The sequence below is a fragment of the Hoplias malabaricus genome, chromosome X1 (genome assembly GCF_029633855.1).
Source record: "Hoplias malabaricus isolate fHopMal1 chromosome X1, fHopMal1.hap1, whole genome shotgun sequence".
Taxonomy (NCBI): Eukaryota; Metazoa; Chordata; class Actinopteri; order Characiformes; family Erythrinidae; genus Hoplias; species Hoplias malabaricus.
Window position 1 is genome coordinate 3,282,382 of NC_089818.1, and position 143,857 is coordinate 3,426,238.

The window sequence follows — 143,857 nt, forward strand, 5'->3', positions numbered from 1 at the left end:
ATTAATAGGTGTACAGGGGTTTTAAATGGACAAATAAATAAAACAAATGGATTGGACTTTGGTATTTGTGGAAAAATTGTATAAATATTGTATTAACACAATAACTCTAAATTTAGCACAAAATTTCACCCTTGAAAATGTCCACCACTTTGTAACTGATAAGAGGTTAATTGTGTGGAGACAAAGCTGTAGATTTTCACGAATGAGAATGAATATATGAAAATATAGAAAAAGGAAAACAAAACACTCACACACATGAAAGGAACACATAATCAAGACAAATTTATCAAACTAGTACCTCACCAAATGAGCAGAACAGGTGTCAGTGTTAGACAAGGGCTTGCGAGACGGCTAACGCAGTAAGACTGGCAAGTGACCCATTTTTTAATTTTTTTAATTTTATTTTTTTTTTAATATGCATGGTGTTTTGATCAGAGCGAAAGTGGTTGCCGTTGGACACACAAACACACTCTCCAGTGTTCCAGCACACACTCATACATGCACACACATACATACACACACTGGCATTGCACTGCACATCTCCTTTCGACAACGTCAGATGGTAAAATAGTAAGGCAGCTGTTCACTTCCGTCAACTAAAAGTGCATCTCCGAACATATCCAGTTAAGACCACCCCCCATATACCCCCACATTTACCACTTTCTAGCACCCCACCCAGCTCTCAGCCCCCAGCCCCAGATCCGTCCCACAGCAGTGGGGCACCATGCACTTGACTGGGAACGGCTAGGATCAGCAGATTTTTTTGAATATTTGAATAATTTTTCTTTCCCAACGACTGCTTTGCTTCAGCTTCCTCAGAGCCCAAGCGAGTGTCAAATCGTGGCCAGAGGAACTGGGATGGTGCTCAGCTCCGGGACGTTCTTTTTCTCCCCCAGCGTTCTTGCTCTAATTCCAGTCGTCCAGTCCTTTGCTCATATCCGAGTCTGAGCGGCGTGAGTCTAAAGGCCGTCGACGCAAACTGCAGAGAATTATGGGGCCTACGCCGCGCGTTCTGAAGAACTCGCTGAGGGGCCAAAACAGTTAGAGGGGCAGGGGTTATAGTTCATTGCAAATTCAGGCACAAACTGAAAGTAAATCTTACCGACCAATGCTCCAGCCACAAATATGCTGCTTTATTGCTGCTGTAGTGAGGTGGAAAAATGTCATCTAACGCCACATTTCCATTCATCTCAAGTCATTTTGGATAAAATACAAGTTTTATTTGTTTTTAATGTGAAAATACCATGCATTCCTTTACGCACCAGCCTTTCTTTGTGAAGATGCAAGCTACACTAATGCTAATCTATCAGATTTTTGTGTCATGTTAGAACCAAATAATTATCAGGTAAATCAGTGGTTCCCAAAGTGGGTAGGGGGCAGAGATGTATTGCAGGGGGTTGCAGCAAGGCAAGTGAATGAGATGCATAGTTTATATCACTTCTACTAATTCCATTGTAAATGTTATTTGTGACTTGAAATGTGATTCTGTTTTGTTCAATAAGAAGTTTTGGTTTTGTATGAACTTTGTTTACAACAAATTACTGTGGAGTTACTTGGAGTTATAGTTGACACACAATATTAAAGCCTTTCCTAAAAAGATCCAAAATTATATGTTTATATATTTAAGTTCATTTTTAGTTTAATGAATCTTTATATTTGTTAATGTAAACTTGAAATATTGTAGTATTACTTAAGAACAGCACTACTGATCTCACCAAAGTAGCCATAAAAGCAGGTATTTATGGGCAGATTTTGGATAAAATGCACATTTAAAAAATAAAGTACAGTAATCCCTCGCTACTTCACGGTTCATCTTGCGTGGATTCGCTACTTCGCGGGTTTTTTCAAGGGGGCTTATGGCTGCTATATCGCGGATATTAAGGGAAAATCTAGGAAAAACGTAAGTATTTCTTACGTACAGTACATGTATTGTTCATGTCCTCATCCGAGTGAAATTTACTGACGCTAAATCACAGCTTAGGAATGACTCTATTAAAGAAACTGGTTGGATATCACATGTAGTTCCAGCTGAAAAACATTATAGAATGACTGTTTAATGCAAAGGGTGGGTTGTTAACAGTAACAGGGAGGGTTTTAAAAGTCCAAATACTCAAAAATTCATAAAAAAAAATATCTTTCCTCTACCCTCGCAAAAAACGAGGGATCACTGTATTTCAAACACTATTTGGGAAAGAATACTACAGATAGACGTATGAGTTCTCAGAGTGATTATTTGAGTCAGCATCTTACCTGAGTTTAATGATGCGTCAAGTCAGAAAATGGACGAAAATAATCGCTAGTCCAATATTGATCAGCATCACTAGTGCCACCAGGATTGAGTTAGGACCCTACAGGGGGAAAAAGGACACACACATTGTTTAAAAATCAGTTCAGTGCTCAGGTTTATGTAATGTGTAATGATTTCATGGTTCGTTTAATTCATGTCTATGATCTGGATTCTGTGTAAATATTTGCCAAATTTCACTACATCAAATAAAATAAATAATAAATAAATCATTAATCTTTGTTAACTTTTTTCCAAATCTTTCATTCATTTAATAATAAATAACAATCAAAGACTTTTAAACAACATTGTAATTGTGATTATTATTATTGGATGTATTTATTTAATTTTTAAATAAAATTAAGGTCTAGTCCTGGATTTATATTTATTTATTTGGTTGTGGCTGTGATGTCTCAGCACAAGGCTGTTTGTTTGCTCCTGTTTTCAATAACAGAATTGCATTCCTGTTTATGATTTGTGTGTTACTGGCTTGAATTTCCCAAATGATGTCGGCTTATAATACATTTTTCAGATATTGCAGTTTAATTGTTATGAATACTATTCATCTTCCATCTCTTTGGTGGCTTACTGATTCCTCCTCCACTACGTCAGTGGTGATCTCCATGCTTGCTTTCTTGGTTTCAGCTAGACTCTTTGGCTTCAGTGAATCCTGCTTCTTTAGTTTGGGTTCTGGTTTGCTGTCCCTGGAGTTGGAGCCCCCAGGGGTGTAGGAGGTGAACTGTTGTGGCTTTGTGGGTGGCGGCATCCTGGCAAGGGCGGTGGATGTGTCCTGATGATGATGGTGATGATGATGGTGATGATGCTCCTCATCATCTGGCTCCTCTGGAGGTATCATGACCTCTGCTTTCACATAGTATCCGTGGTACTGAGAGTGCAGCTCACCATTGCCAGGGCTTTGGTTGGGAACCGGTGTTGAAGGCTTGAGGGCAACGGATGAGTGAGAGACAGGGACCACTTCTTGCTTGGTTTCCGGTTTTGCGGATGTCTTGGGTGCTGGTTTGGATGTGCTTTCGGTTGCTGGAGCTTTGCTCTCTTTGGTGGCTTTGGGTGCACTCCGGTTAAAGAAGGATTTCTTCTTACTGAGCGGAGGTGAAGGTGGAGGGGTAGGGCCTGGGCTCTGAGAGGGACTGTGGTTGGGTGTGGTTCCCTTTCGATAAAAATGAGGGCTTCCTGAGGGGGATTTCTCTTTTTTCTCTTCAGGGACTTCTTTAATCTCTATTGGTTCATTTGAGAACCTCTGTTTGATGTAGTCAGGCCCTGGAAAGAGATGAAGAGAGCAAAACTATGTTTAAATTACACAACACATGTACACCGTTTCAACATTACATTACAACTTCCATTCTATGTAACACCCAATTTCCCAATTTCTTTTGAATCATATTTACACAGCACTTTTTCCAACCATCCCCTTAAGCATTCTTAATGTACAATTAATGGTTAAATAAAGGCTGATCTAAGGGTATCTTTCACAAATTAACTTCATCAAATGTGGTTCAAATTATTTCTTTAATCGATTGTTTAACCGATTATTTTATGTCAAAAGAAAATAATTAAAGGGCGGCACAGTGGCGCAGCAGGTAGTGTCGCAGTCACAAAGCTCGAGTCCTGCTCCGGGTGACTGTCTGTGAGGAGTGTGGTGTGTTCTCCCTGTGTCTGCGTGGGTTTCCTCCGGGTGACTGTCTGTGAGGAGTGTGGTGTGTTCTCTGTGTGTCTGTGTGGGTTTCCTCCAGATGACTGACTGTGAGGAGTGTGGTGTGTTCTCCCTGTGTCTGCGTGGGTTTCCTCCAGGTGACTGTCTGTGAGGAGTGTGGTGTGTTCTCCCTGTGTCTGTGTGGGTTTCCTCCAGGTGACTGTCTGTGAGGAGTGTGGTGTGTTCTCCCTGTGTCTGTGTGGGTTTCCTCCAGGTGACTGTCTGTGAGGAGTGTGGTGTGTTCTCCGTGTGTCTGTGTGGGTTTCCTCCGGGTGACTGTCTGTGAGGAGTGTGGTGTGTTCTCCCTGTGTCTGTGTGGGCTTCCTCCAGGTGACTGTCTGTGAGGAGTGTGGTGTGTTCTCTCTATGTCTGTGTGGGTTTCCTCCGGGTGACTGTCAATGAGGAGTCAGTGTGTTCTCCCTGTGTCGGCATGGGTTTCCTCCAGGTGAATGACTGAGAGGAGTGTGGTGTGTTCTCCCTGTGTCTGTGTCGGTTTCCTCCGGGTGCTCCGGTTTCCTCCCACGCTCCAAAAACACACGTTGGTAGGTGGATTGGTGACTCAAAAGTGTCCGTAGGTGTGAGTGTGTGAGCGAATGCGTGTGTTGCCCTGTGAAGGACTGGCGCCCCCTTCAGGGTGTATTCCTGCCTTGCGCCCTATGATTCCAGGTGCCCAATGATTACACAGTGACCCTGAACTGGATAGGCAGTTACAGATAATGAATGAATGAATATATATATAAAATGGACACCTCAACCCTGAAATGGAAATGATGATGATGATGACAAGAAATGGATTTTAAAAAATGCAGGGAGGGTGCAGAGGAAGAGTCGAGTTTAACCAGTTGGACCACTTTTGACCATGTAAGCATAAATCCCATGTAGCCAAAAAGTAGGATGCACACACGGATCTGCACAAAACAGCCTGTTGGTTTTACTATTTTTTTGTTGTCTGTTTTACATATCAAATAAACATTCACTATGTCACATGATAAAAAAGGATCCAGTTTGTATTGAGTAAAGTGTTAAATAGTGTATTAAATTAATTAAGTTAATTATCAGGGTACCGTATGTGTTAAATTAAGTTCAGAGAATGAAAAAAAAAAACTTTCTTGATCTGTCAACCTACTAGTTCTGCTTTATTTATTCCCATTTGCATAAATTAGAAACATTTTTAAAATCATTCTCTGAGAATCTGAACCACTCTGATGAGGGCCAAACTGTGAAGGTAATATATAATTGCACTGTGTGTCCTAACACCTTTCTATCATAGTCAGCATTAACTGTTTCAGCAGGATCACTACGATGAGATAACACGAGACACACTAGATTTCAATCACCGTGTGCGTCAGTTTCAGTTGTGCACCCATTATTCTGTTGATGCTTGTTCTTCATTAAACCACTTTTGGTAGGTACTAACCACTGCATAAACCTGTTGCTCTGAACAAAACATGACAATAAAAAATTGGCTCTTGACAAAGTGGATGAGATACGTACTCTTTCCTATTTTTCTTGCTTTTAACAAATCAATTTAATAGACTGACCTTTACTAACCCTAACCCTAATATATCCCACCCCTGGACAGGCACCACCGAACCAAGGTAAACGATCCAAATGATTAATTTCACTGATTGTGACTGATTATTGTAGGCATAAAAGGCATCACACACACGGATATCTTATTTATCCAATAAAAAACATGTATCTTCATTTAGGTGGACTTTTATTTCACTATATAATTTGCACACAGCAGCTGTCCTTCACATTGTGTGAACATTTTCATGATTAATGGCCCAAGAAAAATGCCAAAATTTACTTGGAATAAAATGTTCTTCCACTGACTTCCACTTGAAAGTAAAGAAGGTTTTTTCCTTCTCCTGTATCTTACTCTTTTGGGAGATACATGTTTTTCATTGGACAGCGATGATAATTCGCTAACTCAAAGCTAACTTGAAGGTAGCCTGACCATGTTTTTAGTTTAAAACACATCAATTCTACAGTGCAAACATTGTTTATTCATACTTGTTTTTGTAGTTTTCGATTAAGACCTCCATAATCAGACCTAATATTCCTCCATTACAGTGCCTTTACAACTGAGAAGCAGACACTGTGCAGCTGCTTCATGATTGGAGTGTGAGCTTCCAGGCATTCTCCAGATTCTCCTCACTACACACTTGGGCAAAGTAGCCTTGCAGCTGACATGAGCAGACTTTCTAGAACTTTTACTGAACTCGCTCCAGCCAAAACAAACCTCACTGTTTATCGGACGCTTCACAGCAACCAAACCCGAACCCCCTTCTGCTTAGAATCATGAGGAAAAACACAGTGATGAACAGAAGATATTTCAACCACAAATTAATTATTATAGGAGCAAATGTAAAAGTTATAATCAGTTCCTATATATGCAGTTTGCTATGTTTTGGTGGCTACATTAAAAAGCTTAAATGACTCGTATCTGTTGTGTTACCACTGAATTGAATGTCTTGGAACATTGCCTCTAGTGAGTCCACTGCTCAGAGAAAAGGCTGGAATGGCTGAGATGTTTTTGTACTTGGGACAAACAAGTTTGTTGTTGAGAACGTACAGAGGTTTCTGTCAACTCTTGGCACTAAAGACAAAAGACGCTGTGAGTTTCTTGGTGTTCAAGCAGTCCACAGACAGAGGAGAGAGAGGGGATATCTCTGACACGAACAGATAACTGAGGATGATGCGCCTGTTGGTGTGACACTGAGAAAAGCCTGAAAATGTTACACATTCATTTTATAATTTATATCTAAGGGTATAATTAATCATCAATAATCATAAATTCATAACATGATTTCTAAATTAAATAAATACAGGGTTTTAGAATAGAAATTTCTCTGTACAGTGGAACCTCTACTAATGAACGCCTCTACTAACGAACTTTCCAAAATAAAAACCGGGCATTTGAATATTCTTTGCCTCCACCAACAAACCATGACTCTAGAAACGAACCCGAGCCGGCGGCTGGAAATGACCACTGACCCCAATAGGCGAGTCTTCCAGCGCCCAGACTGGAGTGAGCTTTTAAGATTAGCACATTGTAGCTTTAGCAATTTAGCATTAGTGTAAATAGCAGACATCGAGATTCGTCCCGTCTCCCACCACTTCCTGTCATACAGCCAGTGCCTGTGTTACTCCTCTCGTCACGTCTTCAAGGTAGCTATGTGTAACCTCTTACAACTTTATTATTTCTTTTTTTATTACTGTTACCACTGTATTTCTTTTTTATTTTTAGTAACGCTACATGTATTTTTTTACTAATTTGAGAGTGTTGTAAACATAGATCAGTGCAAAAAGGTGACTTTCGGGGCGGGGGCTGGAACACATTAATTGCTTTTCCATTATTTTAAATGGGGAAAATTGACTCGAGAAACAAACTTTTCCACTTACGAACCGGGTCACAGAACGGATCAAGTTCGTAAGTAGAGGTTCCACTGTATTTCTAAGTACAGTTTCATAAGAAACCTTCACAAATTATTAAAACTGAAGATATTTCTTTTAAAACTTGATCTCCACTTGTTTTAAATCTATTAATTCTGATTTCCAGTTTAAGAGAGTTGTAATAATTACTTGAAACTTGTGAAACTTACTAAATAACTCCATGCACTTAATATAATTACTTTATATACATTTCTGAAAGCAAGTATGAAAAAAATCTGAAGACACATCTTTTTAAACACATCCCTCAGTTTTAGTGGAAGCGCTTAAGTCATCCATGTTTTTAAGTGATGTTTTTCTCTTATGCACTTGACTTAATGGAGGTTTTTTTTCAGAGACTGAGCAGCAGACTCTTGTCTCCATTGATAAATCATGTTTTATCCACAGCAGGAAGCAGGTAAGTAGAGATCAGACTCCAGATATCAAATACCTAGGGGCAGATCAAATCTAAATCTGTGGTGTACATTAGAGTGATTATGTCTGTACAATGTCAGACCCCTGCTTACATCACCTGACACAACTCCATGTTTTTAAAATGATTAAGGATAATGCATGGAATTAGAACATGAGGTCGTATGGGTCACATATTGGGCCTGAGGGGTTTAAGATCAGCAACTGAAAAAGTGTATGGATTTGTTCCAACAAGTTCCACTGAATCTGCAATGACTAGTTATCCGTTACAAGAAAACAATAAATATATATATATAAAATAATATCCCGAAAGCTCTATTCTCCTGAATGTAAAGCACTCTGACCTATGACCAGTATGAAGTGTGTGCTGTACATTTTTTGTACTGCCACCTATAAGAAAAAAAATATATATATATGTCTTCTATTTATATATCAATACATTACCTAAAGGACTCAAAAAGTGTCCATAGGTGTGAGTGTGTGAGTGAATGTGTGTTGCCCTGTTAAGGACTGGCGCCCCCTCCAGGGTCTATTCCTGCCTTGCACCCAATGATTCCAGGTAGGCTCTGGACCCACCGCGACCCTGAATTGGATAAGCGGTTACAGATAATATGAATTACCTAAAGACCGTGACCCTTTTTTTATATTAATGAAGCAAAATAAAACTTGTAATTTCTGCTTGTATTAAAAATGTATTAAATCCAAGGTTTGCACACTGTTCAGTTTTCAGTATTAACAAAACAGGCTCTAATAACGAGTAAACCTTTTATGAAAACATATTTAGAACCAGTTTTTCTGAGTGTTCTGAAATCTCACTGTTACATAATCAAGATCCAACCTAAAGTACACAGCACAGCATTTTTGGGATCCATTAAACACAAGCACTTCCTGTCAGTGGTTAAAAAAAATACAACCAACCCTCACATTTTCCTAAAATAATCTCCCCACGCTAAAAAACACAGCAAGCTGACTGGCTGTATCAAGAAGAACAGTAGATAATTTATGCAAATGATATGCCTTCCCTTCAGAACACATTTGCATTCGCATCTGCTCAACTTTCTCTTCAGCCTATAATGACACGTACTAAAAGACAGACAGAACGACAAGGACAAAGACAACAAACATGCAGGGAGTGGAGAGACCGAATAAATGTGTGTTTAGGTGTGTGTGTGTGTGTGTGTTTACCTGGCTGGTGGAAGTTCGGGGACAGTTCCCTGGCCACTGCTCGGGCGATGTCTGAGTTCTGACAGGCGGACACAGCAGACTGGTCAGCAGCTTCTGCTTTTGCTCGGGCATGAGCCGTCCTGAGAAGAAAGATACTTGTCAAACTCAGAGGAAAGAATGAAAGTGTCATGTGCCCTGTTTGTGCACACACTTCGGTACAATTATACATCCTGAGCGGTGGAGGATATTTTATGTGTATCAAGTAAATGCAAAACATTCCTTACAATATACGAGTGACAACAGCTATTTCAGATTTGGGCCTAAACTTTTTGTCACAGGGGCATTGGATCCTTTTTTAGGCCCCTGACTCACTCATTAGTGATGGTCCCAAATACCTCTGTATATGCTTCTATTATTAATAGAAAAAAAAACATTAATGCATAAATAGACTAGAAGATAGAATAGACTTTTTATAGAGTAGAATAGAGTAGGTGTTGTTATGAGTGAGTTGAACATTCAGTATTGAACAGAAGTGTTTCTAACGGAGGGTTCAATTGCTCAACCAAAAACCAGCCTCTAATTTTAGTCACGTCTAGCGTTTCAGTTCAGCAGCGTGGCCTCTTTGCCTGTTATTGGTGTCAGGCTGAGTGGCCTGGCCCTGTTTAGAGGGCGGACCTATTTGAGAAATCCCAAACATATCTGCTGAGAGAAACCTCAAGGTAGGGGCTTCTGAAAGAAGGTACCCTCAGATTTTAATCCTAATCCAAACATTGAATACTTCATGGTGACAATGGATGTATTTTATGAGAATTTTGCATTCATAAATACAGTGGCTGTGCCCTAATTACGTTGTAGGGCACTTCTGAAAATGTGAGCCCTTTTTCTCCAAGTGTCAGAATTGCACAATTAAATATGAGAGTGATTTTGAGGGCACTACAATCTCCCATAATGCATATGTAATGTCTAATTAACACTGTAGCTCCCTACATGAGCTGAAAGTGTGCTAAAATGCTTTGCTTATAGCACTATTATACCACTAAACTCCAGGCAAATCAGTATTTTCCAAGAGAAAATACATCCATTTCAAAAGAAACTTGCTGCAATGTCATTATCAGAATGAATACATTTCCAAATTTGTCCAATACCACTGAGCTAAGGGTGTGTAAGCTGATCTCTGATGATTCAACAAATTGTGGCTGCTTATATTAGCAATAAACACATAAATGAAGGGAAAAAAACAGCATAAACCTTGCCCTTTAAAGTTTTCTTCCTCACTAATGTTAAACCGATAAAAATACACAATCTCTGCTAGCTGCTATCTGTGCTAGCTGCTAGCTTTTTGGCTACATGCTGTTGCACACAATCCTGAAACACATTGTTCACATTTTTTTTCATAATTTGAAAGGAGTATACAATGATTTATATGTGTATTGTTTTAGTGCCAAGCATGGGAGTTTATGGGGGAACTCCCAGCATGCTCTGGGGCCACCCTCTTGTTAGGACATGGTGTGTGGCGTTTATGTGGGGTTTTTGGATGTGGATCAGGCTCTGCCAGTTCCACCATACGCCACGCCCAAATTGTTGCTTGTTTCCTTGATTCTTTTGTCAGTGCCCTTTTAACAATTCAATAAAGGTTGCTTAAAAATGTACTAATGGCTGACTCTCATTACCCCACCCTACTAACTCCAACAAAATAGACAATTTTGTCAATGTCCACAATAATTCTTGAATGTTTTACTTTGTATTACTTTAGAAGACATTGCACTTTGCTAGTGTGCACTATCCTAGTGTAGATTTCTGTGTTTGGCTACTGTACATAACTCCATTCCATGTTGTTCACAAGCTTTTAACCCAACTGTGTTCTCACAAACAACATGTATTCTGTGTGGATACTGTAGGATACAGGCTGCACTGACAAAGCAGTGTGTAATGGTTTTGTGCAATAACCAGGAAAAAAAGCTCAAACAGATGGAAACAGATAAGACTTAGAGAGAAAAGATGCAATGCCAGTGCTCATAAGACTGAAGTGCTGAACTCCAGATGAGCCAGAGTTTTGATGGTGAGACGCTGGGCTCAGCCTTTACTGAAGCCACTGTAAATACTCCCACAGAGCAGGATTAAAGCTTCATTATGGCTACACAAACACACACACACACACACACACACACACAAAAACTCACATGTGCACACAATAACACAATAAAATATGGCTCCCAGCGGCTCTACGACCAGGCCGGCATCACTCATCTGCAAAGAGGAAAGAGCTGTAATTGCTCATTCTTAAGGAAATCAATCCTAAGGTAAATAACTTCAGGCTTTCTTTTTGAATGCATGGATCATTCCATCTGAAATTATCCATTTGCCTCCTGACCGACATGGACCACACGATGGTTAATTATTTTCCTCACACCTTCCACTCCCTTTCTATGCTGCAGAGTATCACCAGTAACTACACTCCACATCATTTTAATAGAAGTGGGTGGGGCCAAACTAGCTGACAACTGTTTGTCATATAAACAGGATATACGCTGAGATATCTTACTTCGTGGCTATTGATAAGTCAGATACAGCTCAGGCTCAAATAAACAAACATTGCTGACACAGTATGAGTAAAAATAAACAAAAGATTCTTACTGATGTGCTCTAAAGGTGCTATAGCTTGCAGTCTTATGAAACCTCTTGACCTGTCTGAATAAATGTGTGTTGTCCCCTTTTTTAATTAAGTTTCGTTTGCCTCAAGTTGATGGAATAAAACATGCCCAGTTTACATTCTGTTTGTGATGTCAACATGTGACAATACAACAAAAGTGATTATAGCGGACTGCTACAAAGTGATAAAGTAATGTCATCTGTAAATGTTTTCATAGTTTTGACATCACAACAGTGATGAATGCTTAAGAATGAACAGTACATTTAGCTACGGATTGACATTTTGAAGTATTGACATAACTGAAGATATAACTGAGTGTTTACGGTCTTAATTGTAATTGTAATCACTATTTGCACTACTGATTATTATCATTGCAAGATTAGAGACTTAACAAGCCTCGGAAAATGACACACTGGGTTTTTACACTGAAAGTGTGTTGGTGGAAGAGAACACACGAGGCTTCCTCGCACCGTGTGAACGAGAAAAAATACAAAAAACCCACGAGACCTTTACTTTTTCTAAGCCATGTTGGCAGTATTATACCCCGCGTTCTTCAATAGGCCGGATCTAATGCGTTATACAGTAGAGTCTGAGCCAAAGAACATCTCCTTGACGACAGATGGAGCAGTTGCAGAAATTCTGAGGTTTTAATTTGGCAGCAGTCAACCCCCCCCCCCCCCCCCCACACACACACACACATCCACCCACTCTCTCTCTCTCTTTCTCTCTCTCACACACACACAAGCACAGATAAAGATGTCAAGAGGCACATATCCTCCTCCCTCCCCTGTTTAGAAAACGCTTGCACCAAATCCAGGATTCAGTAGCATCCTCGTATTTACAGTCAGCTCTAGGAAGCAGACAATTCCATTTATACTGTCACACCGCAGATATAAAGAACTCATCATAGAGCTATTACTATACATTACATTGCCATTTGATGCAGCCACTGAAATCATCTAATGATTTACTATAAAAAGGAAAGTAGCAAAGTGAGGTTATGTGATAAGTCCTGAACTATCCTAGGAATGTAAAACAAAGGTGTAAACTAATTTCAGCTGTAAATGACTCATACTTTGCATTTTAACTATCATTTAAATGTCGCTTTTATTTCTACTGCTCGGTGGAACTACGTAAACACATTTTGTATTGGATTTTCTAAAAAGACAGAGATCGTACGTTGATACAGTACTAATGAAATATGCTATTGTTCTAAGGATATGACTCAGGATTATCATTCAAATCAGTAACAGTGCCATCTTTAATGTGTAGATTTTAAGCTTATATTCCAGTAATCACATGGTGTGTGTATGTGATATGTGTCTGGGGATTTTAGGCACCATGGTGTTTCTGTGCATCAGATTATGTTAAGCAGGAAGCAGATGTCCTGAATTTGCCTCCAGATCCTGAGGGTCTTAATGTATACGGACAGTTAGAACTGCACTGAAACGCTCCTCCATTCACTGAACACGGATACCATGCAACCAATTTGTACAGGATTAGAGCAGATTTTTAATCTGCGCAGGTAATCCGTCCACAAGATGCAGCATCAAACCCTTTGGCAGATGATGGATGAGCTTTCGGTAAAAGGAAAGCTCCGGTGTAATTACACCATTAATTAGGAATCATGAGTTAATGAAGACAATGCTGTTAAACTGTCCCTGTAAGTGGAAACCAGATGAAGAAATAAACCACAGAAGAATAAAAATGACAAACGTTTAAGATAAGGGAAGACTGTATGGTCTCTCTCTAGGTCTCTCTCTCCCTCTCCTTACTTTTCTTACCTCTAAGATAACTAAAGACTTCTAAGCAGCCAAAAGACTTTACAAAACTCCCGTGCTAATCTCAGACATCCTTACACCAAAACACATAATAGAAGACATTGTAGATAACTTGAGATGAAGAATTACACTGTTTAATGGTTTCTAAAGGTATGTGAATGTTTAAAATAATAACTTGGTAAACAATCTCCTGATCTTTCATGTATTTTAATAAGTTAAGATAGTAATTAAGAGTCATGTGAGTCAGTCCGTTCATTACGAATCTCCATGATAGAATTTCAAGACTAAGCTGCATGTTATCTTACAGGCAGATAGACACACACACACAAAATCTCTCTCTCTCTCTCTATCTCTCTCTCTCTCTCTCACTCTCTCTCTCTCTCTCTGTACTGAGTGCTCCAGCAGATGATAGAAGTGCACAGATTGACTACTGTATCAGTCGCAGGACTATATTCTTGTCTCTTGTTGAGGGGCCAACTCCTGCCTTGCCTTATTTAGTCAGGCCTAAGAGATACCACTCTCTCTCTCTCTCTCTCTCTCTCTCTCATACACCCCCTCGGCCTCTCAGCCTCTCTCGCACATTCCGAAAGTCCTCTCAGTGCTTATCACTTCTCTCCATAACAGTCTTCAAAGGCATGGAGAGATATTTAATTCATATCGCTGCTCTGGGACATATTACTATTTCATTAGCACCATGGATTGTGTAAGCCTCGTTATTGGAGCTTTCATTAAAATTCATATTCCAGGCCATCAGGAATGATGCACATGGTAATGAGTGGTCTGAGCTGAGACAACAGAACCCAGGGCTTCAAAGCTGCACAAAAGCTGTCTTAGCAAGAGGAAATCATTTTAAATCTGGTCGATATAAATAACATTTCTCTTCCAATATAAATGCACAATATTGCAAAATTCCTAGAGTTTATAAATACGTTTATAAAATAAAATAAAAATACATTTGATTGAGTCCCTGAATCCCCGGAAATTATTTATCAGTTTTCATTGATTTTTTTTTCTAGTGGAAGTGGTTTATTCCAGTGGTGTATAATTTGGATTATAATGCAATCATTTCACTTCTTTTTCAAGAATGACGAAACTAGAAGATATTTTCATCAAATAAACTCACATAAAACAAGTAAATTATGCCAGAAAAGACATTTTAGAATGAGTAATATTAGATATATGATGATGAATTTACTTGCTAAGAGGTATTTGTGGAACTGTGTGAAAAATAGAAGAGGTCTTCTTATGTAACTGATTTATCACAATTCAGCCGCTTTTTCGCCAGACGTTCGCTCCTGAGGGCCGGAACATAGCATCGTGACGAGATAAAAAAACAGACGTCACGTCAAACAAAGTGTAAAACGCAGAACAGCAAAGTATTCTTAACAGAAACTGGTTATTCGAGCCAAACTGCATAAAAATGAACTTGGCAAGTGAAATCCAGTCAATATACATTTAATATACGCAAGTTTGAAAATGTTATAAAAATTATGCCCTGTCCTGGGTGGGTTCCCACATTGCGCCCAGTGATTCCAGGTGGGCTCTTGACCCACTTCAACCCTGAACTGTATATAGGGAGAATAGAGCCTCTGTCATTGCTACTCTGAGCTCAGCACCACACCGGCCTCCCTTGATTTCAGGACTTTGCTGTAAAAGTGAATTACCCTCTTCAACTGCAGGGGGAGCCCAGGAGCAAAAACGCCAAATGGTACCAAGCTTTCCTTTAAGTGATTTTATCTAAATATCTTTTTCCAATGTTGCCTGATACAAGCATTACTTTTTGAACTAGAACTTTTCAGTTTGAACGTTTGAAATCAATGAAACGGATGATTATAATGGTATTGTATTAATGGCAGCACGCGTGAGATTAAAAACAAAACAAAACTTGACTAAGCAACTTATGATGGCAAATGGCCTCCTCTGCTCTTTGTGCATTGCATTTAGTGTTGGTATAAGAATGTTTAAGTATTAGGCCTAATTTACACCCCATGTATTTGCATGTATGCTAATCATTGCACTGAGGGAGTTCAGCTATAGGTAGAAATACAAGAGGAAGAACATTCTAGCTATTTTGTTTCCAGGAGAGGTGAGAAGCTGCTCTGGGTATTTTTAGAAAAGTAACTCCAGCATTTCTCGACTCTGCTGACTGACAAGGCAAGTGAAACGAGTCTTGCCAAGTTAAATCATCTTAAATCTTGTCAGTATATGTATATATATTTTTAATTTTTGAAGCAGTTGTAGATTTTATTTCCTTTGAACTTTAAAATGGATATATTAAATCTATAGTAATATATTTATTTAGTAATAGTATGTACGATTATATTACTTGATGTATATTTAAACATCCAAAAAAAAAAAGAAAACAAGCTATTCTTATAATATTCTGACAATGATCTTTAAAAAGAAAGAAAAAATCCCAACAATGACAGCCATCTTTTTTGGCTTGGGGCTTCTCCAGCGAGCTGATTCGTAGTTTCACTGAGGGGTGGGACTTCCTTTGTAAACAAGGAAAGCGTTCCTCATTGATTTTACAACCAGAGACCAGTCTCCTATTTTATTAAGTGTTAGAAAACATTTTTACAACAATGTTATGGATTAGAGTGGGTGCATAGTGTGTGTGAGACACTTCATGTAAATTTTATGTGAAATATGTGCAGGGAATTTCTCATGGCTCTGATGACGCCCCATGTCCCTGTGACTTCATTCAGTTGGTCCTGAATCGATCAAATGTTCAGCTGGAGCCAGGGCTGCAGGGCGTATGACAGCACTCATGCGAACAGACTATTCAAAACGACCATTCCCCCTCTCTCTCTCTCTCTCTCATTTTATCTTTATCACACGATCTATCCATCTATCTAAAGACATGCTGTCTCCTTCTGTGTCTCTTTCTTTCTCTCCCTGTCGATCTCTCTCTCCCACACTTACTCATGCCAATGCCATGGAAAAGAAAATAAAAGAGATATGACTCTCACAACTGAAATCAATGACTCAAGTTAGTTAGATAAGGAGTTCTGATGCTGTAACCACGGTTACATCTCACACCACCGCTTTCATAACTTACTCCTTGTGATTTGTGATGTCTGAAAATTGTTTTTCATATTTAAGCCTTAAAATTGCAAGTGTTGAACCATGTGGCCCATTTATATCTTATCATTTCCATGAAAAACAAGCACTGAGGGATGTATATTACAAGCACTTTGATTCTTTATCTAATGTGAGTTACAATTGTACAAAATGTAAAAGCAATAAACATTCATTGTCATAAATGTTTTTTTCTTACATTTTCGTGTTTACATCTTCTTTAATTATTCATCTTTATTAAAACCCATACTTGATACTGAATTATTCAGCAAAAAATAACTGTTGTGATATAATGTAATACCAGTGTAATGTGACGGTCAGTGTGAGTGCTGGGAATGTTTTACCTGGAGGTGGCAATCTCCACTTTGGTGCGGGCAATGGCGGCTGCTCTGATGGCTCCCTCCACGGCGCGTTCAACCTTCTGCTTGGTTTTGGTGTTCTTAAGCGGGATGAGCTGCTTCTTGATGCCACGCACCAGCAGGTTGTTCTTGTATTTGCCTTCTTCGCGTGTGCCGTCGGGGAAGAGTGTGCAGCCATAGCCATGGCGCTTGTTGTTGGCCCACTCGCCCTCATACTTCATGCCGTTGGAGCGCTCACTTACGCCGAAGCCGTTGCGCTTGTCGTTCTTCCATTCTCCCATGTAGGACTCAGTGGTGGTGGCGTCCACGTTGTCCTCGACATTGGGTGGGTACTCGTCCGCACCCTCTCCCTCACCAAAGCTCAGCGTGGAGTTGGCGTCACTGGAGCTGATGCGACTCATTGCTGCATCGCTGCGTGCCGAGCTGCGCTTGCTGGAGATGGATGAGCGTGAGTCCGATTTGCGCAGCTGCTTCAGGCTGCCAAACAGTGAGCCGCGCCGGAACAGGCCCTTCTTCCGCGCTGGGCCACCCAACTCACTGTCGCTGTGGAAGTTCAACACGAAGCCGCCCCTTGTCCCTGCAGGACTGTCCGTTGCTCGCTCATGCAGGACCGAGCCGTTGCTCTGCTCGCTGCGCAGCGATGCCATAGACGTACGGAGAGGAGAGCGAATCACAGTTGCCATCCCATACGGGACGCTCTGCCGTACGCCATAACCGTGACGCATCCCACCCATCCACTGGCCCTGATATGTGCCTGCAGTTACAAGAGAAAAATGTTATAAAAGCAGTATGCACAGGCAAAATACACCACATTCAGAGTGCCGTAGTGCACTGTAAAAATTGTGTTTCCAAATATACCCATTTTTATTTGCTTCCCAAAATGACCAGTGAACCTACACATTTCTTCTGAGATTTTACATGTCATGCAGATAACGGTAAGTGTACAAAAAGTGGTACATTTGGAAACATGTATTTGCTTTGGGACTATTATTTTGCCTTTCTTGACCATTTGGTTTGAACTTCAGGCTCAAGACTTACATTAAAACATCCAAATAACAATGTCACTTGAAACTCGACCTGCTCTGTGGAGTATAAATTAGTTCCTTAAAGGACAATAAGCTTGTTTCTTCATCTCATGTGAGTTGTATGTTATAGAAAAGATTTAATTATGATAAATGATCCCTTTTATAAATAATGCTCTATCTTTGGTGGTGAAGTGATTTATTTTCTCTTTAAAATGTAAACGCACTGCATGTGTGGAGATACATGTGTTCAGATCACTTTTACAGTTGTGAGAATAATGTATAATGTGCTAACGTGTATGAATACAGCAGCTTCATGTTACAGTCTTATATGTCGAAGAATGTTTCGTACTGCGCCATCTTATGCAGCGCTGGGACAGTAATACCCCAATTACTAAACACTGAGTGTAACCAGAGCAGAGGAATGACGAATGTGTGACAGAGAGCATGGCTGTCGCTCCTATAACTCTGACAGCCCCCCAGAACACCCAGACCTATTTTAAAACATGGAAGTAACCCGAGACATTGAGAAATTTGTAGTTTACGCCAAATATAACTCTGATTTATTTACCCCATTTATCCACGCCGTTACTCATCTCTGTGCTTTACTACCTGTCACTCTCTCCTAATCAATAATGTGAACAGGATAAATAAAAAAGGTATTAAATAATAAACTAATAACTCAGGACAATAACCCTCATTTGTTGTTTAAAATAAGTTAAGATATAAAGTAAATGTAGTGTATGATATAAACATGTACAAGTACATAACACTGTAAAGTTGCTTTTCTTAATGTTAAATATATTTTGGTTTGATTTAAATCATTGTAATTTGTTCCCAATTTGAATGTTTAAAGTGTAATGCACTAAGCTGTTGTGTGCTATACACGCACAAGTCCAAATTTCAGCCATTCTTTCCATAAATATCCTTCTCTTTTAAGCAACAGCTGAGTCTTCCCTTCCTATTGCATACTAGCATACAACATACTACAGTGGACATCAGTGTCCCCCAGTATCTGAGACTGTTAAGAGCTCAAAACATGATCACCTAATGAATGCAATCATTTCTTGTTTGCTGGATAAAAAAAAAACAAGCAACCGACCAATCAAACCAGAGAAGATCAATACTAGTCTTTAGATCCGTGCTGGTTAAAAGGGGCTTTGATTCGAAGGCTTGCAGATGCTACTATTATTAGCAATGACCTCTATGACTGACTAGTGCCGTCCAGCGCCATATATCAATATAACCACACAGGCTAGCTCCACTCTACCTGTTATTATTAAATCTGAATGTAGTCAACATGATCATGTTGCAGCTTGGAGATAGCAACCAATGACCCTCCAACTGGATCCCTGGATGTGGTTTATGATTCAGGTTTGACAGGTTTGATAAGCTAGCTAAAGGTTTATATGTATACTGCAATGATTTGAAAATTCCAAGGAAAAGCATCCACCTGTTCCAAGGAAAGTCAAGAATAATCATTTCAGCTGCAACAGATGTTTATCCACAAAGCTCGAGCTATAGACTCAGACACAAAACTCAACATTGCACTTGCCATTATATTGGGTAAAATGTAATAATGGTCCACATTCAACAGAGACCAAGGTACCTTCTGTATCAATGGAACATGTTTACAGCTGAGCATTCACATATAAGACAGAGCACACACTCAAACTGCACTGGGCAAAGGCCCAGCCAAATCACCTCTACCTGTTCCAAATATAGTCAAGAATCATCACATTACAACCTCCAAAGAGAAATAAATTGACTTTCTAGCAAAAATGTTAACCTTCCATTGCATCAATTTTGATGAGGAACCAAGTCTTTCAGCTTTAAATTGGAAACAAATGCACATTAGGCTTTTGTTATTATTACATCCCAAAGCTCTGCTTTCTACTGGACCAGTGATATGGGGCCTATAGCTGAGGCATCATAGGTATACTTGATCATCGAACTTAACACTACCGACCAACTGTAACGCCAAGAATACATTGGATTCTGGCCCAACCAAAAACAAATTTGGCTTTCGCTCTAATGACATCTACGACTTTTAAGATATCAACACATGGACCTTCTGTTGCACAAGGGTGGGCGGTGGGGTGGGGTCTACATTTAGACTCGACCACCATTTCAGTGATGCAGTGACCAACTGAAAAACCAAAACACACTGGAATTCAGACTCAGCCTCATTTGCTCACCAAACCAAAACACATTTGGAATTTTCTTATACCATTTCAGACCCTGCTCCCCAACACACAGGTTCAAGTGGACACTGATCCAAACCCCCAGCTTCCCACCAACACTCACCCCCATCGCCGTAAGTCTCGACCCCATAGCCGTCCTGCAGCCCGTTACTCCACGTGCCCTCATATCTGGCGGGCGTGTTGAGACTCTGGCGGACTCCATAGCGGCCCTTGAATCCGTGCGTCCACTCTCCGCGATACAGCCACCTGCCTTTCGACTCGACGCCCAGGCCATGGCGTTTGCCTTGAGCCCAGTGGCCCTGGTACGTGTTGCCACTGGGCCACGTGTACACGCCGACTACCTCGAAGCCGCTGGCCCACGAGCCCGAGTACTCGCCCTGGCCCTTGGGGCCCGTGCAGATGCCGTGTCCGTGGGCCTTGCCATCCTCCCAGCCGCCGCAATACGTGCCGCCATCGTCGAAGTCGAAGCGTCCGCCCGTCATTCAGCCCGAGGAACGCGCGATCACGCGCGCGCACGCTTGCCCGCACTCGTTTACGCGCACCGTGCTGATGGATGGAGGGATGGACGGGCAGATGAAGGGATGGATGGAGGGATGGTTTGACGTCCCAAGCCTAGGCGCGGGAGGAGAAGAAAGAGGGAGGTAGCGGCGCGCTGGTGATGATGGAGCTCCAGATGAGGATGTTGATGTTGATGGCGATGGTGGTGGGGGGCATTTGAGGGCTCTTCGCTCTTCTGTTGTTGATTCTCTCTCTCCTGCTATTGCTGATCCTCTCTTTTCTCGCGCGCGCTCTCCTACTGTTGCTCTCGCTCTTTCTGCGTTCTCTCTCTCTCTCTCTCTGTCTGTCTCTCTATCTTTCTATCTTGCTTGCATTTGCTAATTCTCTATTGCTGTGCCTTATGTTATCTTTTTCTCTCCTGCTGTTGCAATTTTTAATGTTTCTTCGTTCACTGTTTTCTCTCTCTCTCTCTCTCTCTGTCTCTCTCTCTCTTTCTCCCTCCCTCCTGCTCGCCTTCCCAGCGAGGGAGAGAAAAGAGGAGCCCAAAGCCTGGAGAGACACACCGGACTGCTGACGTCAGAGCGCGGGCTTGGCCACGCCCCCTCTTTATCCACCATCCCCCTGTTAAAGGCGCTGGAGCTGCAATATCTCTTTGGATCATTATTTTCCCTCTGAGCAGCTTAAAGCCTAGAGGAGGCTTCACTGCATTCAGCTGACCTCATTCAGATTTACAAAAATACACAGAGTTTGTGCTGTGTTACCAGTGAAAGAGCTGTTTTGATTTTACTTGAATCAAATCAAACCACATCAACACAACTACAGAGGTAGGAAAGTGAAACAATCATTGATGCAAAATATTCCGTTCATGAAGAACCATAATATGTATCTGAATGAATAACTCAAGGCAAAGCAGCAGGGTTACACTAGAGGTAGTGTCACTGCAACATAGCTCCAGGGTCGTGGGGTGTGACAGGTGTGTGAGATGCTGTAGATACTGTCAACAAGGTGGGTTCTACCTTGCGTCCACTGTCTCCGAGTAGGCTCTGGGCCCTCTGCAACACTGATCAAGATTTACAGAAGGTGAATGAATGAATGAATTAATTCTATGTATACATCACTCCTTTTTACCACATCCCTGAGCGCAAGGAGACGGCGGACCACTGTTGACCCACTGAGGACAAAGTTGGAGGTCCACTAGATTTTTGCACAGTGTTTTCTGGGAGAACTGCTGGTGATTAAACAGAATTTTATACAAAATGCCACATTTGAGCACTTTTCCATCCACAGTCCAGTTTACATTCTTTTGTTATTCTTTATAAATAATATTAGTAAATAATTTTAATCCAGCACAGTGTCAACATTTTTAACATAATCATTTTATATCAGGCTTATACTCATTATTATATCTCTCATAGTTGTTGGTAATATTTGTATTAGTGTGTTTACCAGAATAAAAGTCTCTGTGAATGTAAAATCTGTGTGAGGAGATTATAAATGAGTTATATCCTGTAGAGGACAGTAATCTGAGGGGTCCGATGGTGGACCAGCAGTCAGTGGTGTGCCAGCCTTTTTATTTCAGTGGACTGATATATGTTTGCTGTTTGGGATAGAACCAATTTCAAAGTATCTGAAAAATAAATGAATAAAACCTACTGTTTGAAGTTTACCTGATTTAATCAACTATTTGCAAAAGTAGCTTTGATTAATGTTGCCATAATATATTTCAAATACATATTTGCATAAAGAATCTCCTTTTAATGAATTATCAGATTTACCTTAATGCAAGTCAATAGCATAAACGCTAGTTTAACAGATTTTGTGTGTTTGCTAATGCTAAAGACACGTTCAGGTTTTCTTAGTTAGCATAGAAACATTATTTTAAAACTTTATTTTAAGCGTTACAAATGGCTCATTCATGAACGGTGCTTCGGTGTTTACAGTGAATAAATGTTAGGGAAAGTATTTTAGGCTGTCTAAGATGATTAAGCTTTAATTTCATAGCATATCATGGCTTTCACAGTTAAAAAAAATAATAATAATAATAAAAAAACAACGGCCAAATGACTAGCTGTCCTATAGCACTCCCAAATGGCGGACACTGTTCTCATCTGCTCTCACTTACATAGATCACTTTTTTGGACGATAGAAAAACAATTATTTAAAGCCTTTCCATGTAGTAAATCTCTATTAAATTTAAGGACCCTCAGCTGTACAGTATGTCTTCATACATATTGTAAATTATTCATGAATGGTTTTGTTACACTGAAGCAAATAAGACCCCCCCCCCCCAAATTAAATTAAATATTCTTTGGATGTGTTCTTTGAATGTGCACAGGTTGTTGCCTGCACTTTCAACATTGTTACATAATAGGGGCTATAATTATTATTTGTGTGCATGATGAACACAAGTCTATATATACTGATCAGCCAAAATCATCATTTTAAATCGTTTTAATAATTTTAATTTAATAAAAGTTTTTTACTCTTTTTTATGTATTTCCTTTTATTGCACTATTTTAATTGTTTTAATGGACTTTATGATTTTTATTCTTGCTCTTAATTTAACCGTTTTTGTTTTTTTTCTGTAAAGCACTTCGAATTGCTCTTGTGTGAAAGGTGCTCGATTAATTACTTTGCCTTGCCTTGCCTATAAATTATGTTCAAGGCCTGTATTTACAACCAAGAAGATTTGGCTTTAATTGACTGATTTATTCAAAGAATGAATAAATGATGAATGCCAGATAGAAACTTGCACCATGTATCTACAAACTATGACTCTTTCAGGTCTTCTACTGTATAAACAACAGCAGACAGACATGTTAACAAGGGGAAGCACTTGATTTCCACTGGAGGGGGTGTTTAAAAATGAATGTACACTTTTGAACAAAAATGAAGCAGCCTGCTATGTACGAAAGGACTGAAACATTACCTTCACTAAACACATGATGAGCAAAGAGAAGCCTTTTGAAGACTTTACTGATGTGTTATGCCCTGAATATACGAGGAATATCTGCACACTTTGGTGTTTTATCTGCTCTATTTCTCATGACTCAACTAGTGAATGAGCGCATACTGAATGGGACGAGTGAGTCAGCTGTGCAAACACTAAATTGTGCAGAGCTGTTCTTTCACATATCAGAAAGCTGGCAATTAAAGTTTTATTAGGTTGTTAACTACACAGACAAAGTACAAAATTGTCCATCTTCTGTTTAAATTCTCACTTCACAATGTTCATGGGTTCTGGCTGGTTCTTCATCAGACAATTCTGTCCCAGCCCATGAAATACATTTCCATGCTTTCCCATTAGTAGACAGTGATGATGATCATCATCATCAAGAGTAACAATCCAAGCTTACCGTCTTTCCCATCTTTCTTCACTTCTTCATTTTGGTCTGATCTCCACTGCTGACAAAATCAGTGCAGTTCCTCTTGCAATAAGTCTATATGAGATTGTGTTATATATTTATTTATAAAGATAGTCTTGATTAAAGCGAACAGATTTAATAGAGGTATTCCTTGCACTGTAGTCTCATCAATTAAATAAAGTCCTTAATTACTATGTTCATGAGTGAAACACTGGGAGAATTTATTTCTGATTGATTAATTTGCTAATATAATAATTATGATTGCATTTTAATATGAATGATAAAATGTGAATCTCTGATACAGCCAGGCTATTAAGGGTCAGTACAATTTGTGTTTTATAATGAGAAGAAAAATTGTTGGAGAGAATGACTGGCCGCCCCTTTTTAAAACGAAACTAGAACCTTAGATATATGTATTCATTAATAGCTTAGTATTGTCACTTTTCAAAATAAGTCTTTTTTTTTTTTATAAATACAATGAAAATGATCATGTCAGTTCTCACCGCATTGCCCCATGATTCATCGGTCTCCATTCCACATGGGCATTTAACTATTATAATGGCAACAAAACAATGAAGCAGACTCCTATCTACAACATTCCTCAAAATGGTGTCTCCATTTTTCAACTATAGATCTAAACTGAAGCTAGGAGTTGTAGTTACATTTTAAATGTCAAAAAGATCAAATCAGTTCATTGTGGGTTGTGGTGACAGAATATACAAATGACAACAGTATATCTTGAAACGTTAGATTTTATGTGTGTGTGTGTGTGTGTGTTGTAACGAGACCTGTCTTCATTGTGGGGTTAACTACCTGGTCCAGGCAATGTAAATCATTAACTTTGAAGGTGAAGACATGTCTTGATGTTGGGTTTAGAGTAAGGGTTAATAAGTACTATTTAATAGTTCTTCACAAATAGTAGATTATGAATGTGTACTTATGAAGCTGAATTAGAGCTTGAGTCTTGAATTTGTGTTATGTGTCAGTAATTAAAGTCATATTAATGTGTTCATACAAATGTGATGTATATATTAGTTTAACGATTAAATTACTATCAGGTATAAATATATTTATCGCTCAGATACGTAAACATTGCCCATTTACAGTGAACATTAACATAACTTTTTAAATATTTAATTATCATAGGACTCAGATTTTGATATAAGAATGTTTAATCTTGCACATTAGTTTGTATTTTAACAGGTCTGTTAATATATTTATGTAAATTACATAGAAATAAAAAGCTGTGGGTGTATTGTGAGGCCCTAAAAATCTTTTTTTGAAGGGTTCTTTTGTAAAGGCTATTCATTCATTCATTCATTTATTCATTATCTATAACCCTTATCCAGTTCAGGGTCGCGGTGAGTCCGGAACCTACCTGGAATCATTGGGCGCAAGGCAGGAATACACCCTGGAGGGGGTGCCAGTACTTCACAGGGCAACACACACACACACATTCACTCACAAACTCACACCTACGGACACTTTTGAGTCACCAATCCACCTACCAACGTGTGTTTTTGGAGCGTGGGAGGAAACCGGAGCACCCGGAGGAAACCCACGCAGACACAGGGAGAACACACCACACTCCTCACAGACAGTCACCCGGAGGAAACCCACGCAGACACAGGGAGAACACGCCAAACTCCTCACAGACAGTCACCCGGAGCGGGTATCGAACCCACAACCTCCAGGTCCCTGGAGCTGTGTGACTGCGACACTACCTGCTATGCCACTGCTGCAAGAGGTGGGTTAATGCCACAGAGCTCCACAGTCCTGGGGTTGCTTGTGGAACAGACAAAATGAACCAGCAGACCTGTAGTCAAGGGTCAGTGCAGAGCTTATAACGCAGATAAACAGATTTATTTACAAACCCTTCCAAATAAATTACAGTGTATGTTTACATGGTGAATGTATCAGCTGCTATGACTCAGCCTACATTCAAAATAGAGTAAATAGGTTCATTAGTCTCTCTTTAAATGTGAATATGAAGTGTTATGCAGATAAAAAACAATTATTTTTTCTCAGGCTTATTTATATCGTCCAGATCGAAGGAGAATGGCTGATCATAGCCCATGAGGTGATTGTAGTCGTGAGGTAAGGCAAACATCATCGGGTTCACGAGCAAGGAGCGTTTCTTGGCGTAGAAACTAGTGAACATCTTGCTAACGTCTGGGATTGTAATGTCGCTCTGGTGGAACACAGTCTTCTTCTCTGCAAGAAAGATGTTGTAAGTGATAGCCGTGTACATGTCCGTGTCTTTGTTGTGATACAAGCGCACTACGTAGCCCTTGGTAATCACATGGAGGAGGACTGGAGTCAGAAAGGTGAAGAACCCAATAAACCCACAGAATGCCACCTTCGCAGCGAGACTGCTCACTCCGAGCCCTGTCTGCGTCAGAACGTACGGCATCACACACAAGCTGAACATGCTGGTGGAGTAGGAGAAAAACTTCACTCCTGCAAAGGAATACATAAGCATTTTATTATACATAGCACTTTGAGACTTAACTGTTACGATAGTGCTGGTCATAATTAATTGTAATTTATTAGTAGTATCTTGAAGCAACAACTAATTTGCAATGATAACAATCTTTTCAATATATTCATAAAAATATTGTGTCAAAACATAATATGACCAAACATGTGCAAGCACCTCGAGGTTATTACACAGAGCAGGACAGATGAGTTAGCTAGTGGGTAACGTGAGCCCAGATTTGAAGACTGTCTAATAGGAATATCCCTCAGCTCTTTTCATGTTGGACACTTTTGACTAGAGGCTTGAGTTACCTGAGAAATCCTATTTTGTGGAATTACTCCACACGTCATTCAGCATTTCTTGTGAAATGAGGGGATTGATTTAAAAAATGTGTCTCTTTTGCTTCAATAACACTTTGGTCTATTCTTTTGAGGCCTTTAGAGATTTTTATTGAGTACATGATGGTACCTCAGCTACAATAGCATTATTGAGGTCAGGTACTGATGCTGGATGATTAGTTCTGGATCATAAACCCTACTCCAAGTCATACTAAAATATTGTCTATAGCTCCATTACTCTGGCAATTTGACCCCCATTCTTCAATATTAGTGCTTCAAAGACACCATGAAGACACCCCTCTCTGAAATTCAAGTGTTTAACTTTGTAACCATGTCTGTGTGGGGTTGTTTATAAGATAGTATCATAAAAGTATCATGAATTAAATACGCCTTTAAAGACATAGCTGAGCATTTCTGCTTTTAAATCGCAGTGTTCAAAAGATAGAAATGTAGAAAACAATGGTTGCTACTTCTTAAAATCCTGTCAACATTTCAAGATTCGACATTTCAAGCTGCAAGCAAGATATGGAGGATTGGGGGGTTGAATCACACATGCTGAATGAATTTGAAGGACATTTGAAAAATATGTTAGAGATAATGAATTTTGTTGAGCAAAGATTAGAAGAGAGATGGGTCTCTGTGATAACCACAGTGGGATTCTAACTATTCTTTGAACCTTTCCACTGTGTAGATTTGGAAAAATAAGCATAAAAAGTTAAAATTACCAAGCACTGCTTTGCCCAGATTCCCAGAGTAGATCAGGACCCCGTTCTCTGAGCTGACCGGCTGGGATGAAATACACCGTCCAGATATGTATGACTGAACCTGTCAAGACAAGAATGTCTCCAGTTAACAGCAGCCCTCTGAACTTTTGCTGCTATAGTATTTATCAAAATCACATTTACAAGCAGTAAATTAGGATTGAAATATTTACCTTCGCTTCTGCATTTAAAATGGTCCTCCTGACTGAATTAATGAAATAATCCTTGCGAAAAGATGGAGAATAGGTGACCGGGCTTTTAACATTTTTTTGTTGAGTTTCTTTAAACAAGTGAATACTCCTGCAGTGCACAGGCCTCAGTATTTGTTGTGGGTTTCTCGAGATGTATCTAAAACCTGGTAAAGCACTGATCTGGTACATTGCTGTGGTTGTTTTCTTGCTAAAAGCCTGCAAATGTGATCTGAAGGAGCACAATATGAATCCGGAGAAGAAGAAAAACAAAAAACAGCATCGTTTAGAAAGGGCGCCTCCAACAGTGTGGAGGATGGTGCAGAAAAATAAAAGTATTTATTAAAGAAAAAAAACTACAATACTTACGACGCTCAAAATATACACAGACAACTTAAAAGACCTACATTTATTTTTATTTATTTATTTGTTTGTTTATTTATTTAATCGTTTTTCCGTTAGGACTTTTATTTTTTAATAATATGAATTGATATTTGGATCGAATGTTTTTTTTAATTCATTATGCCTTTAAATAATAATAATCCTAATTACCAACTTTTAAATTTGTATTATAAAAGATGGTAAGTCATGTTACTATTTATATTAAAATAGGTTTAATAAAATTAAATAAAATATATAATAATTCTTTTTTGTTAGTTAATTTTAATAATTTGATTTATGAATATGAAACTCCCTTGAGCACAATTAACTAATGATGTGGAGGATAGTAGATCAATTGCAGAGGATATATTTAATATGAAAAATGTAACATCAATAAAAAAAATATAGCTACATGAGGGTTTTATATTTATGTCTGTTGTATCACAACATCTCTGAAAATGCCTTATCCATTATTACACATACATAATTGAATATAAATATTGCACATACGGATTTCTTTTCTCATTTTCTTTTCTTTTCACAGTGTGGTTTAAAAGTCCCACCTTTGAGGACTTTTATTTTGATCATTGAGCAGTTGGTGATTTTACTCAATCGACGTTTGTTCCAGGGTTGGTATTTTTCTTTATTTAACTCTCAGTTTTTATGAAAACACTGTAAATGTAGATAACGTAGACTCTTATAATGTTGTATAATGTAGATTAAAATGTTTTATTACTGTATTGAGACGTATTTCTACAGTGTTTTTCGTGTTTAGTTCCTATGAGCTAGAAGCTGTTGAAGCGAACAGCGCCTTACACAGAACGTCAGTAAAAATCTATTTAAACGTATAAAATCACATGTAACAGACTTGTATATAACCGTTTGCCCCATTTATATATTCTATGTCGCTTTAAGTCTCGTTCTGTTTACCTAAATCCTATATTTAATCGCCTTGATCAGTAATCGATTCTCTTTTCCCCATATTTTCCAGAGAAATAGAAGCAGCTGAAAGATGGGTAAGAATTTTCTTCGTAAGACTGTCTTCACTGCTGATATTTATTAATAGTTTAGACACGAGTTCAAATACTCCGAGCCTGATTATGGTATGAATGTTTTAAAAGCGATGAGTTACTTTAATATTATGAATCTGTGCCATCTAGAAGTGCCAAAATCAGGTCCGTCCCAAACTTTTGTTTTAACGGCCCTGACACGTCCGAGACTGGTTTGAGACGATTTCCAGCTGAAAAGAAAGTCTTGGATTTATAGGTCATGTTCTTCAAAAAAAAATTTTTCTATGTACCACAATGGCTTACAGTCTCTAAATAAACACTCACTAAGATAAATAAGAACATATTTTGAAAATAATTATTTACAGCTTTAAAATTTAAGGGTTTTTGTCTTTAAAGTTTTGACAGTTTAGTAAATAACATTTTAGTGCCCTTTTTATGCATTAAGAGAATTATTTTTAATAAAGTGCGTCAATATTTTTAGAATGCAAGTGGAATTAGTTGTGACTGAAAGTTTGAAAACTTCATCAAATCTTCACACACGTCCTAAACCAAAAACAAAGAGGAACAAATCAAAAGCAGGAATATTTCAGTTCTGATTTTCACAGCACATGTTTGTGGAAGTGTACCATGACCTGAGGACCTCAGAAGAACAGTTGTTGTTGCTCACCAGGCTGGAATATTTTTCAAAACTATCTCTCAAGATTGGAATTCACTAATCGAGGCAGACAAATTGTGTACAAATTGAGGAAATTCAAACCATTATTACCCTCCCCATGAGTGGGACTAGCAATGACCACGCTAAGAGCTAAGTGTCCACAGGGTCACAAAGGAACCATGGCAACTTCTAAGCAACTAAAGGTCTTTCATATATTGCCTTAATGTTCATCAGTCCACCATTCTGTAAACACTGAAAATGGTGGTGTACATGGCGGGGTTGCAAAGAGAAAACTGCTGCTGTTTTAAAATACCATTGCTGTCCACCTGCAGATCACACTGATAAGCCAGAAGGCTATTGGAACCATGTTTTGTGGAAGGATAAGACACGAATAGATATTTGTGGCTTAAAGAAAAAGCATTGTCTTTGGAGAAACAAAAGAGCTGCATTCCAGTATTAAACCCTCTATGGAACATCTATGGAACATGGCAGTGCTAGTATCATAGTTTGGGCCTGTTTTGCTGCATCTGGACGAGGACTGCTTGCCACCATCAAGTCCGATATTTTTGTCAATTTTGTGCAGAAATTTTGAAAATTTAAAGGCTTCACAAACCCTTTGGCCGTTGATCAAAGGAGTTGTTGTGCAGAAGGGTCCATAGTTGTGGGCGGAAGGCTACTTGTGTAGTGGACTGGCACCCTGCCGAGGGTGTGTTCCTGCATTGCGCCCAGTGGTCCTGGATGTGCTCTGTATCCACTGTGACACTGCATTGGAAAAAGTGGTTATGGAACATGAATTCATTTATTTAACCCTGTGTTAGACACAAATGCACACACAGGCAGCAACGAGCGGCAATTTCTGTAGTTTAGGTTTAGATACCTCACTCAAGGGCACTTTGAAGTTTGAGGAAGGAGAATACTCCTGCAATGCTAAGTTCCTTCTTTCCCCACCTGTTTTTTTTTTCTTCTTCCTGACTGTCCAGGGGATTTAACTAGTGACTATTTAATCCTAAAGCTGCTTCTCTAACCTTTAGGCCATTGCTGCTAAAGCTTTATTTATCTGAATAAACTGAGAAATCCTGCTTTGAGGAATAAGGCCCTAGGACTGAAAAAAGAGTCATTTTTGTACACTTTATTGTCTACCACAAGACTTGTGGTTTACTGTTTTGTTAAATCATTTTCTATTGTTTGCACTAAATAATGTATGCCCTTTATATGTTCTTGAATTTGACATTTATTGAATTTTCCTCAGACTGTGAAGAGAAGACATATGGTGGCTGTGAAGGGCCAGATGCAATGTATGTGAAGCTGATCTCATCTGATGGCCATGAATTCATTGTGAAGAGAGAACATGCTTTGACTTCAGGAACAATTAAAGCCATGCTAAGTGGTCCTGGTCAGTAATGTTTAAAAAAATAATAATATTTACACACAGTTATAAGGTTATGTATTCATATTTGTATTGAATATTGTTATAAAAAATGAGAATAGGAGTTTTCTCACAAAACATTGGAAAAGGCAGAATAATACTAATTAATTCGAGCTGTGTGCAGTGAATGTATGAATGTTAAACCATCTGTTTTTTATTTGTTGTTTAAACAGGTCAGTTTGCTGAAAATGAAACGAATGAAGTCAATTTCAGAGAAATCCCCTCTCATGTCCTGTCTAAAGTCTGCATGTATTTCACTTACAAAGTTCGTTACACCAACAGCTCCACAGAAATCCCAGAATTCCCTATTGCTCCAGAGATAGCCCTGGAACTTCTGATGGCTGCAAACTTCTTGGATTGTTAAAACATGCATGCACATGAACATCTTTTGAAATGTATTTATTTTGCTTCCCGACATTGCTTGGCTTTTTTTTGTAATCAGAGAGAAATGTGAAAATTAAAATAGCATCCATTATTATCTTTTTTTTTTTTTTTTTTTAAATCTACATACTCACTACAAGTATGTTTTTCCACAGTATTAGTCTATTCATGAAACATTTTCAGGTGACAGTTATAAGGATATCATACCATTATCTTCTTGTATCCACTTGCTGTAATGACCTCATAATACATTTGGTAAATTTACACATTTCCCAAGATAAAGGCTATTAAAATACTACCAGATTTTTTTCTTTATTGTCCACTGTTTTATAATATGCACTTCTAATCAAATTAGATTATTAGTGTATGTAATAACTTGAATATTATAAATAATAACTGGTTATCAAACTTCATTCTTAAGTAAAACCAGTGGAGAGTTTCGTGTTTCAGTATATGTTACTGGGGTTAAGCATAAATTATGGTAGGAAGAGGTTAGCTTTGCATATTTGTTCTTTTTAACTTTATGCATTAGATATTAATGAATGCCACCCTTAAAACCAATACACAACCAATTAATGTTTCTCACCTGTTGGTACTGTTGGTCATCCTACAGACATGAAATAAAACTATACCAACTCTATGTGATCATGTGGATTAACTTTTCTTTACAGAGAGATTATGTTAAGAGGAAGATATAATTTTATTGATCAATAAAAAAAATCTGTAAACCAAGATAAAGGAATACACATCCACTGAAAAAACTCATTACAATATAAAGGTGTCTGAGGGGGAGGGGGGTTATATATAGTGTTAACTGCACATTTTAAGAGTTAAAAGTTCCAACATCCCGCTGCAATGCCACCCTCTACTGTTCAAAGTATGCTTGTATGCTTTACAGTTGATGTTGGAATATTTCTTTGAGGACATGATGGCATTAGGCCATATCAAATTTACAGACGTCAGGTAGTGATACTGAATAATTTGTTCCGGGTTGGTTTCGATACCTTATGAAACCATTCTTGTTTAAAGCATGTATTTTTTTTATTTAGTCCTTTTGTAGTCCCACTACAATGTCCACAAATACAACACATAGGACGACCAATCAGATATCGCCGTCTCATCCGGGGCATTATTGGCGTACCACAACTGAATCAGTTAGCTAATACTTTATATATGCTATGATTAATGATACTTTTCGCCACTGTTTAACAATAAGCCAATAACTCAATTATCTTATTAGACTAAAACATAAGTACAAATCACTACAATGTCCGGAGGGTACGTTCAAACAAGACTAGACCAGGCTGTTGGTTTGGTGGGGGATTACCCAGAACCTAAAACAAGCTTAGCTGGAACGCAGGTGTTTATGGGATGTATAGTTTCATGGGTCATGATTGTGATTTAATCAGACTATTCATGGCTACGGGCGTAAATGTAGTTGGAAAAAACAACAGACCACAAACAAATGGCACAGTCTGGGTGCGTACGCCACAAACAGACAAGAACATGTTAAAAGCGAGCATTAAATGTGTCTAAAATGAAAAAAAAACGGGAGCAATGCGCCATGACGTCACACGTCCACTCGCCCGTCCAGTTCAGGGGGTCCAACATGGCGTCCATGCAGGTGAGTGGGAGCCTGCGGTAAACAGTCGATTAAAGCCAAACCACTAGAAGAACCACTGTTTAATCCTGATACATGTTACATTTTCCAACACGTAGATTTATATTCCTTGCGTTTCGTGAGTTGTTATTTATCGCTCGTCTTCGAATTCGTTGTTATTTTCAAGTCGATCTGGCCGTTTGGCTGTTGTGTTGTAAGCTGTATCTGCTGCACACCGATCAGCCAAAACATTAAAACACCTCATTGTGTCTGCGATCATTTTCTAATTCATCAGCTCCATTGAGCATATAGGTGACTGTCGTAGTTCTTCAATTACAGACTTTAGGCCGTCTGTTGCTCTGCATGCTTTGCTATACCATTTCATCTAGTTCTTCACTTGACAGTACCGACACAGCAGATTTATTATTTGGATGGTGGATCAACTTAAGTAATGACGTGGTGGTGTTGTCGTGATACGTGTGCATTGCCCTGGTCCGAGTGGATCAGACACAGCAGTGCTGCTGGAGTTTTCAGACCCCTCACTGTAACTTTTGGGCTGGTCCATCCAACATTGTCCTATGGGCAGGTTCCTGCAATCAATGAATAACTAGAGGAAGACTAACACAATCTGTGCCACAAAATTGGAGCTAATGTTTGACTTCATATCTACATGTTGCACCAACAAGGAGGGTATAAAGCACTGCTATGTCAGATGCAGTTCTACAGGCACAACAAGCTAACACCACCACCACATCAGTGTCACTGCAGCACTGGGACTGATCCACCACCAAATAATACCTGCTATGTGGTGGTCCTCTAGGGGTTCTGATAATTGAAGATGAAATGAGGCTAACCAAGTATGCGGAGGCACAGATGGACTACAGCATGTAACTTTAGAACCGCAGGTTTTACCTAAAAGGTAAGTGGAGCTGATAACATGTACAATGAGTGTAAATGAGGTCAAGTTGTATGTGAACATGAATCGTAGGAGCAGCGTTAACACACAGTGGGCTTAAGAATGATGAGCCCTGGCAACAGTAGATAATAATTACAGCCTTGGGTTTCCTTGGTAACCTTTTACGATAGTAGACCACTTGAGTTGAATCTCTAGATGATAAGTTAGTTACCTGTGTCCCTGCAAGGTGTGAGAATGAGAGAATTCAGATGTTATTATTGCTAAAGTAAAAGAACATGTAAATGACCTACTAAGTCTTAAGCGTGGGAATGGTTCATTCATTTTAATATGTATGTACTAAGTCCTCGCCACACTGGGATAATGCTCTCAGGATTTAGTAAGTTCAACATGCTGGGCTTGGTACTAATGGAGCATGGATTCCCCTTTTTTAAATAGGGAAACTCTTATCTCATACTTAAACTGGAGTCAGAGAACATATTAATTTGGCAAGATATGTACTGCTATGATATAGCATGATATACCTTATGCTGTGATAATTATATAAATACAAAAGAAAAATAAGATAATTATTAACTCTTTATTACAGGAAAACCAAGTAAATTAAATAATGGTCGTGGTCTTTTAGAGCGGCCTTAGTTACTTAGTAACAGTTATGTCTTTGTCTTTCCCACGTGTTTCACTCTCTAGAAAAGGTTACAAAAAGAACTGATGGCTTTGCAAAGTGATCCACCCCCAGGAATGACACTGAATGAGAGGAGCGTGCAGAACACAATCACAGAGTAAGTGTCAATTATTTACCAGTACACTGTCTGAATCTCAGATGGCTCCTTGTTAACTTTAATAGTACACTGTAAAAGCACAGCTTCTACTTCCAGTACATTCAGTAAAATTGGGTTTTAATCATTTACTACATACTACAATAATCCTGAAATGAAAAATTGGTCTTTGATTAAAACAGACAGAGCCTGATTCTCTGTGAAGTTAAAGATCAGTGTTCTTTCGGGTGATTTACATTAAACTAAGGAAGGGTTAGAATGCCTGAGGTACTTGGTTAATGGTGGTACTGTGTTAAAATACAGTAATAAACACAGATTTGAGCTTGGTGATATGACATATGCTTTTAGAGAAATGCTAATTTAATTAAAAATCTATATTTTACTGCCTGTGTTTTTAAACACTTTAATCATTATGTGAATGATGACATCCCCTTAATAAACACAAATATTGAAGGCACGTGGTAGTTGACATAAATATCCCAAAGAGGTTTATAAGCATTATGCCATGCCATGTCATGTCTTTGTGCAGGTGGTTTATAGACATGGAGGGAGCCCCTGGTACACTCTATGAAGGCGAGAAATTCCAGCTACTTTTTAAATTCAGCAATCGTTATCCCTTTGACTCACCTCAGGTAAGTGTTGTCACTGGAGGACTTAAGTAAACTCCTCTTAACCACACCCCTGTCTCTTTCTGCATTTTTAATTTTCCCTATGCTCTCACTTAAATACAGGTAATGTTTACTGGAGAGAATATTCCTGTCCATCCACACGTGTACAGCAACGGTCATATCTGCTTGTCCATTTTAACAGAGGACTGGTCACCAGCGCTCTCTGTCCAGTCCGTCTGTCTTAGCATTATCAGCATGCTGTCCAGCTGCAAAGAAAAAGTAAGAATTGTAACTTGTCTGTTGATAAAAGTTATTACTAATTCATTGACATCTGTAGTCCAGTATTAATAACAGTTCGTTTGGAGATTGGGCAAGTGATTCTGGTCTTACAAAAGGACAATACAAACAATAAAACTGGTCTTAGAAGGAGCAGTCAGTCATTTTTTCCAAGGAGATGTCTTCACATCATAAAGTTGATGTTAAAGGCTAAGCACCACTTAATGGCCCTCCATGAATATTCCACATTATTTTGTTACTGACATAAATAAGTATGAATTAAAATGAAAATAGCAGCTTAATTTGATTTAAAAAACCTTATTCCTTCAATTAGTAAGAAATAACATGTTTTCTGACTCTAAATAAACACAAGTTAGGAACTCAAACTCCACAGTATTTATTTGTTTGACACTTTCATAGAGCTGGTGCTTAGCCTTTAAACTGACATCTAGTGGCCTGTATGTTTCAGAGATTCTGTTCTAAACCTGGGCAATATAGAAACTTAATTATACATATAAAAAAAATACACACACACTATCCCACAATATCACTGGGTTCTTTGTGCTCATTATTTTTTTCCTCACCTCAATTCCAATTTTTTTTAATCAGATCTAGAGATACATTTTTTAAAACCACATTCATGGTCGCGTTTTACACCGCTGTTCACGTATATTTCCCACTTCGGTTTGGATTTTTTTTTTCCCTGCTGAGGTGTGGGAGATTTTTTATTTTTTCCACGGTTTACTTTTTTTCCTTCCACAGAGCACATTTATCCCAATTGGTGAGTAGCACACCTTTGTGTAAAAATTCACTACTGTGTCTCGTTGTTTGTTGGTTGTGAATTAGAAGTGACTTGTTAGTGCTAGTTCATTCACTCCGCTCCCTCTCTGTTTTTTTTTTAAAACTTTGTAAATCTTTAAATCTGGTGGGTATCAATTCTCTGAGTGCGTTTTCAGAAGCTGTTTAGTTATGGTTAAGGGTGGAATGAGTTGTACTGGTTACAGCAGTGCAGTAAGCCATGCTCACATTTAATGCACAAATGCTACAAACTCTGTCATTTTCGCGTCAAGGTCGGTCACATGTCATAACCAATGTCTAATAACATTGCTCTATCACACAGGCTTATTCTGTTTTCATTTTAATGAAGGATGATTTTACACTGATGATTTGAAATTGATATGATATGCCTTTGACCTGTAATTAACTCTCTCCCTGTAGCGACGCCCACCAGATAACTCCTTTTATGTACGGACATGTAACAAAAATCCAAAGAAGACAAAGTGGTGGTATCACGGTGAGTGTCGTGTAAAGGTTTTTTATTCGTTTGAGCAGTGCTTACGATAAAGGAATACACACAACAACAGGATTCAAACAAACATAGCGTTACAATCTAAGACTGGAGTTACTATCTTAATTATGATTTGTTTTTCTTCTTTGTCTCTGATGAATTAATCCAATCTGAATTTAAGTTAGATTACTTACGTAGTAACAGAATTAATTCTATTTGCTGTTAGTTTACATTCTGTAATATTTTACATTTTGGATAATTGTTATTTGCAAAAATACTGTCAAATTCACATCATGAAAAAATGTACTCTTCTAATTACAAATGCTAATGGGGTATGAGCTGAAAATATAGAATCTAGAGGTTACACAGCTCATATGAACCGCCATAAGCCACAAGTAAATAAATAAAAATATTTATGGCAGAAATATCTACCATAGGGTTAAATCTATGCTTATTTTTATGGATGACCCACATTTGTATTTTTACTCTTTGTCATTAACCTTCTCTGTTCTTTCTCTCTCCAGATGATACATGTTAGTGGTGCTTGGACTTTTAGTATACTGTAATTTAAAAAAAAAAAACAGACTCACTGATGGTACATCTGCACTTTTTGATATTCAGTCTTTGGCATTAGACTGAAGGAACAGACCTCCTGCTACTTGGGAAAAGGACGTGTTTTTGGGGGCACACACTTCAGCGGGCTGAAACACAACAGGAATGTAAAACTCCATATTCTCAAGCAAGCAAGTTGTTGCAGTGTATAGGGATTATTTTTTTTCCTAATGGTGTAATTAATTACATTTGGGTCGCTTTTCTGTTCTCTTTCTCTCTCTCTCTCTCGTTCTCTTTCTCATTCTCTCTCTCTCACTCTCTCTCTCTCTCACTCTCTCACTCTCTCTCTCTCTCTCTCTCTCTCTCTCTCTCTCTCAAAAGCCTTTCCAGGTTTGACGCCTTTTGTGCAATAATCATTTAAGCATGTGTATGGTACGGGAGGGAGACTGTCCAAATGTATAATAATCTGAAAAAGTAAAACTACTGAAAGGGATCAAGCATAATATTGTAATAAGCCAAGAGAAAGTTCTCCGTTTTGCCTCACGTTAAAATATGCACTGTGAAATTTAGGGAGAAAACATGTCACCACTGTAGAATAATAATATAAACCTTCCTTTGGCCATGACCCTAATTAAAGTTCCATTTAATGAGTTTGAATAGGATTTCGTAGTACAGCTCTCTTCCAGGAAGTAGACCTTTATTTACCGCAGTTCTGTCCAATGATCCGATATATTCAATATTTATTCGGCATGTGTCTCACACACACACACACACACACTCCTCTCTCACAGAGTAATGTATGGAAGCCCTGTTTGTGCCAGCTCTGTAGTTGAACCTCTAAGTCTTATAAACTCAAAATATTAACTATGTTTCTCAAACAAATCCCCTGTATTGGAAATGATATACTGCTTCCTGAAAATATAAATGACCTCTCACAAATATGACTTTTTATTTAAGATTCACCTCTGGCGTGAGTTCATATGAATTTATCTCTGGATAAATCGTTATTTTGAAGTTAATCGGTCTGTATTTTGAGGAATAAGTCACTTTTATTTTGGCAGATTAAGCCTGTACCTTGATAAAATTAGTCAATATTTTAAAACTGATTACATCATTAAAAAGCATCATTAGTTTCGACTAATTGTAAGAAAATGAGTTATTATTTTGAGGTACTAAGTCAGTGCTGGAAACAGGATATAAAAACCTCTACTTTGCAGGAATGAGCTTCCCTAGTTTTCAGACGAGGGTTGATTTTAGAAATAGAATATAAACAGTAACTTGATCTTTGAAATGCTGTTACTTCAGGTTCTTTATGATTCTTATGATTAAGATTTAATGGGTGAATGCTATTAAATGTTGCTGAGGGGGAAAGGCTTTATTTTATTTTATTTTTTTTTTCCTGGTAGTTACCCTCTTCCATTTAAGCCCTGTTTGGAAAACTTCTGAAACTCCGCTCTGGAAGATCTCTGAGTTTAGGGACAGAGAGTTCAGCTGTAAGCGTATGTGCTGTGTGTTGCTGTTATTGAAAAGTTTCTGTTTTTGCAGTTCTTAAGTATGATTTCTGACTGGGGCTTTAAGGCTAGTAAATTTAATTTGAAGTTGTGTGATATGGTTTATGTTTTTCTTTTGTTATTTAACATTATTTAAACAAAATGTTCTAATTAAATATAATATATTTTGAAATGACTGCGGTCTCCTTTATTATTTATCCCCACACTCAGTGGTCCATCTGTTGCTCTGAGTGTTTGTTAGCCCCTTTTCACCCTATTCTTCAGCAGTGTACACAGCTGCAGACCAGGTATTATTTGGGGCTGAATCATGCTCAGCGCTGCAGTGACACTCATGTCGTGATGGTGTGACAGTGTGTTTTCTGATAGTACGAGAGGATCAGAAACAGCAGTGTCACTGGAGTTTTCATTGACCGTCCACTCTGTAAGACACACCTGCCATGTTCGTCCACTTTGTGGATGTAAAGTCTGTTGCTACACAGTTTGTGGCAATCATTCTTGAGTACTCCATCAGTGGACACAGAACCCCTGGATGGTTTTGCTTGGTGGGCTTCTCTCACACTAGCAGTGACACTGAAGTGCATAAAAAGTTTCAGAAGCCCTGCTGTGTTTGATCCACTTGTACCAGCATAACGCAACCACATCGGTCATTTAGTTGCTGAGGATTGTCAAGCAACTAAATATCACCTACTGGTGGTGATCATTTGGGGATTCTCTGTGAAAAGAGGCTACAACGTATGCAGAGCAACAGATAAGACTAGTCTAATTGCAGTGCAAAGTGGCTCAATGGCACTAAGGTAGTAAATAGGTTTATCAGATCTTGAAGGATTGTCCTGATTTTTCTGTGTTGTATTTAGTCTAGTCTTGAATTATTATTTTTTTAAATAAATATTATCATTATTATTTATAATCATTGGTAATATTTCAATCACGGGTGATCTGCCAGACAAATAATAATGAGTTATGTAGAGTGATATTATGCTCTTTCATTATCAACAATGGCGAATTTGAACAGGACAAGGGAGGAAGGATATGTATTTTAATTCCTGTCAGAGGGGACTTTTACCATCAGAGGGCAGTACAGTCACTGTGTTACTCATCTATCGCCGTTATACTTTAAGTCTGGATTGTTGGAGATTTTTAAATTTATTTTATTATTACATTTTTTTTTTTGGTCGACATATGATTCAGTATTAAAAATTGCAATGTTCAGATGTGGGTTTTTGTTGTATTAGTCAGAAAGCAGTTCCTCAGAATTCTGGGCCTTTATCTCCTGTAGTTAGTGACTAACAGAAGGAAAATACAGATAACATTTTTTAATGTGACAGACTACATCCCACTGTCTGGACTGTTTTTAAAATATTGTTATCTGCGCCATACCCCTGAATTCTTTTATTTATTCATGTATGAGTGCCTTATGAGACATAGTTGGGTTTCCTTTAGTAATCGGAAGTGTGTAATTTCACACACAAAAAAAATGGCTGCGTAGTTATCTGTGCCCTGGTGCTTATATCAGACTTCTGTGTATTCAAGCAGCACTGTAAGACACTTCCTAAAAGTTATTTTTTCTTCTTCTTTTACCCCCATTCATTCATTATCTGTAACCCTTATCCAGGTAGGCAGGGGGTCCAGAGCCTACCTGGAATCATTGTGTGCAAGGCGGGAATACACCCTGGAGGGGGCGCCAGTCCTTCACAGGGCAACACTCACACACACACATTCACTCACACCTACGGACACTTTTGAGTCGCCAATCCACCTACCAACGTGTGTTTTTGGACTGTTGGAGGAAACTGGAGCACTCGGAGGAAACAAACACAGACACAGGGAGAACACACCACACTCCTCACAGACAGTCACCCGGAGGAAACCCATGCAGACACGAGGAGAACACACCATACTCCTCACAGACAGTCACCCGGAGGAAACCCACGCAGACACGAGGAGAACACACCACACTCCTCACAGACAGTCACCCGGAGGACACCCACGGAGACACAGGGAGAACACACCACACTCCTCACAGACAGTCACCCATAGGACACCCACGGAGACACAGGGAGAACACACCACACTCCACACAGACAGTCACCCGGAGGAGACCCACACAGACACAGGGAGAACACCACACTCCTCACAGGCCGTCACCCGGAGGAAACCCACACAGACACAGGGAGAACACACCACACTCCTCACAATTTGTTCCACTTTCCTACAACCTTCACTCTTCTAAGAAACATTTGCACTAGATTTTGGAAAATTACTGTGAGGATTTAATGATATTCAGCCTTTAGAATGGAGGTAAGGTACTGATGTATGATCAGTTCTAAATCACAAACACCACTCCATCTCATCCCAGAGTCACCACTCCAGAGAACACAATTCCAATGCTCCACAGTCTAGGGCTAAGTGGCTCCATATCCTTTCACTGGTGCTTGGCATTGGGCATGGTGACCATAGGCTATCACGGAATATCCAGTTTCCTTTCCTGCATTTCTAAAGAGATTATCCACATTGTGTAGGTGTACAGTTGAACAGCTGGGTGCATGTTCAACAGGTGGGAGATCAACTAACTGTAGTACAAACATTTTCTTTTGTAAATATGGTAGAACTCTGCTTATGTGACCTTTAACCCTAAACTTATTAATGAGGAACAGAGGATAAACAAAGTTTCACGTAAATGTTCCAAAGCCTTTGTGAAGACTAATTTCTGAGTTTGTAAAGGGACGCTTAGTTGTTTGGTGTCATTTGAGCAGAAAATTCTGTTACATAATGCTGGGATAGGAAGGGCCTTTGTGATGATCACAGTCCATTTACATCACTTTGCTTCAGTGGGAAACTAATTAACAGCACATTTTTTTGTGTTTTCTTTGCTCTAACACACCTGGCTCAGACAAGGAAAGCTCAGATGCTTGATTATCAACAGATTAGCGGTTTATATTAAAGCAAATCTCAACTGAAAAATCAATATAAACACTTTGTTATGAGGTTGGCCCTTTTTTATTCATTCATTCATTCATTATCTGTAACCCTTATCCAATTCAGGGTTGCGGTGGGTCCAGAGCCTACCTGGAATCATTGGGCGCAAGGAGGGAATACACCCTGGAGGGGGCGCCAGTCCTTCACAGGGCAACACTTACACATTTACTTACACACTCACACCTACGGACACTTTTGAGTCACCAATCCACCTACCAACCTGTGTTTCTGGACTGTGGGAGGAAACCGGAGCACCCGGAGGAAACCCACGCGGACACGGGGAGAACACACCACACTCCTCACAGACAGTCACCCGGAGCGGGAATTGAACCCACAACCTCCAGGTCCCTGGAGCTGTGTGACTGCGACACTAACCTGCTGCACAACCGTGCCGCCTCCCTTTTTTATTTACTTGTTTATTATTATTTTTTTTAGGAACATTTCTGGTGATATTAATTAGTATATATTATTATATATAGTTAGACTTTAAAAAGTCAGGGCCATGGACACGGTTAAATGGAATACATTTTCCTTTTAAAAGAAACTCTCTTTTCAAAGTGATTTGTGGTTCAGAAGTATATTTCATTCCTGTCTGGGAATCCGAGTCTGGAAATAACAGATTTTTGTTTTATGACGTGAGCAAATGTGAACATCATCATCCTTAAAGGTTTTCCCTTATTTTCATAATCATCCATCTGTTCTGTGGAATGCTCTCTGTCCGTGGAATGTTGCAAAGATAAACCGCTGTCCTGATTTGCTTGAGTCATCACAGGGAGAGGATTCCCATCCTCGCCCATGAAAGAAAACACTAACTACGTCTGATTGTATCCACTCCCTGCTTTAATCAGAAGGGAATGCAGGGTATGCCGGTGGGTGTTAAGGGATGCTAACCCCAGCTGAGGGGTTTCCAGTTAACTGTAGAAAAGGACATCTTGTTTAATGGAAGAGATATTACCACAGCTTTGAGTAGATTCCAAAAGCCTTCTTTAACTCTCTCAGGTTTTTAATTTCTGTTTTATGGGAATGAAAAAGGCTTAATGCTCTCGGATATAATAAAGTTAATAATAACACTGGTATCAATGTATTATTGGTATCAAAGATCTTTAATAGCATTAATAGATTTTAGTAATTATTAAATTATACAGTAAATTTAGGGCATTTGTAAATCACCAATATTTTAAAGCTGACAATTATTAATATATATATATTTTTTGCTTGCTTGCTTATAATACTGGTAATACGCATACATTTTTAAGGCTCTTTAATCTGATTATTGCCTTCTTTTAATTGTAACAGATCAAGCGTATTATGTTACAAACCAAGAAGTTTTAAAATAAAAAAATAAAATAAAAATATAAAATAAAATAAAAAAAACATACTAACGACTAAGGTTGATTTACAATGCCCTAAAAATATGTTCTAAATTTAATTTATAACAATGTATTCAATAAGGATATAAAATATTATAAAGGCAGTCATTTCACAAACAGGCCTCGTATGGTTTAGATGTAATTTGAGCTGAGACACAGCCTCGTTATCTTATCTTCACTGTAGCTCCGTCATTTTCCTGCTCCGGAAGGAAAGTGAAATGATATTGAAAGTAATACGCAACCCACTGCGCGAGGAAAGAGGAAACTGAGCTGCTGCAGTGATTTTATTTCCATGAGTTCAAATGTACAAAGCTGAAAATCACTACTGACACCGAAGGGCATGTGTCCAACGCAGTTTAGTTTCCTTCTCAAACACACTTTAATCTGACAATTAACATGTCGTCGCTGTCCAAAGAAAAGCATGTATCTACAAAAAGGGTACCTTTAGAGAATAAGGGGGAAAAACATTGACTTTCAATGGAAGTAAATGTAAAAAAAAAAAAAATAATAATAAATAAATACGTAATTCTGGAGCATTTCTATTAGTCAATTCACTATGACATTTTCACACAGTGTGAAGAAATGACGCAGTAAAATAATATTGTATCTTCATTCAGGTGCCTATATATACATATATTTCTTCATCTCTTCTCTTTATCCTTGTTATTTTATTTTTTCCCTCCATCGGTAAAGCGTTCTAGGATTTGTGAACGGCGCAATTTGAATTGATATTATTATTTATTATTATTATTATTATTATTCCGTTCTCTGTTCCTGTCCCTCCATCCAACACGAACTCAAACTCCCAGAATCCTCAGAGGAGTCACGGGGTCTGAGACACTGTCTCTTGACCAATCAGCGGACACGACAGTGCCCTCCCGCCCCTGAACCCTCATACTATTCGTTACGCCTATTCATGTGCTCTTTAAGCATGGATAAGTATTACTTGGGATTTTCCCCAGGTGTTGAACATTTTGTAATGCACGTGTCTTTCTTGTGCCGCCCTTGTTTTACGCCTCATTTTTGCCCTTGCCTGTTTTCATGCAGTTTTTATTTCTGGTTTAGCTCTCCAAGTATTTTCGTTTTGATTCTTAGATTGTCCTTGTGTATTAAGCTAGAGTTTAAAGAGTTTGCCGCACTCTCCTGCTTCATCTAACTTGAATAGATCTAAACACTTGAATAATAATGATAAATGAAATTATTAGCTGCAAATAATAAAATTGCACAGCTTTGGGCGAAACTCCATAACTAAAAAATTGTGACTTTCCATCAAAATGAAACAAAACTTCTTAACTTGGACCAAAACAGAATTTATTTTGTAATGTACAAATAATGTTGCAACATTTTTAAAAAATATTGACTCTGTCCAATGAAAAACGTGTTTTGAATATAGTTATTTTAAGAGAAGCAAATAGCTTTCAATGGAAATCCATGTAAAATATATTTATTCCAAATAATTTTGAAGCATTTCATTGGTCCATTTATCATGAATTTTTCACACAGAGATTTGCGATGAAAATCTGCTGTGTAATGATGTAGAAAACCTAAAATCCACCAAAATTGAGATACACATTTTCTTTGGACAACAATGATACGGAAAATATAAATCAGAGAGCAGTGACATTAGTTAAATCTTTTATTATTGTGTAAAACCTCACACAATACTTCACAATAAAATCCTATAAACCTTTAAATGCACAACATATCTAAGGTTTTCAAAAAAGTGACTAAAGCCATAAACATTTAGTCAGAATCTTGATCTGAGGAACATGATAAAAACACACAATTATCTATAAATAAGATAGTGCTATGTGTACTTTCTTACAGTAACATACTGCATAGTTCATAATCAGAGCTGATCTGTGCTCTTTAATCATTGATTATGAAATTAGCTGGCTTTAAAAGAGCTAAAAACACAGCTTAACACATAGTAATATATCTCTATTTATATGCAATATCCATAATTGCAGTTTGTTCCAGAGGAACAACGTCGTACTAATCACCAACTGTCCAGCAAAGAATCAGTCTTCAGATTGTGCTTTTAAAGCCAAACTTCCCTTCTTTAAATTTGCACAGGAGCTACAAGACTAACGTGAAAGCTGTGTACACCAGTTAGCATTGTGCAAATTCCCGTAATCATCACACAACTGATTCAACCTTGTATAAATGTCTGTGTATGTGGTTATTGACACTGTGAAATGCTGTATCAATAAATGGCCCTAAATTGCAAATAAAATTCAAGCTTCATTCAAAATTACTGTTTTTAACTCTGCTGGTAACAGTACGCCATTCAGAAACACAAAAATATATACGCTAGCTTATTGGAATTTATTCAATAACTCAACAAAGTTCATGGGTGATATATCGGCATTAGCTTATGCCTGAATCTGGTGACTATTACATTCCAGTATATTTTATTTAGCCTCATAGCTCCAGGGCAAAACTAAAGAAGCAGACACCAAACACGCTTCAGCTGACCAAATATATCCAGGTGATTAAATCCCAGTTTTGGTCTCATTGTTGTTGGTGGATTCTTTCCGATGAGCCAGGAAGGGATACATGCATTTATCGGCACCAAGGAAGCGGTACATGCACACAATGGCGTCAAATGGCAAAACCCTGTATTCAAAAGAGAAATAAATATATGCTTTGAGGAAAAAGATTGCTACAAAATGTAACATAGATATATATTTATGGTGATTAAAAGTGTAAACTGATCTGCGTTCAGTATAAAATAACAGTTAAAAAATAAAACAATATTATCTACATTCAGAACGGGAGAAACAATGGAATATGGTAAAATAATGTTCTATAAATAAAGCTACAGTTCATGAAGCCATGAGGGGTATCACCCCAGGGACAATTCTTTTTTTCTTACTCTGTGTTGAATGGGGAGATTGGATAGTACGTACGTTTTCATGAAGTTGACCACGTACATGGCCCTTGGAGTGCAGACCATTGGCTGGTCGGTGAGAATGGCTCTCATCGCCTGATCTACACAATACTCCGGCTTTAGCGGGGGGAAGAAAGGAGCTATTTCTTTCCTGTACATAAGAACAACATAGAATTTTAAGCAGACATCAAACTCTGGTTCAAAAGATTATAAGGCTATAAAGTAAAACCAATATATTTGCAGATTCACGATTCTCATACGCAATTACAAGACATAGTTTAAGTATACAAGAGTACATAAAATGTAAATATTAACTGATAGTTACAGTATATTATCATGTAATAACTTATTCATGATGTAAATGAAATATTAATCGTAATCATATCTGGTGGAATTACAGTACTGAATTTCACAAACCTGATTTTGCAGCCTTTGAACATGCCCGTGTCCACCAGGAATGGACAGACCAGGGTCATTTTGATCCCATCTTTAGAGGCCGCCTTTAATTCATGACTTAGAGACTCATGGAAACCTATGGCACCAAATTTACTCGCACAATAATCCTGTAATAAATATGAGAAGAAACGTTCCAAAGTATTAGATCTGCCCAAACATTCCTTATGATTACTGTTTTAGAATATGGGGTGTTCTAAAGAGAGACGGACTACACACCTCAATACCCGCTGTGGTGAACAGGCCCAAGGAGCTGGCCACTGTTACAATGTGTCCTTGATTTAACTCCAGCATCTTGGGCAGAAATGCCTTGGTCGTCTGGAAAACACACAAAATGTTAACACTGAAGACTTTGTGAACACTGCAGGGGGAACTAGGTTTGAGAGACCACAGATTTTTACAATCAGCCTGTAAGGATATGTGTTGGTGGTTAGTCAATAATTAGTTTAATAAAGCGGTGCACATTAGAAGCACATTTGAATCTAATTACACATGTGGCTTGAGTCTGATATCAGAAACAATGTGGTCAATCAGACTGTACACATATATATAAACATATATACAAATAGAATTGACAATCCATGAATGGACAAGCCAAAATGACTGGAGTAATAGGTAACACTCTTTGTCACACTCTTATATTCATGCCTTTTATTTACATAAGAGCCATTTGGAACCATTTACTCACCCAGAAATGGGCATGGCAGTTGACCATCATTGTTCTTTCAATGAGTTCATCAGGACACTCGAGGAGGTGATGTCCCGAGACCACTCCGGCATTGTTGATGAGCAGTGTGACATTGCCCACCTCCTTTCTCACTTTCTCTGCTGTTGAATACACACTCTCCCGCTTACTAACATCACACACGTAAGTGTAAACCTTGGGCTGGATTAATGGCAAGTCCTGAACACCATCCCCAGACTCTACAAAGAGATAAAACATTGTTCAGCATAAGTTAGTTCAATATTGAGGTAAATACAGGTTGCGATCGTCCACCTGAACAATGGTCATGCCAAATACACATAGGAGTGTTGCCCTCTTTCTTTAAGCTGATTTAATTAAAATAGAACACAAAATGTAACAAAACAGTGCAATAAAAAAGAAAGGAAGAAATTCACATATCGGGGATGAACAAAAAATATGTCTATACAATGGTTAGGACACAGACAATTTATCTTGTCTACTTAATCAATTGTGTACCTAATTTTGTGTGGAAAAATAAGTTTGTTCCCTGTGGAGGATTAACTGATTCTTAGAAAAACAACAAGAAAAAAAATGTAGTTGATGTGAGTTTGTGTAAATTAACTCTACACTAGAATACTAAAGGAGAAAAATGTTAAAAAGTTTAGTTTTGCAAATAGATCAAATCAATTATAATGCACATTTATGTCGGAGTTCACTCACGTTAATAATGTAATGTTAAATATCGAATGATAAAACCCCCAGTATCTTTGATGACGATTAACAGTTCACTTCCAGGCAAACGAATAACTAGGATTAACTAGGATTATCAGTTTCAGATCTGAAATGCCTGATCCCTGATTACCTTTGAACGGAACCCGGTTTCGGTAAATGTCCCGCACCATCTCCGCCGTCTTCTCGTTCCCCTCCCTGCTGATGTCCCACAGAACCAGACTGGCTCCTCTCCGGGCAAAACCCAAGGCAAAGAGCCGACCAAGACCACTCCCGGCGCCTGTAATCACACACACTTCTCCCTCCACACTCTTCTCCCGGGGCTTTACAAGCCATTTGGCTGCGGCCAAAACAAACGACCAGACAACTTTAAAAGACACAACAAACAATTCTACTAATATGTTCATTTTGAACGCGCACTTTAAAATAAAGTCGGTTGTAGAATATTGCACGATTAACGCGTACTAAACAAACTGTCCTGAAATAAAGCACTAAAACTTGTCCTAAAATTGCGAGCAAAAAATATTCTGCACCAACAAGTTCCAACTTGTTTCTGTCTTCTGCTCTGAAAAGCTTGGGGCATCCAACTTTTAACACACTCCTGCTTTGCGTAACCATAAATACATGAAACGTAAGGCAGACTTTAAGCCATACACTTATTCCATGACTTTCAGTTTTCCATAGCAGATGATTTGTAGATCAGAACTTTTTTTTGTTTAATCATACAGTATGCCGCTGTGTGGTATTTGAAAGGTGGAGTCACGTTTAAGACCACCAGTTTGTGATTTTTATAACCAAATATATGTTGTTTATACATGTATATAAACCCCAGCAGCACTGTGTCTTATCCACTTGTACCACCGTATTTCACATATTACCAACGGTGCTGAGAACGACCAACCACCCAAATAAATAATACCTGCTGTTGTGGAGGTCTTTGAGGGTCCTGACTATTGAAGGTCAGGCTGAAATGGAGCTATGTAAGTATGCAGAGCAACAGGTGTCTGTACCTGTGAAATTATAAAGTGCAGTTATACGGTGGGTGGAGAGGATTTATAAAAAGGGGCTGTCATTTTAATAACGTGGCTAACGGTTAATGCACTAGTTGAGCGGGTAGTGCACTTCATAGGGAACATGGAACAGGGAGCCAAATTATTATTTAACGGTCACCAAACCGGAAGTGTATGGTGAGTATAAGATGTCTTCTGCGCATGCGTGAAGTCCTCTTTCACTGTGGGGATAATGGCGGACGAAGCGTAAGTGAAATGTCTTGTCGTTTTAATCTTATAACATCGGATTCAGCGCTGTGCGTTTGTGCTGTTTCGCAGAGTGCAAATACAGTAAAATCACTTATATTGGAATTAAAGTTAGAATTGGTCGGAAATTGTAAAGATAAGGCTTATTAAACTTGGTGGTAATGATCACAGGGATTCGGCTAAGTGAGGCACCAGCAACGTGTGATAAAATGGCCTGAAGAGACATGAACTGCTTTTTAAACCTGTAGTCCCGACCTTAATAAATAAAAAAAATGTTGCATATGGTTCTTTATCCTTTCAGTCCGTTATTATAGAAAAGTGTGTTTTGACTGTTAGCTCTTAAACAAGGCCGGTTTTGGAATCGTGTCCGTTTTCTAGTGTATAATCTGTCAGTAGCAGTGGGACACAACTGATGAACATTACTTGCTCAATTAAATGCTTTTAGTTTTGCCGTAAAGCTGTATTTTCATTGTCTTAGAGCAATTCGTAGCCTAGCATCCTTTTCACATAGTAGTGATTGAATTGACCTCTTTGCGAAGTCTTAAGATAAATGGATACAAATGTTTCATCAAAACGCACATTTTAGGCGTAAAGCGTTCGTTTACAAGTAATGCTGTGTCAACCTTTGTTTTAAAGGAGCATTCCATTTTGTAAAATAGTTATACGTCAGAAATACTATTTTGTCAACTTGCATTTGGCCAGGAACTGAAAACAAAGTCTTTAGCATTAGGTAGTGCTTTAGTGTGATTATATAAACATAACTTTTGTGGGGTAACTTTGAGACATTCAAACACACAGTAATCAATATTCAACAATCATCAATATTGCTTCTCTACAGTGGGACATTATACATCTTTTAAATTAAATGATTTCATTTCTGTGTTTTCACTTGGTGGCAGTCTAACCTTATGATGTATTTGTTGTTTGTCTGACTACATGTACGCTTATGAAATTGTGCTAAGATGCTTGTTTTATTTACTTAGAGAAAAGAAGAGGGCTCCCTCTGTCCCTGAAACACTCTTGAAAAAGAGGAAGCGCTATGCTGCTGTTAAGGCCTTGCGCCTCAAGACCCAGCTGGCTCAGAGGAAGGTGAGATGCTGAGGAGGGAAAGATTTTTCCAGCTGTGTTCAGAAGCTTGCCCTTGTGGCTGGAAGATTTTGAGAATTTTCAATTGTGATTTTTCAATCCAGTATTGCGTACCTGTCTGTCACATGTTCTTGACGAAAAAAAGTGTTCAGTTCTGCCTGCGCCTAGAGAAACTGATTATTTTTTCTTCTCTCTTCAGGCCCGCAGAGTCACAAGGAAGCTCATCTTCAAGAGAGCGGAGAGTTATCATAAGGAGTACAGACAGATGTACAGGCGTGAGATCCGTCTGAACCGGATGGCTCGTAAAGCAGGCAACTACTATGTCCCCGCAGAGCCCAAACTGGCTTTTGTCGTTAGGATCAGAGGGTAAGGACCTGTGCAAAGGGTTTGTAATTTCTGTTAAAGGAGTATTTCACCCCCAAAAATTCATTGGTCAATGAAACAAGGATATATTACTTTTTTGGGTGAAGTGTTCTTTAACTCTTAATAACATGGTCATATTAGTGGTTAATGATGCAGCTCTTTTTTCCCCGTCTTATCGACCATGGTGATTGCTCTGATCTTTAAGCCAATTCTTCTGAAACCATTCAGGATTCTGAATGGAGTTGCTACCTAATCCTTGTAAAGAGTAGTAATACAGTTATCCTTTTGTTCGTTCCAGAATCAATGGTGTCAGCCCAAAAGTCCGTAAAGTGCTGCAGCTCCTACGTCTCCGTCAGATCTTCAATGGCGTCTTCGTCAAGCTCAACAAGGCCTCCATCAACATGCTCAGAATTGCTGAGCCCTACATCGCTTGGGGGTTAGACACTCAGTTTGATGTTTATATTTAAATTAGGCATGAATATTCATATCACTGCAAAAATAGCAGGGTTACAGATTGTGCTTTTGTTGATTTAGCCAGATTTCCTGTATAAAATAAATGCTTTAGTGTTATTATGCTATATTTTGATAAGCGTATAATGGTTTAGAAACATCTGTGTTTAATTTATTTTCTTTTAATTTTTGTTGAAGCAATGTAAAACGAGAAAAATCTTAAATATTTTAGAATTTAAAACACTTGTTACGCTGCAATAAATGTATCATTTACGGGTGATTAGTTAACTCAATTTTTTTTTGTCTTGTGCAGTTATCCCAACCTGAAATCTGTGCGTGAGCTGATCTACAAACGAGGTTATGGCAAGATCAATAAGCAGCGCATTCCTCTGACAGACAACTCTCTCATTGAGAAGAGTCTTGGTAAATATATTGTTTATTAAATGGTATTCATGTTTCAGTGGGAGTTAGTGAGACTTATGCCTTTAACATTGTGGCTGAGGTGCTGTTAATGTTGGATATGAAAATTATAGGATAGTAGTAGTCAGTCATTGTTACTTTACTTTTAAAAACTTTTTACCAATAGAAAGTAGCACAATATAAATTATGTATCGCAGACAGTCACCAGCCAGGCTCATGTTCACAAACTCAGTTTAGATCAGATCCCTCCATACTCAAGATCACTTTTACTACAACAGGTCTGAGACCACTCTTGATGCTAACCATACAATAAAAGACTCGAAAGATCTGGGATTAAAAAAACAAAAACAAAAAAAAAACGTAGTATTTTAAAGCTCTCAGCTTCTGAGCATCTTTCCAGGAATTTTAAGCGGCGTTATATTTGATACATTGCTAATAGTGCAAGGGTTTGTGTACCAAAATGAAGCAATAACAGTGCTGATTTCTTTTCTAAATAAAGCTGTGTTGTGAGCAAGGATGTTTTTATTAAATCAACAGCACACTTGATTTAACATAATGAAGTTATTTATTAACTGCCTAAACTAGCTGTTAGTTAATAACCGTAAATAATACTGGACTTCCACAGGGAGAGATGGAAAGGGTTAAACTAACACATTCCCTCACAGAATATCACACTTACTGCAATAATGGGATTTGTTTTCATGCTAATATTAGAGTTTTGATCAAATTAACTTGACTTTGAATGAGGCCCAATGACTTTTTATTCACAGACTGATTTTGCTAAGACTGGACTTTGCAGGGTCACTATTTGCATGAGCAAAGACTACAAATTTGTGATTAATATTAAACACAAGGCAAGAAATAGACAGAGTAAAGACCTCTCACCTGACCACCTTACACCAAACAGTCAGGATCTGCAGCTCTAAAGAGACTGGGATTTTTTTTTTTGTTTTTTTGTTTTTTGGGACATTGGAAATTTGTCTGCAACAGTGAAATCGATTGAAATGTCATTTAGTGTAAGCCTGGCGTGAGGAGTTGTCTGCAGTCATCAGCTTCTCAGGTGGTTTTTCAGTACACTCCATGTGTTTTCTAAAACGTACGATTGTAGCATTCAGCCTCATGGAGAGCTTTATTTCACTTTAAGTTCATTCAGTTGCACTTCATCATAAATCAGATTGGACTGAACTGTAAGACTTGGATGCAGCTGGATGTTAGCAAGTTAACCTTTAGCAGGTTTTTCTGGCAAATCTATGTTTGTCTTGTTAGGATTGCACATTTTTAATGTGGATAACAAACAGATTGATACACTCCATAGGAGGGTTATGTATGTGGATTTTGTCAGTTAATTGTTGCACGCTTAGGTGGCCCCTGTTAATTTAAGGCATGTACCCATTTGCATCAGCTTATCTCACATTTAAATGAACAACATGGTTGTGTGCTTGTTCCCAGGTCGTACTGGAATCATCTGCGTCGAAGATTTGATCCATGAGATCTACACGGTCGGAAAGAACTTCAAAGCTGCCAACAACTTCCTGTGGCCCTTCAAGCTTTCTTCTCCTCGTGGTGGCATGAACAAGAAGACCACGCACTTTGTGGAGGGTGGAGATGCTGGAAACCGTGAGGACCAGATCAACAGACTCATTAGGAGGATGAACTAAGCCCAGAAATGGTGAGCTTTACTCCGTCAGAAATGAGTGCAACAGACTTGCCTCTTGTATATAATTTGATTCATAGCAAATATCAGATGCAATCACTAGAAGTGACCATGCAGAGAACAGGTGTGGTTTAAACCCCCTTTTCCCCTTCAGCATCTGTGACTTATGTTTTCCTTCTGGTCCTTTATTTCTTTACTTTGTCATTCTAATATGGAATTTTGAGCTTGGCTTAGAGTTTACGATGGTTAGTTTTCACACCACTATGAGCACTCCGGTCCTGGAAGGCTTGTGTTCAGCCACCCACCAAACCTGGAAATTAACAGATGAGTTGATTCAAGTCTGTGTGAGCACCACACAGTTCTGCATAGCAGAGTTGTGCTCTCCTGTATACCTGGTTCTGCTGTGTCAGAACTGGATTAATGCAAAAAACAGACTGGCTAGTTTTAGGAGATTTTAGGGTTGGTGCTTGGCGGAGATGCATTAAATCGATAGTGTGTTGTGTAAAACTAATGGGGCCAGCTAAGGGGGATTTAAAGTCCCTGGGAACCTAAATCTCGCTTAATATGGCTCCTCAGGGCCTCCAATGTAGATGAATAAATTTGTTTCTTATGAATATATTCCCAAAATCTGATAAATGTAATCGAGTTTTCAGCTGTATTGCTCTCCTCTGGATGGAGAATGAGCAGCCAACTCGCAGTCTGAGCAAGCTCGCACTTGAGGCCAAACAAAGGCAAAACAAAAAAATAAATAATAATAAAACACACATCAAAATGTGTTCCCAGGGGATTTAAATGACTGGACTATCATGTCTTGTCTCATTTGATGCAAAAACATGGGCACAAGTGAAGTATGATGCTTGACATGACAGTCTTTGTTTAGTTTATTTACAAAATTAACTACAACGTAAAGGCCTGAAAATTTGTGTTGTAATCCCCCACCTGTTTCCTTTGAGTTCCAGTTCATTGGGGTGTGCTTAATGAAATAATCCTTTTTTTAAACATAGATGTAGGCGTCTTAGTGATGGAACTTTTGGTGGAAATGTCAGTGATCAGAGGCAATTTGACGGAAAGTTTGCTTGCAGCATATTATTCCATCACTTACGTTATTGGCATTTCATGCAGAGTTTCAGAACTGATTTCCATTCTTTTTGTAGCAGAATATGTGAAGGTCACGCTTTCCACAAAAAGCACTTAATTCAGCACTCGTTTTTCTTCAGAGTCAGTAACGAGTGGTTATTTACCGCTGACTGAATTTGGTTTGGATTTTGAGTTTTGTACAGGCACACTTGTAGTAATTTGTGCTTTAGATATATACTACTTACCATTGCTCAGTACAGATGCATTAACTGTAAATACTGAAGAAACACTTTAAAGATTTAAAGGTTTTATGCTGAGGTTGTAATCACTTGGGTACTAATCTTAAACCTTTTTTATTTCTTGACAGGTTCACAGACTTTTTCCATCAACAGAAAATAAAATATTAAATACACCAAGTGTTTTTGTTTTAAATTCTTTATCTTCTGAGTGCACCTTATCTCCTTTTATAAAAGTGTCACCTAGCGGCCAATTATCTTTTAGTAAAATAAGGACATTCCATTGAAAATAAAAGGTTGTCCTTTTAGCAGCGATTATTTTCTCTACATTGTTCTGATTTGAACCAACTCCAAGGAAGACTGCTGTTTAGCTCCTTTTTAGTTTTGATTTGTAATGTTCCACACATTTCTAGGGTCAATTTCCACAAATTTTTAGGGAACATGGAAGTTAGTGTTAGAATACAACTGGTCCAAACCTCTACCTCAGCTTGAAACCACATTGTGTGTGTGTAGTATTTGGTAAGTATTTACATCGTTTAAAATGAACTAGTATGTTTCTGTAATATTAAGTTTGAAAAACTACATATGGAGTATTTTGTTAATTCAGAAATTTATTACTTGTTTTCAATTCAGAACTTCTCTCGTACATAGGCTCGTTAATTGTATTATCTGACACGTCATATATTTGGAAAATGTTGAAAAATCAGTATGTGCTAACCAGCAGAATTATACAATTATTCAATCAGTTGAACATTTCTGTACAAACACTTTTATTTGGTCTTTTATGGTAGTTTACTGTTTGAAACAATCCAGTCACTATTTTCAACTTAAATTGTTCTATAGAAATTACTACTTGCCACTGCCACAAAACTACCAACAGAACTTCAGGAAAAAAGACATCAGCATGAGAGTAAATGCAGAAATGACAGCTCCCAGTTCATGTACTCTACTCTACATTGTGCAGGTTATATATATAAATATATCCATTAGGAGGGTCTTCTCCTGTTACAGCTGATAGGGTTCAACTTGCGTTGTAAATATGAAGACTAATAGTTCATTTGCCTTGATGGGTTTTCTTATTATTTTTTTTTTAAAGATTTTTTTTTTCTTTCCCTGACATCAATGCAATGAATAACATGAGGTGTGTTGCAAAATGAAAAAAAAAACCTCTAAGAAGCCATGATAATTAGTGCTTTTCAAGTTATAATACAAAACCTGAGAACTCAACTGTACTTGCATATTTACTCTATAAAAGTAGAATTTTCTGTACAGATACAAAGCCAAATATCTTAACACCTTCTCATAATTATTTATGAAAAGGCACGAATAATTTAATACTCAAAGCAGGAAATAGGATCCTGCATGAAGTGTCTTTAAAAAAAACATTTCCACAAGCAAGAACCCCTCTGATCAGTACTTCAGTTGTTGCAAACTGTAGCGTGTCATTAGAATACAGTTTGTATAACTCTCAAACCTGTACATTTCTGATGCCTGTAAAGCAGCTTTTGTGAGAGTTGGGATTTATCTCTACTGTATGACATCCTTTTCACACACAAATCTAGATTACTAAAAAAAAAAAAAAAAACATTCATCCCACAGATATCTCATGCTGTCTTTCCTATATAAATATAAAGTGCCATTTTCTTCCTTCCAGCAGAGGGCGCTGCTGTCTCTGGATGCTCCCCTAATTAGCGATTTGTTCTTTCCCAGATGTTCATGAAAATAAAAAGGCAACACATTACAGCAGTGATCTTTTCAGAAAACCTCCAAGGTCACTGTTTCTGTCCGCTGTGTTAAAACGTTCTGGACAATCTGTAATACTTGTACATGCATTTGTACCATTTCCACCCAGTAATCAGTGGGCCTGGACGTTTGTACTCTTAATATATGCTGAATGGATGAAGACTATCATGTTTCATAGATATCTGATGTTTAATAATATTTTTGTTCTTTTTGGTCTCCTATGTTGTGCCTTGGGGACTTGACAAAGATCATGTCCACTGTTTCTCACGGAGGTGAATTCATCTTAAATCGCCTCAAAACTTGCTGCTGAGGCTTAGCACACACCAAGAATTCACAGAATAAATTCATGAAGGCATATTTTGTGAGTTTTTCAGTGCTCAGATTCAAGTCCTGTGAACTCGTTTGCATACGGTGGCAGCACTTTGACAGTGAATGGATTACTACTGAACCCGAAATAAACAACATTGCCTACTGTTTGCATCAGGCCTTTACAAGAAGCCATTTGTGGGCGCCTGCCTCTTACAATCTGTTGGGTAGACACCTAATGTCAGTTTTATCACTGGCAATAAATCTGCTTTATCGTCATATTCTGTATGATCTGCGCCTCAGATTTCGGACTTGTTGATCCAAACAACTGAAACGTGGAAAAAGAAGAATAAAGTAACAGTAATGTTCATTATTGTCCTCCCATTCTTTATGTCATACTTGGACAGGCAAGCACACCATTCCATTAAGGTGTGGGCAACATGAGACCCTCTGCAGAAATGCAGTCCCATCAACACCGAACAGCAAACGTTCTCTCCTAGATAAAGACATCATCCTTGCTACACCTGAACGTCAGTGTGCTTGTTCCAGTGCTTATTAATCGCTTGATGCCGGTCCATATGTATCTACAACATTTGCCACCACCTTAGCATCACATGCTGGTCTCACATGGTGGTGAAATATTTCCATCCCCTGTGGGTTTGAGAATATCTGGTGAAAGGAGGTGGTTGACAACCTTCTGTCCACTTTGACTGCTTTCAGATGCTCCCTCCATGCTGCTGGCACCCGTCAGACCAGGGTAACAGTTCAGTGCAGACTTGGGTGAAGCCGGAGATGCCGCCGCTGACCTTTCAACATGATTCTTTCCTCTCTGGTTCTCGCCAGAGGAGGGAACAAATCCTGGTGACCTCATTGATCCTTCACCTTCAAAAACTGTCCCTGGAGACTTTGGGCTTTGCCAGGATTGTGGTGTAAGTGTTGCCGTATCTTCAGTTACCACTAGATGCAGGCTGGATGATCCTTCCTCTCCAGATTCGCTTAAATTGACCTTGAGTCCCTTGGCTTTAATGGGATTGTTTGGAGTCACCCTTGGAGAACTCTTGATGTTTTCACTGCTCATGTCAAAACTTTGGTTCTCCTCCCCTTGGGACAGGGTGCTGCTCTCAGGCTTGTACTGGACAAACTCGTAGAGACCCTCTTTAATGATGGTGGGTTGTTTTGCCTTTTCATTTGCCCTTGTGTCCAAGGCAGTGATCTGACTGAGATCTAGAGGCGGAGGAGCACGAGGGTGCCTTGACTGCATCCCAGTCACGTTTGGGAGCAGTGCTGTTTTCTCCACTTCACTGACGTCTGTGGTGCAGCTTGCAAAGCTGTCAATACTTGACAGGCTTCTGATGTCGGTTATAGGGCGTTCCTTTAGCACCGGTTCTGACTGGACCACCTTCATCTCCAACTTCTCTTCCCTGCTCAACTTAATGCCTCCTTTCTGAATCAGCGCACCAGTGCTTGCAGCAGCAGGAGCAGTTGTCATCTGGTTATACATCTGTTCCAGAGACTTTGCATTCAGCCTTTGAGGGCTTGACCCTGCCTTAATTAATCGTTCGGGAGATCCCAGCTGCGCCACTTCTTGATACTTTGTGTCATAGGGTTTGGTGATGGAGTCTGAGCTTTTTTCAAAGTTCCATCTGCTTGGAGAAAGATGATTGTCAGAGGGTTTCTCTTCTGTTTTCTCTATCACCACGTCCATTAGCTCCATGTTACGGACGAAAGCATCTTTCATGTTCATAGACACGATGCTGCCATTCCTCTTGGCCCTCTCCAGAGCTTCTCTGCGCTTTATGGCCTTCTCCTGCCTCTTCTGCTCTTTGTAGAACTCTGAGAAGTTATTGACAATAATAGGGATGGGCAGTGCGATCACCAGGACACCTGCAATGCAACAAAGCCCACCTACAATTTTACCCAGAAGGGTTTGTGGATAGATGTCTCCATAGCCCACTGTTGTCATCGTAATTGTAGCCCACCAGAATGATGCTGGAATACTGGTGAATTTGGTGGCGTCTTCGTCTTTCTCAGCAAAGAATACCAGACTGGAGAAGATCATGATTCCCATGGCTAAAAACAATATCAACAAACCCAGTTCATTGTAGCTTCTTCTGAGTGTGAAACCCAAGGACTGAAGGCCTGTAGAGTGTCTGGCCAGTTTCAGGATCCTGAGTATTCTCATGATCCTGAAGATCTGGACCACTCGGCGAACATTCTGAAACTGTAGGACACTCTTATTTGACTCCGTAAGGAATATAGTGACATAGTAAGGTAATATTGCTAGTAGATCGATGACGTTCAGAGGACCTTTGAAGAACTTCCATTTGTTGGGAGAAGACAGGAACCTCAGAACGTACTCCATTGTGAACCACGCTATGCACACTGCTTCCACATGAGCAAGGCTGGGGTTGTCATTTGACTGTCCAAACTCATCGATGACTTGTAACTCGGGTAAGGTGTTCAGTGACAGGGCTATGGTTGAAAGAATGATGAACAGAATGGATATTATGGCCAGTACCTGAAAAGAGAGCGAGAAAGAGTTAAATAATGTGTGCCACATGCTTGCATTGTTCATGCAAACCATTTAACAATTTTAAAGGCATCTCAACATCTAGCCTATTTAAGGATTTAATACTGATCTTTGTACACTGTAAAAACCTAGGACAAATCAAGGTACACTACCATATAAAACATAATTTTGTTTCTCTGGTCTTTGAAAACATTCTTTCATTTAAAAACATTCCAGACTTCTGATTGGTGGGGCAGTCGCAGTCACACAGCTCCAGGGACCTGGAGGTTGTGGGTTTGATTCCTGCTCTGGGTGACTGTCTGTGAGGAGTGTGGTGTGTTCTACCTGTGTCTGCGTGGGTTTCCTCCGGGTGACTGTCTGTGAGGAGTGTGGTGTGTTCTCCCTGTGTCCGCGTGGGTTTCCTCCGGGTGAATGTCTGCGAGGAGTGTGGTGTGTTCTCCCTGTGTCCGCGTGGGTTTCCTCAGGGTGAGTTGTCTGTGAGGAGTGTGGTGTGTTCTCCCTGTGTCCGCGTGGGTTTCCTCAGGGCGAGTGTCTGTGAGGAGTGTGGTGTGTTCTCCGTGTCCGCGTGGGTTTCCTCCGGGTGACTGTGAGGAGTGTGGGGTGTGTTCTCCGTGTGTCTGCGTGGGTTTCTTCAGGGTGCTCCGGTTTCCTCCCACGGTCCAAAAATACAGGTTGGGTAGGTAGATTGGCGACTCAAAAGTGTCCCTAGGTGTGAGTGTGTGTGTGAGTGAGCATGTGGCGCCCCCTCCGGGGTGTATTCCCAGCTTGCGCCCAATGATTCCAGGTAGGCTCTGGACCCACTGAGACCCTGAACTGGATAAGGGTTACAGATAATGAATGAATGATTGGTGGGGCATATTAATATAATATTTGCTTCCACACCTGCCCTGAAAGCAGGGGTGACACCAGTGTTCCCCTTTCTCTATTAAATGTACAGGAGATGTACTGAGGGCTGCCTTATCGATTGTGTACAAATTTCATCACAGATACCTCTGGTAATAAGCACTGCCAAGCATTTATTGATCAGCTGCTTTGTTAGTTTATGGAATGGATGCCTCTTGAGATTTTCTAATTTGCTCAACTGGGTACTCAGATATTCTGGATCAGACTGAGTTCCCTCTCTGAAGATCACATTTCACACCATTAAATCAATCCCTGTGTTTGCAGTGTTACAGAGGAAGATGCAAAGCTTTTATTTAAAGTATTCTTTGAGCAAAAATGCCCAAGTTGCTAATATTGACCCGAAGCTAGTAGATGCCAGTTAGCATTATGGAAATAAGGTCATGTTGGTCTTCGTTGACATTTGTTCATCGATTAGCCTCTTAGCATTTAAGGATGAGTAGATGGAGTTAGAGGTTTCTGTTGTTGGGTATTAATGTATGAGGCCAAGTTCAAGGTCACCATCAAACGATTAAGCATTCTCCAGAAGCTACACTATATGGTCAGATGTTTGTGGACACCTACTCATTCAGCAGTATTTATTTATTATAAAGTGTATTTATTTTCCTTGATGCAGTAAATGCTTCTTCCAGTTACAGTGGGTAAAAAGTGTAAAATGTCAGGTGTTTGTGATGTACCCAAATAATTTTTATTTATTTCCACCTTTTAATCTTAGTGCAATTCAGTTGAAAAAGAAAATAAATAAAATAATAATAATTGAGGGGACACACAAAAATGAAGAATTAAATAAATTGTGGGTGCCTAAGTGTGCACACCCTCTTATATTTGAGGGTGTGGCTGTGTTCAGAAATAACCAGTTAAATTCAAACGTTGAATTGTAATCAGTACACAGTATATTGTGCCACCAATTAAAATGACTGTTTAACCCTATGAGATGTTCTTATAGGATTTTCATTTTTTGACATCTACATAACTGCCTCTTACAGCAAAATCCCTGGTACGCAAAGAGCTTACAAAGCATCAAGGGGATCTCATATTTGAAATGTATCAGTCAGGAGAAGGGTAAAAAAATAAAAATATGTCCAATGCCTTAGATATAGCTTGGAACACAGTGAAGATGGTCATCAATGTGAATAAAACATGGCACAACTGTGACTTTACCCAGAACTGGACATCCCTCCAAAACTGATGAAAACAAGAAAGAAATGCGGTTCAGGTTGTTGCCAAGAGACCTACAGCAAGCACGAATTTCTGTCAAGTGCTGGTTGTGCTGCGTGACAAAAATTTCCTTTTACAACGGCTCACCCAGAGCACAGACCTGAATCCAACTGAAAATCCATGGGGTGACATGAAGAGGGCTGAGTACACCCTCACAATCTGAGAGATTTGGAGTGCTTTTGCAAGAAAGAGCAGGCAAAGATCACCATGTGTGGTATGTACCATGCTGACAATGATTAGTGAAGTGAGCTGTGAGATTGGGATGGGCTAAGTGGCCAGAAACATGTAAATAACTTATGAAAGAATAAAGTTATGTTAAAACCAAGCACATCATTGTTTTTCTTGTGAAATTCCCAATAAGTTTGATGTGTCACATGACCCTCTTTCCATTGAAAAAACAAAAGTTGGATCCAAAATGGCCGACTTCAAAATGGCCGCCATGGTCACCACCCATCTTGAATAGTTTCCCCACTCCCGTATACTAATGTGCCACAAACAGGAAGTTAATATCACCAACCATTCCCATTTTATTAAGGTGTATCCATATACACACACACACACACACATTTCAATAACAGTCCGGAAATATATGACGCCTGTGGGACAATATTAAGTTCATTAATGGCTACAGAAACAGGTTGTTTGAATAGTGTCAGGACGTAAGGTTAAATGTGCCACAGTCGTCATACATCTCCAGACTGTCATTGAGTCAGTGGAAAATTTGTCAGTGTCTTTACACTAAGACACTTTAATAGCTCAGCAGTCCAGGTAAGTGCAAAGTGTCACATTCAACACACATTAAACAACAGTGGTTAAGCCTCTACGAAGTGGTGGAACACCCAGGGCATCATCTGATATATGTATATTTTTATGATTATTCAGAAAACCTTCAGAAATCTCTTTCATCTCCCCACTATTCGTGGGTTGGAAAGAGTGAGTAACCACTTCTAACCTTTCTGTATCCTCCCTATAGATAGCAACTCAATCCTATTATTACAATTATCCCCAAACATCCGCCGGTGGAGAAGACAATGTGAGCACACTCACATGCGGGAGGCGCTAAAATCTTTCCACAGCCTTTATATCACTGTACATTATGATCATGTACTATATGAAGATACATGGTCTTTATATAATGTGGCAGTCCCTGTAGAAGGTTAATTATAAGGCTATAGATGACACAAAGCCTCAGAGTGCCACATGAAATCCTCTCCACCAATGTCACCCACTGCCAACTTACCAAGGAAAGCCTATCAGTCCAACAGAAATCTTTTAGAGAGTCAATGTGAGCGCAAAGATACACCTAGGCATTTTTTTTTCTTGTTGTTTTTTAAATATTCAGCAAAGCTTTAGAATGTGTAAGTGCTGGATGGTTTCTATTCAGGTCTCTTTTCCACTGAAACTTTGTAAGTACTAATTTTAAAGATGCAAACCTTGTTTACAGTTTACATTCTCAACAAACAACCTCTTTTAATATTTTTTTGTCTGTTTCTATTAATAATATCTTAATTGCACTTAGTAGGAAGCTATATATTTTTTTAAAAAGTTAATAAAGTTTAAAGAATGTAATTGTTTACTGTTTAATGAATATGGTTTAGTAAGTTGCTTATTTTGCATTAAATTTAGGCTAGTTCACAACAAACTTAACATCGCTTGTGGATGCCAGCAAGAGGATTGGTAAACAAAAATGAAAAAGAATAAATAACCCCCCAGAAGTTAAACTGAAGATGTGGAAGGATCAATATGGCATTTTTAATCCTGAGCAAATGTTACTTTATAACTTAGCAAGCTTTGTTAATTTGCTAACAGGCTAACGGCTAGGCCTGTTCATATTTCCATTCTAGCCACATAATGCTTTTATACTTTTTTTAAATTAATTTTTATGAGCATTATCATCTTAAATACTCTTAATATCAATTACAAGTGGCAGCATGTTACAGAGATTTTCAGGGGGAAAAAATGTAAATAGAAATGGCCACAGAATTAGCCATGGTTCATGGCACCATGTTACTTAGAGAGTGGATTACCACGGCTCTGAACTGGCAACTACACCATGACGCAGGCTCCATCCATCCGTGGTACAACTGAGCTGATGGATGCTCAGGGCCAATAAGAGGCCGGCCAGGTCAGAGGTTAGAAGCGAGGTAAAAAATAAAACTGCTTGTAATCCTCAGTGGTATCAGACGCTTGGGTCAATAAGGACAGGGAGGAAGTCATTTAAAATGTAGAAGTTGCCGTTCTTTGCCTTAGAAAATCTCCAGAAGTGTAAATTTACACAATTATTATCGCTCAGCTTTTACCCAAAAATGACCACCATGTTTCTACAATCACTGTCCAATTAATCTGTTGCACTGACCAAATATTTATATAGTCATTCTACAAATGCAGACTCTCTGGAGACTTTCCCTTTTGTCCTGTGCATCAATGGTCAGGACCCCTCAAAGTGAAACTACAAAGTGGAACTACGAACGGTTAACAGCTGATAACACTTTAAAACTATGGCTGCAAACTGACAGCAATGTAAATATAATTATTTTTAATCACAAATATTGATCAGTTCATAAACCTTTCACACAACATAAAGTAGAACGTTTTTGTGTAAAAAAGAATACTAGTAGAATATGGAACATACATCCTCCTCACCTTTTAAAAAAATACGTTTTTGTATATAATATGTAAAGAAAAACATACTATTTTTCCTCTGGGGTGGTACGACTGTCCCATGAGAAGTAGGAATTGCTTCACGTGTCTCAGAGACAGAATGTGTTTGCCTTTACTCTCCCAGGGTAAGTGCATCTGATTGGGGGAGTGCTAACTAATGCTGGGAACTTATTTAAATACTGGCATTCTTTGATAAACTATAAGAGTTGGTCATATGTTTATGTAAATGCACTGAACTATTCCTTTTTTTTTGTGACATCTAACTTCTGTATGCAGGAGAAATATAATCCATTAAAACACTTTTAACAAGCACCGTGTTAGCGCTTTGTTTTTTGACTATGTTGAGCTGCTAGTGAGCAATAAGTGGCAAGAACCACCTGCTGTGAAACTGACTCTCTACACACACAGTTAAATAGCACTTCTATAAATGCTGATGTGCTTGCCCGTCTGTGTACACCAGATATGTAAATCAAAAATATTTTCAAGTCACACCTGTTCTCCTTGAAATGACAGCATTAAAATGTAAGGGTATTTGAAAAGATGTGAATAATGTCAAAGCTACAATGAGAAAACAATGTTAAATGTAAACACCTGTAAATGTAAATGTACCCAACTTTGGACATTTTCTGCTTTTGCACTCAGTAAAAAGCAAAAGGGCAGCTGTTGTATTCCGAAGTGTAAAAAATGTGACAGCAAAGGTATCCACATGTGTCATCTAAAGGGCAATATGGGGAAAAAAGTCAGGGCTGTAGAGTGAAGGGTAAAGTACAAAAAGACAGCAGTTCCCAGGATGCCAAGCTGTGGTGGGCATCTCATTCATCACGAGCTGAACTTTGGGATGAAGGCGCTGTGCATTACTATGCACTTCCGCTTTCTCGCACTTCTGCTTAGTGATGGCTGGGGTATTTTTAAGTAGCTGCTAGAGAGACAAAAAAAAGAGAGAGAGGGCGAGAGAATATAGGTGGATATAGAGGGGATTACTGGACTCTAGCTGTCAGAGGATTGGTCCAAGCGTGTGATTACATGAGCATGTCTTTGACACGGTGAGGTTTTTTTGGGATGAGTCCAGGGCATGTGCTCAGAGAGAAGAGTACAGATCCTCCCCAAGAATTAACTCCCGCTTCACCTGCAGCCAGGGAACAGTGTCCCAGCCTGATGATGTCATCAAGGAGAGGCTAAAGACTGTGCAGTCAAGTGTCTAGAGATAGCGCCAAGTGTAAAGCAATCTTCTACCTGCCCCCCACAAGTGGAATGCATAGCCATGGTGTCCATGTCACTGTTATATTCTGAAATGTAAGTGCTTTAAAGGAATCGCTGGTCAGATGTCACAGACAGTAACTGGAGAAGAGAACATTTTAATGGGCCGTGCTTTAGGCTTTTTGCTTTTCGTTATGCAATTTTGTCCTTAAAGTTACCGAATAAAAGCCTTAGCATGTAATAACGTTGGGTATCTAAGGGGTTAACAACCCTTAAAACAATGACGAAAATAAGTTAAAACATCCTTTACAGTGAACACACCTAAATATGGAATTATAAACCCCCTTTTTAGAGCAGTTTCTATTGATTTGATGGGTTAAAGATATTGCAGTGAAAATACAAACCAGTATTTTCAGCGGTACAGTAAAGAGCTCAAGTAAAAATGTACTAAAATCACTGGATTGATGCTGGACACTGATCAGGGTGCGGTTATGGGCAGTCTCCAGTTTTGGGTGCAGCTGTCCTGGCTGAGCTCTTTGTGACCTGGGCCGGTCTTTTAGTCCTTGGAACATCTGGCCCCTGGGCTAAGCAGATTAATTGGAAGATCTGGACTCTTTTTTCCCCCTCGTTGGGCTCTGGGTTTCTGCAGCGACAGAGGCTTCAGAAAACAAATGTTGAAAAATATCTGTGTGTGGGAATTGTTTGCGGAAGGCAATCCGACTGAACATGAGGATTTGTTTCTAATCTTCCATTATGTGCTGGATTTAAACAAGACTGTGACGGGAGAGCTGGACCCTCACACGTGCACTGCAAACAGTTTAGCTGTACTGTAAAGAGGAATAACAGCTCTTCTAGATTCTAAGTACAGGAAGTTTTGACACTTATGTAGCTTCGCTGTTTTAACAGCTGATTGCAGAACACAAAACTTTAGTTATAACCAAGGCATTTTGACACAGGGTTAAAACTAAATTAATCAAGTCCTGTTGAAGTAGGGAGAACAAGAAGAAATATTGCTTAAAATCCATCTAATAGTTTCTGTTCTATTGTGTATTTAAACTGAGCTGAAGTCATGATTTACAACGAAACTGGAGTCTTTGGTCCTAGTTTGAGGGATAGGTACCAATAAATCTACACTGGAATTCATGGACATTTTAAAACTTCTACATTTTTCCAGTGCAAGAAAACTAAGTATATTCAGCACCACAGACAGCTCCACGTTTAAGTACACACCCCTATGCCACTATTTCCATTTCTCAGAACATTTTTAGAATGTGTGAGTGTGTGTCGCCCTGCAAAGGACTGGCGCCCCCTCCAGGCTGTGTTCTCTCCTTGCGTTCAGTGATTCTGTGTTTGCTTCGGACCCACCATGACCCTGAAGTGGATAAGTGTTACAAACAATGACTGAATGATGAACATATATATAAAACACTGCAAAAGGCTGTAGCCATCTATTCACTTTTCATTTCTATTTCAAACTGAGAGTTAAATTCAAGTTATTCATTTTTTTAAAGGTTGTTAATAAGTAAACATACATTTAATAATAAATAACAAAGCATTAATTTAGGGGTTTTATAGAGGCTTAACATATGTACTCATCACAATGCGTATGCATGAATATGCATGCCCGTGTTTAGTTTTGCGTAAGATTCAAAACCCTAAGGAGACCAGGTTTTTTGGAATTAATTTGATTGTATGAAGCAGATGAGGCCATTTCTAAGAGTGAAATTAAGAGATGAGGACAAAGTATCCTTGTGGATTTCTTTAAAAATCTTACAGATCATATACTGATGTGTATTTGATGTATCTCATACTTGAAAACCATGTAGGTTTACTGTAAATACAGATACAGATAAAAACCCAGTACAATCTTCACTATAAGAGCTCATCTCCATGTCTGTGTGGAGAATTAGAGAAGCATGTGATGAAGCAGCGCTCTGCGAGTATCCTGGCTCCGACAGGGAGAGGGTGAAGGTTGAATTATTTCTGGAAAACACTGTTATCATTTCTGGCCGCAGAGGAAGAGGAAATTCTGTCTGGAAACCCGAGAACGTCTTGGTCGATATCGGGGTGGTATTTATGGAAGGCTGACAGGGGATCTGTTTGATTGGGTTTTTTTTCAAAGGGTGGAGTTTATTTGGAGGGACCTGGCGAAGCCTTTGTGCTGAATAAGTGACATTCAGGATGCTACGGCATGCTAATGACATAAGACAGTGGACTAGAGGAAACCAAGGAATATTCATTCATTCATTCATTCATTGTTACCACTCATCAAGTTCATGTCAAAGTCATGATGAAAGAAAACTCAACATAGGCTGCATACCAATTGTGTACTACACACTTAGACAGTATATACTATGTACTTATCTTAATAGTACGAGTTTGTCAGTCAATTACAAAGAATATTAACATACTACACTGTATTTTACTAACAGGATGTGATAAACTGTTGCTATGAAAATACACTGCCAAATTTAAGGTCGTAAAATAACAGTTTCTGCACTAAAATAATGCACTGTATGTTGGATAATAAAAACATTTATATTTGGCAATAAGTTTCACGTTCCCCTCGGAATATTTAGCGCACAGTCTTTGTGAGTGTGGTAGCATTCGTTTTATAGTCAGTGAAGTGCACAATTTGGGAAAAAGCCCAACAATTTCCAGAAATGAGTAGCTCATATCTTTTGATTTCCTGTTGGTCTTTGGGACAGTAGTCCATCATTAACATACTCAAAAGTCAACTGGCTCTACGCATGAATTGTTTATTTTTTAACGTACCTAACTGTGTCGCAGATTGGACACTCAAAAGTGTCCATAGTTGTGAGTGGGTGAGTAAATGTGTGCGTGTGTGTCGCCCTGTGAAGGACTTGTGTTTTCCGGGACCCACCGTGATCCGGAACTTGATAAGCAGTTACAGATAATGAATGAATGAATGAACGAATGAATGGATGTAACTGATCTGTAATATAATGTAGTTGAATAGTGTAATGTAATTTGCTCTGCAGCTCAGTTCTGTAATGTAAGTCCGTTTGTTCCATCATGTAATGGAAGGGAATTTCAAGAGATGGCACAATGTCACCTTTTCTTTTCTGGAAGTAAAAGCCATCCCTTGAAACCTTGAGTATCATCCAGTGACACTGATCTGATCAGTTAACCTTAAACACTACTAAATATCCAACTTAACCCTGCTGTATTAAATCTGTTTCTTCTGTAATGTGATTCCCCTTGTTGTATAATATAATGCACTTCTGTAATGGAATGTAATACCACTTGCTCCATAATATAATTCAGTCTAACACACGCTACAGCAAAACCACAGAGGTACATCTGGGCCTGTAAGGGTTAAACAAGTCGTTTTCCTCTGTATGTCCAGGCTCTTTTGGTGTGTGTGTGTGTGTGTGTGTGTGTGTGTGCATATATGTGTGGAGTGTGTTTTCTGCGGAGGAGGCAGGAAGCTCACAGTGGAGGGGTGTGTATCTTGATTACAGTGATTAGTCAATAAATGTGGCCCTGATGAACAGGCAAATCCTCCTTTACACACCAAACCCCTCACACTCACAGCCTGCTATTCCCCCTGTCCAACTTGGCCTTTGTCTTCATTAACCCTTTAAATGACAAGCAGAAGAGTAACTTTTCTCTGCCTTTTAACCCCACAAATATTTTCTTTCTGCAAATCAAGAATTCGGTGTGGGTTGCTATGTTCCCATCAGAAAACAACAATTCAGACTTTGAAACCAACTCTTAGAAACGTATTCCACACACTTCTGAGAATCTCTGAATGTGTGTTTTTAGAAAGTACTGCAGTGCATCCAGCAATAACAACAGCATGCACTTCTTTTACACACTGATAGACAACACAATAGCACATACAAATCACAGATTGACCATGACCAAAAATGACAAACACCAACTCCTCTGGGGGATGGTTTTAATAAATTAAAGGAATTAAAAGGATTCACCTTTGACACGAAAGGGTCAATATTGATTATATTAATAATTAAGTATTCTACTTAAAGTTAAAATGCATGGGCATATCCTTGCATTTTAAAACATAGTTTTTACCACATACACGAAGCAAAGCGGAATGGAACATGTTGATGATGAGTCTGAGGCTGTGTTTAGAAGATAAAGACACAAAGCTTTGTCCTAAAAAGAAGCTGGCAAGGCTCCTGGCTGAGGCAGAGGCTCTGAGGCTGAGTGGGCCAGGAGGTGGAGGTAATAGTAGGCACTTTTGTTGTCACGTCATGTTAATAACACACAGCTTGCTCCAGTGTGAGCATCATTAAAGAGCGGGGCGTTGCAGCTTCGATCCGGTCCCAGCCAAATCTTACACACAGCACATAAACACTTCAGAGCTGTGCGATATGGACATAATATTGAAAATGATTACAATTATTGTGTACTTATTGTAACAGATTTATTTAAAACTCTGTAGTCAAATTTAACTGAATATAAATACAGAACAGCGTAAGATATGTTGTGGGAATTTGTGTAAGCATTCTTTGTGCGCTCTAAAATCTAATAGATTTTTTATATAAAGCTGACAATATTTGCCTTGAATCATAAATGAATTACAATAGCAGAAATTTGCGGCTGTGTAATTTAAAATTTCACAAAGATCAGTTCAGCCTCAGCATGAAATTCTCTGTGGTGTGCCACAGGGTTTTGTGCTTTGCCCAGTTTTATTACCTTTTAATGTCATATTGTATCAAATTATTCATTTTAAATGTTAAAAATGCTGAAATTATAACAGACAACAAAACAGTTTGAAATTATGATGATGCTATGCATATATAACAAAACATACACTGCAAACACAAGGCAGTGACCAATAACACGAAAACAACATCAAGTCAAAGTAGGTGATGTTTGGGCTTTATTGAGAAAAGCACCTTTTCGCTGAAGTCAAAACATTCACAAACAACAATCACTTCACAAGCCAAATGTTGTCAGCTGTAATTTGGAACACCATCAGACACTGACACTGTGTCAGCACATCCTGTCCTGCTGATATCAAGTTTGAGTTTATGAAGTCTGACAAATTGAATTATACAAGACAGACAAGAGCAGTTTCTCTCATACATAAATTCAGTGACGTAGTATATAGTAAATACTATTTTGTGGCCTCAAAATACTATTTTGTGGCCTCAAAATACTATTTTGTGGCCTCAAAATACTATCTTGTGGCCTCAATATATTATTTTGTGGACTCAAAACACAATTTTGTGGCCTCAGTATATTATTTCGTGGCCTCAAAATACTATTTTGTGGCCTCAATATATTATTTTGCTCAAAATAGTATTTTGTGGCCACTATATAGTATTATGTCACCTTAGGGGCTCCGTAGGTGCTCAGATCATCTTCTTACAAAGGTTTTGTGAATTGATGCTGGAGTAGCCACATATGAGACGTCTCCATGCCCAGTCTTTGTGCATCAATTAGATAGGTATGAGGTCCCCAGCCCTTTGGCTGTGGAGCAGTGGAACTCTGCTCTCAGTCCAGTTCCTTTGAGTATGACGAGTTTGAGAGATAGAACTAATCATCCTTTATGGCTGAATGCAATTAAGTCAACACAGAAAAACTAAAAACTAGTTTTATGTGTAACCAAAAGAATACGGGTTGTTTCTGCAATTAAAAGAGGAGAAAAACAATAGTAACCCCTTTGGTTTCACATGTTAGTTTGGATGACCAGGTGTCCGCACACAATAGGAAACCACAGTAATGAAGCTGAAAAAAGCAGTATTTAACATATTGAGTTTAACATATACTTCATAACTCAGGTTTTTTTTTATCTGAAAGGCATAATAGTGATGAAGTGTTATGTCCATGCGGAGAGAAAATGCGTGTGTGTCTGTGTGTTGTCTGTGCGCGTGTGCATGGTCAGCTGAGGTCTTCAGTGATAGATGAGCGCCACTGTGACTTTGATAAGGTGAATAACTTTAATGACTCTTGTTTCTGACTTCTCTGCCATTGACCTCCCCAAAATACCGCAAACCTCTGGGCAGCACTTTATTTGGAAATCTCTCCATTTCTCCCCTGAGAGAGAGAGAGAGAGACGCCCACTGGAACTTCGCTAAGCTCTAAAAATCATTCTGGAGATTGATCTTCCTGGAAAGACTTAAGGACGGATTCAGACGGAGCTAATGGACCTGAGCTTTTGGTCCCTGACTCGAGGAAATGGAAACTTTCTTTAAAGTCATATTTTTAAAGCATGTTTGTATGTAAACGGTTTGACGAACAATCACTGGCTTCAAAGAATTCCATCAAATCCTCACAGATTAGATTAGAGGCTGTATTGATCAAACATCCTAAAATAGCGTTTCATCAAATGGTTCTTGGTAATCACATTAAACGACAGCCTGGATCCTCTAAGGAAATGTAATAAAGCTTAAGGCATATACTGACTATGTAGTAAAATAAGCAAAGCTCATATACAAAAATGAATATAGTGCAATATGTTGTCAATATACTCAACAACAGAACATGTGTAATGAGAAAAGTCAGAAGCCACCCTTAATGTATTCCAATTCCAGTGAAAACAGCAATCGAGAAACTAGGACGTCTTCACAAAACGATTAAACGCTGAGAAGCCGAGATCCTTAACAACTTCGCAAGACCTGCAACCCAAAACTGCTCCAAACTTGCTTTGGATATGAACATTTTCAGAGCTGTTTATCTCCATACATCCACTGTCAGGAACACTGATATGTTTTGTTATTGCACAAGGAGTACAATAAAACTTGGACTTCATGTTTAACCCATCTGTAATAGTGAACACACACACACACAGACCTTGGGGTTTTGGGCCAGTGAACACACACATACACAAAGTGGTGGATGGATAGCCATCTCGGTGCCCAAGGATCAGCTGGGGATTAGGTGCCTTGATCAAGGGCACTTCAGCTATAGATGTTAAGGGAGGAGGTAAAACACTTTCATCTCCCACCATCCCCTTCTTTTTCCTGCTGGTGCAGGGGTCAAACCTGCAACCTTTTAGTCACACACCCATTTCCGTAACCTTTAAGCCAAAACAGCTGAATTAATTAAATGGAGGACCCTATCTTTGCAAAGTATTAAAGAGTAGAGAAGAAAAGTATCGTGGTAAACTTCTAAGATGTTGCATTTTTATGCAGATATAACTCAAAAAACACTGAAATCATTGTCTGAAATAGCTACAGTGTCTTGGTCTTTTATATTGGGTCCACATTTCTAGATACATGGAGAAACTTACAATATATATAACAGCAGTATTGAATCATCGGATACATTTTATTAAAAAAGGCTCCCTGTCATCCACCAAGGATCCATGAAATAATGGTTGTCCTCTACGTTTAACTCTCTGCCTTTAACTCTCCACCCCCCCCCCCACACACACACAGGGGTGTCTCATTGAAACCAGTGTTGATCAATCACCCTCAAGGTATCCCCCCAAAAAACTTTCTCAAACAGTGCCTTGGTGAAACACTAAGATATAAAACACTGATCTGTTTCAGGGTTCTAGGCCACAGGGCATAAATAGCAAAGATTTATACTAAAACATACTAGAAAAATCCCATTATGTTTAAAAGTAATAAAGGGCACGTTTTGCGTTTTTCATAAATCATTTTTCCTCAGCAGTCCACTTGTCAACAATTGATTTTCCAGCTTTTATTTATCCCTTAAAATGAAATCACTTGTGTTCACTGTCCCTTTAATACGTTCATATGTAAATGACCTCTACTTTGATTGGCTACTGTTTTGTGCGTATTCAAAAATTAGTGTCTTCTTATATATATCCTCAGGGAAAATAATTTCCGTCGCTCCTTTTCAAGGTGTCAGATCCTTCAGAAAACTGCACTGATCCAGAAACTGTCTGCCAGCTGTGAACAGCACAACATTTAATCATTTTCTTAGCAATAACTGTGCTACAGGCTGTCTACAGGAAGCACACCTATAAGAATGGGTGGAATCGCCACTGGCTAAATGAGTGGTTTTATGTAAATATGTTCACGTTTGACAATATGACAATTTCAAAATGCAAAATGACTGTGGACTAGGAATTTAACACTTTTGAAACTTGATAACGCTTCTTTTTTCATTTCAAACAGACAGCGATATTCAGTTTTCCATGATATGGGTCTTTTAAATGAATGACTAAATGGCCTGAGGGCAACAGATGTGACCTGGTCAATGCTTATATGGAAAATTCAGTGTAAAATGCCTAAAATCATTAAGACAATTGCTAATAGCCTGAGGTGTTATGACCATCTTTATGAAGCTGCCGGAGCAAATGTTCATCCATCAGAGGAGAAGGAGAGTGCTTTCCCAGAGAAATGTTCCAGAAAATGGTGTAATTTGATGTACAATGTCATCGCTGGTGAAGGATAGCACCTTCATTGAGTTGGAACTGGCTTTTAATCCAGCTTTAAGTAACAAGTGAGTCAAAAATGCATGAGTCTCATTCAATAGCATCACTTAAACCTATCAACATTTCAGCCTTGTTCTGCATTAAACACTTCCAGCCTTGTTCTATTATACACCTTTCTGTGAATTATTTGGAAATATTTCTGTAATATAATATTTATTATACAGTATAACCTTTTCATCTCAGCAGCATTTCTAAGTAAATTACAGACAGGTCCAACAGTACTTTAGGAAAGACAAAAAAGATATTAGGGCAGTACAGTGGTGCAGCAGGTAGGTGTCACAGTCACACAGCTCCAGGGATCTGGAGGTTGTGGGTTCGATTCCCGCTCCAGGTGACTGTCTGTGAGGAGTGTGGTGTGTTCTCCCTGTGTCTGCGTGGGTTTCCTCCGGGTGACTGTCTGTGAGGAGTGTTGTGTGTTTTCCCTGTGTCTGCGTGGGTTTCCTCCGGGTGACTGTCAGTGAGGAGTGTGGTGTGTTGTCCCTGTGTCTGCGTGGGTTTCCTCCGGGTGACTGTCAGTGAGGAGTGTGGTGTGTTGTCCCTGTGTCCGCGTGGGTTTCCTCCGGGTGACTGTCAGTGAGGAGTGTTGTCTGTGCCCTGTGAAGGACTGGCACCCCCTCCAGGGTGTATTCCCACCTTAGCTTACAGATAATGAATGAATGAAAAAAGATATTAGATCATTGATCAAGTGAGTCTTACCTAATTTTAAATTGAAAACTGTCATATCAAACACAGAGGTTGAAAACTGCCTGCAGATGAGTTCAACCAATCAGAAAGACACATGAATTGACATCACTGATATTAAGACATCACAGCCACAGCTCTTGGAAAACCCAATAGTCCCAGACATTCACTTATAAAAAAAAATTGAAAATCAGAGAAAAAAATCCCAATGGGTTATTTTTCAAAAATCTGATTTGAGATAAACACAAAAGCATAATTCCTTTAAAATGGCAGTGATACAAGCTCTCCCTAATGTTTGTGTTAGGATGATGGCTGTGTGTTTTTGTGCAGGGAGACACACACACACACACACCCTGCAGTGGGCTGAAAGGGTGAAGCCATCCCAGAGTGATTGATATCATCTCACACTCTGGTTAATAAAATCTCGCTGGACCCTGAAAGTGCTCTTCCTCTTTCACTTCATCCCCCTGACCTACGTGGCCCTCCAAAGTGATGTCTGGACGCTGTCCAAATTTCTCAGTATTATCAAAATGTCACCAAGATGCTTCTGCTGAGAAGCGCTTTGATCGAAACGGGACGAAAAACAGGGATTTAGCTTTGAGAATAAAATGGAGGGGTGAGGATGAGAATGTACGATGCAGCGTTATAGATCTATACATACTGAACCTCAAGGAAATGTACTGGTCTGACCCTCGCAGGTTCCCTACATCTCCAAAAGTTAGTGAATGCTGTTTTTGTGCCGTCCTATCGTGTGAATATAGAGGTGTCCGGCTGCACACGCATGGATTGTATAATCCCCTCAGAAAAAGCATAGCTTTGACCAACAGAGTAGGAAAAGCCACTCATAAACCTTACACCACCATACCATGCCCATACCATGAGGGGTATGAATTGTGGAGCAGTGGAACTGTGTTCTCTGGCATATTTCAGAGTTCCATTGACTGAACTGTTAAATAAAAATAATCTAGTATAAATGTTGTATTTACTATCTACACCTCTCTACTGCAACAACAATCACTCTCTCTCTCGTGTTCTCTCTCTTTCACACACACACCCACCCACACCCAGTCTAACCCACGCACTGCAGTGAACAGTGCACACACACACACACACACTCATCTTCCTCCAACACAACTACAGCAGTGTCATGTCATTGACATTCACTATAAAGCCTATGAAGCCTATCTATTATTCATGTTATAGCCACTTAAGGACAACAGGAGCAACCTGATCTCACTGGACCCGCTTCAAACACCTTTTAACAAATGAGTCTGTGTCCATATGAAATGTTTTACTTCGGTATGGATTCTCTTAAAATAGATTCCATAGGATTATTTCACAGATTTAAGGAAAAACGATAATATTAAATTCCATTTAGAATCCAGCTGTAGATGCAGCCTGAGCAAAACCAACGTCTCTGCTGAGTGTTTATGTGTATTATCTGCTGACTTTGCTTTGGTGTAACATTTCTGACAAATGTGTTACAGTGTAATGGCTGACACTCTTTGTACTTGCCCAGTTTGTAAAAGTGTTACACGTTGATGTTGCTGTAGATTTGCATCTCTTTGTGTTAGAGCACTGACAGCATTACGTCTGTTACACTATAACAACTTTCTGCTCGTGCTACATTTCTGACAACACTACTAGTGTTGATGTGTCCCACTGTGTCCCAGTGCTGCTAGTATTACGTTTCTGATGGGCTTGCTGTTGTATTACATTTCTGAGAAAGCGGTCACAATTATTAGGTTTGAGGTTTGATTATTGTTCAGTGAATTATATAAAGAGCTGTTTCATGCTTTTTTATTTCAGAGACTGGCAAGCTCTTTTAAGTAGCTCTGCCTGATCATGTGATGCAACAGGGTTAGAGCCGGGTGCCCTTTGGAGAGGACGCCCGGCTCAATCCTCTGAGATGCCGTGGGCAGGAGAATGTCAAGGGGGACGGGGACGGCCTAAAACGGACCAAGGCTACAGCTAATCGATACATTAGCTATCAAAGAGCAAGGTGAAGGCCTTTAGATCTTGGGAGGATTTTTAATCTGCCAATACTCATCACACGAGAGCTACCGATTTCTTGTTCAAATTCGGTAAGTTGGGAACGGGGGGCTAATTTAAGGCAGGATAAAAGCTCAGCCATCTGCACGAGTTCATAGATAGATTCCACCTCTCCTTGACCCGAACATGGAGAAAAGTGGACAGAAAGGTAAAGAAAAGACTGGGAAGTTCTACCACTCTCTAATTCTTAATCACTCTTTCTTAGCGATGGAAAAGCACCTCCTAATTAGGACCATGTGACCAGATGGCATTCTCCAGGCATAAACCAGACAAGCCAGGCCTTTCCGAGCGTGTGCTATTTAAGGGAGCAGACTAGGAACCAAAGGAGATTAAGGCGCGATCCTTTTGCTGGGACTGAGTGGACGCAGCTCACCTCAAACAGTGTCAGCTAGACCTTCCCTGACTTAGTGATAACCAAAGAGAACCACACGTTCTGTTTGAATACAATCACAGAAATGACACTCTCTTTCTGCCAATGAAATCCTGGACAAAAGTGTCCTTAATAATGTCCAACTGTGTACTCTACATAACGTACATCACACTAATAACTCAGGTTTTTACAAACACAAACATAAAAACAGGACTGAATTTTAAAAATGAGAATAAAATAAGTGAATATCGCACTTGAAATAAAGGGATAAACTTTACTGCAGTGGAATGTTCTAAAAATATATTTCCTTTATAGCCGTAACTTTCAATGTGAGTTCATTTAATGGTATTTTTAATGCTTCATTCACCAACAAGACAAGACATTAAAGTAACATTATTAAAGGACTGATGTTACTTTCAAAAAAGTTTTTAAAATAATGACGACATTTTAATTATGAAATCTCAAACCTTTAAAGCCATTTTAAGCCCCTTTTCCACAAGGTAACACATTTCCCTACGGCCTTAAAGACATATCTGAGACATGCTTTGGTCAAAATACCACAAGGCTCAAGCACCACAGCACTAATCTCTCCCTGTCTAAACACCCCTGTTCAGAGCGGCCAATTTCTGCACCTGCTGTTTTAAATGTTAATGAGCCACTGCTCCACCCCACCTCCCAAGGATGCAGCATTGAGGAGAAAAGTGCAGAAGCTCTAGTTTTGTCTGTTTTTGCTCAGTTTTCTTCCTTCTCTATTCTTGTGTTAAGGGTTTTTAACCTTGTCTTTGCACTCTCACATTAACATACAGTAAAAGTCAAAGGTTTGGACACTGGTATCCTTTGTTTTGGTCCCTTTTCCACATATTTTGAAGGTACAGTACCAGTCAAAAGTTTGGTCATCTTCTGATTTAATGGTTTTCTTTGTTGTTGTTTTTTTTTGACACTGTAAATGAATACGGAAGACATTAAAACTCTGAAGGAACACCTATGGAACAAGTTAGTAAAGAAAATGTTTCATACTTTAGATTCTTCAAAGTAGCCACCTTTATCTTTGATAACATATTTACACACGCTCACCGTTCTCTCAGTCGGCTTCATGAGGTCGTCACATCAACGGTTTTCAGTGAACAGCTGTGGCCTCATCGAGAGTTAACTGGTACTGTATGCCCAGCGCTGTGATTGGAGATATTCAGATGAGCAGAAGGCAAAATACTGGATCTCTATTCAGAATGGCTTGTTAGAGCCATTGTTTCAGGCTTATTTGGGTATTTGTAGGCCTTGAATCCAAAAACTAATGTACAGATTCATTGAAAAATTATTTTTCAGGACACTAATCAAAGACCTTTCCGATATTACATAGTATTAACTTTCTAAGAGTGTAGATAAATAAAAAAATGAAATAAAAATAACAGAGAAGACACCAGTGGATGCCCAGTGGACTTTAGGTGTCTCCCTTTGCTAAATCCCCAAAATCCATCTTTTTCCTGTCCTGCTGGAGCATAGATAATCGGACCGGATTGTGTGCTGTGGTAATGCTGAAGTGTTGCTGACTCATACAGATGATTGACTGCCAAAAAAATCACAGTTGCAGCAAATCTACCTCTGTCCTGTTTGGTGAGAACAGAACCCAAGGTTCCAGCTGCCCGCTCCAGTCCTGACACTAACATCCAGCTGAAACTGCCTTCTGGACGAATGGGAACCTGCCCATTTTCCTCAGTTATTTCAGGAAGATGGGTGTTTGTTGAAATACATCTCAAAGCAGGCGGCCATTTGAGGGGCACACAGAGATGGAATGTTGGGAAATACCATCTGTCCTTCTCCCTCTCTCTTTCTCACTGACTCAACGTCTCACTGTTTTTCTCTCTTCTCTCTCAAACACCCTCTTCATGTGCTCACTCTTTTCTCATCCTCGTGCCCCTTCTCCTAATCTCCACATTTCCACATCACTCTCTCTCTCTTCTCTGTCTTTCAATGTTTTCTCCAGCTCTGTCCATCTCTCTGTCACTCAGGTTCGGTCTCTTTTTTCTCGTATCTCCCTTTGTAGTTCAGTAGTCTGGTGACATCAGGAGAATGTCTGAATCGGACACTTACAAATAATCACAAAGAGATTCTAAATAATAGATGCATTCCACCACCACAGTGCCAACAAAGACAGTTCTCATTATATTTGCCTTTGTGCCAGAGACATGGAAAGTGATCCCGCACTTTGAGACCATTAGCTGTATTTACTGCATCTTGCGAAAGTCTTGCTTTGTCGTTTACTATAAAATCCTCAACAATAAGCTCGGATAAAGGCTACAAAGTGGCATTGCACCTGAGGGGCGGGGGGAAAAATGAATGTACATTAAAGCTCTGTACTAATGGCCCATTTGACTGCTTTCCATGAGCCCATTCTGGGAAGTGGGCGATGGGCCTGTGGGATTGTGTGTGTGTGTCTCTGTGTGTGTGTGTATCACTGTAGAAAGGCATCAGCTCATTCAGTGACCTTCTCTCAGAGCATTAGTGCTCAGTGTTAGCAAACAACAGTCTTGATCATAGCTTCTGTGCTTCATCTTAACAGCTCCAGCACCAAGAGTTAGAGCCGTTGCCCTGAAACTAACCTGAGGGAATAACACTAAATGGCAATTTCTACTTCTTAAATAAGGATTATCTCCAAACCCTTGGACGTATAATCTAATCTGAACTAGCACTCCCAATGACCAGTCCCACTTGTAAAAGTGGGCATCTAAAAACCCTTAGACATACAGTCTAACCTCATGAAATGTTCCACTTTAAGCAAGAAGGGTACTTTTAATTATAAGAGCTGTTTACACACTTTTGGACATATTGTGTAACTTTAAATTTGGGGTTGAGTCAACATGGTACAACCAATATCCACTGATCATTTATGGCCACATGCTCATCCACACTTCCTATGAAATGAAGACCATTAACAAGGAGGCTCTTCCCTCTCTCTCCTGCCATAAGCTTTCAGAGAAGGCTTTACACTAGGTTACACTGCTGTTAGAGGTCTGATGGCATTCAGACATGAGAGCATTGGTGAGGTCATTTGCTGAATTTGGTTGATTAGCTTTGACACTCCAAAAGTTTAGATGGACTTCCATTAGCCAATAAAATGCAGTTCTCCCGTTCCATAGCGCAATTCAGCGGGGTCTTTATCTCCTCTACACATGTAAACTGCCTTGTAATCACTGATCATTTGTTTTTTGTTTGTGTAATGTAGGTTAAAAATGGTAAAGTAACATAAATATTTATATAACAGTCATAAAAGCCACTTTTGGGCTCGTCTTCCGTGAGTTTTAAATGATGCAAAGTTTGTGAGTGTGTGATATTAAATATTAACAAGGTCGTTAGGCGTAACACTGTGAGTGGGAAATGTCTTGAACTCAAAAGAAATAGAGTTTGCAACACGAAGCAATTAACCATTTATGATCAGTGCTGCAAAAAAAGAGACAAGATTTGATTTGAAAACAATGGGCTGAAAGATGGAAAAACTAATTTGGCACGTTGGGACGATTACTGGGAAAAACAGGAAGCAGACTTTTCTTGAGCAATGTTACTGATCCAGGGAGCTACCTTTAACAACATTAAACAAATAATGTGCTGTAAATGTGGGCACTATGGCTAATATATACAGTAACATACAGTAACAATCTTGATGATAATTTCATGATACACAATGTCAAGGTTAGTGGGGTATAAAACCTGGAACTGGCTTTTAGGATGAGCTGGAGTGGAAATTGTGATCTGTAACTAATCACCCAACATTGGTAATGGATCTCATGACGGTACAATCCTAATGACTGAATGCCACCAAATCCTCACCAAATTTTTGCATCAGGTCTAAAGCCTTCCCCAAGGAGTTGACACTGGGAGGTTAATGCCTTTAATTGCCAACGAAATGATGGGAGACTCAGGTTAATTCACCAGATGACTATCCTTTCAGTTATGTTATGGTTTACAGGTCCTCTACAATTGGTCTTCATCTACCTTTGTCCATGATACACTCCAATAAGCATACTGAGATGTGACTGATTACAATAATGATAATATTTCATCATAAACAAACAACAAAACTGACATTTCCAGCTCTCATACGTTCGATATGCAGGAAAACACCAATCTGCATTTCATAAACACACCCCGAACATATCCAACAATGTTTAGAAACCTCAGCCCCTCACAGAAACCAATATGTGAGCATAAACTATGTATACACCGCCATTTGTCACAAAGCAACATTGAGATTCCATGAATATGCATCTGCTCTGAGACTTGTGCCAATTCAAAAGAGTTTGAGTGGAGGTGCCAAGGCTTTAAACCTCGCATACAGATGGGCGCAGGCACACAAACAATATGTGCCTTGTCTTACGACATTAGAGCCGCAGCTTGACTGGCCTTGTTTGCAAAGCAGAAGCAGAAGATGCATGAGAATTACATTGCGATTACAATGTAACTTCTGCAGACTTTAACATCAAAGTTATGTACTGTGAAAAAAAAAGAAAGCATTATATCATTTGAGAGATTCATTTTGCTGGGTAAAAAAAGGAGATGACACCATTCACATGCTTAAAATATGATTTTACACTGTTAGAATGCAGTAGAGTAAATTAAATCTGATTTTACTCTCACAGCCTGTTTAATTCTGAGAAGTGAGGGCTTTCAAAGGATCATTTTAGATTCGAATACGATAAATCTAATCAGGAAGACAGTATTACGCAGGTTTAGACTACAAACATATTGTCATTTGATTGAGCGTGCAGGTCAGTTTTGGCGATTTCGCTGTTCTAACACCTTTAATCCAGATAATCAGGTAATTAACAAGCCCTTCCTGAATTGTACTGTGTGTGTTAGTGCAGGAAAACATGAAATGTGCATGAAACAGGACAAGGGTTTAACTCCAAAAACACAACCCAAGCACATGGCCCAAATACATCAACTTTTACCAAATGCTTGACCAAACCACACTAACATTATAAGCGATAGTTGTGACACCCATGTGAATATTTGGGCCATGTGCTTGGGCTGTGTGTCTGAGCATGTGTTTAGACCACTGCTAGATGTGGATGGTGTAACACCACCTGCCCTGCACACAGCAGACTACACTTTGAATAAATTGTAAGCAGCTCTGGATAAGGGTCTCTACCAAATACCATAATTGTATGAGCACGTGTTTGGACAGTGTGTTTTCGTGCCAAGAGGTTGTGTGAGGAAGGATTGTTTGCTGTACCTTGGCAGCCACAGAGGAGCTGGGTTTCTCCAGCAGGTCCCAGAGTTTCTGTCTCTTGTCCGGGCAGCAGCCCACATCCACCTCTTCCCCTTCCTTCTCCCGCAGGGTCTCAGCCTCGCGCCTCAGCTCCTCGTTCATCTGCTCCTTCTTCTGGTGGTACCGGGCCTGGCAGCAGGACTCCAGGTAGATCTCGTCGATGCCCCAGTAGTCGAGTTCCTGGCCGAAGGAGAGGGCGCACATCTCCTCCATCATGTGCAGCTTGCCCGTCCGGTAAAAGTTCAGGATGGAGGAAAAGGCACCCGGGTGCCTGTCGAAGAAGTACTCGTTGTCGTTCAGGCTGTAGTCATCACAGATCTCCATTAAGGTGTCGTGAGTGTTGCAGTCTCTCAGTTTCCCCAGCCGAGTGCGAGGGAGCCGGTCCAGTGTCCTCCACAGTACCTCATGGACCAGCCCACCCACGTTGATCCTGACCCGCCTGGAGCGGGCCTTGGTCCGGATGATGTCGATGGGCTCTGGAGGGAGTGAACCCTGTGGTCGAGACACTTTCTGAGCCCCGAACATCGCTCTCTCAGCCATGACGACGTGCTGAAACCAAAGCTGTGCTGGTCAGGAAGAGATGAGCTTGTCAACAATGAAAGGAAGGTCCAGCAAAGAGGCTAAACTAGAGAGTCCACTTCAGACAAGGCCCTTCATACCTGCAACAAGGGAAGGGAGAGAGATTTACAGGCAATCACATATTCACACTGACCCCTCTAGTTGACATTGGGCATTAAGCAATGCGAACCTGGCCTCGTGTACATGCTGTTTATCTGTGCCCCAAATATGCTCACGTTAACGTAAAGAGAGGCTGAATGATCTAATTGTAAAAGAGAACGTGATGTATGAAGTATATATTAAACTACACTGAGTGTCCAAATATGAGAAGTGTCTTAATTTATAATTTGATTTGTGCAGACGTCATACACACATTCATTTTAGGTTCTACACCTAAGAGTGACATGAATATTTTGTTGCAGATTAAGCAATGGGTTTTTTTGTATACTTCAATAATGTAAATATAACGAATAATAAATCATCTGGCATCATTTAACTTCACAAAGTGTTAAACAGAATACTAAGAAATGGATTTTTCTTTCTAGATACATGTCAATGATAATGCGGTAAGATCTCCACAGCACTCAGATGAACTTAACAACTTGTCTAGTAATGGGTTAAGGATTACATAAGTGCCCTTCTGCTTAACACTAAATACCTGGACAAAAAGTTCCAAGCTATTATCTCCTACAGCGGACTGAAAAAGCTCTCAGTAGCAAAACTCTGTTTGTGATTCCAGAAAATTTTTATTGAGGTGTGGAATTTTAACTCAATGTAGAGGTTGATAAAGCTTCTTCACAATAGCAAATAAATTTATAGCTATTTTACAAAGTTTTACAGGGAACCAGAAAGTAGCAGATCTGTGAGATATAGCGCTATTAAAGAGTTTTTACAGCGTACGCAAATATGCTCACGTTTGTACACCCAGTTTAAAATGTGGTTATTGTCAATTTTCTGCAAGAAAATACAGGACACGTCCCGTACCAACAACACACTTGTGCACATGTTAATGGACGAATTCTTTGATGAATTTCACATACAGGAAAAATACAATTAAATATGAAAAAAAACGATGTACATTAATATTTCAATCAGCAAATTAATTACAATCAGCAAATAAACTTAATTTGTGCACTATGCCTGAATACTGAAATTCCAATCTTCATTAATTCTACATCACTGGAACTCATGAGCTGCTCTTCAGCCTGTGTGAATAATTCACAGAAGAGGGATCAATCGGAAATGTCCCAATGATTTGGAATGAAATCTCTGTACATGACCTTGCATTAGAAATCGGTCAAGCTTTTGCCTTTTTTGTAAAGTTGCAATTTTCAGGACAGTGATGAAAATATTGGACCAGAGACGTTAAAACTTTCTCCTACATCTACAGAGTGGGGTGTGTAACAGGTGGAAACTGGACTTTGAGCAAGTAAATGTCCAGCAAGCCGCACCGGGCTGGCGATCTCAGAAGAGAAGGAGAGCGTAATGCGATTGGGCGTTTAAAACCGTCCTGATCACAAATCCCTGCAGGACTATTTAACATGCTGCTATTTCCTGCACTTAAAAGACTTGGTAAGAGCCGGGCTATTTAAAACCCCTCCAACCAGAGAGGGAACTTATTTAGGCCAGTGTTTGGTAATGGAGCTATTGAGGAGAAGTCGAGCGGCTCCTTTTGCACTGTGAGCAGTTTGCCCCGAGTTAATACCCTGCCACATCCAATACATCAGGTGCTCTGCTCTTTATCCCCACAAGGTTGGAGTGTCCTGTTATTTCTGAAGCCCAGCTGGGTGCGAAAGCTGCCCTTGTTTTAGAGCCTGAGAGGGCCCAGAGTCTGGCCCCAGGGTCAAAGTTGCCTCATAAGGATTTGATTTTGATTTTGACTCCAAGAATACCCCTTCAGCCAATAAGAGAACACATGAATGCCTTATCGATACTGGAATTGGTGCCCAGTGATGTGACTCAATAGTTTTCATATATACATCTGACAATGCTGATACATAAACATTCAAATTCAGAATACACCCAACTGACTTAGTAATATAGGAGTCCAAACTTGTGATGCTCTAATGCAGTTTCTAAGGTCCTACTATTTTTCATGTAGACTATATATAACTGAACATGTCACACATAATAATTAATAGAATGTAGAAAACTTACTTCTTTACAGAAACTTGGCCACATTAACATGGAGACTGCTATTCTGGAGTACAATAAACATATATCCAAGTATTGATTATTGATTTGAAGGGTTAGGGGAGTTTTTACATTATGGTTTTTTTTTTTTTTTTTTTTTTAAGTGTCCAGTTTGAAATTGGTCAAAAATCATATTTTACTTCACAACTACTTAATTTTTCAAGAATATTATCAATTTTGAAGTATATTAGCAACGAGCGTTTTCAAATACAGCCGTTTTTAAGGCCCCTTTTCAAACGAAAACCTACCAACCGTCATTTTTATTGACTCAGACCTGCACTTGCCATTTTTAAATGAAAAGTTTTTGTCACACCCTTTTTTTAGTCACACAACAGTCCATTTTTACTACACTAACCTTCATTTAAGTCTCCTAAGTGTTTTGGAAACCGTTCGAACTATCTAGAACCTAGCCTGAGAGATTTCAGAACCTGTAAAAGAGGACCAAAACTTAGCGGTAGTGGTTCTAACACTATTTGAGGGATTCTTTTCACAGTGCGACAGATGGAGCTTTTAGCCTTCAGTAGATAATCTTCGGGGATTGCAGCACAATCAAACACAGCAAAGAAAGGGGAAAAAAGGAACGAGCACACAAAGGAAACTGACGGTTACGTTGGAATGAGAGCGTACCTTCTTCTCTAGTTGCCCACTTTTTCCATTGCTCCGCTGCAGAAGGAGGAAGACGGGGAGATTAGGTCTGTAACTGAGCCTCCATGAGAAGAGAGGAGGAGGAAAGAGAACGAGGGAAAGGTCCGCCGCTCCTCTTCATTCTTCTAGATGTAAACACGTGGCTTGTTGGAGACGAAAAGGAGAAAGAAGCGGAGTCGATTATTTTCGCCCTCCAGACATGCTTTCTGTGTTTTCGTACGTAAAAAGTGAGCCCCGTTTGATTGTGAAGTGTCCCACTCCGCTCGGTGTGTTTCCTGCTCACTCTCCACACTCAGAATCCCTCACTGCTGCATCACAGTCGTAGGCGAGGGCTAATTGGATTGGACTGTACATCACTAAGGATAGCAGCACAGTTTCCGTCCCGCGACGTCCAGCGCTGTGTTGCAGAGTCTAGTTTACAGACGCTCCTCATAACCTGCACATCCAGATATGTTCTGAATGTGGATACGTTTGTCCAACATGTTTAACCTCCTTACAAATGCCTGGAATTTAATGTGGTGCTCTGGGGCACCTGCACGTGTATTTAAGTTCATGCTCAATACCAAGCGCCAGCTAGAGGGGTATATAGCCCCCCAGGCCAACTTTGGAGTAAGTGAGCTGTCGTATCTTGAGTGATGGAGCCTTATTCATGACCCTTGAGATGATTTGGAGTTAGACTAATTATCAAATTTGGTAAATGAACTAATGTTCCTGTTCATTAACATACATCTCTCTCTCTCTCTCTCTGTCTATCTATACGTATTTGCGCGTCTATCTTCACACACATATTACATTCTTAATCCATATGCTTTAATATGACGTGGGCCCACCCTTTGTAGCTATAGCAGCTTCAACTCTTCTGAGAAGGCGTCCCACAAGGTTTAGGAGTGTGTTCACTGGAATTTTTGACCATTCTTCCAGAAACGCATTTGTGAGATCAGACACTGATGTTGGACGGGTCCTGGCTCACAGTCTCCACTCTAATTCTTCCCAAGGTTGGGAGAATGAAATTTCCAAAATCTCTTGGTATTAAGAGAATTAAGAGTTCCTTTCAGTGGAGCTAAGGGCTGAACCCAGCCCCACACCATAACTTGACATAATGTTGTCCAACAAGTACTGTTCACTTGGCAACCGCCAAACCCACACTCGTCCATCGGATTTCCAGAAAACGTCATGGAAAACCATTCCATGAAGCTCTACGCACTCTTCTTGAGCTAATCTGAAGGCCACATGACGTTTGGAGGTTTGTAACGATTGACTCTGCAGAAAGTTGGCGACCTCTGAGTGCAATGCCCCTCAGAATCCGCTGGCCCCGCCCTGTCATTTTACGCGGCCTACCACTTCGTGGCTGAGTTTCTGTCGTTCCTAGTCACGTCCACTTTTTATTATAACACCACTGTCCAGTGACTGTGGAATATTTAGTAGTGAGGAAATTTCACGAATGGAAACATATTTTATCACTTAAAATATCTAATATGAAATGTTAAACATCAGAAATATTTTTTCTGTTTAGTTTTACTTGCTTTTGGCTGTGGTGCAGTGGATGTGTGTGTGATGGAGCAACATTAAATGCTTCAGGGGTTGGAGTAGGAGTTGGGGTGGTGCTAGGATCAGTGTCATTTCACACAACCCTGATCTGAACATGTGTTATTTAAGGAAATGAAGATCTCCATAAAGCCTGTGCGCTGGCGGATGATCCCTGTGATAATGACAGGGTTTATTTGGTATAAGATGTTCTTGTCTGGGTGATCTGGATTATCAAACTCCTTCAAAGGTAGTGCTGTGTCCCTGTTGACCACAGGAGGGAGAGATGTGACCAGTTTTCCACCGATGCCCATTTACTAAGAAGATTATTTTAATACCAAGGATGGGAGCCCAATTATGATGTTTATGTACACTGTTGGTTTAAGTATGTGTAAATACTTTGCAATGGGCGAATTCAACTTTTAGACACAAATGAAATGAAATGGGATGCTCTGGAATAGCTGCACATGAGCTTCAGGTCATGCACAATGCTAAGAGGGGCATTGAACTCCAGCTTTGGGCTATGGAGCAGTGGAACTGTTCTCTTGAGTGATGGAGCTCCATCCAGTACCTCTGGGATGGACTGGACTGGTGTTTTTTTATTCAGATCTAATCAAAGTTATGTGGCAGAATGCAATCAAATACTTTGAAGTTCCAGCAACTAGTGTAAAGCCTTTTATCTTGCCTATTAAGATTGATCATAAGCAGACTTAACTAAAAGGAGATTAAATATTTATTAAATAGTGTGTGTTCAAATATAAGACAATGATATTTGAATAGTTTAATGTTAGTGCTGTGAATGTGTAATAGCCAGTCACTGTCATCAAACTTTACAACTTGTTTTCTCTGGCTTTCAATCAACAGCTGCTAACCATTGCCTAGCTAGCATAACAGCTAATATAGGATAAGCTTTTGTGAGTTTTAAAGAAATGTATCTAAAGGAATGTGTTTAAAGGAATGAACCAATGATTTACTAAAATGTCAGGTAGATTGGCTAATAGCTTTAAATAAAATAGCACAATCGCTAGCTGCAGTACTTGCTATGCAAATACATGCTAACCAATCAGTTAAAGTTGTTTTTCCTCTTTCATCTTCCTGATAGCATTTCATTTGTTCCATCAGGAACAACAATGAAGGTATTTCCATAAAACATTGTTATAATTGTTATAACATTCTCTGGAAATGCTAAAAAAGGGAGAAAGCTGAAAATAGAACTCAAAGGTCATGCTCGCCAGTACATTACAGGGTCTGACAACATGAATGCTGTGAACTGTCCCCTGGTCTCTTTATTTATTTTTGAGGGCCAGCACAGCTCTTTAGTGCCATTATAGTGAACAAAGTCCAGCTAAGTGGTCCTGCTCTGAAAGTACTTATATTTGACTGCAAAAGGTATATATTTTAAATATAAAAATGTTAAATCTGATAATAAACTTAATATTTCTCATTATGATTGATTATTCAACATATTTTTTAATTATTTTATCTGGAGAGAACATGTGTTTTTTTTCAATGGTAAAATAAATGACAGGACATTGGATTATGACATTTTCCCCTCTAAATAAAGACTTATAAAAAGAAATAAAGGTGTTCAAAATATTAATAATAAAAAAATCATCTTAAAATAATAAAAATAAATACTTACTAGATTTTGTTGATTTAAAAAAATATATTTATTGATTTAAGGCGGCACAATGGTGCAGAGTGTGGTGTGTTCTACCTGTGTCTGCGTGGGTTTCCTCCAGGTGACTGTCTGTGAGGAGTGTGGTGTGTTCTCCCTGTGTCTGCGTGGGTTTCCTCCGGGTGACTGTCTGTGAGGAGTGTGGTGTGTTCTCCCTGTGTCTGCGTGGGTTTCCTCCGGGTGACTGTCTGTGAGGAGTGTGGTGTGTTCTCCCTGTGTCTGCGTGGGTTTCCTCCGGGTGACTGTCTGTGAGGAGTGTGGTGTGTTCTCCCTGTGTCTGCGTGGGTTTCCTCCGGGTGACTGTCTGTGAGGAGTGTGGTGTGTTCTACCTGTGTCTGCGTGGGTTTCCTCCGGGTGACTGTCTGTGAGGAGTGTGGTGTGTTCTCTCTGTGTCTGCGTGGGTTTCCTCCGGGTGACTGTCTGTGAGGAGTGTGGTGTGTTCTCTCTGTGTCTGCGTGGGTTTCCTCCGGGTGACTGTCTGTGAGGAGTGTGGTGTGTTCTACCTGTGTCTGCGTGGGTTTCCTCCGGGTGACTGTCTGTAAGGAGTGTGGTGTGTTCTACCTGTGTCTGCGTGGGTTTCCTCCGGGTGACTGTCTGTGAGGAGTGTGGTGTGTTCTACCTGTGTCTGCGTGGGTTTCCTCCGGGTGACTGTCTGTGAGGAGTGTGGTGTGTTCTCTCTGTGTCTGCGTGGGTTTCCTCCGGGTGACTGTCTGTGAGGAGTGTGGTGTGTTCTCCCTGTGTCTGCGTGGGTTTCCTCCGGGTGACTGTCTGTGAGGAGTGTGGTGTGTTCTACCTGTGTCTGCGTGGGTTTCCTCCAGGTGACTGTCTGTGAGGAGTGTGGTGTGGTCTCTCTGTGTCTGCGTGGGTTTCCTCCGGGTGACTGTCTGTGAGGAGTGTGGTGTGTTCTCCCTGTGTCTGCGTGGGTTTCCTCCCACAGTCCAAAAACACACGTTGTTAGGTGGATTGGCCGTAGGTGTGACTGTGTGAGTGAATGTGTGTGTGTGTGTTGCCCTGTGAAGGACTGGCGCCCCCTCCAGGGTGTATTCCCTCCTTGCGCCCAATGATTCCAGGTAGGCTCTGAACCCACCGCGACCCTGAACTGGATAAGGGTTACAGATAATGAATGAATATATGCAAAGGTTATGAAGGAAACCAAAAAAAATTGTCATGTTTTATCTTACCAATGGTCAGATTTTAGAGGTCAGGAATTGTTTATCCTGTGTTGTAGTTTTACTAACACATTATTTTAAATTGCATATGAACCATAGTTTTAAATTGTAAAATGTGTGCTATAATTCAGTATTCCAATCTAATTATGTGTTAAACAGGTCTTGAATTTTGCATATTATAACTTATAATATGGGACTTTTTCCAGAATCGCATGATGCAATGTTGTCTCTGGATAATCTACGCAGAAATCACCTCACACAGCTGCTAGGCTCTTTAATATTGAATCCATCCTGGAGCATGACTCCGCATGTTTGTGTGTTTTGGCGTTCCCACATTCAGACGAGTTTATATCAGGGCATTAGATACAGGCGGAGATTCAGATATGATTTTTAATCTGGTGTTCTTCTTACAAACCCAATTCCAAAAGATTTAGGACAGTATGTGAAATGCAATTAAAAACAAAAGCAATGATTTACAACCCACTTTGACCTGTATTTAAATGCAAACAACTTCAAAACAAGATTTTTAATATTTAACCTTATAAAAAAAGTTGGGGGTGGTGTTAAAAATATACAATGATTTCAAAAAGTAGAGGTAATTTTATCTACATTTTATCTTTTTACTTTTTACGAACATTCCACACACTGTCCCAACGTTGTGTTTTGTACATTCTTACGAGTTCATATCAGGGCGTTTGATACCGAGGGGGGGGATTCAGATGTGATTTCTGATCTGGTTTTCTTCCAAGCCTTTCTCTCCGAGGTTGATTGTGTATGTGTGTGTTAGACCCAGGAAATCAGCGCTGTTGTTTGCAAATGCGGCACCATCTGTCTGCTGCTTCTGTTCAAATGTCATTAATGAGGCACCAGAGCAATCTAGGCAGCACTAAACTTCCTCTAGCCACTATCAGGCTGGACAGTGTCCAGAACAGAAGAAAACAGCCCTGATTTAGACAAAAGCATCCACTGCTAAATATTCACACTAATTGGAAAAATCATAGGGAGTCAGCAAACAGCTGCTATGCCCTTTTAGATGCTGCTGAGTACACTCACTAGCCACTGTTTTCAAAACCCTGGGTTATGAGGTGGCAAAGTCCAGTGTTCTGAAAACACCAGAGTCTTCTTTTTTTTCATATTCAAAAGTTATCCTTAGTATTGTCCTTCTCACAGTGAACTGATGGATGCAAGCAGCCATTGATATGTTCAAATCTCTTGAAATAATTTAATCATTTTTAAATTACTAAATTTTCAATCAATTATATCTAATGTGCTCAGAAATAGATACGTAATTTGATGCGAGTGTATCAGGCACAGCTGATTTTCCATGGGTTTTTACAGTGTCTCTTTCTGTTTGAGAGTCCTCCACCACCCAAATATATCCAGCCAAGTGGTCAAAAACAAAAACGTGGTAGAGGATGACTAACACAAAATTTGCATTTACAAAAGGGCTCTAACTGTACACCAGCGCAGTGGAATCAGAGTAAGTAGAGCAGAGTAACCCGTCTAAAGAGGGCAGGTTTGCAATTAATTATCAATATTTATATATATATATGTCATGGAAAGCAAATTTTAGTTTGTTGAAAACATCACAGATGTAGTGGAAACAAACAGATTCCATTACTCTGAGTGTGGTAGACCGCTCAGGCTGAGACCACTTTAGGGGATGAGGTGTTCCCTCGCAATGAATAATGCACTCACTGTAAATCCTACACAAGCATCTCCAGTAATCACCCTTTCTTTCAGCAGAAAGACCAGCAAATAGGCCTAAGACCTCTCTTGGAAATCTCTGCATATTGGGCCTGCACTGATGGCCTGCAGAACCTCTTAGATACGAAAAACTGCAGACGGATCTGTCACTGCAAAAATGATAGGCAGTAAGTTTAGTAAGTAAATTAATTAATTATCTGTAACCGCTTATCCAGTCCTTCACAGGGCACCACACACAGACACTTTTGAGTCACCAATCCACCTACCAACGTGTGTTTTTGGACCGTGGGAGGAAACCGGAGCACCCGGAGGAAACCCACGCAGACACAGGGAGAACACACCACACTCCTCACAGGCAGTCACCCGGAGGAAACCCACGTGGACACAGGGAGAACACACCACACTCCTCACAGACAGTCACCCGGAGGAAACCCACGTGGACACAGGGAGAACACACCACACTCCTCACAGACAGTCACCCGGAGGAAACCCACGCGGACACAGGGAGAACACACCACACTCCTCACATACAGACGCCCGGAGCGGGAATCGAACCCACAACCTCCAGATTTCTGGAGCTGTGTGACTGCGACACTACCTGCTGCGTCACCATGTAAATTCAGAGAGACAGGTCTTGCGTTCTCTGTGGCTTGGCATTATTCCACAGAAAGCATTGATGGCTCTGAAAAAGACGTCATCTAAAAGGCAGCATATATAAGAAATCCATTATATAATATAATATAAGATGTCCATTTCAGACCAGCTCTAGTCGAGACAAATCAGCTCTGTTACAAGAGTTTGAAAAAATACCTGCAATCTGATAAATATCATAGTTTACGTTTTTAAGAGAGAATCAAACATTTAACACAAGTTTGAGAATGTGAACACTGCACTTGGACTTCATTAACGCTGCATCGCTGTGTGTCCCGTCAGAAGTCAACTGTGTTTTATTTATCTCATGGATCAGGCACAATTTATAACCCCTTGCCCACTCCATATATTAGCAGGGTGATATATCTTAGTGACACTTTCATTGGGGATCGCTGTGATTGCTGTCACCTTTGATCATATTTATTACTCTGCAGTCTGCTGAAAGACATGGTATCCCACAGTAACCCACACGTAAACACTAAATAAAACACTGAAGGATTTTGATGAATTATTAAGGAATGTTTGAAATGTTGTTGCTTTTGAAGTTTTCAAAGTCTTTCTCTCCTCTAGAAGTAACTCTGTGTTATAAGACATTGACCAAGAGTCTGTTTACTGTCCAGTTTATTAGAACTGCCTGCTTTGTTCTTCTCCTTATTGGCCACTTTAATAGAAACTCAAACCGTTATCGGACAATAGTAGTGGCATATTAGTGTCATCAACATCAACATCATCATCTAAACACCAACTGAGGGACTATATTTTGTCAGAAGGTTATTCCTTCCCTAAAATCTCATGGAATCAAGGCCAAGAGTGCTGACCTTTTATCTGCTCCATTTACCACAGAAGTGCACTCTCTGCTTTTACAATTACAGAATATAGTACATCTGTTCCTCAGCGTTCTTTGTAAACCCCTTTCACCTTGTTCTTCACCACCACACGACAGGGAATTATTGGCTGTTGGATCATTCTTAGCTCCAGTGACAATGTGATGTTGATGTGATATTGTTGTTGTGATGGTACGAGTGGATCAGACACAGCAGTGCTGCTAGAGCTTTAAAACCTCAGTGTCACTGCTGGACTGAGAATAATCCACAGTAACAGATGAGCTACTGTCTCTGATTTCACGTCTACAAGGATCACCCAAATGATTTCCTCTAGTTTGCTACAGGAAGCCATCTCACTGCCCTAATGAATCGTGCTGATGTTAGAAAAGCAGTTTAGATGAGTATAACATCCCATGACTGATTTCACACTTCTCAGAAGTAATGCTTGGTTATTTGATTAGCCCCAAGAACAATAGGCATAAAGGCAATTAAACCAAATCATGACATTTCACAATTGTATTATTCTGCACATAAAATCTCATCAAAAGGACAGCTGATGATTCTCAAATTTCAATCCCTTCTCTTTCTTTTTGGTTTTGTTTTTTTTCCCCCTCCCTCCTTGACTGTAAACCCCATTAGACTCAGAGCCAACACAACACACCCACACACACACACACACACACACACAGTAATTTGATATTCAAGCCACTCTATATAAACCCTATTCGCTGATAATGAGCCACTCAAAAGCTAACAGCGTGCAACAGGGCGTCTGGCCAGGTAAGAACCCAGTGTTCAGCATCTTTAAAGAAGTGCTCCTGTAAGTGTTTATTGCTTGTTGATATTCATCGTTAATAGATTGTTACTGGTTTTGAAATCTCAATTTCAATATACTGAACATGTTCTACTCAGGAATTTGAGTTATATCATATATCTCTTGATATAACCTCCCTGTTTTGAAGAAATAATGCCAGGTTAAATTTTCATATCACGTATACTTTTTAAAAAATATATTCTTAGAACCGTCTTTGAATGAAAAATACTACATTAACAGGACAATAATCATTCATTCGATATATATATATATATATATTACAGTAAAGTTATTTATATTTAAAATAATGTAAATACTATTATTAAATGCTGTGTAAATGCAAGTAGAATCCAGAAATGTTGAATTAAGAACAAAAAACAATGATTTTTTGTTTTTTTATGTGTTGTGTTTGCTTGTGTGTGTGTGTGTGTGTGTGTGTGTGTGTAGTAAAGCAAGTTGGATACTATGCGTCTTTCCAGACTGATAGACATGGATGAAAGCAGCCAGATTTTCACAGATGTGTTTGAGGTTTGTATGTTATTCATTTAAATATTTTTTCATTCATTCATTTTCTTCAAAGCATTTGAAGAGAATCTGGAGTGAGTATCTAGAATATCTGGCCGCAAAAAAAAAAAACACACACTGGACATGGTGCCAGCACATGACAAGGCGTTACACACACTCCTAGACGTTCAGAGATTAATGCCAGTGGACAATTTGTGTTTCTGGACTGTGGGAACAAACTGGAACACAATGTCTGAACACACCAAACTCCTCCTGACCCAAGATGAGATCTGAACCCAGGCTAAAGCCCTGAAATATGGGACAGTGGAGCTATGGGACTGCATTTTTGGTATGAGGAATGTGATGGAGAACCATGCAACACCTTTTGGATGATTTGGGATCCAGAAACAGTCAATCAGGGTGGCACGGTGGTGCAGCAGGTAGGTGTCGCAGTCACACAGCTCCAGGGTCCTGGAGGTTGTGGGTTCGATTCCTGCTCCGGGTGACTGTCTGTGAGGAGTGTGGTGTGTTCTCCCTGTGTCTGCGTGGGTTTCCTCCAGGTGACTGTCTGTGAGGAGTGTGGTGTGTTCTCCCTGTGTCCGCGTGGGTTTCCTCCCACACTCCAAAAACACACGTTGGTAGGTGGATTGGCGACTCAAAAGTGTCCGTGTGAGTGAATGTGTGTGTGTTGCCCTGTGAAGTACTGGCACCCCCTCCAGGGTGTATTCCTGCCTTGCGCCCAATGATTCCAGGTAGGCTCTGGACCCACAGCGACCCTCAACTGGATAAGCGCTTACAGATAATGAATGAATGAAAAACAGCAACTTCAGGACCTTACCTCTGATGAGAAGAAGAGTAGAACTGTTGCCACAGCAAAGGAAGCACCAATAAATGTACTTGATTTTAGAGAAATTTTGGATAAAAGGTGACTAAAAATGATTTATTTCTCTTTATAGTGTGTTACTGGATATGTATAGTAGTAGGTAACTGTTGTGTTGTAGTGGGCTCTGGAGGGGGACGTTGTGGCTCTGGAGAAACACCCAAAGCAGCTCTCTGTTCGGGACGACACTGGGGCCAGTCCTCTGCACTACGCTGCATCCAGAGGTCAACTCCGCTCCATCAAACTCATCATCCAGGTCGCTGGACTGCAGGGTAAGAGGGAATGAGCTTTGACCGATGATATAGAAGTCAAAATACCGGTGAGGAATATTTTAGAGGAAATGTCCTCTAGAAACTGCATTTTTTCTGATTTGTACACTTAATATAAAGTCGTCAGTTTCCCCCTACACCCTCCAACATGAGCTGTTACAGCGTCACTACGGAAAGCATCAAAGAGCCTATCGACTTGAGGTGAGTGTCCACGCGTCTGGTGGCAGCATCTTGTGTGCTCCCCCTGGCTATGGCTGACTGGATGGGCCCAGGCCCACCAAGGCCCATCTGTGGCTCCACCCCTGATCATGACTGTGATTTAACATGTCTCAGAAGACGCCAGAACTGTGTGAACGTGTGGAAAAATGAGTATAATATATATCAATAATAGCAAGTTGTCGTGGTTTCAAAATCTCATAAAATCCCGTGTGTGTGTGTGTGTGTAGATTTGAATGCAGTGGATGAAGAAGGGAACACTCCACTGCACTGGGCCGTGCAGAAAGACCAGAGAGGGAGCTGCTCGACCCTCCTGAGCCTTGGAGCTGACCCCAACATCCTCAACAAATCCCTTCTGTCTCCTCTGCACCTGGCAGTCAGCCTCAGACACAATGGCCTTGTGGAAGTGAGTCCACTTATTTAGAAAAATCCCACAGAAAGAGGATTACATAAGTGTTCTTCTGTAATGCTTCCCAACGTTCCTGGCCCAGCATCAGTTTGTTTGGTGAATTTTGAATTATTTACTGCCAGATTTCTTTTTATATATTTTATTTTCTTAAAACGTTGTGGGTGAAACACACTCTTCCTTTTCCTGTATGTTCTATTAGCACTGATTGCTATATAAATAAAATGATTTGTTCTTTACTGGACAAACCTGGCATTTAAAAGCCTGCGTTACATGCTTTGTCCATTTTGTTTCACACAGCAACTCCTCTCTCACAGTCAGACGGATGTAAACCTAGAAGGAGACCTGGGGAACACTCCTTTAATCCTCGCTGCTTCCGTGGACAACTATGAGGCTCTGCTTCTACTGGTAAACAAGTGTAGTTCATTTCCTGTTAGAGATCAATAACATCACTGTCCACTTTATTACTAAACCCATATATTATAGGTTTAATAATAGCTAAAAACATGTTATTAGCCAAAGTTTTGGGAAGGTCCCCTGCTAGCTGGGCCCAGGTGAGGAGATGGTGTGTTCTCCCTGTGTCTGCATGGGTTTCCTTACTGTTAAAGTCCAGTTGTGTTCCCTAAAGGTACATTACATTTTGAATATTTGTAAACTTTCATTACAGAACTGTGTGAAATTAAATAACAACTGAAAATGAAATGGAGCGTAAAATCTACAAATATAATAGAAGAGCGTACAGTTATGTTCTCTAACTAAAGGTAAAGAATATATAGTCTCGATACCAATCAACGACAACATTCCTCAGCCCTTCTCCTCTCCTTGAGGTCAGAACTCCATCGTCTCTGATTCAGCTCCTGAAGGCTTTATAATGCACTGATGCGCTGTATCAGGAATGTGACGCAGGGCAACGGGATGAAGCTGTTGAAAACGCGATGGACACTTTTGAGAAGGAGTAATGAATCTCTCACTTGTTTTCCAGCACAAGAATGGAGCAAAACTGTGTAGACAGAACAAGCTCGGACACTTCCCGATTCATGCAGCTGCCTTTGCAGGAGCTAAGAAGTCAATGGAGGTGGTTCTCCTAAAAGGTCAGATATTTTTGGCCCTGTTTAAGTATATTTCCATTCTAATTAGTCAGTTCAGTTCCCGTAAGGTGCACTCATTGCTGACATAGATGCTACAATGCAATTAGTCTCTGTAGAATGCCATTGGTAGTAAAATAGGAAGCTGCGGAGTAGTTGCACATGAGCTCAAAAGTCACAATGCTCAATGACAAGTGATGGTCAGGGCTGCCTATTTCTCTGACCTGGGAGTGTGGTTACATTACAAACACTGGAGTGGAGAACCCCCACTGGACATATATGGGATGATTTTGAATGATGAAGTCTCCACTCGGCATTGTTGGGATGAGTTGGAATGACATGTGATGTTCCCACACGTAATGTAAAGGCTTCCTACAAGAGCAAATCACAAAAAGCGCACAGCTAATGTCCTGGATTTTAGAAGAAATGTTGGATGAGCAGGTGTCGGGGAACTGTTGAATGTGTAGCTAAGTCATAGTACAGTTTATCATGGCCGTATAACATTTATCTCCAAAACAGTGTAAAAACATTGTAACATTCAGTGGAAGTCAATGTAAAAAGATGATATTCCGATAAATTCGGAGCATGTCTGTTGGTCTATTTACCGTGAAGTAATCAGCGACAGCGATGATATATTCAACACTGTGTCTTTTGTCTTGCACATAGGAGAGGAGAACTGCATATCCATTGAAAACCACATAAACTATGTGGACAAGTCCATCAGCAGTCCTCTTCACCTGGCGGTCCGTGGAGGAAACCTTGAGGTCATTCAACTCTGCATCGCTTATGGAGCCAAAATTGACCAGCAACAGGTATTTAGGCCCATTCAAGTATAAATCTATGCAATTAAAAAATGCAGCACAGAAAAATAAACTAAAACCAAAAGCTATTACGTAAACAGCATTCAAGAAAAAAAAAATGGAGACACCTAATGAATACTTCAAATTCATAAAATGTAGTAAAATGTAATTGTTTTTCCCCTGAATCCAGTGTGATAAATCCACTGCCCTCCATTTTGCCTGCACTCAAGGAGCAACTGAGGCAGTGAAGATCATGCTGAAGGCCTACGACAGAGTGTGTGACATCATCAACATCACAGATGGAGCCTGCCAAACACCACTTCATAAGTATTCATGTCTAAATAATATTTTATAATATTTTACAGACTTGAAAAATGATTGGGATCTGTTTTAACTGATTCTTATTACTCCTTCACAGGGCGTCTATTTTTGACCACCACGAACTGGCCGAGTATCTGATCTCACAGGTAACAACTTCTTATTAAAGGCATGGATTTGTGTTTTAAAGTCTACTTTCCCTGGACTTACAGCATAACTTCTCAATAAGAACCATGTACATAATCCCGAGAGGTTCCTACTTGCCTTGCATTTGTTACTTTCTTGTTGCTTACTGTACGTAAGTATTGTACAAGTAAGAACAGCTATGCAATATACAGGGTGGGACATTTATATGGATATGGTGTTATATGGTGTGATTGGTTTTAACGTAACTTTATTCTTTCATGAGTTATTTACAAGTACCTGACCACTAATAAAATGTGTTCAAAGTGCTCCCCATTGTGTTGGATTGTCAACGAAACCCTCTTCTCCCACTTCTCACACACTGATAGCAACACCGCAGGAGAAATGCTAGCACAGGCTTCCAGTATCCGTAGTTTCAGGTGCTGCACGTCTCGTATCTTCACAGCATAGACAACTACCCTCAGATGACCCCAAAGATAAAAGTCTAAGGGGGTCAGATCGGGAGCCCTTGGGGGCCATTCAACTGGCCCACGACGACCAATCCACTTTACAGGAAACTGTTCATCTAGGAATGCTCGGACCTGACACCCATAATGTGGTGGTGCACAATCTTGCTGGACAAACTCAGGGAACGTGCCAGCTTCAGTGCATACAGAGGGAAACGCGTCATCATGTAGCAATTTCACATGTCCAATGGCCTTGAGGTTTCCATTGATGAAGAATGGCCCCACTATCTTTGTAGCCCGTATGCCACACCATACCATCAAGATGTGCAGCACCTGAAACTACGGATACTGGAAGCCTGTGCTAGCATTTCTCCTGCGGTGTTGCTATCAGTGTGTGAAGTGGGAGAAGAGGGCTGCATTGACAATCCAGCACAATGGGCAGCACTTTGAACACATTTTATAAGTGGTCAGAAACTTGTAAATAACTCATGAATGAATAAAGTTACGTTAAAATAAAGAACACCATTGTTTTTCTTGTGAAATTTGCAATAGGTTTGATCTTTCCATTGAAAAAACAAAAGTTGGATTCAAAATGGCCGACTTCAAAATGGCTGCCATGGTCCCCACCCATCTTGAAAAGTTTCCCCCCTCCCATATACTAATGTGATACAAACAGAAAATTAATATCAACAACCATTCCCATTTTATTAAGGTGTATCCAAATAAATGGCCCACCCTGTATACTGATTCTTATGGAGAATACACTGTATGTATGGGGAAAGTACACTCTAAAACACATTCATATAGTTTTTACACAGTTTTGCAGTGAAGCTAATAGCTAATAAGACGTGGAAGCTTATGTGCAGTGGTTAGCATCATGCTAACCACATGCCTTAATTACAATCATAACACATTTCCTATTATTAGGTTTAGATGAACTTATTTATGTGGATCCAGAACAAATTAGCCATCACCGTTACCTGACCTCAGGAAAGTTCTAGTGGCTGAATACAATAAACTCCTCACAAAATTCAGTACAAATTTAATGTGCATTTTAAAGCATTCATTGAATATTTTCCGCAGCTGCCAAAGCACATCTTCACTGTGTTTTCTTTGGCTTTTGTAAGGGGGCAGACATTGACTTCATCGACTGTAAAGGCCACTCTCCACTGCTGCTGGCCACCAGTTGTGGAGCCTGGAGAACTGTTAACCTGCTTCTGTCACACGGTAATCTTGAGGAAACTTCAGTTAGTTCTGTTTTTTTTTTCTACTGCTATCTTGAGATCTAAACTCAAGGTCATAATTTATAAGCTGGCTCTTTCTGGAGACTGGGTAATATTGAGATCACAAATTATTATTACTGAACTGTAGCCTCTATAGATGTTCATAGGAAGCTGGAGAACATTAAGACAAAACAGTTTACTTAAATATTTTGGGGTTTTTTTTTTTCAGGTGCTGATCTGAAGGTAAAAGACAAAGCCGGCTGTAATTTTCTGCATCTGGCAATCTTGCAGCCGAGGGGTTTAAAGAACCTGCCGGCAGAAGTTTTGCAGGTGATTTAAATTTTTGTTTCTTTGTCAGTTTTCCATACATTTTATTTGATTAGAAATATAATAAATACAAATTTTAGGGTCTGTTATGCGCACTTTCCTTCAACCAGACTTGAAAATCAATGGGGTTACACTGCCGCCAAGTGGTCAAATAAGGCACTGCTACACAATGTCTAATACTGTATTAGTTATTGAACTGGCTTTAGCAGTTTTAAATAACACCAACAGTGTAACCTCTTTAGAATGTGTTTTACTGAGTTTACTTCTGCAATCATCCTGATTATTCACAGATGCAGCAGAGCACTCATGGGATCCAAGAAATATAACACATTTTGGCTAAAAACAATGCTAATACATGCTAATCTGTACCAACATCAATGCCCTGGGGTCTTTTATGACTTTGCGTTTTACATCTCCTTTGAAGAATGGCTCAATTTCTTCAGTAAAGTGTTACCATAACTGCACTCAGACTTTTGGCTCCACAGAGACAGCGCCCCTTGTTGGCCCCAGCAACACCACATCCAGCAGCATCCTAAGCTATCATTGGAGGTCTCCCATCCATGTACTGGCAAGGCCCAGACCTGGTTAACTTTAAAGGATTTGCATGTTCTGGTGTTCAGGTGCTATAGCTACTGTTAGTATCCAAAGGGAATCCATACTGGACATTACCGTTTAAATAAAGCTCTCATAGAGGCACTGTAAAATTCAGTTGTCTTTTTTTTCTGCAGCATGAGACTGTGAGGGAGCTCCTGAATGATGAAGACTCAGAGGGCTGTACTCCACTACACTACGCCTGCAGACTCGGGATTCCTGACTCGGTGAAGAATATGCTGGGACTCGAAGTTTCTCTGGATCAGAAGTCCAAACAGAAGAAGTCTGCACTTCACTTTGCAGCTGAGTGAGTATAAGGGAAGGTTCCTTCACCCTCATAGTTTCAGCAGCCTGTGATTGACAAAGACATAAATAGAGAGGGAAATGTCAATGATTTAAACCGTTTTTTTTAAACCATGTTTTTGCCGATTGCCTACATTTGAGGCCTTTCCCGCCTTTAATCCCTCACTCTGTTGTGTCTGCAGATACGGCAGGATTAACACATGCCACCGGCTGCTGGAGACGATGACGGACACAAGGCTCTTGAACGAGGGAGATGAGAGAGGGATGACCCCGCTGCACCTGGCCTCTCACGGGGGTCATGTCAAGGTTGTTGAGCTGCTCCTTCGCAAAGGAGCTCTGTTTCACAGGTCAGTTATTCTCACAAAACTGACAGTAAATAAGCCTTGCTCAAACACCCCAGTCTAAGTGATTTCAGGTCATGTTTATGTGCTACATCTCTGTGCAGTGATTATAAAGGCTGGTCATGTTTACATCATGCTGCAGCTGAGGGCTACACTCAGACCATGGAGATTTTACTCATATCCAACATCAAACTCCTGGACAAAGCCGACGGAGATGGAGTACGCTTCTGTCTTTTCTTCATTTGCACTGACATACAAAATAGTTCATGTGTTGAGATGTTTTCCGGTCTTTGAGGTCTCGGAGATATTTCTCTTGAATATTCCACTTTAATATTTCTCTGATTTAGAACACGGCTCTGCACCTGGCCGGACGTGCGGGTCACGTGGCGGCTGTTCGGCTACTGCTCTGCCGAGGGGCTCAGATCCTGCTGAACCGAGGGGATGCCTCCTTCCTGCATGAGGCTGTCCAGAACGGCAGGAAAGAGGTGACCAGCGCTGTGATCGACAGCGACAGGTTAGTGGGAATAGAGCTGCAACTAACACTGACAATAACTGTGATATAGGTCCTCACTTCTCCATTGCTCACTAGCAGCTCAACAGAGTCACGTCATTTAACGCTCAGAGAGCCAACCGTGTCCTAGTTAATCTGATATCGGAGGTTGTAGGGGACAGTAGTTTTATTCGTTTTAGTATTAAGCTGTCACATTAGGGAATAAGATATTTTTCCTTTATTACTTTACTTTTCAGTCTTTGTTCTTACAGATGTGAGGAAGCCATCACCACGTTCAAACTGAACTCAGCAAAACGCTGCATTGTTATGGACATGATAGAGTTTCTTCCAGAGTCTTTTAAAGTGAGTCAGAACCAAACGTAACATATATTACAGTAATTCAACATTCTCTTGCTCTTTTGTAATTTTATAGTGACGGTTGTGTAGTATCAAGAATGACAATTGTCCATCCATCCATCCATTATCTGTAACCGCTTATCCAATTTAGGGTCGCGGGGGGTCCAGAGCCTACCTGGAATTATCGGGCGCAAGGCGGGAATACACCCTGGAGGGGACGCCAGTCCTTCACAGGGCAACACAGACACACACACATTCACTCACACACTCACACCTACGGACACTTTCGAGTCGCCAATCCACCTGCAACGTGTGTTTTTGGACTGTGGGAGGAAACCGGAGCACCCGGAGGAAACCCACGCGGACACGGGGAGAACACACCAACTCCTCACAGACAGTCACCCGGAGCGGGAATCGAACCCACAACCTCCAGGCCCCTGGAGCTGTGTGACTGCGACACTACCTGCTGCGCCACCGTGCCGCCATGACAATTGTCATTTTATTTAAAAATATGATAATACAGTATTGGGCGGCACGGTGGCGCAGGTAGTGTCGCAGTCACACAGCTCCAGGGTCCTGGACGTTGTGGGTTCGATTCCCGCTCCGGGTGACTGTCTGTGAGGAGTGTGGTGTGTTCTCCCTGTGTCTGCGTGGGTTTCCTCCGGGTGACTGTCTGTGAGGAGTGTGGTGTGTTCTCTCTGTGTCTGCGTGGGTTTCCTCCGGGTGACTGTCTGTGAGGAGTGTGGTGTGTTCTCTCTGTGTCTGTGTGGGTTTCCTCCAGGTGCTCCGATTTCCTCCCACAGTCCAAAAACACACGTTGGTAGGTGGATTGGCGACTCAAAAGTGTCCGTAGGTGTGAGTGTGAGTGAATGTGTGTGTTGCCCTGTGAAGGACTGGCGCCCCCTCCAGGGTGAGTTCCTGCCTTGCGCCCAATGATTCCAGGTAGGCTCTGGACCCACCGCGACCCTGAACTGGATAAGGGTTACAGATAATGAATGAATGAATAATACAGTATTAAACCTCAATGTTCACAATCAATGAAATCGCCATCTTTAAATCGTCTAAACCAAAGCTCACACGTGGATTTGGATGCAATATTATCCCCAAGAACCGAACAAATTAATGCACATGCTTTTTTAAAAAACAAAATGGCAACTGTCATTTTTAATACTATACAACGGTTACCTTAAAATGCCAAAAGTGGAAGAACATTTTTATTTGGAATTTTCAAACATATGTTACACAAATAAATGCTTTAAAAAAATTATCTTAATCGACCTCTGACTGACCATTGGAAATGTATTTTTTCCTAACAGTATCTTCTTGACAAGTGCATTACAGAGGCTGATGAAGATGTGAACTCTTGCAGCTACTATGTAGGTCTTGTTTCTGTTCATAAACCTGAGTGTTCTGGTTTTTATCTAGGGTTAGATGAACCACACCTGATTCAGCTCAGCCACAGTCTATTGCTAGAATATCAGCGCGTTATATTTCCCCTGCAAAAAGTAAATGTAATCCTAACTACCTGACTCTGTCCCTGGTCTCTTTCATGGACAGGTGGAGTATAATTTTCAGTGGCTACAGCAGCCAGAACGATACGCAAAGACAGAAAACTTGGAAAAGGGTGAACACTACAAACCTCTGGCTGCACTCAATGTTAGTATCTTAAAGGGACACCAGATGCAGCAGTGGATTTAATATCAGGGAATAACTTGTTTAACTATTTGAACAGTGGGTTTCCACAGTGATGTTTTGTCCTCTTTCCTAAGGCCATGGTGGAATTTAATCGTGTCGAGCTGCTGACGCATCCTGTGTGCAAGAAATACCTGGAAATGAAATGGTAAGCGTTTATGTAGTTGACTGCCCAGGACACGCTTTCACACTATAAGGCCAAACATCTCTGGAGACCTGCTTATCCAATATTTCTTTATAAACGAAAGGTATAAATAGGGAGTCTGGCCCATGTTTGGCATTTAACATGGTGATCTTCTATGTAGATTATAGTTTGAGGTGTGTGTGTGCACCCAATAGACGGTAGATGCACCTTAAAGTAGCTGAATCCACTCCTTATCAATTCATTTCCCCTTTGCCCTGCAGGAATGCGTACGGTGTGAAAGCTCACCTGCTCAATATGACAGTGTATGCCCTGGGAGTGTTCCCCCTCACTTACCTGATCGTAAGCCTGCGTCCAAATCTAAGAGTGGAGAAGAATGTCACCATGGTCAGCATGGTCACCACAACCCTTGACAAGGTACCACACACATTCTTGTACTCATAAATGAGCTAAATACTCAGCCCCTGTTCCCAGAAAGAACAAGAACATTACTGTCAGTATTTTCTAACGCAAGAAATATTCAATTCTTCATTTGTTTTGTTTTGACAGCAAAGTTATATTATCACAGTCTGCATGTTCCTGGTTCTTGTGATGAACATGTACGCAGTCGGAAAAGAGATGGTACAGATATGCCAGCAGGTATGCTAACAATTTTATTATTATACATTTTATAGCAGTTTATTAACAATGTTAAATGGTGGTGCATCAATTGTATGTACGCTATAAAAGACCAATGTACATAAATGTTCCCCTATCTCAGATACACCCAAAATCCTCAGCGTATTTAAGTGTTAAAAACATTTATGTGGTTTAGGGTCACATTTGTAAATCTGGTAATGTGCAGAACCGTGGCTTTAATGCCTTGCTTTCCCTGTGTCAGCGTCTGAAGTATCTGAGAGACGTGTCTAATCTGATGGACTGGGCAGCTGCGATCTGCTCTCTGCTATTTGTCCTCCCGCTGCTGCTGGATGTGAAGAGCTCGTGGCACTGGCAGGCCGGCTCCCTCGCTGCTCTCGTCTCCTGGTTCAACCTCCTTCTCTACCTGCAGCGGTTTGGACCGACCTGGCTCCTACACTTGTATTAAAACCGCACTAAGTAACTTTGGGGGGTTTTAAGACCTCTCCGGTGGAAACACAAGATGAGAAAAACCCATTTGACAATATGGTGTTCACATTGTTGGATGCAATTAAACCTTTCCACCAGAGAGGTCTCCAATTCCCCAAGATGATGTGACGCGTTAATCACACATTTGCATTAAATGGGATTTCTTATACCCAATTTCTACAAGTGAACACAGATGTGTGGTGCTAATGAGAACCCTGTGACATGTTTTGGTCAAAAATACCACAAGGATCAAACACCACAGCACACTTTTCTTCCTGTCAGAACTGTTTCTGTTCACGCAGATCAGCCAGAGCGCATCAGATGAGACACATAGAAGTTCTGTTTGAACTTGGTTATCTTCACGTGCGTTTTACACGGTTTAATCCCGCTTTCACTATAAGAGGAGAGTCATAATTCTAATATGCCTGCTGTCTACATTACAGCACACAACTGCCCGTTTTATCCCTTGTATTCCAAGTTACTCAAACCACAGAGAACTGACTGGGTCTTCTTGTTTCACGCTTGGGCTTCAGATCAAATTAGTGCACACTGAACAATTGAGTCAGTTTTACATATGACCCTGTTAAATCATGCTTTTTGTTAAAGGTTATTAAGGGTAAAACTGTATACTATGTTCTTATCAAATGTTTTGTTTTCTTAGGAAGTCTAAACAGTGCTAATAAACTGAACGGCTTTAATATTAATGTTATATTTCTCTGCAGGTTTGAAAGGTTCGGAATCTATGTGGTGATGTTCCGGGAGATCTGCAGAACACTGCTGAGCATCATTGTGTTATTCATATATTTGATCCTCGCGTTTGCCTTGGCTTTCTATGCTCTGATGATCGAACAGGTGAGCGTGAAGATGACAAATAAGAGAGACTAATTTACATTTCACCCCTGTCCAAAGAAAAACACTTGTCTCTAAAATAGTAACTTTACAGGAGCGTAATATAAGAAGATTTTATTCCAAGTCACTTTGGAGCATTTCTATTGGTCCATTCATCAGGAAATTTCCACACAACTTAAATGAAAGCTGCTGTGTTCAAATTGTGTAATCCACTAAAATTAGACAAAAATTGAGTTTTTTTTCTGGACAGCAACGATTTGTTTAACGTCCACACAAAACAGCCATTAAGTCATTAAGCTTTTTGAAGACAAACAGCTGATTTTCATTTCCGAGAGGTCCACAAGTGCTTGGGATTTCTTGGACAAAGACAAATTTAGAAGAGGACAAATGTACCCCCTGAAAACAGAGCCAAGATTTGAACTTGTTCTTTTCCAGAGGCATTTTGGCAGGATGTTCCTGTCCCTGATGCAGACCTTCGTCATGATGGTGGGAGAGATCAACTACCAAGACAACTTCCTGAAGCCCTACATAGCCACGCGACTGCCGTTTCCTGTGCTGACATATGGGATATTTGTATTTTTTGTTCTGCTGGTGCCCATTCTGCTCATGAACCTGCTGGTAGGCCACAGGACTACAATTACACAACTAATTACGCATGATTTAACCACCCATTAGTTGGGCTATTAGGACAGGGCTAACCTTTTGGTTAAAAAAAAAAAATAAGTTGCTGATAAGGGTTTCCAATTTCCTACAGAACTGTGTATAATTTGTGGTATTAAGAAAGTAAGGAACTAAAGTATCGGCCCACATACAAATCCTGGGAATAGTCTGAAATGGTTTAATGAGTTAATAAACCGCGGATATAATGAATAATTTATCATTTTATAATATGATTTAACTATAGATTGGACTGGCTGTGGGTGATATTGCAGAAGTACAGACTAACGCTTGCTTAAAGCAAATTGGAATGCAGGCAAGTATCAATCTTACTGTACCCTCTCCATACGATAGAAGAAAATGTTACATTTAAGAAATGAGTGACAAGAAACAGTTTGATTTTCACAGATTGAACTTCACACAAATCTGGAGGAGCGGCTGCCGAACTGGTTTATGAAAAGAGTGGACCAAGTTTCACTCAAAGAGTTTCCCAACAAATGTTACAAGGGCAAGGTAGAAATCGTTAAAATCCTACTTCTTGGTTTTGGGAGAAAACCTATCGTTTTTTTAAGACTTGATTTTGCATTTTTATTGTAAAGTTGTAATTTTTGAGATGCTAGGTTTGAACTGGATTCTGTACTTTTTTCCCCCTCAAGAACTTCTTGTACACCTTTGGAAAACATTTTGTGTATTAGAATATTGGCATTTGAATATATTATAATAGTATAATTGAAAAGGAACTAGAATCAGGATGTATACCGATGTTCCAGTGTATTTTTGAGGGAGCTCTTCTTTTGTATTTTCAATAAAGAGATGGGTGTGTAGTGGCAGTGAAGGTAGGAAGGAGATCCCCAGAGTGTGCCCAGCCCCTCATCAGTCAACACCAATGGAGCGAGAGCTGTCCAAACAGAAATACAGGTACAGTCCAAGTAGTAGACCGCTTTTTGTTTTAGATGGCGGTAACAGTATTTTCCAGAAGCACCAGCTCAAAATCTTTTCATTTACAGATTACTGACTTAAACAATAATGATTACGATTTGTTGTGGTTTCAGATTGAGGGAGCTGTCTGAGTTGATGGAGAAACAGCACAACCTGCTGAAGCTGATTGTTCAGAAGATGGAGATCAGCTCAGAAGCTGAAGACCACGATGGACCACCTGTTTTCCAGGAATTTAAACAGAAACTTCTCGCCAGGAGCAAGTGGGGCCCACTGCTCAGAGCAGTCACAGCCAGGAAGAAGTGAATAGAACACATTCATAAATATTTTCCGCCCATATAATACAACACTAGTCTGGGAGGCCATGCGTGTGTTTGTGGATGTGTGGAGGCTCTTGAAACCTTTCTTCATAATGTTCTACGACATCTTTATAAACCTAAGCTGGTGTAAAATATCCTCCTCCTTAAATGTCCCCACATTTTTTAATTTTATCCTTCATTTACCACAATTATTTTTTATTAATTTAGTTCTAAAAAGTTCTTATTCATGGTTTTACACTTCCTTACTCCATTCGAACAATTCTGTCTTTAATCCATCTTCATCAATGTCCCCCTCATTTGTTAAATCCTCCTCCATTTATTCTGTCCCAGAACGTCGTCCATTTACACTGTTCGCGTCTTTCAGTTTTTCCTCACAGTTTTCACAATGTTTCCTGCATTCCCACTGCTCTAGAATGCATTCGCATTCGTAATGTAGAAATCTATAGTCTGTACTGTGCCAATGTGCCATGGCCTTAATCAGCATTCAGTAACTTTCTGCAAACCATGTCAGTGATGATTTGCTTTTTTGTTTTGTGCCATCCTTTCACGGTGGACATTACTGTACCTAAATATGACCTACATGTGAAAATAACGACCAAGAAACCCAAGGCTGTGCCAACAGCTGCATTAAAGGATTCAATAGATGTGTCTAAGACTGATCACATTGCACAAATTATTAAAAAACTATAATAAACAAATCCTCAAGACAACAAATGTGCTTCAAGATCCAAGATCCTGGGACAGTTATAATGTCTTTGCTTCTATCTTTACAATTTAGCAATCCAAAGTGAACATTAGCAAGTTTTACAATAGTTTTGCCAGGTTTTTTGGGGGAAAGCAAGTAACTATTATGTGACCAAAACAAAGTATGAAAACAAACAAACAACAAACAAATTCCATTCCTCCACTATTCAGTATATTCCACACTTACACTCCTGGACTGTAGCAGACACTGGTCAAATATTTCATGACTCTTTTTTTCTTTCTTTTTTTGCCTCCCCATAGTGCGTGGGCATCTTCCTTTTGCTGCCACTTTGCTCTGTTGAGAAATAATATTTTTAGCAATAACCTTTAATATTACCTCTTCAATGATGAATATTACTATGCCTTATCATATTTTAGCATTAAAAGAGGAATCAGTTTGTCCAGATATTCCACTTTATGTAAAGGAACAGTGACACCCAGTGACCGTGATGTACCAACCATTCTGTGATAAACCTATTTCAAACATGGCAATATGGGGGACCCATTCTATTGAGCAGGAACTGGTTCATTATAAATCATTTCATATATATTCATAATCTCTGATGTGGGCAAAACACAGAAATATTGTGCTGTTATCTACAGGGGTTGGACAATGAAAGTGAAACACCTGGTTTTAGACCACAGTTATTTATTAGTGCGGTGTAGGGCCTCCTTTTGCGGTCGATACAGCGTCAGTTCGTCTTGGGAATGACATACACAAGTCCTGCACAGTGGTCAGAGGGATTTGAAGCCATTCTTCTTGCAGGATAGTGGCCAGGTCTCTACGTGATGCTGGTGGAGGAAAACGTTTCCTGACTCGCTCCTCAACAACACCCCAAAGTGTCTCAATAATGTTTAGATCTGGTGACTGTGCAGGCCATGGGAGATGTTCAACTTCACTTTCATGTTCATCAAACCAGTCTTTCACCAGTCTCGCTGTGTGTATTGGTGCATTGTCGTCCTGATACACGGCACCGCCTTCAGGACACAGTGTTTGAACCATTGGATGCACATGCTCCTCCAGAATGGTTCGCTAGTCCTTGGCAGTGATGCGCCCATTTAGCACAAGTATTGGACCAAGGGAATGCCATGATACGGCAGCCCAAACCATCACTGATCCACCCCCATGCTTCACTCTGGGCATGCAACAGTCTGGTGGTGCGCTTCTTTGGGGCTTTCCACACCGTAACAAAATCAATACATGTTTCACATTGTCCACAGCCCAAGATTTGCGCTCCTTGCACCATTGAAACCGTCGTTTGGCATTGGCATGAGTGTCCAAAGGTTTGGCTACAGCAGCCCGGCCGTGTGTATTGACCCTGTGGAGCTCCCGACGGACAGTTCTGGTGGAAACAGGAGGTTGAGGTGCACATTTAATTCTGCCGTGATTTGGGCAGCTGTGGTTTTAAGTTTTTTTAAATATAATCCCGGTCAGCACCCGAACACCCCTTTTAGACAGCGTCCTCTTGTGTCCACAGTGAATCCTGTTGGATGTGTTTCGTTCTTCTTGGTGGTATGCTGACATTACCCTGGATACCGTGGCTCTTGATACATCACAAAGACTTGCTGTCTTGGTCACAGATGCACCAGCAAGACGTGCACCAACAATGTGTCCTCTTTTGAACTCTGGTGTGTCACCCATAATGTTGTGTGCATTGCAATATTTTGAGCAAAACTGTGCTCTTACCCTCTGCTAATTAACCCTTCACACTCTGCTCTTACTGGTGCAATGTGCAGTTAATGAAGATTGTCCACCAGGCTGCTCCAATTTAGCCATGAAACCTCCCACACTACAATGACAGGTGTTTCACTTTCATTGTCCAACCCCTGTAGATTGGCATATTGACTTAAATCACAAACAGTTGTTTTCAAGAAATCCAATTTATATTACTCAGAATTAGCTATATCATTAAAAGAAAAAAATTATAGCCCCACATTGATGGAAATGAATCAATGTTAAGAAAATAAAACAAGCCATAAACTGACTCTTCATCATGTTAACATTTCCAGGGCAAACGATTTAATTTAAACTACCCAACACACAATAAAACTACCTGCCTTTTTAGGTGATAAGCTAGACAAAAACACATGACAGAAAATTACACAAACAGTTCAAGTCTGACCTTTAAGGTGCGTTCTCGTTTCTCTTTCCCTTTGCCCGGAGTGATATTGTGAGGATGAGGAGGAGGAAGAAGTGGAAGGGAGTGCTTTGCTCACGTTGTGAGACCTCTCTTGCCCTAACTCATGGGCCTGTCCTAGAAAAAGGGGTGGGGCATGTCATGAGGGGGATGGGCAAACTTCTTTTTTTTTTGCCAAGATTTAAAAAGGAATGCACACAAAAAACATTAATCATCTCGTCATGTCATCATTATGCAGTTGTTTTCTACAGCCCATGGTTAATGTAATAGCGGTTAGTTTCAAAAATCCTTTTCGTCACTGGGAATCCAAGTTTAGACTCTCAATCCTTTATAACTGCATGAGGGGAGCTACAGAATAAAGACATAACTTTGGTGGACTATTTTGACTTTTAAAACCATGCAAAGTAAAACACAGAACTGCATACTGTACCTTGAGATCCATACATTTGCATATTAAGCACAATATAAACAATCAAGATTAGATCTGAGCCATGCATGCCTTAAAATTAGGCTACACACACACCTAATAAAATGGCTGATACCCCACACCTTGCAGTTACGGTTAATAAAGCACAAATGTAATTTTACAAAATGGACTCCAGGCATTAAATACTTCCAGTTCCTATCACCACCACCGTGAACAACTCTCAACATATCCACTATTCTCGATGACTCTGTACACTCCTAAACGAATGAATTCAGCAAAATATCGGACTTCAGAAATGTGGAGTAAGGTTTCATGGGGTGATGTGTAATTGTGATTTCCTGGTACTTGAGAAGTCTAGAAGATAGTGGGAAGTGTTTTTTATAGATTAGGTTTGTGCTGATTGTTTTCTCCTGTAGAAAGGTCTAGGTTAGTTGCAAGCAACCATGCAGAAACAAGGACAGCGCAATGATTGGGTTAGGGTCAATTCAGATTACTCTCCCAGAAAGCAAAACTACACACAGAGCCCCAAGCTGCTGCATCCTCAAAAAGGATGAAACTCATATTTATTGGTTTGAAATTGTCTTACAAAGTACACAAAATTTAATTACTTTCATATTTCACTTACATTATTAACCTTGGTTTCTATCAGGTTATTCAAGAGTAACATTAAGACCGAACAAATTTGGCTGGCATACATGTATCCACGGGAAAAAAAAACCCAAAACACTACTATTTAATAAAAATTGCATATCAGTACAATTGAGCTATCATACCACTAAAATTTACAAAGATATAACATCAGATGTTCACACAAGGTTATTGACAGGTTATAAAAGAAAGCAAGGATTACTAATTTAAATTCAACACTTTTTACTCTGATGGAAAAGCGAAGTCATGCTTTAGTTAAATGCACAATGCATTTTATTCTTCTGTAGCACAAAAGCACTATTCAAAAGGCAGTGTGCATTAATGAGGAAATGCGACACAGCAAAGTGCTTATGGAATGGGGGTAGGAAAAGGAAACAAATAATAAAAAAAAAAAGCAATCTCACACCATGGTCCCTGACAAAAGTAAACATAAAATGCACCCTGCACCAAATACTGATGGTCTGGATCATAAATATATTAACAAAAATTTCAGAGACAACAATAACTTTAACCTAAAAACTCTTAAAGGAAACAAAAGTACATCTGAGTAATAGTCCTAACTTGGAGCTCATATTTGGGCTGAGGCTCCAGCATCTTACTTGTGTTCCAGTCGGAGAAGCTGTTCCTTACCATTTATGGTTAACGACTTTAACTGTCCATCTTCTTCAACCTCTATGCGTTCCTGTCCATTCTCTACAATTCTGCATTGGGGGGGAAAAAAATGGTGGTCAGTTGCATAAAAATGAAAGAAGAAACAAGCACAAAACAAGAAAACTTTCAAAATATTTCCACCACTGAACAATTCTGACTTTGCGACTTGCTTTAGAACGGTGCATTTTGCGATAATTCTGTCAACTGTCAAAAAACCATGATAAAGAAAAGCAGTATATACACTGAGCTGTTGGAGGGCCCACAATGCCCTCGTGTAGAATGTTTTAAATTGCAAAACACCAGTGAGTGAGTCATTAAAGGAAGACAGTATGTGACACATACAGGTGCAACCCATTCCTGGCATTAGCAGTCATCCTGGGTGATCCAATCATAAGTGGACAGCAAAAACGATGCATCATGAGGAAGAAATGTAACCCAACACTCAAACCACATTCAGACGTGGTCAGAGGTGCATATGACCATATATTTCTTGTGTGAATGGAGTGGACCTATGTAGTTGTGTGTGTGTGTGTGTTAATGGGTAGGCCAACACAGCTTGTGCTCTGACTCAAAAACTGATACATGCCTCTTCTTAATTACAAGTGAGTTTCTCTCACAACGATTTAAATGTATTTAGTTTAAACCTGAATGTATTTGAAAACACTTCAAGGTTTGAGGCTGTGATTATTATGTTCCTGGGACAAAAGCTCAAGGGGTTATACAAGTGATTTTTGTCTGTTTGAGACCTGTGGCAGCGCAGACTCTGTCATGTTGTCCCTGTGAATGGATGTGCGTTTTTACCCTTTGCTGTGGTAAAATATGCTGAAGTTTACAGATCATTTTCTACCACCGACATTATTCAAATAATAATTCAACAAACTGCTCCCTTATCCAGCGTTTTTACCTTTTTGTAGTGATTTTCCTGCCATTGACATATTTAGTAGAAGTGGACACAGAGCGAAAATTCCCCATTCCACTGCCTCCGCCTCCACCTCCACCTCCTCCTCCTCCTCCTCCTCCAAACGAGGTAGAGGAAAAGGAGGTAAATCCTCCTCCTCCACCTCCCATATGACCCATGTGCTCCAAATGACCCATGTGCCCCATGTGGCCCATGTGGCCAAAGGAGGCAAAACCTGAAACACACACAAAAACACTGTTTAACCAGTGAGAAAGAGCCACAGGTCGAGCCCAAGAGTTTTATCTTTGAACAAGGTGCTTGACTACTTGATACTGTCACAGCATTTCATTCAATAATTCAATAAACAAACAGCAGAGAAATATCGTAACCTCTGACCTGTGTTAAAACCTGGAAAACTTGCTCCAAATCCGGGGAACCCTCCAAACCCTCCAAAAAACGAGCCCCCCGTTCTGCTCCGGCTCATCCCACGCTGGTGCCGCCGCCCACCCCCGAAAAACAAATCATCACCAAATAGATCGCCACCTGCAGGAATGTCAAAGATCAACAGCTACAATCACATTACCTTCATTGTCAACCAGTGATGGGTCAAGCCTTTCTCATTCAGCATTCACCAAAATGACATCTACATTGGCATTAATAAGACCTTTTAAATTCATAAATATCACATGTTAACTGTTAGTGCAGCTATGCGAAAAGTAATTTTACAAAAGTGGTTATAGATAAACATTCTATTCTCTGTCATTTCGGGCCATTTCAAGCGGTCCATGCATAATTCAGTTTCAGTAAGCATAAACACCATAACTAGAAGGTGTTTTCAATTTTTATAAACTAATAATAATAGGTTGTATTCCGTCCCCAATGAGTATTTTTTCCTCATATTGAAACTCAAATGAAAAAATACAAACCAAAGAAATCAGCAAATGGATCCTGACCACCAAAGAACTCCCTGAAGACATCATCTGGATTGCGGAACGTAAATCCTTGGAAGGGATCTCCGTTATGATAATGTCCCCCTTTAAAACAGACAACAACAGAGAGACAAAGTCAAACACAGTTTTGCTTTAGTCTGCCTTCTTCATGGCGAACATTGTGGGAAATCTATAATGTACTTTCCAGTGAGCCAACAAAATCAATGCAGTCTTGTGTCAAGTTGTCAATATGGTGTTTCAGAGCAATACATTAGCCAAATAAGTCATTAAGGCAAATGTGACAACTATCTATTAACTATTTACCTCCTCCACTTCCTGTTAGGCCTTCTTTACCGTACCGATCATAAAGACTCCGCTTGTTGGCTGCAACAAAACAAATCAAAGAAATCCTTTGGTTAAATAAATGCCCCATCACAGTAATAAAAAATAAAAAATAATCGATGCTCAATTACTGAAGGTATGCTTCGTGTAAAAAAACAACAGCACATATTTGATGAGACTAATACCCGTAAAAAGTGATTATCAGACCCTACCATCTGAAAGGACTTCATAAGCCTCTGAGATTTCTTTAAATTTCTTCTCAGCCTCATCCTTGTTTTCTGGGTTCTTATCAGGGTGCCATTTTAAAGCTAGTTTTCTGTACCTACAGGGAAAGGAAAGCAAATGTGAAACAAGAGTGGACATTACTGGTTAAGCAGCCTTTATAATACGTTTTCAAGCCTTTGTTTGTGTTCCTATTTTTATGTTTTATTAAAAACAGTGTTGGATTATGTTTAGTATTTCTAAGCCCTGATTAAAAGAAATATGGACACTGTGCATTTATAAATGACACTTACGCTTTCTTAATATCTTCTGGAGATGCACTCTTCGGCACTCCTAAAATCTCGTAATACTCCACCATGGCTTTACACAAATCCTCAGTTCAAGTGACGACAACCTGAAAAAACAAGACAGACACAATCTTAGATGTGTGTCAGATAGCATCATATGGAAATAATATGATGTGCGCAGCACTGCTCAATTACCACAGATGACAAGAATGACTCTTGTACCAAAGAACAAAATAAATAAATAAATAAATAAATAAAAATTTCTTGTCTCATACACACATCTGTGCATGTGTGTGTCTGTAACAAGGATCAAGGATTGTTAAGCTTGTTATGTGAATAAATATCAGAGGTCAACACAATTATACAGAAAGTTGCTGTATCCCTGCTGTATTCTGTTCACCCTCAGAAACACACAAATCTGAACGTTAAAACACAGAGAACCACTGAAGAATCTAATATTGAATGAGGTTCACTCTAAAGGATGATGTAGTTTCAGTAATTTAATTTACTCAATCCACAAATATGAATTTGCTGGTAAATACATACACTAGTGGAGAAAAACAATGCACTCCAATCTCATTCGAAGATAGAAACACTGACTGAAGGCAAGAGGGAAAAAATATAACCACAGTGTCTCGTTCTCACATAGCATTTAACGCCAACTCTATACACACTTGCTTTGGGCTAACAAACCTGTTTTTAAGAGACGCACCCCTAAGTGGTCGGCAGGCTGCCTCAACTTCCTGTAGTGGGTCCAAAAATCTGAACCATCAAATCATCATCAGAGCTTTTACTCTGCACATGAACCAGACCTTGGTTCAGTTTAATCCAGACTGAGACCACCTTTTACTGATCAAACCAAATTTTGATGCTTCGGTCTGAAGGCACTTTTCAAACCTTCTGTTTTGATTTGGACCAAACAGAAAAGTCAAACAAGATGTGTGAGAAAAGCACCCTTAAATCAGACATTCGCCAAGAAATAAAAACCTGTCTCCTGTACCAATTAACCCATTACAGTAAATTATGATATAAATCAATGGGCAGTTACTACATTATGTAAATAAACGTATGCAAAACTCCGAATATCTAAACTAAAGAAAACACCACAGCACAAAATTTACTTTAGGATCTCAATTGAATTACCAAAGCAATATATTTAATGGTACCAACTAAAAAGACCAGGATCAGTGTCATCAGAAAACCATGCTAAGCTAAAGCACTGGTGTATTTGACAGTGTGTGTCTGTGACTTGGCCAGTAATCACAGCCAGTGCCCAATCCCAGCTTTGAAACACAACAGCAGACAAACAGCGTTCTGCAGGTACAGAAGAGTTAGGTCTGGACATTTTCCAGACTTGTCCAATTACACGTTTCATATAGTGTACAGCCTGATTTTGTCTGCATTGTTGTTTTAGGCATAGGGTGGCACCCATCTAGCAGCGCCTGTGAGGCATGGCATTGATCCTCCGGAACATTAGTGGCTCTATTCACACATGCTTTCACTTGGACATTACCTGGGATTTGTACTAGAAGGCTAAGCAGGATAATGTCCAGGTAATGTAAAGTTCCATTTGCAACTAACTGTGTCATAGTTATTTGTATTGTTGTGCCTTCATGTTTGCTGTTGACAAAAAAAAAATGGTACATTGATTATGCGATATTTCCTATTAATATTACAATGAGTTCCCAACATTTCCAAGGAAAGTTTATATTTTGGAATATTTCCAAAGTCCCGCAAGAAAAGTTACCGGTATTTTACTTAAATTTATTGGAAATTTTCCACCCCTTTGTGACCCTTGTTACTGTGCATGTGAAAAAGGGGCTTAATTAACATGGGATTTTGCCAGTTAGAAATCTTTGTGCCACATTAAATAGCAGATATAAATAAAATGATAAATCAGTGCAGTCTACGATAAAAGTGTGCGATATTTTAAACAGGGAAATTCTTTGCTTTGTGTGTACAATATATGGCACTTGAAAAATGTGTTCTTAAACAGCTCACTCAACTCTTTATGGCATGTTTTCTGCTAAACAAAATACTTTCTGTTGAATGGTTATATCTTAGTTTCATCATCACTTGTGACATGAAGGAAACATGGACACAGTGTTTAAAAAGCACCTTCATCTTTGCAAAGTGCCTTTTAATATAGTTTACGATTCAAAAACACATCTGCAAATTCCCAAATGACATGTTTCTTGTAATCGGTTCTGCATTTGCCCGTTCTGATTCAGATCTCCATACGCACACATGACGTGTCTCTGTACCTAACTATGAAGTCACACTACGCAAATTAGTGAGGCATTTTTTCAAAACCTGCTGATGCTTATAGATAAGAAAAAAATGTGAACTGCCTATAGGTGCCCAACAATAAGACTATTTTAGGCGGAAAGAACATATTTTTCACTCTAAGTCACAGTCACACAGAAGAGGAAATAGGGTAGTTTATATATATATATATATATATATATATATATATATATATATATATATATATATATATATAGTTCACAAATATTGAAGAAAAAAATATATACAGATGTATACAGATCTGAACGTTTACATATGAAAACTATTATAAATTAACGCAAAGAAATGTTCCAATGGGTTTTAAATGTACATCGCTTTCTTCCTGATGATCTTTGCAGTTTCAAGATCAGTGTACTAAGAACATGAAATAACTTTCTGAATGACACCTCCGTATGTCAGATAAACCTACTTCCTGTGTCGTTAACCCCTTCACCCAAAACATGGTAAAACCTGGTCATTTGTACAAAATAGCTACAATACACTATGATGTGTGGGTTTTAATTTATAACATACTAAAAAAAAAAAAAAAAAAAAAAAACCACCACAGACTTTTTAACAAGGTTAAACAATGGACTTTGTGTGAAAATGTGGCAGTTATTTCTCATGTTGAGTGAACATCATGGTAAAGTGTTATTTGAAGATATTGTTTTTTAGGGAATTACTCGTCACATTTTGGGACATTAAAAGTTCTGACTTATTCTTGACATCTACATAAGAACAAACCCACGGCCTCAAGTTCATCAAGAAAGGCAGTTTTTTCCATTGAGAGGATCAATTTTTACCAAGAAAAATAAATTAATACATAACAAAAAGTGTTTTAATAAAATATAAAACTAAACCGGTCATACATGAAGAACAAGAGAAACAAAAAGCTCACAAGTATGGCATTTTGGGGAATATTTTGACTATTATCACAACGAGCTCGGCGATTTAGCTGTAAATTCCCGTATAATAGAGAAAACTCTAACGCTACAATATAACAAGGATGTTATATTCGTGTTATTGTAGTCATTAATAAAGAAAACACGAAGGAAACTGAGTCTGACTCTGGAACATTGTTAACATTAACGCTATCTTATTTCAGTTCTTCATTACACAGCCAGCTTTCTTCTCAAACAGCAAAACAAACGAGTTTTCTCTTAAAATAACTCTAAACACAGATTGTACGATTATAGATTCTAAACGGGGACATACCCTTCTTTCTGTCCGGTGCAGACAGGAATCTCCCTCGGCGAAATTTTACGGCTTTTTCTCCCAAAAAGCGGTTGTTTCACCGATGTGTTGTTGCTAATAGAGCGAAAGCCTTAGTATAAAAGCTCTGCGCATGCGCGGGAATGTACCTGATTAACCGAGAAATCCGCTGCCTTATGGCGCAACATCCTGTAAACTTCGGCGGTGTCCCAAATCTCATTCTCTTCTCTGCAATCTTTCCAATTATAAGCTTTTTTAGGACCAGCCGACTTCTCCAAGACTCACAGGTCAAAACCACACATTTCTGTGCTACTCATACGACTAATAAATCTATTCTAATAAATGCCCTCCTAATCGTGACATATTTGTTTTGTAACATTAGGCCCTATTTTGCCTACGACCTCAATGTGTGCAATTTTGGACGCTTCCCCTAGACATTCCAGAGTTTTCTAGAACACATTCTAGATCTCCAGAAATTCAGGAGTTAAGGCCTAATACATGTGTTTACTCTTTTATAAATATTTGTTATATTGACAAATACATTAACATATACATATAAACGTATTTTTCTCTCAGAATTATTTTTGTTTAAGAAATATATTTATTTTGCTGTGATCTGAAATAAACAAAATAATAATAATAATAATAATAATTATTATTATTATTATTATATACTTTATTATTATTATTATTATTATTATTATTTTATTTAAGATCACAAGAAAATTCATTTCTGCTTTCAAGATAACATTCATTCGTTCATTCATTCATTGCAGTGGCTGCAATTGGAACATTTTCACTCTTGAAAAATCTTAAAAGCAAGTTTTAATCTGAATATCAACAGCGCTATTCATATTTATTTTGATCCAAAACAGTTTACAAAAGAGTTATTTTTACCATATTGTTTTCCTGCACTTTTTCTTTTTTTTTGTGACACAAAAGTGCTCCCTCTGTTGGTTCTATTTTCATACATATTACATCAAAACTATAGCTTGCCTTATTGTACGTTGTTTGAATTGATATGAACAGCATTAGAATATTTGAAAAAAAAAAAAATATATATATATATATATATTATATTTCAATTAGAAATATATTTCTGGAAGTAAAATACTTGCTCCATAAATTTTTATATGTCTTGGACAGATATAAACCACTGAAAGCAGCATTTGCTGTTAAATCCCCTTTAGTGTACTATTAAAGAGATCTAGTCCTGTATAGGAAAGGTGTATGACACAGGTGCTGCTGTTTTAACTCCAGTGTCATCTGTGTCTTGTTACTGACTTGCAAAACAGCTCAACAGCAAGTGCTTTGCCCCGTAACTGCTTTGGGTTGTCCAGATGCATGCATTACTTCATGAACAGACCACTTACAGAGTCTTATTAGTTTTTTCTCATGAGGAAAGATCACAAGAAGTACATTTCTGTACAAAACCTTACTGACCATACTGTAAATATGTTACATATTAAATAGAAAAATACCATTTATTCATTCATTGTCTGTAAACCCTTATCCAGTTCAGGGTCGTGGTGGGTCCGGAGCCTACCAGGAATCACTGGGCACATGGCCTGGAGGTGGCGCAAGTCCTTCACATGGCGACTCTACACACACACACACACATTCACTCACACACTCACACCTACTGATACTTTTGAATCGCCAATCCACCTACCAACATGTGTTTTTGGACTGTGGGAGGAAACTGGAGCACCCGGAGGAAACCCACGCAGACACAGGGAGAACACACCACACTCTTCACAGACAGTCACCCGGAGGAAACCCACGCAGACACAGGGAGAGCACACCACACTCTTCACAGACAGTCACCCGGAGGAAACCCATGCAGACACAGGGAGAACACACCACACTCTTCACAGACAGTCACCCGGAGGAAACCCACGCAGACACAGGGAGAGCACACCACACTCTTCACAGACAGTCACCCGGAGGAAACCCACGCAGACACAGGGAGAACACACCACACTCTTCACAGACAGTCACCCGGAGGAAACCCACGCAGACACAGAGAGAACACACCACACCCTTCACAGACAGTCACCCGGAGGAATCCCACACAGACATGGGGAGAACACACCACACTCCTCACAGACAGTCACCCAGAGGAAACCCACACAGACACAGGGAGAACACACCACACTCCTCACAGACAGTCACCCAGAGGAAACCCACACAGACACAGGGAGAACACACCACACTCCTCACAGACAGTCACCCGGAGGAAACCTACGCAGACACAGGGAGAACACACCACACTCCTCACAGACAGTCACCCAGAGGAAACCCACACAGACACAGGGAGAACACACCACACTCCTCACAGACAGTCACCCGGAGGAAACCTACGCAGACACAGGGAGAACACACCAACTCCTCACAGACAGTCACCCGGAGGAAACCCACGCAGACACAGGGAGAACACACCACACTCCTCTCAGAAGTAAAATAACAAACAAAATATATTTTTTCAGCTTCCCTTTGACACCCCATATGAATATTTTGGATACTATTTTGCTGATAAACCAAAATGAGTTGCAAAATTGTTATGCTGGTTAATCGGTATGATCTTATTGGGTGACTAACCTGGACAATAATAAACTAGCCTGAACCAGTTTAAAACAGCACAGACTGGCATTAAATTCGTGCTACTTTTTCAGTGAGAATAATATGAGCATTTTGTAGTTAATAAAGCAATAGTTTATATTTAAATATTTATATAAGAAAATAATGATAATGTTGAAACTCAGAAAGTTTATGGTTTTTTGAAAATTATTTTCCCATTTCCCAGTTAATGTTTTAAAACCTAAATTAGACAGGGGTATGTTTACCACTGTTTTGCATCAGCAAATTTTTTAACATCTCTGTAAACATTTCAGAACTAGACCAAATTGTGTAAATAAAATGTTTTGCCACCTGTTGCTTTAATAAAAACTGGAGCACTGCGTAAACTAACAGAGCTGGCACAAGGCACGAGAGACTGGAGCAATACCCTCATACCCCTCTGTGCTCTTTTAATTTTGTGGTGTGTTTTTGGCTGTGCCTTTATTTAGAAGCTGTTTTTGCAACTGAACATTCATCTATAAAAACATAAAAGAAGAGGAAATACGAACTGCTGCTTCGTGTTAGCTACACATCCAGGAGCAGGGGATCTGTAAAAGATGAAAAAAAAAATGCTTTATTTGAAATGACTGGCTTTTACCATAACAGACAAAGAGTGCAGAAAATTAAGAACAAACAATCTGGTGAATTATATTTCTTGCTGTTGAGATAATAGTGACTTTGTGCCTTCAGTAAATAAAAACACAAACAGATGTGCCACAAAGAACAAATCAAGCCAGATGTTTCTGTAGGAAGAGAACATTAGAAGATGTCTTGTGCGTAACTCACATTTTCACTGCAGTACTCTGAGCTGTAGTTTATAACACGTGGCTGTTTGAGACTAAGCAGTAGCTTGTTTGTCACAGTTAAATTGTGGATGATGGAAGAATCAACTAAAATGAATCAACGATTACATTTATTTAATGTTTATACAGAATAAAATATATTGTAATTAAAACTATTATACAGAAAATTTATTTATTACCTTATATGGCGCTATTATGCAAAAAAATATATGTTCTCCATATGTTACTAACCTATGACAGATAAAATGTGCTATCTAAGATTGTCAAGACCCATCCATCCCCATCCCCCCATTAAATTACTGTGTGGAGTTTTTACAGTCTTGTGTCCATAGTCCGAATCTTTTTATTTATAACATCAGATAATTTATTTCACTGTCAGGATGCTCAGGATGTTATCAGGAAGATGATTTCAAGAAATATAGCAAAAACTGTTTTAGAGACCTACCACCTACTCCAGCTTTAAAGCCACAATTCTATTTCATCTTCAGTGTAATGTCATAGAGATGCATCATTAGGGGAAACGTGGGGTAAACAGGTGCTGCTCTGTCAACACTAATGTCATCTGTGTCTTGTTAAACAACTTGCAAAACAACTCTCAGCAGCAAGGGCTTTGTACCTGACCAGGCACAATCGCTATGACACCACCTTCCTAAAAAAATATATTAATAAATAAATAAATCATCCAAAACACAGCATATTCTGGCTCTGGTCGTCTATGCTCATTTTTTATTGTTAATGCACAAATGTATAGAGGCACTAAAGAGATATAGAGTGGCATTTTGATGTAAAGATCAGTAGAAATAGCTAACTTCACACAGATTAAACAACATTTTTATTATTATTATTTTTTGTGTATATGTGTTTACATATGGGCACTTTTTGCACTTTCTAAGGTGCAGGGTAATAGAAAAACATTAGCATTGTGAGTAATTTAGCATGTTGTACCATTTTTATACTTCTTTTTTGCCACAGAATCCATATAAACGCACATTTGAAATAAATTAACAGCTAGCTCATTAACTGCTGCTAGTACACTAGCTTACGTCTCTCACAAGTGAAACCAATTAGAATTTTTTTCACCAGAGCTGTTACCTAACAGCTAACATGACCTAAACATCACAGCTTTAGCTAGGTTAGCATAACATCGGTTCAGACAGTACTAATAGATATTATTAGTGAGTAATAAGGAAAGCTGCGTCAGCATGAATTCACCAAGTTCTACTCGGTTACTCGGTCCCTCAAAAGTCAAAAGTCACTTCTTTTCTTTCTCTCCAGCCCCCCTCAGGACACTGAAGTCTATTTTTATCTTAGGTTATTAAATAACAGCTCATGAGTAGGCAAAATCAAAGTCAGGCTGAATAATCGATCCAGACGCTCTTGACTCTATAGTTAGAAGTAGGCTAAGTGCCAATGTAGTGTGTGTGTGTGTGTTGGAGGGTGGTGCAGGCTAAAAGAGCCTTCCTCTACCTCTACGAAAGTTTGTATAGTTGTCTTGAGCTGAAGGATGAAATGTATTAGATATGTTGTAGAATTGGATTTCATTAGAGAGTTGTCAGAGATGAGTGTGTGGTGCCCTGTCCACACCAGGGTATGTCTCTGCTTAGCGCTCAATTATTCTGAGTAGGCTCCAGACTCACCACAACCCTGATCAGGATGAAAGAGTTGGACACTTGATATATGCTCTGTATTGGGAAAATTCCATAGGATTTGGCACTGGATCTTGGAACAAAAAAAGGCAAGATAGGGATGAGCTGTAGGATGTGCAGACACTTTTTCTAAAGAGGTTGCATAATTCCAGTTCTCCTTTTTTGATGATTTGGTGGGACCCATCTGTTAGTTTTAGTCTAAATGTATGACTCCACTGAAAAAAACTATGAGCACCGCTGTCTGTTTAATTCCTTTTATTCTTTTTTTTCTCTTTTGGATTCTTGATATAATTCTGCTTGAAGTCATAAGGCCCTAGAAGAACCTTTAAACCCTAAAGATTACAATCATTAATCAGTGCCAATTTCCTCATTAATCAATTTCAATCTTGACATGTAAATGTAAGTGACCTGTCTGTAATGTGAACAAATCAGTTGCTGAAACAGCATGCATGTGCACAGTGATATGTTTTTACGGCTCTGTCCCAAATTGGTCATGAAGCCATGTGTAGTGCATGATATATGAACAATTTCTACACCCAAGTAGTACTCAATAATTATCCACACAACCTGGAAAGAATAATAAGTGCCTTTCGACACTTATCCCCTGCAGTCTGATACCTGTAGACCCGGAACTCTCCAGCAGAGGGCTTCACTGCATCAGCTGCTTGACACCACCATAAATCATAGCGCCCAAGGCTGGCTGGTTTCTCATCTTGAAGAAACACTCATAAAATCAGTGCTGGTGTTTTAACACTGCGTTTTTTGGAGGCCATTTTTTGTCAGAGGTGATTGAAAGTTTATAAAGAGGCAAGTGCACTATTCCAGATTCCGACTCACCATGGTTTTAACTGGTCAACCAACATCAAATACACTTCCAACTGCGGAATCATATAATGTGATTAACACCATATTTAATGTGATTAATTAGATTAACAGACCCTGTGACAGATAAAGGAATTTGTTCATTTAGCATTAATAAAACTAAGAAATTCAAAAAATCAACACATTCAAAATGAGGCAAACTAGATTTTCACTAATATGCATCACTACTGAATATAGCTTTCTTTGATCATTCAGAATTAAATTAATCTTTTATCATGAATGGTTTCCTGAACTTTTTTTAATGGTCTGCTCATTCAGAGAGGAAGTGGGAGGGAAGGGAAAGTAAGGGAAGAAGATCTAGAAGACGAGTGTAAGTCATTCTCTTTTTAGATCAGTTCTGAAATTAAATGAGCTGAAAAGTCACATTCACAGAGACAGCCGGATATGAAGGGCCCAGTGTAGCTAGGTTAAAGAGTCGACTAAACACTTTTAATAAAGCTCTCCACTAAATTAGCCAGACATCATTACGGCCAATTTTAGGGTCAGTGGAATTTATTTAAATACTGCATTTATAAGGTTTTGACGTCATTGCCCAAAGTATATATTTATTTTGCCATGTCTTCAAAAGCTTAAAATCGGCAGCGAGGCCACATTCATTTTGGTATCTGTAACAAAACAATCTGCAAACTGTTACCAATCCAAAACAAAAACATATTTAAATGCTGGCTTTATAGTGTCAGTTTGCACAGCAGCTACAAGGCTAAGATGCTAACAACAGTCACATAGCTAAAGACAGATGTAGCCAAGTCCATTTGAAATTAACTAACAACTCAATGCAGTTGAAAGTTAATGTGTGATGACTTAAGCATGCAGTTTTATAAACAACTATAAGCTAACACTGATAGTTAGCAATTAGCTTCATGCTAAAACAGCGTAAAAGATGGACACCAATACCTTGACTAGTTACAAGTGGACTGTACACCATTGTATAAATTATTAATATTATTTTTGGCTTAACTATTGCATCAAATAAACTAAAAAGGCCATGATATAGGAATGAGAAACAGTGTATTTAAAATGATAACATATTTCTAGCAGCATTTAAGTCTTAAACTGGTCACGACTGGCAGTGAACAAACAAACCCAATCTCAAATATATTACATAAGACTTCCAAAAGGTTGCACCAAAGAACCAACCTTTTCAGCATTGTGTATATCTATAAGACCTATGTTATCCAGTTATGGTATGTACAGTACAAACCTCACCTACTTATTACTGTCTGTCATATAAAGAACACAAACCTAGACAGTTTTCTTATCAACTACTGTTCTGACCGCTAACTATTGTTGCTTCTCTGAGGTCGGGGTGATGGAATCATTAGTTAAAAACAAGATCCTGTGGTATCCCGTAAGAATTTACCTTCCACATGCCACTGCACGTCAAATCCTCTGGAGAGTTTACTCCAGATAAGCTCCAGAGGACCTGCCTTTGGCTGAGGTGAGCAAACTCAGCTGTTTTTAAGGTAGAATTAATCTCCCTATCCACTTTTCAATGCACAGTTGCATTGCTTTAAATGAGGGGTAACTTTATCTCCTTTTGCTGTAGTTCCTCCAACAAAGTTCATCTCTCAGGATTAACAGGTGCACTTTAGAAAAACAAACAAACAAACTGTGTTTTCATGTACAAACTTACAAAATAACACAGTATTGCTTATAATCAACCGGCTCTTCTATGTATTCCCTCCTTGCGCCCAGTGATTCTGGTAGGCTCCGGACCCACCGCGACCCTGAACTGGATAAGTGTTACAGATAATGAATGAATGAATGAATCTCTGTAAAGAGCCCTGGCATAGCCTTTTTCCCCAATTTAAATATGATTGATTGATTCAGCTGTTACTTCCTAACTGTAACAGGGGTTAAAGTACGTATTAGGTCATTTATTCATTCATTATCTGTAACCCTTATCCTGTTCAGGGTCACGGTGGGTCTAGAGCCTACCTGGAATCATTGGGCACAAGGCAGGAATACACCCTGGAGGGGGCGCCAGTCCATCACAGGGCAACACACACTCACACATTCACTCACACACTCACACCTACGGACACTTTTGAGTCGCCAATCCACCTACCAACGTGTGTTTTTGGACTGTGGGAGGAAACCGGAGCACCCGGAGGAAACCCATGCGGACATGTGAAGAACACACCACACTCCTCACAGACAGTCACCCGGAGGAAACCCACGCAGACACAGAGAGAACACACCACACTCCTCACAGACAGTCACCCGGAGGAAACCCACGCAGACACAGGGAGAACACACCACTCTCCTCACAGACAGTCACCCGGAGGAAACCCACGCAGACACAGAGAGAACACACCACACTCCTCACAGACAGTCACCCGGAGGAAACCCACGCAGACACGGGGAGAACACACCACACTCCTCACAGACAGTCACCCGGAGCGGGAATCGAACCCACAACCTCCAGGTCCCTGGAGCTGTGTGACTGCAAAACTACTTTATTTTTACGTCAATTTTAAATTTTCAACTAAATTCTAAATTACATGATTTTGGGTGTTGAATATCTTTAATTCATAGAGGACTTTAAAAGAACCAACCACTAAAGGGTTCTTTGAGGAGCCTAAATATGGTTCTTCTATTGTGACACTCCAAATATATCCTTTATGGTTTCACTTGACAACTGTGTAGATTTTGTCACTGCAATTTGTGTATTCTTTATTAAAATTCTGTTTTATTAAATGAAAACAGTTATTAAAGAATTTTGTAAAATTGCTGGGGATTTTAGCCACGGACTGCTGTGACCTTCTTGCCTTCGACTAAAAATTGGGAAAGGGCCTCGTTGATTTTTCTCTTTTAAGGGAAGTGTTTTATTGATTGATCAGTCTCTCTCTCTCTCTCTCTCTCTCTCTCTCTCTTGCTTTGAGAGAGCTGCAGAGGTACAGGAGCACTTAGTATATTGAACTAGATGCAAACTTCATTGCAGCAGGCCTTTTAGTGATGTCATTAATTAAACTGCATTGTGAACAGGGAGAGCGTTTGGCAAGAGAGTCTGACAGCCGTCCACTGCCCCAAACACGGATGACGTAATCCCGGGAATATATTACTGCCACAACTTTCCCCAAAAGTGCCGGCTTTTTCAGCCACCGAAGCTTCCGGAAAACTCTTCACTTTAAAACAAAAATCCATAGTGTCTTACTAAGTACCTTCAGCAGTGGACTCACTCACGGCCTCCATGTGGGTCCACACTTCACGTACTCACTCTATTAACCACTGACTGAACATAATTCGTCCATATAAATGACTGAATAACACTAATATTAGCAGCTAATAACTCTTAAAGGGGTGATATCATACATATTCTAATATTTCTTTGGGTATCAGTTATAAATTTAGTCTTTCAGAAGGGTTTTTCTTTACATCCATCTACACCATTGCTTCAGAGACATTGTTTTAGGGAAAACATGTTGTTTTAGCAGCTTAGAAATATTCATCTTCAAATTCCTTTTATATACAAACAATATTTACAGGCTGCTAATATAAAAAGTTAAGGAACATCATTATACTGACCCTTAAACTGAATAAAATGTTAGGGTTAATGGTGTAAATTTAATTTGGCAGCATCAGACACATCAGGAATGCTCCATAAATAGTGTATTTTGACACCTAACGGTCAAAATTACAGGGTGCATTTAAAGGCCATTTATATTTTTGCTTCCTTTGAGGACTGTATTTTCACTCCAAACACCAAAGCACATAATTATAATGTTTTATGAAAGTTAGTCATTGTTCTGAAGCCTTGCTTTCAGTATCTCTGTGGCCTGGGAAAGCCATGTCTGTTACTCTCTCAGCTGAAACTGAAAGGAGTGTTGTTGGGGGCTTATAGAAAATGGCTATTCTCATCCCAAACAACCAGGAACTTATAGAGACAGGGATGCTCTAATACAACCAAAGGAAAAGTTTATGGCTCAAAGGGTCCCTCTTGATCTCTCTGGAGACTCACTGGTAATTTTCCTAACATTCAATGGAAATATACTTATCAGACAAGAAATGAGACAAGAGTCACGTCGGTTCAGGATCTGGATATTTCCAGCATCATGGGAGGTCTCTTAGTCTTTAATGAAAAACTGGTTGATTTCGACTCTTTTGTTTGCAGTTACACCATTTTCATGGTTGCTCTACATCCATTTCCATAGTTACGCTACAATAATTTCCATGGTGTTGCTACATCCATTTCCTCGCTTATCCCACATCCGTTTCCATGTTTATCCCAAACCAATTTCAATGTTACACCTGTTTCCATGGTGATGCAGCATCCATTTTCATGGTTGCTCTGAAATGTCCATGGTTACCCCATACACATTTCCATAGTTACAGTTCACCCATTTCTGTGGTTGCCCGACATTCATTTCCATGGTTACCCCACAAGCTAGTCTCAGCCACAGATGCTCCGCCCACCAGTTGACAAGGAGAGTCTTGGATTCTGCCTGTTGCGTTCAGATTGGCTCTCTGCTTTGTTCTAGGTGTCAAGCCAAAATAGCAGGCTTGTGATTGGTCATTTCGCATGTCAGTCAAATTTCTTTTCCTGCTGTAGTAGGTGGATCTTGGCCACATTAGACTCAGTGTAGAGAGTCTGGCGGTGCGAGGCTATCCCACAGCTTACATTAACTTGCATCGTTATCCAACACTTGTTTCAGCTGATACATAAGAAGTCGTAAAAATACTAAAGTTCTAAAAAGCTATTATTGTGAAACAAAATGTAAATTGTTACATTTTTACATACATTTTCAACTCTCCCTTATCTCTCTCTCTCACTCACTTTCTCTGCCTCTATCTCTCTCTCTCTCTCTCTCACACACACACACACACACACACACACACACACACACACACACACACACATAAACACGTTTGAAAAACAAAAAGGGCCTTGCTGATTAGTTTGGGCAAGTGTCAATCTGTCCAAGCCCTTTCATTAGAACTCAGTCTTTCTGCTGGCACTGAATGCCATAGTCATGTTTGTTTATGCGCCGCACAAACACAAGCTGAGTTTCTTTTCTCGCCACAGACGTGAAAGAGCAGGAAATGGATGTGTTCTGTTTGTGGCAAGGTGCTTCATTCATTTGTAAATGGCTGTGGACTGGAGAGGCTCCTTCAGAAGATGTGACAGAGTGCTGAAAAGAGTCGTCCACAAAGGACCCATCCCACTAATCAGCAACTTCAGAGCCACTTACTGCACCAAGAAACCCTCTGGCCTGATTAAGTGTGTGTGTGTGTGTGTGTGTGAGTGTGTGAATTAAACCCCATCTTTCAGAAGTCAGAAAAGAATGTTCTTTAGTCTTCTATGGGCCATGAACCTTTTAAAGACCTTTTTAGTTTTCAAACAGACACATGTTCCCAGTCTTCGGGGGAAAAGCAGAGTGACAGGAAATGATGTTCTTCAGTCTTAACTACACTATAGAGTCCAAAAGTCCACCACAACACACTCGTCAAAATAAAGGTTCTGAAAGAGGGTCTTTGGAGAGAAGCTTTTGGTTCTTCCACAACAAACCGAAAAAAAAAAAACGGACCAGACTTATTGTGTGGATATAAATGGATAAACAGTGCATCTTTAAAGGGGGACTAAAATGCTCACAGAGGTGGTGATAGGAACCAGACATCCAAAGCTTTTAAAACCTCCTTTGAAGCAACAACCACAGGATATTATTTCTGTAAACGTTAATTAATATGTTGCATGATGTCTGGGATATTTTACAGAGGTGTCCACAAATGTTTGCCTTTTATAAGTACATAAATTAGACGAGCTTAGATCGGGGCCCCTAAGTACTCCTTGATAACTCTCTTTAAGAAGAACACTTAGACAGAAAGTCTATTTCAAAAATAACACAAAATAAAAGATTTTCTGTTTTTTTTATCAAGGCCTGACTGTTACCTTTCAATGTTTCTGATGAAAATCTTGATGGCAATGGATGGCAGCACGACAAAGGCGACGTTAACGAAGTGTGGAGTGGAAATGCAGCTGTTCAAATAACAACATGCCACATCTGGGCAAGGGTGAGTCACGTAAGCGTCTCTCGGAGATATCAACAAGCAGGATTTGCCTGCTGCAGTTGAATAGATAGAAAAGGAGGGAGAGAGGGGGGGGAGAAGAGCAAATACCTTAAAGAGCCGGTCTAAAGCCTGTGTGAAAAGGCTGAGGAGAGAGAGAGGAGACGGTGGCCCGGCCGATTCAGACGCGATGGGAAAGATCCACAAGGCTCCACTTTCTGCTCTCATGCATGTGAATTAACTTGTCAGAGGGTAAACACTGAGGTATTAAAGATGAAAGACGAGCCACCGGAGACGAAATTCCATCTCAGACCGACTGAGTGATTGTTTAACAGTTTTTGTCTCTTTTTTTAAACTCTCTGACAACGTGCAAATCTTGTAAAAATGCTAAACGTGAAAGCTTTCAGGGTGAAACAGACACATTTTAAAAAGCAGGAACCTAAACAAGCAAAAGAGGAGAAGAAACGATAAATAGGTTTCATTTGTGATTTTTTTTTTCTGGGAAATTAAAACCATGCAGTGAGGGCCAACTCCAAAATAGGCAAAGGTCAAAGGTCACTCAACACCAGAATGACACGACTCAAGTTTGCATTGGAGTGTGTTAAAGAGAGCATTGTAAGGAAAGCAGAAATGTTTGTAGGTGCACTGTAAAAAAAAGCGTATTACATTTATTTGATTTAAATGAGCAAAGAATTTCCACATTTAAAAAAAACAGTTAATGACTGTGAGCTGAAAGATGAAGCTGTGTTGAGTAACTGAGTGTTTGCAACACTTACCATGAGGAGAGATTTTTTACATTCACACACACACACACACACACACACACACACACACGCCATTGCTCGGATACAGCGCCATAGCAACTGCAGGCCAACGGTAAAAGTTATCACCAGCTGCATGTGTGAATGTGTGAGTTAGTCTCTCTCTCTCTCTCTCCCCCTCTATATATATATATACACATCTCTCTCTCTTACAAACTGTATTTTACATACATCTTTACTGTATCTTATATACATTTCTCTCTCTCTCCCTCTCTCCCTCTCTCTAAGAAGTGGACATTAGTGTTAATAAGTCATAGAGTCTTGTGGGAAAGTGACCTGTCTGGTTTATTAAATGGCCTAAACACGGTTAATGCTGATATAAAAGTGAAATCAATAAACACTCTGTAAAAAACACACACGCACACACACACACACACACACACACACACACACACACACACACACACACACACACATTCGGTCTCACACTTGCTCTGACTATCAAAGCTATCGATTTCTCTCTCTCTCTCAAATATAATCTATGTCTTATGTTTTACTCGTTATTAATAGGTTGCTTCAACATCTATTAACACTCCTTCGTGAGAGGTTACTTTATAATAAAACTGCAATCGATGAACTCTTTTCTCGTGTTTGAAAGAAACACACTTAAACACATCGGGAGGGTCTCTGTATTAAAGTTTGTCAAAATCTTGACTTTTAATATCATATATCTCCCTCTTTCTGTCTTTCCTTCCTTCCTTCCTTCCTTCCTTCCTTCCTTCCTCTCTCTGCCTTCCTTCCTTCCTTCCTTTCTTCCTTCCTCTCTCTGCCTTCCTCATTGCTGTGAGATAATCCCCGTCTCTCTTAATTCATCCTTTTTTCCTGATCCTTTTTCTGACTGTTTTTTTTTTAATGAGCTATACAAGATTTATTATGTTAATATACATGTGACTGCAGTACACTACAGGAAGTGTAGGGGGCAATATGTCCTTGTTGGATAACAGAAGAAGAAGTCACTCACCAAAACCATAGTTTTGAATGGTAAATATCAGCAATGAAATACACATTGTAAAGGAAAAATTGTGCAAATAAATGATTTATCTTCTAATAACAGTCTACAGATAAATCAAATAAATAAAAAATGTAAATATGCGGAAATACAAAATAATCATTAGCTATGGATAACTCTTCATTCCTCTGAGGTCATCAGGGTCTAGTCTATCAGCCTGTTGATCTAGGATCTAGCGGACTTTAGCTAAGGCCTGATAATGAAGAGAAAGGGAGACGGTCCAGGATTAGTTCTCAGACACTGGACAAATATGAGTCCTGGACGTGGTGAAAGTGAGAAGTGGTGGCTCATGCGAGCTTACCCCGAGGCAGGAAGCTTAATTGGCTCTTCTCTAGGTTTGTAAAAACCCCACAGCAAGCCCTCAACCCTCGGCAAACAGAGCTGGAGCAACATCTATGGAGCACAAAGCTCTGAAAGCTCCGGGAACACAGAGGCACACCTTAAAATCAGACGCACGTCTTACACACAAGTCCAAAAGGCAGGTCCAACCCCTCTCTGTGGGGAGACAAAGGCAAACGTAGTGCTGACAGATGACACATCTACAGAGATAACCACCTAATCCCTGACTTCTTTCCATCACTTTCCTTTTATCCGTGGCCTGTAGAGCTGCAGGCCTTTTTCCCACAAACTGGACAAGTCCTCGTCTGCCTTTTCTGTGAGAAAACGCCAAATTACTGTATGGATTACACCCGTCAGTTGATTCTTGTTGATGCTAATCGTTGGCTTATGTCTTACGGCTTGCACGGCAATGTATTATGACCTAGAATACACTCTCAGAAAAACTATCTTTGTGGGCCCTTAGTTGTATAAATAGTGCGATTAATTTGGGAACGTAATTTGACCTTTTTTATATTATTTTATCTGTAGATTTTTAAGTTGAATTGATTTCAAAAATCCCAGTTCAATTTCAAAATGTTATTTTATTTTTCTATTTAAAAGAGTTCTATTACATATATAAAAAAATACATACAATGTAGCTTTAAAGTATTCAGTGCTACTTCTGCTCCTTGGAAAGGACATTTGCATTCTCTGTACCTTTTGTAAAAAACAGGGCTCCTTTAAAGGACCCTTTTCTGACTGTAGCATTACATGCACAGCTTTCAAACACAACCAGGACCTGGGAAATAGTGTTGCTAGGATCTCTGGTGTAGTGGAGACCGGTCCAGTTCATTAAGGATGAACTAGAGTGCAGAACGTACCATCCAACATCAGCACTTGTTCTAACTCACGCTCTTTTGGCTGAATGCCATTTAATCCTCACAGCAATGCTCCATTATCCCATAAGATTAGAAATGGTTGCTTTGGCAAAGTGGGGACAAACTCCTTTTTTATGTTGAATGAGCAGGAGTCCAAACCGTTCAGTTATATAGGATAGGTTTTGGGGCAGGTTCAAGTTGATAAGGGTTTTTAACCCTTGTGTTGTCTTAAGGGTAAAAATGGACCCACAACTATGTTTAACAGCAGAGAAAAAACCCTACATTTCAACTTGAAATTTAATGATATTTCCTGAAATGACCCTGATATTAGAAACACAAAACCCACTTCAAAATGTTGGTGGCGTGGGTTCCATCTTCGCTTTGGGTCACTTTCTATAAGGAGTAGATGTGTTCTCTTGGTGTCAGGTGAATGTGGGAGTGATTGGGTGAGCGTGTGATGCCCTATGATGCACTGGAACCGTATCCAGGGAAGAAGATGAATAAAGAATATATCACTATGTTTCCAAATATGTCCACGATTCATTATTTCCTTTCAACAAATATACATTTGGAACTACTTCTGCACATAACTGCTGCTTTCTTAGGCCATCTCTTGCTAAAAATAATGTTTAAACATATGCAGTATCTTTATCAATAATACTAGTAACACTACTACATCATTCATTCATTAATTCATTCATTATCTGTAACCCTTATCCAGTTCAGGGTTCGGTGGGTCCAGAGCCTACCTGGAATCATTGGGTGCAAGGCAGGAATACACCCTGGAGGGGGCGTCAGTCCTTCACAGGGCAACATAGACACACACACACATTCACTCACACACTCACACCTACGGACTTTTTGGACTGTGGGAGGAAACAGGAACACCCGGAGGAAACCCATGCAGACACAGAGAGAACACACCAACTCCTCACAGACAGTCACCCGGAGGAAACCCACGCAGACACAGAGAGAACACAACAACTCCTCACAGACAGTCACCCGGAGGAAACCCACGCAGACACAGAGAGAACACACCACACTCCTCACAGACAGTCACCCGGAGGAAACCCACGCAGACACAGAGAGAACACACCACACTCCTCACAGACAGTCACCCGGAGGAAACCCACGCAGACACAGAGAGAACACACCACACTCCTCACAGACAGTCACCCGGAGGAAACCCACGCAGACACAGAGAGAACATACCACACTCCTCACAGACAGTCACCCGGAGGAAACCCACGCAGACACAGGGAGAACACACCACACTCCTCACAGACAGTCACCCGGAGGAAACCCACGCAGACACAGGGAGAACACACCATACTCCTCACAGACAGTCACCCGGAGCGGGAATCGAACCCACAACCTCCAGGACCCTGGAGCTGTGTGACTGTGACACTACCTAACAGCCTACCTACTACAGCTAATACTAATAGTAGTATAATAATAAACCTCTATTTTAGTAAAGGAAACAATTATTGGAGATGTGTTTTAATGAAAACCCATATATTCTGTGCTGTCTTTGTGCACTCTTAAAGAGGGAAAACTCAGATATTCACAAAATATATAATGAATGGCAGTTTGTTTCTTGGTGCAAAATAGATTTGGGTTTTAAAACCCTTTATTTCAGAGGTTTAGTGAAGTTTTTTGAACCCTTAGGACAAGGGAGTTTACAGAACGTTAAGACATCACATGGGTTAAAAACAGCACTGAAACAGAGTCTGTTCACTGGGGTTTGGAGTTGGACTCTGCAAGGTGACCCTCAGGAGTCTGACCCTAAGTGGACAGATGGTAAAAGCAAAGCTGAGCCTTGGACGTGTGTTACGACACACTTCAAATGAGTGATGGAACTGACGGACGGAGAGAGGTTGGGTTATCGTCTGTAATTATCCCAAGCCATAAAAAGTTAAATATTACATCTGTCTCACAGAGATTAAATGAATCAGAGAGACGTCTCCATCTCTTGTTCTCCTTGAGGACAGAGGTGCATATAAATCTGAAGTGGTAGTCTGGGTGCCCCAAAGCATCCTGGAACTATAGCGTTAACACCACATGTATAACCTCCATAGAAAAGCATTCCTGCCCCACATCGGCCAAAGGTCAACATGCTCCAGCCAGAGGGGTATCATCAGCACTGGGCGATATGTACATATACCATTGAGAAGAATTAGAGAGGTGTTTGTGGTTCATTACTAATATCCAACATCATTACATCACTGACCTCAGTGAGGCATTTATGGCTGCCATCACATGCTCACAGCAATGCCTTAACATCAGTGTAGAGCTTTTCCAGAAGATTAAACTGTTGTTGGAGGACAGACTCCATATTAGCCCTAATTTTAGAGAAAAAAAAATAGAAAAAGAAAAACAGGTGTCTACAAACTTTTGGTCATAAATCATAGAAATGAGGCCATGTATTTTCAGTTGTATAAAAATGACTGACATATCCAAAGCATTTTCACATCATTCATCAGCAGCACAATGAACAGCAACAGGGGCGAAGTTAAGTCAGCACTTCTGTTCCATTTGATGGGGAGTATGACACTAATGGATCAAAAATAACATCACTGTGGTCACTCTCCTGATGACCACAGAAAATGACTAGACCACAGAAAGCACCGCAGGAAAGTGAGAGGCGTGGGGGGGGGGGGTACTCAGCTACATTCAGATTCATGAATTCAGATGAAAGGGCTTTTGTTTGTGTTTGTTTGATGCGATTAGGTGGAAGTGAACAGATGCGACGTGACTTCTGTGAATTAAATTCAAATCATAAATTTTAATAGTGGACTTTGGTTTTTACTTCATTTACTAAGTGCTGCATTACCTCATGCTCTCGTCCGCGCCATGGATTTTCGATAAATCTTGGAACGCTCTGAATGATGGAGCTCTCCACATATCACACAGATTATGACAGCGCTTATTAGCACTTGAGGAGTTATTGATCAGTGAGGGCTGATTAATTTTTTACGGGCGCCCCATGGCACTTGTGCTGCCAAAAACTGCCCATCGCTTGGCACTGCTGGACCAGATCATGTCCTCTGAGTGTGTGTGTGTGTGTGTGTGTGTGTGTCGGCAAGGTTTACAGACTCATAAGCTGGTCCCCATAAGGTAAACTAATCCATTTAACAGTGAACTGATGTCTAAAGTTAAGTTTTAATGTAAGGGTCAGGGTTGGGACTGTAGTATTCATGCTTAAAAATGAATGGGAACCAAATCTATACCAAATAAATGTGATGTCCCTATAATGCATGGAAACAAATTTGTGTGTGTATGTGTGTGTGAATGTGTGTGTGTGTGTGCGTGCAGAGTGCCCTGGTTAAAATCAATTAGAATGGCTAAAGTGAGTGGGGAAAAAACACATGGAGGGAGGTGCATGAAAATAGTCCTTACATAACCTCTGTTGTTTACAGCTGATATAATAAAGTAACACCCAAACAGAAATACCCCACTAATTTTTACAATAAACATATTCTAAATGACCATAATTATTACTGCTGCTTTGTATGAGGAAAAATTAGATATTAATTATTATTATTATTATTATTATTATTATTATTATTATTATTATTATTATCATTATTATAAAGTATGTTTGTATGTTCCTTTATTTATTTCTTTATAAAATACATTGATATTCAGTTGTATTCCTGCCACTCTGGGATACATCTGACAAAATACAACTCCTTCGTCATTAGTAAAACACCATTATTATTACCATTGCATTATGGTATACATGGGAAACTGTAGTGTGATGCATTATGGGTATTCTGTGCCACTACAGAACTGTGCAAAAGTCTTAGGCACCTAAGTGTGTTGTTATTGTTTTAAATAATGCATTTTCTCTATAAGCACAGTGCTTGTATAAATTATATAAAATTACAATAACACAAAAATATGAACAGTGTAAAAGTAAAGAGATCGTTTTCTATTGGATTGTGAAGAACAACATTTGTTTCTAGATATTCTAGGTACTGGATGATCAACCACCACATTCACACAGGAATTTCACCACTTACTGTAATAATGCTTTGTTATAAACTCTTACTGATGAGAGGAGTAGCTTTTTAAATCTCCAAGTCTCAGCTGCACATAACGTTTGCATATTTCTGTGAATACAAAGTGAAATGTACAGGTGAGATTTTACAACAAATAACACTTAATAATAATAATAATAATAATAATAGAGTGGCATGGTGGCGCAGCAGGTAGTGTCGCAGTCACACAGCTCCTGGGTTCAATTCCCGGTCCGGGTGACTGTCTGTGAGGAGTGTGGTGTGTTCTCCCTGTGTCTGTGTGGGTTTCCTCCGGGTGACTGTCTGTGAGGAGTGTGGTGTGTTCTCCCTGTGTCTGTGTGGGTTTCCTCCGGGTGACTGTCTGTGAAGAGTGTGGTGTGTTCTCCCTGTGTCTGTGTGGGTTTCCTCCGGGTGACTGTCTGTGAGGATTGTGGTGTGTTCTCCCTGTGTCTGTGTGGGTTTCCTCCGGGTGACTCTCTGTGAGGAATGTGGTGTGTTCTCCCTGTGTCTGCGTGGGTTTCCTCTGGGTGACTCTCTGTGAGGAGTGTGGTGTGTTCTCCCTGTGTCTGCGTGGGTTTCCTCCCATGCTACAAAAACAAACGTTGGTAGGTGGATTGGCGACTCAAAAGTGTTCGTAAGTGTGTGTGAGTGAGTGTGTGTGTTGCCCTGTGAAGGACTGGCGCCCCCTCCAGGGTGTATTCCCGCCTTGCGCCCAATGATTCCAGGTAGGCTCTGGACCCACCGTGACCCTGAACTGGATAAGGGTTACAGATAATGAATGAATGAATGAATGAATGAATAATAATACATCAGTTTTATATAGCGTTTTTCACACAAAATGGCAGACATGTAGGATATTGCACTATGTTGGTTACAGGGAATGATTCCAAATGCAGCTCTGGTGTCACACCAAACTGTCCCCATCAGATAAACAGCACTTAAACCTTAAACCTTCATCTTTGAAAGAGAATATCCTGCTCCAAACTCACTTCAGATGTAAACCAATTTGTGTCCATGCTTCTTTTCGTCTATGAAACATAACTCCCCTCTACTGGTCTGAAAGACATCACCAAGCCCATCCTGAGCCGTCACAGCATAACTGAATGGGGTAGTGCAGTGTTATACATGACCTGAACTTGCTAATGTGGAGATGTGTGGGGGTGAAAGATGGCAAAGGTTAAGTTCATTTTTGTTCAGGGAAATGTGTCTGGAAGATTATGAAAGAAATAAATCTTATTAGCGATCAGTAAGTGAGATTTAATTCTTGTACACATTTCCCACTAAGTCCTTTCAATCCCTGTACAAAGGGGACAGACATTTTGAACTTGATGACATGGCAGACGTCAGTCAAGTGCAACTCTCCAGAATGAAAATCTAAAATCATTTAATATGAATCTATAAACCTTCAAGTAGGATACTGCTACTTTGCTGCATACTAATACCTGCTAATTGTTGGTATTGTTAGCTCTGATGCAAGCCTATAATTTACTGTAATTAAAGCTCATAGAATAACTTCCTGCAGTAGAATAAAAGCCTGGATCATTTTTTATAATAATAACTGATTACTAGTTGTTGGTCTTATGTTATGACAAAATACTGTGCTTTACTATAAATAAAGCCAGCGGAATATAACTTCCTTCTGCGGGTTTATAGCTGCTGCTACAAAAGTATCCAGACGTCCAGAGTAGCTACAAATATGATCAATATGCTAATGCCTACCATTGGCAGGATGGGCATTAAATTCAATATCATTGGGCTTTGTTGGAGCTCCATGCAGTAGCTTAGGAATGAGCTAGAGTGATGTTTGTAATCCAGAACTAATCGTCTAACATTAATACCTGACCGCACTATTGTGCTTGTGACCATCATATCCACACAGAAATGTACTGACATCTAGTCTAAAGCCGTCCCAGGAGAGCAGAGACTGTCACTGCAGAAATAGTAGGAAAAGTCCCAGTTAATGCCCTTCGTTTTTAAACAAAAGTCAGAAGAGCAGGTGTCTGAACATTTTTGAAGCCGGGTACGCGTACATACTTGGCTGCTGACTAGAGCTGACGGCTGGTTCAGCCGAGTCATGGTGGCGCAATCGCAGCCAGCCAAAGAATGAGGCCTTTTAGTCTGTTCATGTTTTAAGTAGCTTTGAGCAACAAAGTGTGATCCTGAGTGTGGATTTAACTGCTACAATTCACTATTGTAACAGGTTTCTGAGCCGAGGTTCCACCCTTTTCTCTGACAAGCCTGGACGCATCATGTAAATATTACAATACAGGAGTCAGGCCTCATTTGGAGCTTTGGTGAAGATATGAAAATGTGTCACAGCTTTTTTGTGTACAGGGCTTCGTCTGTAATTATGAATCAACTTGTAGTGTATAAGCTGAGCTGAGAAGTACTCATCTTCATCACAGTCATCATCATCATCATCATTATCACAGGTTTAACCACAAAAAAGGAAGTGCTAAAATAATGCTGTTTTTATTGCTTATCAGGCCTTTAAACACCAAAACTGACCTCGTTTATATATACACTTATTTAACAGGAGATGTTGAATATTATGCCCTAAAAGGGACTTTTATTTCAATACACGTCATTATTCAATCATTGCAATGTCATTCAGAGTGGTTACAAGGCTCATTAGCGTCATAGCCCATCTAATTTATCAGCTGGAACTCACTGGAACATTGCTGTGAGGGGCTGACTGCATTCAGCCACAAACATTAATAAGCTTGCTTTCTGATACTGGATGATTAGGTTCAAACATGCCTCTCCAACTGATTCAAATGGGGCCCCATCTAGGGGACCCACTCTATAAAGCATAAACTAACTAAGTCCAGGACAGCAAAGTAATTTCAGTTTGAATTTTACAAAAAACATATAAAAATAAATAATATAAACGAATAGTCACATTTGCTCTTATCGCTCATCACCTACGAACAGACAGAAACATCCTTGAGCAACTGACCACAATTAGCAAAAGACCGTTCTGGGTTCTAGACACTAGGCACCCCCTGTGATTGTTCCCAAACCTCAGTCTACAAACAACTACCTTATCAGGAATGCTAAGGTAAAGCTTCACAACAAGTCATTAGATGTGCATTGTTCTCGGTACTTGCTTAACGCATCTGTTTTGTGTAAACAGATTCTGCTTTTGCCGTGGTGTTATTTCAGTGGTAAGATATTTATATACGGTAAGCAGCAGGAAATACCCAACCTGGCCCTATCTGACCCTATTTGGAAATAATAATATACTTCATATCACAATTTATGCCTCTGTTATCACCACAACGGTGAAGATCTGTGATATGGTGCATTAAAGTAAACTTTTAGCAGAGTCAGGACATTTCTAAATTGCTGTTATCAAAATAAAACACAGTAAACAACTGTCCTACACTTTATTTTGACCAATATTCATTAAAGTGAATAGCAACCATAGCTCAATGCTAAGTATCACTTACAGAGGTATAAAGCCCATTACATTGGACATATCTCTAGAGTGATTAAGTTGGGTTGCCAGATCTAATTCACAAGCATGTGTGTCTGTAGATGAACGCAATCAAATACTCAGTTATTTTCTAATATCTACATCTAAAGTAAAGCCTTCCTGGGAGAGTAGAGGTTGCTGTCAGGTGACTACCAACATGCCTATGGATTTAAATGCAAACACAGCATTTTCTTTCACTTGTCTATGGGGCTTAGTACTAAACTATGCACAAATACTGGCATAAGAGCTGTCAAGCATGTCTGAATAATTCCGTTTCAATTTAGACAACCGTGGACTTAACAGCTTAAACTTACTGCCATTGTTTCACACTGTGCTAAAAGTGGTTCACTGGAGATAAGATGCATGTGTAAAATCGGTCCTTCTTTGCTTCTCTCTCTCGGATCTGCCAGGAAAACCTTAATGAATAACCGTGGATGAAACTGTACAGTTACATTTTCTGTATCTAGACATTAACCAAAGCTATGTTCATCTACTGAATAGTATCTACAAGTCAAACAATTAAGCAATGTTAAAAAGGACAAGGCCACGACAGCTTAACACAACAGCTTTATCCTCACACGGGAGAATTTTTGTAGCATTCCGACTGCAGCTGTAATCTGCTTTTCTTGTTTCTTGTAATTAGAGTGAAAACAATGTTTTAATCTGGAGAGGTCAGGAGATCTTTGGCCTGTTTTCTTCGCCAGTAGTCGAAAGTTACACACATGAAACGTTAGCCAAGGCTAAAAGCATGAGTGGATATTCTCATCCTAGTGAAACATAAAACAAAGGCCTGGAAGTTCATTGTCAATTCGACAATCGACAGATTTACAACCACTTTACAACTGTAACCGCTTCTAGGGGTCTGAAGACACTTTGAACTAGATTTTGGAACATTGTTATGAAGATTTCATGATAGAGTGAGGTCAGGAACACTGATGTTCCATGATTACCTCTGGATCCAAAACAACACATGAACACATTTCAAAGGTGTCTGGTGGAGCACTTTCACTGCTGCCCCCTATACCACTCTAGGCCACTCTTGGCACTGGACCTGGTGACCTTAGGGTCATCTGTGGCTGATCCAGTGTTGCATTAAGTTGGCAGTGTTTCTCTATGGAGATAATATAACAGTCAAATAAATGAATGAATGTTTATTGATTCTTTGAGATAGAAACGTTAAACAATATTAGCAAAATGCAAACCCAGTAACCTACAATAAATATAGAATTGCTTTACACGACATGAAGATTTAGAGTAAATATGCAGCTCACTAAGAGGAGACATATGTCAGAGGCTTTGGACACAATCATCTGTTTAGTTTGTTTCTACTGGTTTTCAGTAATGAAATTGTGGAAGAAACATCAGAATAAAAGCCCCTAATCTCCGCCATGATTCATTAATTAGCTACCATAATGGTTTGCGGGATCAATGCAAATCAAATGAAATCCAAGAAACTTTCTGATGCACCGATGCATATTTCTGTCCCCTTTGCCTCGTCCATGTGTTGCTTTCCAATTGTGGAATTATGAGGCGACTGTAATGATCCAGGCTAAAGTTCTCGGAGCGTTAGAGGTAGGGAGGCCTCATTACCCTCTGCCTTTATCGATCCTGTCTGCCTCCAGCACCTCGCAAACTCCTTCACCTCACCTTGTGCAATTACCCACTCGCCCACAACAGTTACCATAGCGACAGACCATTCGATCCAAGCCGCAGCCTCACACTGTGGACCAATGAAAAGCACCGCTGATGGAAAGACTCCTGTTCACATCAGAAATGGACTGATGAACATACTCCTACATTCTGGCTTTCACCTTTTATAAGCATTCTTTATCTTTTGTGTGTCCTTGGGATACCAGGAAAGTAAAGGCTAGTGTGTCTATTCAGACTTGCTTCCATGCCATGCAAAAGTATGCACGGACACACTTAGGGCAAAAAACTATGTTCATTTCAGAAATGCAATGACATTCCTAGTTGTGTCTTTTCTGATTTGTGAATTCTTGGGGAACAATGGAAGCCAAGCACTCAAACCAAATCTAACACTCAATTTACACAAATCATGGATTAATTTTCTGTAACCTCTTCATATTTAAGAGTTGTGGTGGGTCCAGGGCCTATGTGGAACCACTGGGAGCAATACACGTAGGACAGCATGCCAGTCAATCGCAGGGAATCACACACTACCTAAGTCACTCACACCTACTCACACACAGCTGATCCACCTACCTTTTGGATTGCGGAAGAAAACCTAGCCCCCAGAGGAACCCCACACAGAAATGGGGAGAACACACCAGGGTCCTGAGGTAAAAATCTGACTTCAGAA

The 143,857-nt window shown here is 39.7% G+C and overlaps 9 protein-coding genes and 1 non-coding gene across 12 annotated transcripts; 5 read left to right on the forward strand and 5 right to left on the reverse strand.

Moving 5' to 3' along the window:
• Window positions 1–723: 723 nt before the first annotated feature.
• On the reverse strand, window positions 724–20,992 carry LOC136675808 (junctophilin-1-like). Of its 2 annotated transcripts, XM_066652566.1 has the most exons (6): window positions 20,230–20,992; window positions 16,886–17,654; window positions 9,051–9,169; window positions 2,874–3,562; window positions 2,251–2,348; window positions 724–1,024 (listed from the first exon to the last, which is right to left on the reverse strand). In XM_066652566.1, the coding sequence occupies exons 1-5, from the start codon at window positions 20,606–20,608 to the stop codon at window positions 2,268–2,270; spliced, it is 2,037 nt and encodes a 678-aa protein (XP_066508663.1). In that variant the 5' UTR covers window positions 20,609–20,992; the 3' UTR covers window positions 724–1,024; window positions 2,251–2,267. The 2 variants fall into 2 exon arrangements, with proteins under 2 accessions (XP_066508663.1, XP_066508664.1); XM_066652567.1 differs by lacking the exon at window positions 724–1,024 and having other exon boundaries at window positions 2,321–2,348; window positions 3,188–3,562.
• A 4,585-nt stretch (window positions 20,993–25,577) lies between these two features.
• On the reverse strand, window positions 25,578–28,026 carry LOC136675946 (transmembrane protein 70, mitochondrial-like). Its single transcript, XM_066652768.1, has 3 exons — window positions 27,741–28,026; window positions 27,532–27,631; window positions 25,578–26,449 (listed from the first exon to the last, which is right to left on the reverse strand). Exons 1-3 carry the CDS (start codon window positions 27,945–27,947, stop codon window positions 26,004–26,006), a joined length of 753 nt encoding a protein of 250 aa, XP_066508865.1. The 5' UTR covers window positions 27,948–28,026; the 3' UTR covers window positions 25,578–26,003.
• Window positions 28,027–28,662: 636 nt separating this feature from the next.
• Window positions 28,663–32,238, forward strand: LOC136675766 (elongin-C). The gene is made up of 4 exons (XM_066652514.1): window positions 28,663–28,765; window positions 29,128–29,152; window positions 31,051–31,194; window positions 31,401–32,238. Exons 2-4 carry the CDS (start codon window positions 29,149–29,151, stop codon window positions 31,589–31,591), a joined length of 339 nt encoding a protein of 112 aa, XP_066508611.1. The 5' UTR covers window positions 28,663–28,765; window positions 29,128–29,148; the 3' UTR covers window positions 31,592–32,238.
• Window positions 32,239–32,921: 683 nt separating this feature from the next.
• LOC136675765 (ubiquitin-conjugating enzyme E2 W-like) lies at window positions 32,922–39,307 on the forward strand. Its single transcript, XM_066652513.1, has 6 exons — window positions 32,922–33,232; window positions 34,812–34,903; window positions 35,430–35,532; window positions 35,632–35,787; window positions 37,003–37,078; window positions 37,597–39,307. The coding sequence occupies exons 1-6, from the start codon at window positions 33,146–33,148 to the stop codon at window positions 37,608–37,610; spliced, it is 528 nt and encodes a 175-aa protein (XP_066508610.1). The 5' UTR covers window positions 32,922–33,145; the 3' UTR covers window positions 37,611–39,307.
• Window positions 39,308–45,184: 5,877 nt separating this feature from the next.
• Window positions 45,185–48,873, reverse strand: LOC136675759 (retinol dehydrogenase 10-B). The gene is made up of 6 exons (XM_066652504.1): window positions 48,375–48,873; window positions 47,516–47,751; window positions 47,047–47,145; window positions 46,792–46,937; window positions 46,394–46,525; window positions 45,185–46,100 (listed from the first exon to the last, which is right to left on the reverse strand). The coding sequence occupies exons 1-6, from the start codon at window positions 48,646–48,648 to the stop codon at window positions 45,977–45,979; spliced, it is 1,011 nt and encodes a 336-aa protein (XP_066508601.1). The 5' UTR covers window positions 48,649–48,873; the 3' UTR covers window positions 45,185–45,976.
• Window positions 48,874–49,444: 571 nt separating this feature from the next.
• Window positions 49,445–54,959, forward strand: LOC136675558 (large ribosomal subunit protein uL30). The gene is made up of 7 exons (XM_066652170.1): window positions 49,445–49,497; window positions 50,481–50,586; window positions 50,783–50,949; window positions 51,245–51,382; window positions 51,710–51,819; window positions 53,266–53,485; window positions 54,915–54,959. The coding sequence occupies exons 1-6, from the start codon at window positions 49,484–49,486 to the stop codon at window positions 53,472–53,474; spliced, it is 744 nt and encodes a 247-aa protein (XP_066508267.1). The 5' UTR covers window positions 49,445–49,483; the 3' UTR covers window positions 53,475–53,485; window positions 54,915–54,959.
• On the forward strand, window positions 51,084–51,173 carry LOC136676146 (small nucleolar SNORD12/SNORD106). The gene has a single exon (XR_010796249.1). It is a non-coding gene; the product is annotated as a small nucleolar SNORD12/SNORD106 (small nucleolar RNA).
• Window positions 54,960–55,663: 704 nt separating the features above from the next.
• Window positions 55,664–85,790, reverse strand: LOC136675412 (potassium voltage-gated channel subfamily B member 2-like). Of its 2 annotated transcripts, none has more exons than XM_066651944.1 (3): window positions 85,487–85,790; window positions 82,073–82,767; window positions 55,664–59,350 (listed from the first exon to the last, which is right to left on the reverse strand). In XM_066651944.1, the coding sequence occupies exons 2-3, from the start codon at window positions 82,646–82,648 to the stop codon at window positions 57,443–57,445; spliced, it is 2,484 nt and encodes an 827-aa protein (XP_066508041.1). In that variant the 5' UTR covers window positions 82,649–82,767; window positions 85,487–85,790; the 3' UTR covers window positions 55,664–57,442. The 2 variants fall into 2 exon arrangements, with proteins under 2 accessions (XP_066508041.1, XP_066508042.1); XM_066651945.1 differs by lacking the exon at window positions 85,487–85,790 and adding an exon at window positions 85,215–85,318.
• A 5,843-nt stretch (window positions 85,791–91,633) lies between these two features.
• LOC136675411 (transient receptor potential cation channel subfamily A member 1-like) lies at window positions 91,634–108,261 on the forward strand. The gene is made up of 28 exons (XM_066651943.1): window positions 91,634–91,749; window positions 94,319–94,399; window positions 95,377–95,527; window positions 95,971–96,146; window positions 96,447–96,554; window positions 97,129–97,237; window positions 97,898–98,043; window positions 98,222–98,358; window positions 98,450–98,498; window positions 100,067–100,166; window positions 100,392–100,492; window positions 101,218–101,387; window positions 101,566–101,730; window positions 101,829–101,943; window positions 102,072–102,238; window positions 102,487–102,577; window positions 103,888–103,947; window positions 104,129–104,227; window positions 104,341–104,411; window positions 104,669–104,822; window positions 104,955–105,044; window positions 105,286–105,455; window positions 106,232–106,361; window positions 106,794–106,976; window positions 107,263–107,331; window positions 107,424–107,528; window positions 107,827–107,933; window positions 108,068–108,261. Exons 2-28 carry the CDS (start codon window positions 94,337–94,339, stop codon window positions 108,255–108,257), a joined length of 3,276 nt encoding a protein of 1,091 aa, XP_066508040.1. The 5' UTR covers window positions 91,634–91,749; window positions 94,319–94,336; the 3' UTR covers window positions 108,258–108,261.
• A 177-nt stretch (window positions 108,262–108,438) lies between these two features.
• LOC136675414 (dnaJ homolog subfamily B member 6-like) lies at window positions 108,439–119,193 on the reverse strand. Its single transcript, XM_066651946.1, has 10 exons — window positions 119,059–119,193; window positions 115,564–115,664; window positions 115,261–115,370; window positions 115,031–115,090; window positions 114,704–114,811; window positions 114,174–114,320; window positions 113,784–114,012; window positions 112,859–112,929; window positions 111,139–111,270; window positions 108,439–109,310 (listed from the first exon to the last, which is right to left on the reverse strand). Exons 2-10 carry the CDS (start codon window positions 115,626–115,628, stop codon window positions 109,237–109,239), a joined length of 996 nt encoding a protein of 331 aa, XP_066508043.1. The 5' UTR covers window positions 115,629–115,664; window positions 119,059–119,193; the 3' UTR covers window positions 108,439–109,236.
• Window positions 119,194–143,857: the final 24,664 nt, after the last annotated feature.

What these genes read in the sequence shown, in the direction of transcription:
- LOC136675808 (XM_066652566.1), bottom strand. Translation starts at nt 20,608, where the DNA reads ATGACGGGCGGACGCTTCGACTTCGACGATGGCGGCACGTATTGCGGC. An exon ending in CGAGACTTACGGCGATGGGG is followed by an intron (nt 17,655 to 20,229) that starts GTGAGTGTTGGT and finishes TTGTAACTGCAG; the next exon opens with GCACATATCAGGGCCAGTGG. An exon ending in ACGTAGTGGAGGAGGAATCA is followed by an intron (nt 2,349 to 2,873) that starts GTAAGCCACCAA and finishes TTCCCCCTGTAG; the next exon opens with GGTCCTAACTCAATCCTGGT.
- LOC136675946 (XM_066652768.1), bottom strand. Translation starts at nt 27,947, where the DNA reads ATGTACCAGATCAGTGCTTTACCAGGTTTTAGATACATCTCGAGAAAC. An exon ending in TTTTAAATGCAGAAGCGAAG is followed by an intron (nt 27,632 to 27,740) that starts GTAAATATTTCA and finishes TTGTCTTGACAG; the next exon opens with GTTCAGTCATACATATCTGG. An exon ending in TCTGGGCAAAGCAGTGCTTG is followed by an intron (nt 26,450 to 27,531) that starts GTAATTTTAACT and finishes ATTCCTTTGCAG; the next exon opens with GAGTGAAGTTTTTCTCCTAC.
- LOC136675766 (XM_066652514.1), top strand. An exon ending in AGCCATGCTAAGTGGTCCTG is followed by an intron (nt 31,195 to 31,400) that starts GTCAGTAATGTT and finishes TTGTTTAAACAG; the next exon opens with GTCAGTTTGCTGAAAATGAA.
- LOC136675765 (XM_066652513.1), top strand. Translation starts at nt 33,146, where the DNA reads ATGAAAAAAAAACGGGAGCAATGCGCCATGACGTCACACGTCCACTCG. An exon ending in CCAACATGGCGTCCATGCAG is followed by an intron (nt 33,233 to 34,811) that starts GTGAGTGGGAGC and finishes TTCACTCTCTAG; the next exon opens with AAAAGGTTACAAAAAGAACT. An exon ending in ATCCCTTTGACTCACCTCAG is followed by an intron (nt 35,533 to 35,631) that starts GTAAGTGTTGTC and finishes ACTTAAATACAG; the next exon opens with GTAATGTTTACTGGAGAGAA.
- LOC136675759 (XM_066652504.1), bottom strand. Translation starts at nt 48,648, where the DNA reads ATGAACATATTAGTAGAATTGTTTGTTGTGTCTTTTAAAGTTGTCTGG. An exon ending in TTCAAAGGCTGCAAAATCAG is followed by an intron (nt 46,526 to 46,791) that starts GTTTGTGAAATT and finishes TCTTATGTACAG; the next exon opens with GAAAGAAATAGCTCCTTTCT. An exon ending in GTGGTCAACTTCATGAAAAC is followed by an intron (nt 46,101 to 46,393) that starts GTACGTACTATC and finishes TTTTGAATACAG; the next exon opens with GGTTTTGCCATTTGACGCCA.
- LOC136675558 (XM_066652170.1), top strand. An exon ending in CCCAGCTGGCTCAGAGGAAG is followed by an intron (nt 50,587 to 50,782) that starts GTGAGATGCTGA and finishes TTCTCTCTTCAG; the next exon opens with GCCCGCAGAGTCACAAGGAA. An exon ending in TCTCATTGAGAAGAGTCTTG is followed by an intron (nt 51,820 to 53,265) that starts GTAAATATATTG and finishes GCTTGTTCCCAG; the next exon opens with GTCGTACTGGAATCATCTGC.
- LOC136675412 (XM_066651944.1), bottom strand. Translation starts at nt 82,648, where the DNA reads ATGGCTGAGAGAGCGATGTTCGGGGCTCAGAAAGTGTCTCGACCACAG. An exon ending in GCTCCTCTGTGGCTGCCAAG is followed by an intron (nt 59,351 to 82,072) that starts GTACAGCAAACA and finishes CTCTCTTTTCAG; the next exon opens with GTACTGGCCATAATATCCAT.
- LOC136675411 (XM_066651943.1), top strand. Translation starts at nt 94,337, where the DNA reads ATGCGTCTTTCCAGACTGATAGACATGGATGAAAGCAGCCAGATTTTC. An exon ending in ATGAGGCTCTGCTTCTACTG is followed by an intron (nt 96,555 to 97,128) that starts GTAAACAAGTGT and finishes CTTGTTTTCCAG; the next exon opens with CACAAGAATGGAGCAAAACT. An exon ending in CCAAAATTGACCAGCAACAG is followed by an intron (nt 98,044 to 98,221) that starts GTATTTAGGCCC and finishes CCCTGAATCCAG; the next exon opens with TGTGATAAATCCACTGCCCT.
- LOC136675414 (XM_066651946.1), bottom strand. Translation starts at nt 115,628, where the DNA reads ATGGTGGAGTATTACGAGATTTTAGGAGTGCCGAAGAGTGCATCTCCA. An exon ending in TTATGAAGTCCTTTCAGATG is followed by an intron (nt 115,091 to 115,260) that starts GTAGGGTCTGAT and finishes GTTTTGTTGCAG; the next exon opens with CCAACAAGCGGAGTCTTTAT. An exon ending in TTTTCCAGGTTTTAACACAG is followed by an intron (nt 114,013 to 114,173) that starts GTCAGAGGTTAC and finishes TGTGTGTTTCAG; the next exon opens with GTTTTGCCTCCTTTGGCCAC.